This window comes from Scyliorhinus canicula, chromosome 4 (genome assembly GCF_902713615.1).
Source record: "Scyliorhinus canicula chromosome 4, sScyCan1.1, whole genome shotgun sequence".
Lineage (NCBI taxonomy): Eukaryota > Metazoa > Chordata > Chondrichthyes > Carcharhiniformes > Scyliorhinidae > Scyliorhinus > Scyliorhinus canicula.
This window is the reverse complement of record NC_052149.1, coordinates 184,186,409-184,319,919: the sequence shown is the minus strand read 5'-3', so window position 1 is coordinate 184,319,919 and position 133,511 is coordinate 184,186,409. Positions and strand designations below refer to the sequence as shown.

Genomic DNA, 133,511 nt, shown 5'->3' with positions numbered 1-133,511 from the left:
ATCCTCCACTTCAAATAATTATCTACTCTTCTCTTAAAAAATACGATTACCTGTGCCTCAATTACTACAACTTCCTTGGCAAAACTTTTCATGCTTTAGCACCTCCAGCTGAAGCATATTGGGATGTATTACATGAAAGGTGCCATATAAATGTGTGTGTATATTGAAGTCTTGCTTATGCTGTGCACTAAAGTTAGTTAAATTATTGATATGCCATTCTCTAATTTCAGAAGGATCAATATTCATCTACATGTCGAAGGCTTGCACCTCATATTGTACCCACTTGGAAGGTAACTGATTGAAATCTTGTTTGTTTGATTGCATATGGAGAATCTTCGAAATAACATACTTAATGAAGTGGAGATTCCGGCGTTGGACTGGGGTGAGCACAGTACGAAGTCTTACAACACCAGGTTAAAGTCCAACAGGTTTGTTTCAACCACTAGTTTTTGGAGCACTGCTCCTTCCTCAGGTGAACGGTCATTGTGTTGTAAGACTTCTTACTATACTTAATGAAGGAGTAACTGTTGTTCTGCAATGTGATCCAGGTACCCAGATTATAGGTGTATCTGTGAGGCAGATGCAACACTTAAGGTTGACTTGAAAGCCACACCTCCAAGTTTCTGTGGCAATATGGAAATCCAAGAAGCTTAAAATTATAATAGACACCTCAGAAATGAAGTTTAACCCATGCTGAAAGAAACCGAGGATCATTAAAATGATTCGGTAGGCTGACCATAGCTGTGAAAGTTGATGACACTATCTATTCTCATTAGCGGATTTATATTTTTGCTTCCTGCAATAAATCAACTGCACTTTATGTCAATATGCAGTTTTTTCATTGATTGAAGAAGAGGCGGTGGTAAAGAAATTCAATCGAAGAATGAAGATGTGAGGAAGTGAGCCAGGGAGATAAAATGTAATGGCAATGATAACAGAATGAGTGCTGCATTTAAATTCCAATATTGAACTGGAATTCCCTGTAGTCTCCTGCACCTGTGAAATATCTGAAGATTATCCAGGAATTGTAAAACTGCGTTTTCAAATGTTTTAAATGGTCGTTCCTTATGATTGAATCAGCATTAAGAAAAGTGAATTTAATGTCTATTTTGTTCATTATATACCACCACTGACATGAAATTTAGGTACTTTAAAATAAATATCGCCCTCATGAATGAGCAAAAACAACTAGTAAAATTAAAAATAATCCCATTGAACTACTGAGATGGGCCTTCTAGGCTGGTTGAGATTGGGGACAACATGGTGGAGGTGGAAGAGGTTCAGGAGTGGGGATAGGGTGGGTTGTCAGGGAAGGATTGATCTGGAGGGTGAAGGAAAGAGGGAAAGTAGAAAGGTGCAGCTAAATGATGATTTCTACCTTGATGACAAAATCATTTCTGAGCATCTTGTAATAGTTAAAAATAAGAAGGGAGGATGCCAGGGGATTAAAGCGATGGCTTGTAGTGGAAATAATACACTGAGGGTTATCTATACTAATCAGTGTGGCCTGGAATAGTGGCTGCTTTCAGCAGCAGACAGTGGGGCAACAGCCAGATGAGACAATGGATGACTAAAACATTTGTGTGGCAGTAAATTTCAAGATGTGGAGATGCCGGCGTTGGACTGGGGTGAGCACAGTAAGAAGTCTTACAACACCAGGTTAAAGTCCAACAGGTTTGTTTCAAACACGAGCTTTCGGAGCACGGCTCCGATTCACCTGAAGAAGGAGCCGTGCTCCGAAAGCTCGTGTTTGAAACAAACCTGTTGGACTTTAACCTGGTGTTGTAAGACTTCTTACAGTAAATTTCAAGACTGCAGCAATTGGAATTAAAGGAGTGAGGCTGGGAACCAAATAATGGAATGATTGTGATAGTAAACTTTCAAGGTTTTGTTGATGCCAATGGCATTGAAGATGGAACTACAGCAATGGGTGAACAAATTGACTGCTGAAATTTAGTGATAAATGTAGAGCTAAAAGCCCGGGTAATAAGGCTGAGTCAACATGGTTTTGCGAAAGGGAAATTATGTTTAATCAGTTTAATGGCGTTCTTTGAAGAAGTAACATATCCTGCGAATAAATGGGAACTGGTGGTCATACTGTATTTAGATTTTTAGAAAGCAGTTGGTAAGGTGTCACATCAAAGGTATCATGTCGGCATGGATAGATGATTGGCCGCCAGAAACATAAATGGTCTTTTCCTGGGTGACAAGATGTAATGTGTGTTGTGCCACAGGGATCAGTACTGGGACCACAATTGTTTACAATTTCTATAAATGAATTGGATGAAGGGAGCAAAGGTAGGGTTGCTAATATTGCTGATGACACAAAGGTAGGTAGGATAGTAAGATCGGAAAAGAACACAAGGAGACTATAAAGGGATATAGATAGTTTAAGTAAGTAGGCATAGACCTAATAAATGGAGTATAATGTCATGCACAACAGCAGTATCTGGGCCATTATATTTACTTTGTGTATGGAGCCTGAATGAGGATTTCACATGCAAACATAAGCATCAGTTCATTCAAGAAATAAATAAATAAATAATCTTTATTGTCACAAGTTAGCTTACATTAACACTGCAATAAAGTTACTGTGAAAAGTCTCTAGTCGCCACATTCCGGCACCTGTTCAGGTCCACAGGGGGAGAATTCAGAATTTTCAGCTGGTACGAGAATTGAGCCCACGCTGCTGGCCTTATTCTGCATCACAAACCAGCTGTCTAGACCACTGAGCCAAACCAGCCCCCCAGAAGAGCCCACAGTTTTAGCCGTACAAACATTTGGCGGGTTTCTCCATCCCGCCACACCAGATTTCTGATGCAGCACGCCGTCAGGATTCTCCGTTTTGCCGGCTATTCAGTGGGGTTTCCCATTGTGGGGCAGCCACATGCCGTCGGGAAACCTCCGGGCTGCTGGTAAAACGGAGAATCCCGACAGGAACTCTACTTTCAGTTGTCCAATGCTTTGCCCCAGTTGCACTTCTGGTATTGTAATAATATCGAAAATGAATGTTATAAACTGACGACAATATGTGGTATTTGCAATTGTAACAGCGAGAATCTATTGAAAGAAATGATTAAATAAATGAATTAATTCAGCGTCAGTCACTACTGAATCAATGATATCATAGATCAGAAGGAACCAAAAGTAAATAAAAACAAAACTGGAGAAATAAATGTGCAGTGGCAAATTAACACATTAATATAGCAGAAGACAACACTGAGTGACTGGAGAAGCAGGTGACAGGGAATTCATAAAGCAGTCAATACAACAACAAAGCAATAAATTAATGAAACAATGGGTATTGGTGAATTGATAGATTAATGGAACAGTAGGAACTAGCCAATTAATCAATTCTTAGAGTAGGGGACATACCAACAAATAAATAAATTAGCACTGAAGTAGGTGCCAGTGATTTAATGAAGTAATGGAGCAGCAAGTACACTACATCAATAAGGGCACACCATATCTAAATGAAGCAGCATAAATTAGTAAATTAACGCCACCTTCCCACCATAACTGTTGTTGCATACTATCCCAGTGGCTGCAAAATTATCTATGCCACTTTCACCAGGCAATATCTTTTGAACATTTAAAATATAATTGCTGATTATAAAGGTATTTTTATAAAATGAAACTATAATTGTGGTAGCAAACCTAACTCAATTAATAGAGGCTTTCAGTTTTTCTTAAATAAAACTAAATAGTAATTTTAAAAAAAATCATTTCACAGGATATCTGCGTTGCTGGCAAGGTCAACATTTTTATTACCCATCCCTAATTGCCCTTGAGAAGGTCATGGTGAGCTATCTTCTTAAATTTCTGCAATCCATTTGGTTAATGTACACCCGCATCACTGTTTGGGACTTGACCCAGCGACGGCGATGGTGATATATTCTGTGGCTATGACTCATCTTTCATTCCCTCACCCGACAGTATAAATATCTCCCACTTTCTATGCCTTTTAGCTTTGACAAAGGGTCACCTGGACTTAAAACATTAGCTCGTTTCTCTCCTTACAAATGCTGCCGGACCTGCTGAGATTTCCCAGCATTTTCTCTTTTGGTTTCAGATTCCAGCATCTGCAGTAGTTTGCTTTGAGCCATGCCTACCTCCAGCTAGAATTAGATGAGTCATCCAGGAAATATGTGATGATTAACACCCGTCAGGGTTTACATGAATATACACATCTGCCATTCAGAAGCTCGTCGACATGCACCATTTTTCAACACGTGATGAAGAACATTCTCCAGGGGCTACCTAAGGTGGCAGTAGACCTAGATGACATACAAATAAATTAGCACTGAAGTAGGGCAGTACGGTAGCATTGTGGATAGCACAATTGCTTCACAGCTCCAGGGTCCCAGGTTCGATTCCGGCTTGGGTTACTGTCTGTGCGGAGTCTGCACATCCTCCCCATGTGTGCGTGGGTTTCCTCCGGGTGCTCCGGTTTCCTCCCACAGTCCAAAGATGTGCAGGTTAGGTGGATTGGCCATGATCAATTGTCCCTTAGTGTCCAAAATTGCCCTTAGTGTTGGGTGGGGTTACTGGGTTATGGGGAAAGGGTGGAGGTGTTGACCTTGGGTAGGGTGCTCTTTCCAAGAGCCGGTGCAGACCTAATGGGCCGAATGGCCTCCTTCTGCACTGTAAATTCTATGATAAAAAAAATCACAGGAGCCATGGAAAAAGAGCACCCAGCAAATCTAGAGGAGGTTTTGAGGTGATTTTCTGATGCAGGTGTTTGTCTCAAATAAGGAAAATGTGTGTTCCAGGCAGGCAAAGTGATCTACCTGGGGTACCGAGTCAATAAAAAAGGCCGACAACCCTAGTAGGATAAAGATAAGACTGTCAAAGAGGCACTGATTCCATGAAGGTCAACAGTACCAACATCTTTCCAAGTCCTCGTAAACTACTATGGGAAATGTATCTCAAATCTAATCATTTTATTGTCACCCCTGCTTAAACTGTTAGAAAACATCAGAAGTGGTTGTGGCCGGTGCTGCAGGATGTTCGGGAAGGTGAAGCAGCAGTTACTATTATCAAACATACTGGCTCATTACGACCCAAGAGAGAACTGGTAATAACATGTGATGCATCTCCATATGGAGTAGGGGGAGTCCTTTCCCATCGATAGGACAATGGCACAGAGATACCTGTAGCTTATGCATCCAGAACTTTGGCGGAGGCGGAAAGACACTTTTCTCAGATTGAAAAGGAAGAATTGGCTGTAGTTTTAGGGGTAAAGAAATCCACCCTTATGTCTACGGCCAACACACCATAAACCCTTATCCTTTGAAAGAGGATAAAGCGATTCCCCCCATCGCCTCAGTTCAGATCCAACATTGGGCATTATTGTTAGTGGCCTATGAATACTCTCTCGAGCACTGTCCAGGAACACTCATCTCCAATGTGGTTGCCCTAAGTCACCTCCTGCTGCCCACAAGCTTGGCCCCTCTGCTGGCATCATGACCTTGAACTTCCTGGATACTTTGCCATATCAACAAAGCAGATTCAAGCAGATTCAGGACCCAGAAAGACACCACAATGGCAAAATTATGACATATCTTCCTCAGTGGCGGAATCCGAGGACACTCCATGAATGACATGAAGCCCTTCCTCACTAAACAATAAGAGCTGATTTTAGAACATGGCTTCATTCTGTGGAGAGCCCAAGTAGTCGTCCCCGCCCAGGTTGGTGCCCAATCCTGACAGAATTTCACAATGAATACCGCCTTGGGTATCCAAGATGAAAATGTTCGCAAGCAGCTATGTGTAGTGACACTGGTTTGGTACAGACATTGAGTGCTCTTTGAGCCAGGAGAACCAGAAGCACCCACCCTAGGGAATGGCCAGGAAGTCCATAGGTACAGGTCCAAGTGGACATCGTTGGCCTGTTCCTGGGTTTCATGTTCCTTATTATGGTCAATGCAACTTTAGAGATTGTTCCCAATGGATTCCAGGAGTCATGCTGGAAAAGACTGGTCCAGTTTCTTACAAAGTCAAAGTCCAAGGGAAGGTCATGAAAAGACATCTGGACCACCTATGAAGCAAGGGACTCCCTCCAGCAGAGACAATTTCAGCAGAGACAATGGGCAGTATTCTCCCCTTTCCGGGCGGGGTCCCAGCGTAGCGGAGTGGCGGCAACCACTCCGGCGTCAGGCTTCCCCAAAGGTGCGGAATTCTCCACACCCTTACAGGCTAGGCCCGCGCCGGAGAGGTTCGCGCCTCGCCAAATGGCACGAGCGGCCTTTGGCTCCCTGCCAGCCGACGTGAACATCTGGCCGAAAGGCCTTTGCCGGCCGACTTGAGGTGTCAGCGGCTGGTGACATCATCCCGGCGCATGCGCGGTGGGGGTTCTCTTCCGCCTCCGCCATGGTGGAGGCCGTGGCGGCTGCGGATGAAAAAGAATGCCCCCACAGCACAGGCCCACACGCAGATCGGTGGGCCCTGATCGCGGGCCAGGCTACTGTGGGGGCACCCCCCGGGGTCCAATCGCCCTGCGCCCCCCCCAGGACCCCGGGGCCCGTTCGCACCGCCTTCTCCCGCCGGCACAGAGGTGGTTTAAACCACGTTGGCGGGAGAGGCCTGACAGCGGCAGGACTTTGCCCCATCGCGGGCCGGAGAATCGCCGTGGGGGGCCCGTCAATTGGTGCGGGGGGCCCGCCGACTGGCGGGGCACGATTCCCGCCCCCGCCGATTCCCGGATGACGGAGAATTCCGGCCACGGTGGGGGCGGGATTTACAAAGGCCCCGGGTGATTCCCCAATCCTGCGGGGGGGACGGAGAATTCCACCCAATGTCTTTGACACCCATTGCGACCACTTCCGACAAGTGGACTCAATTTATGGGGGATCTGAGAGTCATTCCCCCCCAACAATGAAGTAAACGCAGTCCTCGGAGACCCAGCTTACCCAACACATCACGTTGGCTGATGCAACGGCCTCGCCAGATGTCAACTTCCAAACCCAGTTAGATGACATCATCGCACAATACCACGGCACCTTCGAAGGTATGGGCACACTCCCCTACCAATACATGATACTACTGAAGCCGAATGGCACACCTGTGGTTCATGCACCGCGTCGCACCCCTTAAGGACCGCCTCAAGCAGCAGCTGCAAGACCTCCAGGACCAGGGCATCATTTCTAAGGTCACGGAACCCACGGACTGGGTCAGCTCCATGGTTTGTGTCAAAAAACCGTCAGGGGAACTTCGCATTTGTATCGACCCCAAAGATTTGAACCGTAACATAATGAGGGAACACTGCCCTATACCTAAACGCGAAGAGCTCACCAGCGAAATGGCTCACGCCAAGCTTTTCACAAAGCTGGATGCCTCCAAGGGGTTTTGGCAAATACAGCTGGACGTGTCCAGTCGAAAGCTGTGCACATTTAACACCTCGTTCGATTGTTATTGTTACAACCGGATGCCCTTTGGCATCATCTCCGCCTCGGAGGTGTTCCACCGAATAATGGAGCAAATGATGGAGTGCATCGAGGGGGTGCGAGTGTACGCCGATGATTATCTGGTCTACAACTCCTCAGGAGCACATCGATCGCCTCAAACGAGTGTTCCATAGGATCCACGTTTGGTCAAGCAAAAATAAAGTTCCTTCGTGACCACATTTCGCAGTTCGGTGTGCAGCCAGATGCAGACAAGGTGTCGGCGATCAACGCCATGAAGACCCCGGAGGACAAGAAGGCGGTCCTCCGCTTCCTAGGGATGATCAACTTCCTTAGGAATTGATCCCCAGCCTTGCATCACTCACACAGCTCTCCGCCACCTTGTTAAAAAAACTACGGACTTCCAGTGGCTCCCCGCTCATGAGCGAGAGTGGCGTGAGCTCAGGGCGAAACTCACCAAGGCCTTTTCGACCCCGCCAAGGAGACGCGAGCCAGGCTGGTATTGGGGCAGTACTCCTCCAGCGGGACGAATCCTCCTCCTGGGCCCCAGTCGCATATGCATCTAGAGCCATGACACCTACTGAGCAACGATATGCTCAGATTGAAAAAGAATGCCTCATTGTGGGGCCTCACGGTAGCATGGTGGTTAGCATCAATGCTTCACAGCTCCAGGGTCCCAGGTTCGATTCCCGGCTGGGTCACTGTCTGTGTGGAGTCTGCACGTCCTCCCCGTGTGCGCGTGGGTTTCCTCCGGGTGCTCCGGTTTCCTCCCACAGTCCAAAGATGTGCGGGTTAGGTGGATTGGCCATGCTAAATTGCCCGTAGTGTAAGGTTAATGGGGGGATTGTTGGGTTACGGGTATACGGGTTACGTGGGTTTAAGTGGGGTGATCATTGTTCAGCACAACATCGAGGGCTGAAGGGCCTGTTCTGTGCTGTACTGTTCTATGTTCTAATGCCTGGGCCTCCTCACAGGGATTGACAAATTCCATGATTACGTGTATGGATTCCCCAAATTCACGGTCGAGACGGACCACAGGCCATTGGTTCACATCATCCAAAAAGACCTCGATGTTATGACACCACGGCTACAACGTATCCTCCTCAAACTCCGCCGCTATGATTTCGACCTGGTCTATACCCCGGGCAAGGAGCTCATTGTGGCCGATGCACTCTCTAGATCCATCACCACGCCGTGTGCGCAGTCGTACTTTGTCTGTCAGATAGATGCTCAGGTGAAGTTTTGTGCATCCAACTTTCCGGCCACTGATGAAAGGGTCGTGCAAATTCGTCAGGAGACGGCCAGGGATCCGTTACTCCAGCAGGTCATGTGACATCTCACGGATGGTTGGCAAAAGGGTCAGTGCCCAGAGTTCTATAATATAAAGGACGGTCTAGCGGTAGTGGACGGCATACTGATGAAACTGGACAGGATAGTAATACCACAGAGCATTCCAGAGCTGGTCCTCGGCCAAATCCACGAGGGTCACCTGGGGGTTGAAAAGTGTCGCCGTCGAGCCCGAGAGGCAGTATATTGGTCTGGCATCAGTCAGGATATCGCCAACACGGTCCTTAATTGCCAAACGTGCCAAAAGTTCCAGCCGGCTCAGCCGAATTAGACTCTGCAGCCGCATGAACTGGTGACCTCCCCATGGTCCAAAATTGGTATTGACCTCTTTCATGCAAAGGGCCGAGACTATGTCCTCCTTGTGGACTACTTTTCTAACTACCCCGAGGTGGTCAGACTGACTGACCTCACATCAGCAACAGTCATCAAGGCATGCAAAGAGACCTTTGCCTGTCGTGGCATTCCACTTACAGTTATGACTGATAATGGCCTGTGCTTCTTCAACAAGGAGTGGATGGATTTTGCCCAGCAGTACAATTTACGCACGTCACTTCAAGCCCCCACTACCCCAGTCAAATGGGAAAGCTGAAAAGGGGGTTCACATTTTTAAAAACCTGTTGTGCAAAGCTGCTGACTTGGGTTCGGATTTTAACCTGACGCTGTTAGCCGACAGGGCGACTCCTCTGTCCGCTGGCCTGTCCCCAGCACAGCTGCTAATGAACCGCACACTATGGATGACGGTGCCGGCTACCACATCCCGGACCTTGACAATTTTCCGGCCCCGCATAGGATGCAACAGTCTCAGGCCCAATGCAAGTCGGCGTACGACGCCCACGCCACAGATATCCCTGCTCTGGTCCCTGCTGACCGAGTTTGTGTTCAGCTACCTGACGGTGGCTGGTCTGCCACAGCTGTGGTGGTTAAGCAAGTGGCCCCGAGATCGTTCCTTGTTCGCATGTATCATGGCTCCTTTCTTCAGCGTAATAGGCGGGCACTGCGGCTACTTCCACGCCCGCCACTTCAACGTGATGTCCCGCCTCGCATGCTGGTCCCTCAGGATGCGCCCGTCCACGAGGCCACCGATCTGCCAGTTCTTTCACCAACCTCTACATTGGAGGCAGTTCCGCCCGTTCCGGTGCAGGCGGCCCCTGACCCATCCTTGAGGCGGTCAACCAGAATTCGTTGCCCGCCACAGAGACTGAATTTATAGACTGAATGTTGCATTACCTTGTAATCCGGTTACACATCTGTACATATTGTTTCTTCCTAATTTGTTATCTGCCCTCTATCTGCACTAGACACCTTCCCAAGTAAATACGTTCACATACTTTGTATATAGTCAGGCTCCTACACACACACTAACTATTTATTTACCTATACACATTTTTTTAAAGTAAAATAAAAGGGGGAGATGTCATAATATACACATAGGTATATGAAGCAAGGGACTCCCTCCAGCAGAGACAATTTCAGCAGAGACAATGTCTTTGAAACCCATTGCGACCACTTCCAACAAGTGGACTCAGTCTATGTGGGACCTGAGAGTCATCCCCCCCCCCCCCCCCCCCCCCCAACAATGAAGATTCAAAGCATCAAATGGACATGGAGGAGATTGATTCTCCACTGGAGGTCAGCACCGAAGTCAAGCCTCCACTTTGGACAACAAGGAAGTGACAATCTCCAGTTTGCTTCATGCCCCATGATCTGGTGCCACCTGCCATTGACACAAGTCCTTGTGCTGACCAACGAAGGAGTCCTCATCACCGCGGGAGTGAGGGGTGTCATAATATACACACAGGTATATGATGGTGCACAGACAGGCAGTGATTGACACACAGGATGAGCAATGAACACACAGAACATAGCAGCCAATCACCAGACAGGACACGGCCACTATAAAGCCAGAGGGCACTAGTTTTCCCGCTCTCTTGGGATCCAGCCCCTGAGACAGTCAGAGCCCATGAGCAACGACTAGCACATACATCATGTGGTAGTAAGATAGTCTGGTCAGGTTAGCCTCAGGTCTCCAGTCAAGTCAGCATAGTGTCAACCCACAGTTAAAGTATGTATGATGGTTAAGAGTTCAATAAAATCGAGTTGCACTTCTTCATGTGTTGGAAGCCTGTCTCTCACACTGCTGCAGTAAATGCAGTCCTCACAACACATCAAAGCTTACCCAACACATCAAGGGGGTGATTCAGACATGAGGGGGAAGAGATGAGATAGCCCTCGCGAGGACCACGGGGGAAATCGCTGATTGATCTCCTGTGGGCTTCGTAAAATAAGAGTTCCCAACAATTTGGGGGCTGTTAGCGGGACCTTTAAATGTAGCTCCCAGATCTGGGCCAGGAATTCCCGTTAGTCCTGGGCTGGGACATTTGTTTTGTGTGCCACGGTGACGACTTTATTTTCAGTTTAAAATTAACCAGTTTGGTCTTTAACCCCATGCCTCCTGGAATTATTATAATTGACATAGTTTAATAATGATTATAATCCCATGCAGCTCTGTGTGTTTTAAAATTCATTGGTGGCTTCGTCCCTAAGTAAAGGACAGGTAGCATATTGAACGTTAGTCGGTAGAGGTCGGGATTAGAATGTGATTAGGGGTGGGATGAAGAGTTCACAAGGGTAAAGGTATTGGGTTGGAATGTTGGTTCCAAAGCCTGATGTAGTAGGATCTAAGCTAGGAGCTAGCTGTAGCACCACAGAAAATGAACATGACGGTACTAAAGTATAAGCTGAGGTGTATAATTTGCTAGCCGGGTTGTCACACCACCAAGAAAAACAAGAAGAGTGAATGAGTGACCAGCAGCTCATGACCCACAGACTCCAGGTTGGCAAGGGGGTGGTGGGACATCACGGGGAGGGTAACCTACAAATATACAGGGAAGTTTGAGTTGGAAAAACTCAATTTGGGTATTTAACATCTGTGAAAGGGGAGAGATAGCCCTAAAGTGGTTAAAAATGAAATTGTTGTAAGGCTCTTAGGTGACTCTTAGGTGACTCCTTCCTCACTACTTGCAGTAGTAGGAGTTCGACCACATGACGGGCAAGTGTATGTAGACACGTCCTTAAACATGTTGAATCGAAATATTGACATAAAACATGTTACAGGGAGCAAACTTTGTGGAAAATTCAAGCCTTGATAATTTATGCTATATTCAGGAATTATTTTATGCATAGTTGCGAGAATCCCAGCAGAAGAAATTCCAGTGTTTTTGTCTGAAATTCTTGAACACAAATACAGTTTAGTTTGGAGATGCGCATGCCAATATAATTGATGCACATCTTTATGAAACGCCCACAAAGTGTATCCAAAGATAACCTTGGTTATAGTTCTACTTTGAGATTAACAGAACTCTCAGTTGAACGGTTAAAGTCCTTCACATTATTGCAAAGATCATTAACCTTCTCATTCCTTCTTAGTGCTTTATGTCTCAACATCTAATTTCAATACCCGGTGTTTCCCAGCATTCACTGAAGCTCATTGGTACTTTGGATCTGTACTGTGGCGCTGTTTGAAAAGGAAAGAGATTGAACTAAAATATGAAAAATACTCCAGAAGAGATCCAGCATGAGGTAATAAGTTTGGAAACCTTCATCGTCAATTAGCTGAACCTATTGAGAGCATGTCAAGGGAATTAATTAATGTATGGCATTCAAACTCATTTATTGTAGGTCCTGTGATTTGGTGCCTTTAGAATTGCAAATCTTTGTCATCCCTGTAATCTAGAAGTACAATTTAGATGGTTAAATGATGGTTAAATGTGATTAGCAAACTGAACTGCAGCTGTAAATTATGCAATATGCCATCTGGGAATGCACATTTATTTGGAAGTCTTGCTTATAATGGAGATGTTATATGTGAAAATAATTATACATTATTATTATTGTTGCAAAAAGAAAAAGCAAATCTTTGCTGCAGGTCAAAATGACATTTCGATTCAGGTTTAAGTGAAATCATTTGGTGCCAAGTGTGGTTCGTTTGAGAAGAATCATAAGTACTTATTGCAGCTTGCAAAGTGTAAACATTTACCATGGGTGCGACTGAACAGAAACATTTCTGTGTCATTTTGTGCGTGATTGGCAGAGTGTTTCTCGACGGTTGCGTTGGCGAGATCGTGGCCTGTGTTTATTGGGACTTGGTGCCTAAATGAGCCCCCATGCACTTCTCATCATTACTGGCTGTCTGGCCGTCTGATTCACCAGACTCGCCCCTCAACATGTTGCTGCTAACAAGAGGGAGCTGCTTTTAAATGTCCCTCACCACTCACTCCCAGTCAACACACAAGCATGGTAGCACACAGACCTGCTCCTCACTTTGGGGACGCCGACCTTGCAAGCCTTCTCGATGCTGTGGATGAGAGATGGGACATCATGTTCCCCTGAGGGGATTGGAGGATCAGCAGCAGGGGTCACCAATACCACCTGGGAGGCAGTGGCAGCGGCTTTCAGTGCGGGCAGCCTGACAAGAAGGACCGCTGTCCAATATAGGAAGAAGATCAACGACTCCACCGAGCTGCAAGGGTAAGTTACCGTCCCTCTCCTGGCATCAGTTCCGTCTGCCACCCCTCCAATTCCCAATGCTCAGCCCAACTGGCTGACACCTCACACCCTCCCCACATCCTATCTTCGTGCTTGCTCCTCAGAACCCCCTGACACCCGCCAGCACAACCCCTTCATGTCCAGTTGCAGTGCCCGCACATGCCAACTACAATAGAACCCCTGATCTATCAAGTGTATGACTCACAAAGCCCTCTCTTTGTTTGTGCATGAGAAGATTGCCCAAAATAAGTGGGAAAGGGCCAAGACGAAGGGTGCAGTACCAGAGCTCCAAGTCCCCACCCACAATGAGGAACGGGCACTGGAGATTGCGGGGTTGATCGAGGAGAGAGCAGTTCGCGACAGTGAGATTGGCATGCGCCGCAGAGATGAGGATCCAATGCCCCTTCACCCAGATGACCTGTCTCAGTGAGTTGCTCATGTCAGACAAAATGATCCTTCCCTCTCATTGACCGAATGTCCATTTTCTTGATGGATCTCCATCTGGTGGGGCCAGACCATCCATCCAAGAGAACACCTTGGAGGAGAGCTCCAAGGAGACCACCATTGACATCTCATTCTCACCTTCCACCAGTGCAGATACACAAATGTCAGTGGACGTCATTAGTGGGCATGGTTCTGGAGCACAATCCGATGAGCACCACACAGTTGCTGATGCACGTCAGGTGGAGTCAGGAACATCCAAGAGAGTCAGCAGTCAGAGGACTGCTGGATCCCAGGAATCTGCTGAGTCCCAGTCAAATGCTGAGCCTCGGGACAAGGTTATCCCAGAGCTGATGTAGATGTTTGGACCGTGAGATTCAGCAGGGGATGTCAGTGACATTTCAGCAAATGCGTAGCCGATTGGAGGAGTTGCAGAAGCAATGGCCGCTGGAGATGATGCCAACAATACGTGGAACCAGGCCAACACTGCTGGGGTGGCGACTACAGTGGAAAGCCTGGATCACAAGGTCAGCGTCTTGAGTGCTGGTGTCTAAGGTGTGGCTCAGTCTGTGAGGGCTGAGGGCCTTCACATTAGGTCCCAGTCGCTGAGGGTGATGTCCCAAATTCAGGTTGACATTGCTGAGACACTCCAGAGTGTGTCCCAGTCACTGGGGTACGTAACCCAGATGCAAGGGGGCATTGTGGGGGCACTACAGAGCATGGTCCAGTCATTGAGGAGCTTCGCTGAGGGTGTCGGCATCATGGTGCAGACAATAGGGAGACGGCAGAACTGGAAGAGCCAGATGAGGCAGAGGCCTCTGGAGCTCACTCCAGCATTCCCTCCATCCCATGTAGAACCCCCGAGTCCTATGGGAGGAGAAGTGCTGGAGGCCAATCCAAAGCCTGCTACCAAGGAGTTGACAGCGATCTCCAGTTCTTCCGAATCTCCCCCTCCTGACATCGGCACATGTCAAGGGCAGTGGATGGAACAAGGTGACACAGTGACGTTAGTGACACCGTTTATGGCCCTGGGCCCTCTGGTACCAGGCCCTCCAGAGGACATCCTCCAAGTGCATCAAAGGCCACAGGGTGCAAGAATCAGCAGGCTGCCTCCACCTCTGATGTGCATCCTGGGGACACACCTAAACATAGCAGTGGACCACGTAAAATCAAGTAGATTGAGGATCACTGAGTGGGCACTGGATGGGGGTGTCGCTATTTGTAGCTAGGGAGAATGGAAATTGCCATTGTTCACTATTAAAACATGTTACAACTGATTCATGTGAAGCCTCTGTCATGTTAATCTTCACAATGGGCTACCTGCACCTCCACTACCTGATGCCCTCAAATTCCCACCCTTCTAGGCACAGTGGTCCAAGATCAAATGCCCCTGAGGCAGACCCCACTCAGAGGATGGGTGTGAGCACGCTCACAGCAGAAAGACAGGAATCAGACTTTGACTTACCTCACAGTGACTTATCATCGCTCTCCTGCCTTGCATTTTTAAAAAATAAATTTAGAGTATCAAATTCATTTTTTCCAATTAGGAGGCAATTTAGCGTGGCCAATCCACCTACCCTGCACATCTTTGGGTTGTGGGGGTGCAAACACAGTCAGAATGTACAAACTCGACACGAGCAGTGACCCAGAGCTGGGATCGAACCCGGGACCTCGGCGCCATGTGGCAGACGTGCTAACCACTGCGTCACCGTGCTGTCTCCTGCCTTGTATATTGACCTGCTGACAGTGCCAACAGAGACCCATTACCCTGAGATGATGCTCTATAGATGCTGGGAGGGTGGAACAGGTTAGTTATGTGGAGCGGGTTGGGAGGGTCAGGGAATGGGGGTAAGAAGGGCATGGAGTGAGAAAGGAGGGGATTGGAGGAAGGAAGGGAATGGAAGAGAAGGGGGGGAATGGTCAAAGGAGGTGAATGGGGGAAAGAGGGAATTGGGGGGAATGTGTGAGCTGACATAAGAACATAAGAACTAGGAGCAGGAGTAGGCCATCTAGCCCCTCGACTCTGCTCCGCCATTCAATGAGATCATGGCTGATCTTTTATGGACTCAGCTCCACTTTCCGGCTGCAACACCATAAACCTTAATCCCTTTATTCTTCAAAAACTATCTATCTTTATCTTAAAAACATTTAATGAAGGAGCCTCTACTGGGCAAGGAATTCCATAGATTCACAACCCTTTGGGTGAAGAAGTTCCTCCTAAACTCAGTCCTAAATCTACTTCCCCTTATTTTGAGGCTAGTTCTGCTTTCACCCGCCACTGGAAACAACCTGCCCGCATCTATCCTATCTATTCCCTTCATAATTGTATATGTTTCTCTAAGATCCCCCCTCATCCTTCTAAATTCCAACGAGTACAGTCCCAGTCTACTCAACCTCTCCTCGTAATCCAACCACTTCAGCTCTGGGATTAACCTAGTGAATCTCCTCTGCACACCCTCCAGTGCCAGTATGTACTTTCCCAAGTAAGGAGACCAAAGCTGAACACAATACTCCAGGTGTGGCCTCACTAACACCTTATACAATTGCAGCATAACCTCCCTCGTCTTAAACTCCATCCCTCTAGCAATGAAGGACAAAATTCCATTTGCCTTCTTAATCACCTGTTGCATCTGTAAACCAACTTTTTGCGACTCATGCACTAGCACACCCAGGTCTCTCTGCACAGCGGCATGTTTTAACATTTTGTCATTTAAATAATAAGCCCGTTTGCTGTTATTCCTGCCAAAATGGATAACCTCACATTTGTCAACATTGTATTCCATCTGCCAGACCCCAGCCCATTCACTTAACCTATCCAAGTCCCTCTGCGGACTTCCAGTATCCTCTGCACTTTTCGCTTTACCCCTCAACTTAGTGTCATCTGCAAACTTGGACACATTGCCCTTGGTCCCCAACTCCAAATCATCTATGTAAATTGTGAACAATTGTGGGCCCAACACTGATCCCTGAGGGACACCACTAGCTACTGATTGCCAACCAGAGAAACACCCATCAATCCCCACTCTTTGCTTTCTATTAATTAACCATTCCTCTATCCATGCTACCACTTTACCCTTAATGCCATGCATCTTTATCTTATGCAGAAACCTTTTGTGTGGCACCTTGTCAAAGGCTTTCTGGAAATCCAGATATACCACATCCATTGGCTCCCCTTTGTCTATCGCACTGGTAATGTCCTCAAAATATTCCACTAAATTAGTTAGGCACGACCTGCCCTTTATGAACCCATGCTGCATCTGCCCAATGGGACAATTTCTATCCAGATGCCTCGCTATTTCTTCCTTGATGATAGATTCCAGCATCTTCCCTACTACCGAAATTAAGCTCACTGGCCGATAATTACCTGCTCTCTGCCTACCTCCTTTTTTAAACAGTGGTGTCACGTTTGCTAATTTCCAATCAGCCGGGACCACCCCAGAGTCTAGTGAATTTTGGTAAATTATCACTAATGCATTTGCAATTTCCCTAGCCATCTCTTTTAGCAGTCTGGGATGCATTCCATCAGGGCCAGGAGACTTGACTACCTTTAGCCCTATTAGCTTGCCCATCACTACCTCCTTCACGATAACAATCCTCTCAAGGTCCTCACCTGTCATAGCCTCATTTCTATCAATCACTGGCATGTTATTTGTGTCTTCCACTGTGAAGACCGACCCAAAAAACCTGTTCAGTTCCTCAGCCACTTCCTCATCTCCCATTATTAAAACTCCCTTCTCATCCTCGAAAGGACCAATATTTACCTTAGCCGCTCTTTTTTGTTTTATATATTTGTCGAAACTTTTACTATCTGTTTTTATATTCTGAGCAAGTTTCCTCTCATAATCTATCTTACTCTTCTTTATAGCTTTTACAATAGCTTTCTGTTGCCCCCTAAAGATTTTCCAGACCTCTAGGGCGAAATACTCCACGGACCGACGTGACGCCCATTTCCGGCGAGAAAAAGTGGTGCGGATGACTCCGGCATCCGGGCCTTCTTTTAAGCCGTTAATCTCCGTTCCCGAAAGGGCCAGCAGCGGACTGACGCGATACGCGTCAGTTTCACCCGCTGCGGAAGTGGCGAATCCCGGCGTTTGTGTGGTGGGGGGAGAGAGACCCGGCGTTTGGGGGGGGGGAGGAGAAGAGAGAGACCCGGCGTTTGGGGGGGGGGGGGAGGAGAAGAGAGAGACCCGGCGTTTGGGGGGGGAGGGGGAGTAGAAGAGAGAGACCCGGCGTTTGGGGAGGGGGGGGACAGTGACCCGGCGTTTGGGGGGGGGGCGTTGCGGCATTGAGTTGAGAGGAGAGGAGAGAGGGAGGGAGGCAGGGAGGGAGTGGGGGGTTGCGGCGTTGAGTTGAGAGGAGAGGAGAGAGGGAGGGAGGGAGGGAGGGAGGGGGGGGGTTGCGGCGTTGGGTTGAGAGGAGAGGAGAGAGAGGGGAGGGGGAGGAGACGAGAGAGACCCGGCGTTTGGGGGGGGGGGCGGAGGAGAAGAGAGAGACCCGGCGTTTGGAGGGGGGGGAAGAGAGAGACCCGGCGTTTGGGGGGGGGGGGAGAAGAGAGAGACCCGGCGTTTGGGGGGGGGGAGGAGAAGAGAGAGACCCGGCGTTTGGGGGGGAGGAGAAGAGGGAGACCCGGCGTTTGGGGGGGGGGGGGGGGGAGGAGAAGAGAGAGATCCGGCGTTTGGGGGGGGGGAGGAGAAAGAGAGAGACCCGGCGTTTGGGGGGGGAGGGGGAGTAGAAGAGAGAGACCCGGCGTTTGGGGGGGGGGGGGAGGAGAAGAGAGAGATCCGGCGTTTGGGGGGGGGGAGGAGAAGAGAGAGACCCGGCGTTTGGGGGGGAGGGGGAGTAGAAGAGAGAGACCCGGCGTTTGGGGAGGGGGGGGGAGAGAGACCCGGCGTTTGGGGGGGGGGGGCGTGCGGCATTGAGTTGAGAGGAGAGGAGAGGAGGGAGGGAGGGAGGGGGGTTGCGGCATTGAGTAGAGAGGAGAGGAGAGAGGGAGGGAGGGAGGGAGGGGGGGTTGCGGCATTGAGTTGAGAGGAGAGGAGGGGGGGGTTGCGGCGTTGAGTTGAGAGGAGAGGAGAGAGAGGGGAGGGGGAGGAGACGAGAGAGACCCGGCGTTTGGGGAGGGGGGCGGAGGAGAAGAGAGAGACCCGGCGTTTGGGGGGGGGGGAGGAGAAGAGAGAGACCCGGCGTTTTTAGGGGGGGGGGGAGGAGAAGAGAGAGACCCGGCGTTTGGGGGGGGGAGGAGAAGAGAGAGACCCGGCGTTTGAGGGGGGGGGGAGGAGAAGAGAGAGACCCGGCGTTTTAGGGGGGGGGGAGGAGAAGAGAGAGACCGGCGTTTGGGGGGGGAGGGGGAGTAGAAGAGAGACACCCGGCGTTTGGAGGGGGGGGAAGAGAGAGACCCGGCGTTTGGGGGGGGGGAAGGAGAAGAGAGAAACCCGGCGTTTGTGTGGTGGGGAGAGAGAGACCCAGCGTTGGGGGGGGGGGGGGAGGAGAGAGACAGACCCGGCGTTTGGAGGGGGGGAGGAGAAGAGAGAGACCCGGCGTTTGGGGGGGGGGGAGGAGAGAGACAGACCCGGCGTTTGGAGGGGGGGGAGGAGAAGAGAGAGACCCGGCGTTTGGGGGGGGGGGGGAGGAGGAGAAGAGGGAGACCCGGAGTTTGGGGGGGGGGGAGGAGAAGAGAGAGACCCGGCGTTTGGGGGGGGGGAGGAGAAGAGAGAGACCCGGCGTTTGGGGGGGGGAGGAGAATAGAGAGACCCGGCGTTTGGGGGGGGGGAGGAGGAGAAGAGGGAGACCCGGAGTTTGGGGGGGGGAGGAGAAGAGAGAGACCCGGCGTTTGGGGGGGGAGGAGAAGAGAGAGACCCGGCGTTTGGGGGGGGGGGGGAAGAGAGAGATCCGGCGTTTGGGGGGGGGAGGAGAAGAGAGAGACCCGGCGTTTGGGGGGGGGAGGAGAAGAGAGAGACCCGGCGTTGCGGCGTTGAGTTGAGAGGAGAGGAGAGGGGGGGTTGCGGTGTTGAGTTGAGAGGAGAGGAGAGAGGGAGGGAGGGAGGGAGGGGGGGTTGCGGTGTTGAGTTGAGAGGAGAGGGGTGTTGCGGCGTTGAGTTGAGAGGAGAGGAGGGGGGGTACCTGCGTTGAGAGGAGAGGGGGGGTACCGGCGTTGAGAGAGAGGGGGGGCGGCGTTGGAGGGCGGTAGGGGTGGTGGGGAGGGGGGTAGGGGCGTTGGAGGGGGTAGGGGTGGTGAGGGGGGTAGGAGCGTTGGAGGGGGGTAGGGGTGGTGAGGAGGGGTTGGGGTAGGGGGCAGCGGCGTGCAACGCCGCAACCCCCCCTCTCAACGCCGCAACCCCCCCAACGCCGCAACCCCACCAAACGCTGCAACCCCCCCCCCACCAAACGCTGCAACCCCCCCACCAAACGCCGCAACCCCCCAAACGCCGCGAGCCCCCCAAACGCCGCAACCCCCCCAAACACCGCAACCCCCCACCAACGCCGCAACCCCCCCCAAACGCCGCAACCCCCCCAAACGCCGCAACCCCCCCAAACGCCGCAACCCCCCAAACGCCGCAACCCCCCCCCCAAACGCCGCAACCCCCCCAAACGCCGCAACCCTCCCCCCAAACGCCACAACCCCCCCCCCCCCCAATCCACCCCTCTCCAACGCCGCTACCCCCGCACTCGCCCTGGGTCACTGAACGGCGTCAACCATCATCAATGGTTGACGCCGTTTTAAAGCTACTCTGTTTTTCGCCGACGTGACCCGTGGCCACGTTGGCGGGAATTCGGCCCATCCGGCACGGAGAATGTCTGTCTGTTAAAAATCAATGACATCCCGCCGGCGCCGGCTGTTTTCAGAGGCTGCCGGCGGGATTTGCACAACGCCGGTTTTTCTTTGTTTATTGCCTGCCCCACCATAATATTACTATTTGGTGGCCTATAGACTACTCCTACCAGTGACTTTTCTGCCTTACTATTGCTGATTTCCACCCAAATGGATTCAACCTTATCCTCCATAGCATCAATGTCCCTTACTATTGCCCAGATGTCATCCTTAAATCACAGAGCTACACCACCTCCCTTACCATCCATTCTGTCCTTCCGAATATTTGATACCCTCGGATATTTAACTCCCAGTCATGACCATCCTTTAACCATGTTTCAGTAATGGCCGCTAAATCATAGTCATTCACGATGATTTTCGCCATCAACTCATTCACCTTGTTCCGAATACTACGAGCAGTCAGGTATAGTACACTTACGTTGGCTTTTTTACCTCTGTTTTGAATCTTAACACCTCGATCAGTCACCTCTCCTAAGTTATATTTCCTCTTAACTTTTCTCCTAATTTTCCTTGTCATTGAACCCATATCTTCATGTAACAACCTGCCGCGTTGCTTACCATTAATGTTTTTACTTCCCGTTTTATTCCTTTTAGTATTACTGGGCCTATTCACTGAGCTCCCCTCAGTCACTGTACCTTGTACTGTCACCCTTTTTGATTTTTGACTATGTCTTCTCTGCCTTGCAATTTCCCCCTTACTTCCTTTTGCTTCTGTCACTGTTTTACTACCTTCCAACTTCCTGCATTGGTTCCCATCCTCCTGCCACATTAGTTTAAACCCTCCCCAACAGCTCGAGCAAACACCCCCCCCTAGGACATCGGTTCCAGTCCTGCCCAGGTGCAGACCGTCTGGTTTGTACTGGTCCCACCTCCCCCAGAACTGGTTCCAATGCCCCAGGAATTTGAATCCCTCTTTCTTGCACCATCTCTCAAGCCACGCATTCATCCTATCTATCCTGATATTCCTACTCTGACTAGCCCGTGGCACTGGTAGCAATCCTGAGACTACGACCTTTGAGGTCCTGCTTTTTAGTTTAACTCCTCACACTCTGAATTCAGCTTATAGGACCTTGTCCCATTTTGTACCTATATCGTTGGTGTTTATGTGCACCACAACAGCTGGCTGTTCACCCTACACCCCAACCCCCAGAATGTCCTGCAGCCACTCCGAGACAGCCTTGACCCTTGCACCAGGGAGGCAACGTATCATCCTGGAGTCTCGATTGCATCCGCAGAACCGCCTGTCTATTCCCCTTACGATTGAGTCCCCTATCACAATAGCCCTGCCATTCTTCTTCCTGCCCTGCTGCGCAGCAGAGCCAGCCACGGTGCCATGAACCTTGCTGCTGCTGCCTTCCCCTGGTGAGCCATCTCCCTCAACAGTATCCAAAGCGGTATATCTGTTTTGCAGGGACATGACCTGCACTGCCTTCCTACCTGCTCTGTCTTTTGGTCACCTATTTTCTATCTCCCTCAGTAACTTTCACCTGCGGTGTGACCAACTCGCTAAACGTGCTATCCACGACCTCCTCAGCATCGCGGATGCTCCAAAGTGAGTCCATCCGCAGCTCCAGAGCTGTCAAGCAGTCTAACAGGAGCTGCAACTGAACACACTTCTTGCACGTGAAGGTGCCAGGGACAGTGGACGTGTCCCTGAGCTCCCACATTGCACACGAGGAGCATGACACGAGTCTGGGATCTCCTGCCATGTCTTATACCTTAGGTAAACTTATACAACTACAATTACAAATAAAGAAAGAAAGAAAAGAAAGAAAGAAAACTACAATTACAATTACAAGGACAAAGCCCCATCCTATTGGAAGCTGCCAAAAGTGAGGGCCTCTCAGATCGTTGCCACCGCCTGTCCTCCACCCTTCAGTTCCTCCTGGGGCTCCTCCCTGGGCTCTACTACCATCCACCCCTGGTTTGGCTCTCCTCCTCAGATGAGGTTGCATATCCCTCTCCTCCTCCTCCAGCATGTCTCCCTGCTGCTGTGGCAGGTTGTGGAGGGCACAGCAGACCACTACAAAGTGGGAGACCCTCTGGTGGTGGTGGGGGGGGGGGGGGGTTGCACCAGAATGGTCCAGGCATCGGGACCCCATTTTGAGCAGTCCAATGCAATGCTCAATGATAGCACAGGTGGGAACATGGGCCTCGTTATATCGGGTCTCCGCCTCAGTCTCCAGCCTCCACACTGGTGTTATCGGCCAGCTCTCAGTGGGTACTATATATCCCCCAAGAGCCAACTCGTCATCTTGGGGTGGTCCTCGAAGACGCCAGGGATATCGGAGTGTCCCAGCATGTGGTTGTCATGCAACCACATTCCTCAACGTGAGGAATGGCCGGATCTTCAGTGCGTGCGGCGATCCCCTACATCCCCCATGGGATGCCGCCACCAGCCTCTGTCACGCTGCTGCCTTCTGCAGCCTCTGGTTGCCTGGGCTGCCACCAGCACCATGAGAGCATCCTCTGCAGGGTCAACATCACCATCCATTTCAGTATGTGTAAGGAATTGGAGAAGGAGATTGACCGACAATTAGTTGGGGCTTCAAGCCCGTGACCTCAAATCACCCACCCTTACGTGTCCCGCTTTCTCTCCGAGTGCCATCCATTGAGCCAGTTGTGGTGGAAAACCTCGCTTTGCACACTCACCCCTGGCCACATCAGGAACCCCTGGACCCAAGGCCCCTGCAGAGAACATTAGGGAGACCATGCTCAGGTCCACACTCTCACCCTATGGTCACGAGGATACCCCCAGTTTTGAAGCCCAACTCAAGTGTTTATTTGTTGGCTGCTGATGCTTCCAGAATTCAGGCAAATGGATCAGGGTTCAACGTTTGATTAAAAGACGGTGCAATAATCATCATCTGAGTCATGACACAAGTATCCACAAGAAGCCACTGGAGAATATTGTGTTTATTAAATAATCAATAGTACCTCTAAACAAAGAAATGAAAACCAACTACATAACAGTCCATATATCACACTAACCATCAAGCAACAAGGAAAAGAAACCATGTCATACACAAGGACCTTTTCACTATATATGGACTGTTATGCAGTTGGTAATCAAACTTTGAACCCTGAACAGTTTGCCAGAAGCGTCAGCACCATAGTGGCAGCAGCCAACAATCAAACACACAAGGCCTTTTCACTACAGAATATTGGTACCAACACAAAGCTACAACAGCTCATTTGTACAAAGAAAACCAAAACACACTGTGTCACCACTCACAGGCTCTCAGAAATGGAGGATCCTTGTTGTTCGTAAGTTTTAAGGATCAGTCTCTGTCCAGGCCTAAGTTAATTGTAATCATGCTGGTATCCACATGTTCCACTGGCATTCAAGTAAAACAGCCTTGATGTCCAACGTGTCTGACTCGCAGCAACATGCTAGTCAACATGCAGCACTCACCATACTAAGAATAAAATCACCAGCCATCCGCAAAAGCATTTCTTCAACACCTTCATCAAGTTGCTTATTTGGATCTATCCGACTCTCTCTCTCCCAGCAGTAGACTCCTCAACAGTGGAAAATCACTCCGACCCAGAACAGGTCAGAAGAAAGAGCTCCCCATCATTGTCCAGCCCAGGCAGCAGGTCATCTCACATCCTTCCTTTCCATACTCTAGGCCACAGAAGCAAGAGACAGCAGCAAATAAACACACAGCCTCCAGGCAGGTGCAGCTGCAGACAGCAAAAAGCAGCAAGCACCACTTATTCAGATCAATCTGCTTCCCTCTCTCCCTCTTGCAGCTACCAGCAGTAGACTCCCCAGCAGTGGAAAATCATATTGACCCAGGGTATGCCAGAAGAGAGATAGAGCTCCCCTTCCCTCTCACCAGCCCAGGCAATGGGTCATCTCACCAGCTTCCCTTTCCTTACTCCAGGCTACAGAGAAAGTAGGAACAGCAGCAAGCAGCAAACACAACCTGAAGTGTCACTTGAGAATATTTGGTTTATTAAATAATCAACAGTAATAAAGATTTAAAAATTAACGATGTAACATTCCACATATCAAACTAACCATTAAACAACAAGGCAACATCACCATTCCATATTGGTACCAATTATTTTACGAAAAAAACAAACACACGATACCATTTCTCGCAGGTTCCTCATCAGAAATGGAGGATAAACCTGAGAGTGTGTTGAGAGTGTGCTATCATGTCCAGAACTTTATCATAGAAATGATCTGCCCATCAATGTGTGACATGTTCTACGTATCAGTGCCATTCTCCGTTCAGGACCCACAGCTGTTCAGGCCCTCCCACACGGCCCAATCTCACCTGAACTAAATCCTGAAATCCACATATTCCACTGGCACTCAGGTGCAGTTGAACATCCTTGACTTCCAGCGAGTTGAACCTGTGGTGACATGCTAGTTACATGCAGCACTCACCATACCTGCAACAAAAGTGTCAGCGATCTGCGAAAGCATTTCTTCAACGCCATCATCAGGTGGTCCATCAGGATCAATGTCACGCACCAGGTCCCACAGCGTCTTCTTGCTTCAAACCGGATTGCCTCCTGGATTCAAATGCGCCCCTGAACCCAGTGTTCCAGGACCCAGGTATCATAGAAAAATTGTTTTTTCTGGCTACAGAACAGTAAGGAAACAGCAACAGCAGCCTCCAGGTATCTGCAACCACCAGCAGGAGCAAGCAGCAAACACAACCTGCAGCTGTGAAGTGCTCTCACAACGGACAAGGCCAATTCTTTATTAGCAATAGCCTTCAGCTCTGTCCTGGAGGTTTTTTGGATGGCAGACAAGCAGCTCCCACAATATGTAAACATGGCTTGAAGGCTTCACAGATGAAAAGCCACTCCCTCCCCCCTCCTCCAGGGGCAACCCCCCCAACATGGAATTCTTCAGCCCCCAACCAAGCCCAACTCCCCTGATTGGTGAGTCCCCCCCCCCGCCCCGAGGGTTGGGGCAGTTGCGGCCTGGAGCTGCATGCTGGAAAATGGAAATGACTACTCACCTCCTCAGTTCCCCTCAGCAACGATTACGCCAACTTCACATTTTTAAAAAGGAGTGCTAAACTGCACCTGCGCAATTTCTCACTGGGGAGCCAGTTAAAGGGCAACACGGTCCACGGTAGCATTGTGGATAGCACAATTGCTTCACAGCTCCAGGGTCCCAGGTTTTATTCCTGGCTTGGGTCACTGTCTGTGCGGAGTCTGCACGTGCTCCAGTTTCCTCCCACAGTCCAAAGATATGCAGGTTAAGTGGATTGGCCATGATAAATAACCCTTAGTGTCCCAAAAAGGTTAGGTGGGGTTGCTGGGTTACGGGGATAGGGTGGTGGGGTGGGCTAGAGTGGGATGCTCTATCCAGGAGCCGGTGCAGACTCAGCGGGCCGATTGGCCTCTTTCTGTACTGTAAATTCTATGACTCTATGAAATCCTGGGAGGCCATGGCATTCGACTTCAATCTCACTAATGAGATGGAAATTCATGCAAATTGGGGTTCACGATATGCTCGCCATATTAGGGCGTAATGCAGAACTCACCATCGGGGGGGGGGGGGGGGGGGGGGTGCGGGGCGGTTAGATAACAAACTGATTTGCGTTGGCACAAATCTCGATTTTGGCCTTTCCCGCTATTTAACCCCCACACCCAGATCCCCGCCGGGATGCAATATGGTGGTGAAATCACGGCCCTTATCTAATATATTCAAGTGCATTTTGAAATATTTCAATATTCAGTATTATGAAAAAGCAAACATACAAAACAGTTAACATTTCTTTATTCAAACTATTTCATGAATTAACCAAATGATTTAAATGTTATCTAATTTCAGGATGTTTTAAAGTATTAACAACGTTTCAACGATTTTGCCCATGATTAAGTAATCTTCCTTTCGGCAAAAAGTCAACTATTTATGGCTCGGATTTTGTGGCAGAAATAATGGTGAGGTTATCAACACTCACCATTGTTGAAAAAGTAAATCAGATAAGCAACTACTGATGACTGCACAGGTGCAGTTAAATGCGGGAATCAGGAAATTGCAGTTTGTGGTACCCTGCACCTCCAGAAACGTCCCCAAGATACTTTGAAATACATAAAACAACATGGAATTGTGGTAGGTGCACAATAGATACCTAGTAAACATGCCAGAAAGGTTAGAGCTTGTCCCTCCAATGTAGGTAAATATATTAGCAGTATGATAAATCTTACTTACTGCCAAACAACAGGTGCAATCTCCCAAAAGGAAACAAAATCCCCTAGCGAGGGCGTTTAGCTACGTGTTTCCCGGTGCTCGCAGTTGAATAAGGTGCCTGAATGTGGAACGTACGGCGAGGCCACACATACACCTGTTTTGTATCATGGGAAGCTCTGCTCGCCGGAACTCTCCATTGCAGCGAGAGATCGGGATGCCATTTTTAAATGGTGCTCTGAAGCCCCCAAAACATCCCTCAAACTCCCTCCTGCCCAAATGCAATCCCTGCAATATGGGAGGGTCCCCGCCCCAACATCCACACAGGGCACCCCCGGCCAGATCGCGTGTGCACAAAAAATGCCAGCTTGGCAGTGCCAATGCCACCTGGGAGTTCCACCTTGGCAATGGCAGACTGACACCAGGTCGCACTGCCAGAGTGCCAGGCTGGCACTGCCAGGGTACCCAAGTGGCACTGCCAGAGTGCCAGGGCACCAACCTACCCAAAGGGCATGTGGCTGGAGGCCTCCTATCCCTGGGAGACCCCCACGAGTGCTGTTCTGTCTGGTCCCCATTTGTGGCGCTCCACCGAGGTCTCTAATATGCAGATTTGCTAAAAAATGATCCCGACCATTTTGGCCGGGATTCACCTCGCAACGTCTCGTGAGATTGCTTTGAATCTTGCAGCACGGTAGCACAGTAGTTAGCATTGTTGCTTCACAGTGCCAGTGTCCCAGGTTCGATTCCCAGCTTGGGTCACTGTCTGTGCGGAGTATACTCATTCTCCCTGTGTTTCCGTCTGTTTTCTCCGGGTGCTCCGGTTTCCTCCCACAAGTCCCGAAAGACATGCTGTCAGCTGAATTGGACATTCTGAATTCTCCCTCAGTGTATCCTGAATAGGTGCCGGAATGTGGCGACTAGGGGCTTTTCACAGTAACTTCATTGCAGTGTAAACATAAGTCTACTTGTGACAATAAAGATTATTATTCTTATTATTAATCAATTTCTTTCACGCTGTCTCTCTCAATCCCATCTCTTGTTCCATCTCTTTATTTTGCTCTTTATATACATGATTTGGAATGGAATCATATGATCTTATGACCTTAAATTACACTTCCTGGTTCAGATGCTGTATATCTTAGTAAGAATTCCTCTGCCAGATTGTGTTAAAGAAAGTCTGAAATCCTTTTAATCAATGACAGGTACAGTCTGTTGACTGTAAAATCTGTGCCATTAATGGGCAGTTGACCATTTGGGCCAATTTTCTGATATTCAGGGAACTACATCCAAAATAAAAACTTTGAAACAAAACATTCCTACAAACAACTGTTCTTATTATTTTCATTTATTAATGGACAAACGATTTGCAGCTTTAGGGGCTTTATAAGAGCCCAATTGAAAATACTTTGCGGGGAGATGGTGATGTGGTGGTAATGTCACTGGCTAACAGGCGTCATGGTGGCACAGTGGTTAGCACTGTTCTTTTACAGCTCCAAGGTCCTATGTTCTATTCCCGGCTTGGTCAATGTCAGTGCGGAGTCTGAACGTTTTCCCTGTGTCTGCATGGGTTTCCTCCGGGTGCTCCGGTTTCCTCCCACAGTCCAAAGATGTTCAGGTTAGGTGGATTGACCAGGCTAAATTGCCCTTAGTGTCCAAAAAAGGTTAGGTGGAGTTACTGGGTCATGTGGATAGGGTGGATGTGTAGGCTTAGGTAGGGTGCTCTTTCCAATAGCTGGTGCAGACTCGATAGGCCAAATGGCCTCCTTCTGCACTGTAAATTCTATCAAATCTATCTATGGAACATGGGTTCAAATCCCACCACAGCCGCTAGTGGAATTTAAATTCAGTTCAGTGAATGCTAGCCTCAGTAATGGTGACCATGAAACTATCAGTGGAGAAACCCAACTGATTCAATGTCTTTTATGAGAAATAAATCTTCTATCCTTGCCTGATCTGACCCACATGTGACTCCAGACCCACAGCAATGTGGTTGACTCTTAACTACCCCTCTGAAGTGACCTAGCAAGACATTCAGTTCATAGGTGATTAGGGATGAACGACAAATGTTGGCCTTGCCAGTGATATCGCTATCCATGAAATAATTCTCAAAAACTTTAAATAACTGTAACATATTTTCTTGTGAATTCCAAAATTTAACAGCACAAAGGCAATATCAGTTTCCAGTCTTATATTTTTGTCATGATTTATTGTAGCTACAAAATGAGAAAAGTAGTGAGGGAGACACTCAGTGTAACAATCTGACACTGATAGGATTGCCAACTGCTCAGGCATTAATATCGTGATACTTTCCTCATGCAGTGCTACGAGTTAGAGATGGAGCTCATATTGGGTACAGCATCAGAGTTTGTGCTAAAATTAGGTTAATATTTGAAGTGGGTGCAATTTCTTTCAATAACTTGAGTTTCGCACTGATTTGATTCCAAAACCATTCTTATTTTAAATTTTGACACTATAGAATAGTTTTAAATTGTTCATCATTATATGGCAAACACCCATAGAATAAGCTTACACTAATTGTTGATTTATAGGAACTGAATGTTCTTGATGACAAATTAGATTGATTGCACAGCATTAGATTGATTACGGACCCTGAGTTAGCAAAACGATCAAAGACAACTAATTAGCAAGAACAATAGTATGTTGACTCAATTTGGATGTATGCCAACCCAGCTCTGTAAATGAAGACCAGCTTTGGCTCTCAAGTTGCTCATTCAGTATAAATAAAGTTCTATAGAGATCAGGTTCTGTAGCTGCCCAAGAGGTGGATATTAGATCAAAAAACTTTGAGCTCCAAAGGAATCCATTTGGCTCATTGTATCTCTGCCACTGCTTGCTCCATGTTAGGAGTTCCCAATTGAATCCAACATATCTGTTATTTCTCATTTCGATTCCCTTTATTTCTTTCTCATTTTGTTTCCCTTTATTTCCTACAGCAAAGTAACAAGGGGCGAAATTCTCCCCCCCCCCACGACGGGTGGGAGAATAGCGGGAGGGCCTTCCCGACTTTTTTGACGCCCTCCCGCTATTCTCCCCCCCCCCCCCGCCGAAATCCCAACAAGAATCGCTGCCGCCATTTTTTTTACGGCCGGCAGCGATTCTCAGCTGTTAGAAGGGCCGAAGTCCCAGCCCTTTACGACCTTTTTACGAACGGCAAACACACCTGGTCCTGCCGTTCGTAAAAACGTCGTGACAAACTCGCAAAAAATAACCATGGCACCGATTGGCACGGCAGTACCATGGCCGTGCCAAGGGTGCCATGGGCCCGCGATCGGTGGGCACCGATCGCGGGCAGCGGGCCCGATGCCTGCGCACTATTTGTCCTTCCGCCGCCCCGCAGTATCAATACGCGGGGCGGCTGAGGGGCAACCCGGCCCGCGCATGCGCGGGTTTCGCGCAAAAACACGATGACGTCACCCGCGCATGCGCGGGTGGAGTCTTCCCACCTGCGCATGCGCGGCTGACGTCATATGACGCGTCAGCCGGCGCTAACTCCGGCAAGCGGGCTTAACGATTTTCGTTAAGCCCGACTTGTCGGAGCCTCCGACGTTGGGCTGCTAGCCCCGACGGGGGACCAGAATCGGTCCCCCGTCGGGAAGGGGCGCGCTGCTGTAAAACCCGCCAGGGTTTTACGGCAGTTTTACGATTTCTCCCGTTTTGGGAGAATTTCGCCCAAGATGTTACATTCTTTTCTTCAGTGTTGCATTACAATTTGTTTCATGGGTAGCATGGTAGCACAGTGATTATGGCTTCACAGCGCCAGGCTCTCAGGTTTGAATCCCGGCTTCGGTCACTGTCTGTGCGGAGTCTGCGCGTTCTCCCCATGTCTGCGTGGGTTTCCTCCCCACAAGTCCCAAAAGACGTGCTATTAGGCAATTTGGACATTCTGAATTCTCCCGCTGGACCGGAACAGGTGCTGGAGTGCGGCAACTAGGGGCTTTTCACAGTAACTTCATTGCAGTGTTAATGTAAGCTAATTGTGACCATAAAGATTATTATTGTGGCGTCAGCCACGGCTCAATTGGCTGCATTCTTTCCTCAGTGCATGAACCCAGTGTCAGTTTCTCAACTATCAGACAAATCATACACTTATTCATCACTGAATTGCATTTGTTTATAACATGCAATACCACTCACCTGCACTATAGAATGAAACTAATCACATTTTTTATATTTCAATTACAAGCATAGACAATTGTTTAAATATATTACTCTGAAACCATATTGGTGATTATTTAAAAAATAATGTCTCTCTTCCCGATGCCCAATAAAAATTTACTAATACATGACAACATGTCAAAGTGACCGCCAAACAGAGAAAACTATATGCCCTGAATTGATCTCAAACTTTAATGATAATGACTGACCAAGCTTATTTGTAAGAGTAGCTGTGGTCTGTTTTTGAATTCAAGCCAATAAACTACGATAGAAAAATCTATAAACATAATGGACTGATGTTGGTTCTTTTATCATTTCTAGCAGATGTGCTGCGCCATTGTTTTTTTTAAACTTGTGGGAGCTAATTCTGATGATTCCAGATTTTAAAAAGGTGCTGTGAGGAGGTGGCCTAATTATATCTATTGACAAAGAATCTTTACTTTGGTTCATAAAACCGAAAAGAGAAGATCTTGAAAGGCTGGCGACCACCAAGTAGATTAACAAATACCACAAAGGATATTGGGGATCGTCAATAGATCGCTCCATGGGCTTCATAAAATCATAGAATTCCTACAGTAAAGAAAGACATCATTTGGCCCATCTACCCCCACCCTCCGAATGAGCTCCCGACTCAAGCCCCACTTCCCCATAACTCCACCTAACCTGCACATCTTTGGACTGTGAGAGAAAACCAATGCATCCAGAGGAAAACTACACATATACAGGTACAAACTCCACACAGGCAAGGCTGGAACTGAACCCAGGTTCTTGGTGCTGTGAGGTGCTAATCACTGCCGCCCAAATTTGCCTTTGGAACAGGCAGAGGCTCGACCAATTGGAGATGTGGGAGTTTAAAATCCGAGGAGATAAATAAGTTTATTCTTTACGCAGGAATTCCATATATATTGATCTGAAATGATTTAGATTATCTTCAGCAAAATTAATGGCTGGATATCATAGTTAATAGTGAAACAACATTACTCACGGCTGACCTTGAAGAAAGCGATGTCAAACAGAATTATCCTCATACTTAACTATGCCTGCACATGTAATTCCAACTTTTACAGATAGTGAAACAAAGATTTGGGTGTATACTTGAGATTAAGGTGGCAGCTAGACTATTGAAAAATGGGGAAATTTGACATTCACAAATATGAAATGTCCGTTTCATGGGTAATAAGGTGTGTGACAGTAACAAAGAATTATTTTTTTACTGTTAAAGGCCATGTTACACCTTGTTCAACAGACTGCAGTACCTCCAAGGGTTTTTACAATGTGACTATATGCAAGAGTGAAAGTTCTAGTCAGGTCAAGGATTGTGAATTGTTTTTAGCCTCGGGGGAGCTCAACAGCACACCCTATGGAGAAGCATTGAATCGCTGGTAACGTGTGAACCTCTGCACTTAACCGTGCATGTGGGGACTTCAGATGTTCCTGGCAGCTTCAAAGGATAAATGACAGCAAACGCTGACAGTTCCACTATCATTACTGCTACAAAGTTGGGTCCTTTTGAATGATAAGAGAAAAACAAAGTTGCAGTGCAACTGTTTATTGTGAAGTCATTACTTCCCAAGTGCATAATTAATTGATGTTGGAGAGCTGATGATTTTCTTTCATGTTCCATGGAGAAATTTCCATAATTGATGGATGATTTTGATGAGCGCAGCTGTATTCAGTGCCTTGTAAAATTAATGCTTTCAATTGGAGTAAATTGATCATTATTATTTAATTTAGAAAAGACAGGTAATTGGCCCGAAACAAAGTATACTTAGTAATTGTTAATTTGCTCATGAGTTAAAAGCAGTATAATGGGCTGAATAAGAAAGCTTCTTTTTGTCTATAAGCACTTTTTTTTTGCTGCAGCAGCTGGGACCAATAAAGTTACTTGCTTAAAAGTGTGCCAGGAGTAGGGTGAATGATGCTGATGTATTGGTAGTAGCAAATAGAATGCAGAATGTGGTGATGGTGCAAGCTTACCATAGATGTTCACAAGAAATAGAAGCAGTAAGTCTTGCAAGTTACTTTTACTCCCTTACCTTGAAATAAATAACATTAAAATGCACTCCTAGTTTCAAGCAGCTATGTCTTTTAATATTTCAAACATTTGTTGTGAATCAAGGCACCACTGCTGTGGAGTATTTTTGGGATCAATCAACCGGCTTATTTAAGCCACCTTGCCAATGCAAAGAAGTCGAAAGAAGTGCACAATTCACCTTTATAAATCTCTAGGCCCACTAGATGAGTATGAAGCTTTAAAACAATAGTATGGTTGAACCTGGCTGCACTTTTTGTATTTGCACAATGCTTCTAATGTAGTGAATGATCCCAATGTGCTTGATAGGAGTATTATTAAGTGATGTGAGCCATTTTAAGAGACACTAGGTCTGGTGACCAAAGGCTTGCTCAAGGAGGGAGATATGAAGACATGGCTTAACGGAGAGGAGAGAAGTTTAGGAAAGTGGATTCCAGAGTTTGAGGCCTTGGCAGCTACATGCATAGCAGCCAATGATGGAACGATTGAAAACTGGGATGTTCACAAGGGTGGAATTGGAAGAGTGTGGATTTCACTGTAGGTGCTTGTTGCTTAAGCTTTTATAGAGGTAGGAAGGCTTAAAGCCATGAAAGGACTTAAAAATCTGGATGTGAATTTTAAAATTGAGATGTTGTTTGACCAGGAAGTTTGGGTGTGATCTACAGGCTGGTCACGCTGGCAGGATTTTCTGGTCCTACACCAGTGTGCCGGTTTTGGTGGTGAGGGGTGCAGTCACTAGAAAATCTCGTTGATGATGGCGGGTCACCTCTGTTACTGAAAACCATGTGGGTTGGTCAGTAAATCCTGCCCATTGGTCTGTAAGCACAATGTAATGGTGAATGAGACTTGGTACAAATTAGGACATGAGCAGTGAAATTTTGTATGATTTTAAACTTCATGGAGGGTAGAACAAAAGGTATGATGAGGGTTTCAGCAGAGCTGAAGTGGGAATGTTGCAGATGTAGAAATAGGCGGTCATAAGTTGAGACATGAGTGGAAGCTCAATTAGTCGGTAAAATATAACCCAATTTTGAGTAGTCTGGTTCAGCCTCTGGCACCTGCCAGGGAGAGGGATGAACTTACTGGCTAAAGTGTGGGATTTGTGGTCATGACAGAAGATAATGGCTTTGGTCTTCAATATTTAATTGAGAAAACTTCCTATTCGGTACTGGATGTTTCCCAAACGGTCTGAAAATTTAGAGACATTAGAGGTGCGTGAGAGGTGGTGGATTGAGTTGTGTGTAGATATAGAAACAGTGGTTGTATTTTCAGATGATGTTGATGAAGGGCAACATTTAGATGAGAAATTAAGGATCAAAGATAGATCCCGAGTTCAAATCATCAAACAAACCGGAACTGTTATTGGGTCATCTGAAATTCACATTTTGATTGCAATGAACATTCTGGACTGGATTTGTAAGATGTAACTCTGGTAGCCCAGAGCAAAGATGAATTCCATTTTTTTTTTTTTTGTTGAAATCCAGCAAGGTTGTGTAAATACTTTGCCTGATTTGCAAAAAATATAATTTTGAGGTGTACATTTGGCTTATGCACTTTAATTCATTTTGATCTGTTCATCAGGTGATAATACAACTGCAACATCTGCAAATACAAACATCAAACAAAATAGGTTTTGAATGATTTGTATTTAAATTTTCATTGGCACCCCAATGATCTTTATGATATTGCAATGACATCCAAATATTTTGCATCCAGTGTTGTCATATGTTCAAACATTATTGCCTTGCTCATGATGAGTGATGAACCCTATCTTTAAAGGTATATTTAAAGAGATAGAAAATAGTTTTTCACCATTTGATGTGATTGTCCAGCTAATGCAATGTATGGAGGATAGAGGAGTTCTTGATGCAGTTAAAAGCCAAGAGTTGACGAGTTGCATACATCTAGTCCTTTCTCAAATTGACTTTTTACTTATTGATGGATTTAAGCTTTCAACTAGACTTTCTGGGGCTATAAGTTCCAATCTTATTTTTGTTTTACTGGGGCTATTAGTTCCAATCGTATTTTTGTTTTAATTCATGGGGCATGATAAGTACCTGGTTTGTACACGAATGTGTGATTTTTTACAAGAATGTAATTCTCTGCACACAAAAGAAGACCTGAAGAGTCTATTGGATGAAATATTTGCTGGGCTACTTTTAACTGGAGAATATCTGAACCGTGAAAGAGTGAATTATTCTTTGTCGGTTTTATCTGTTCAGTCACTGATGCCCTGTAGCTTTACTTGTACTGGTTAGCTGCCAAACGTGTCTGCTTTAGTATTCACTGTGTAAATCCGCATAATATTTTGTTTGGATTGACATGATGTCAGCAGATTTCTATGTTTCAAGTTCAAAACAAGGAAACGCAGACTGGTTTTGTATTTTCTTTTTAAGTCAGCACAGATTTATGAAGCATTTATTGCCCACTTAAAATCCAAATTGGCAGCAGGGTGGTAATATCATCCACAAACCTTCACATTTAGCACAAGTGGTAGTGCCACACAACATGATGGTGGCCGTCCTCGATGTGAAGACGGGACTTCGTGTCCACAAGGACTGTGGGGTGGCCACTCCTACCGACACTGTCATGGACAGATGCATTTGCAGCAGGCAGGTTGGTGAGGATGAAGTCGGATCTTCCCATTTAGCAGGGTGGTAGTGCCACACAACCCAATAGTGGGTACTCTCGATGTGAAGGTGGGACTTTGCGTCCACAAGGACTATGCTGTGGTTATTCTTGCCGATGCACAGATGCATTTGCGACAGGCAGGCCGGTGAGATTGAGGTCAAGTATGTTTTTCCCTCTTGTTAGGTCCTTAATCATCTGTAGCCATCTAGAAGCTATGTCCTTTTGGATCCGACTAGCTCAGTCTCTGGTGGCACTACTGAGTCACTCTTGGTGATTTAAGTGCCCCACTCCGAATATATTCTGCCCCCCTGCCACCCTCTGCTTCCTGTGGTGGTGTTCAACAGGAAGGATCACTGATTTCGTCAGCTGAAAGGGGCAGTATGTGATAATTAGCAAGATTTTTCCTTGCCCATGTTTGACCTGGTGCCATGAGACTTCCTGGGATCCGAGTCTATTTTGAGGACTCTCAGGCAGCTCCCTCCTAACTGTGTAAAACTGTGCCACCACCTCTGCTGGATCTGTCCTGTTGGTGAGACAGGACATACCCAGGAATGATGGTGGTGTCTGGGAGATCATCTGAAAGGTATAATTATCAGGCCTGCTTGACTAGTCTGTGAGACAGATCTCCTAATTTTGGTACAAGCCCCCAGATGTTAGTAAGGAAGATTTAGGAGGGTTAATAGGGCTGGGTTTGCCATTGTCATTTACAGTGCTTAGATTGATGCCAGGTGGCCCTTTTGGCTAATTTTGTTTGCTTCATAGCAGTTGGATACCACTAAATGGCCGAGGCAGGCGAAACTTGTCCCAATCTCTGGTGGGCATTGCCACCTTGGTCCAGATGTCGGGGAGTCACCAGGGCTGGCAGAGCCAAATGACGCAGGGGCAGCTGAGGCTTGAACCAGCTGTCCCACATTCCCGAGGTGAACCCCAGCACCCTATAGGCACCAAGTGGGAGGAGAGGGCACTGGGTGCCAACCGTGACCCGTTCCATGAAATGGGCATGGTAGCTAGATGTAAAGTTAGAGCAAGGAAGACTTAAGCACGTTGAAGATGAGGGCACTTGATTTGGGAGGGTGGGGGGGGGAGGGAGGGAAGGTAGCTATGATTGCGCAGCATGGTAGAACAAGTGGATAACACTGTGGCTTCACAGCTCCAGGGTCCCAGGTTCGATTCCCGCTTGGGTCACTGTGCGGAGTCTGCACGTTGTTCCTGTGTCTGCGTGGGTTTCCTCCGGGTGCTCCAGTTTCCTCCCACAGTCCAAAGACGTGCAGGTTAGGTGGATTGGCTTTGATAAATTGCTCTTGGTGTCCAAAACGTTTAGGAGGAGTTATTGGGTTACGAGGATAGGGTGAAAGTTAGGGCTTAAGTGGGTCAGTGCAGACTCGATGGGCCGAATGGCCTCCTTCTGCACAGTGTGTTCTATGATGGACCAGGCCATTTGCTAAGTGAAGCTGGTGAGTATGAGAGCCTCCCTGGCCCTCCGGTCTAACAGCCTCCGACTGGTCCTGCAGTTCATCCTCAAACTCATCCTCCACCCCTACTGGTCTGGCGCTTTCTCATCATCCTCATCCTCCTCCTCCTCCTCCTTGGAGTTAGGAACATGTTCCTCATCCCCAGCCTCCACACGTTGCCCTCCTGCTCTGCCAAGTTGTGGAGGACACAGCTGACCACTACAAAGTGGGTGACCCTCCGAGCAGTGCTCTGTAGGACACCACTGGAGCGGTCAAGACCTCGGAACTCCATTTTGAGCAGTCCGATGCAGACAGCCTGGTTGGCCACATGGGCCTGGTTGTATTGGGCCCATGGCCTCTGTACTGACGTCATTACCCAGGTCCTCTGTGAATACCCCTTATCCACCAAGAGCCAGCCACCCACCCTGGGTGGTCCTCGAAGAGTCTGGGGATGACCGACTGCCCCAGGATGTAGCTGTCATATGCACACCCTGGGAAGCGTGCACACAAGTACATGATCTTCAAGTGGTGGTCACACATGAGCTTGATATTCAGTGTTGCCTCCCACAGTTCAAGCATTTTGTTCAGCCATCAAGGCGTTATTGGGATGAGGGGCAATGACTCCCACATGGCACACTCACCCACGGGAATCCACTTGGGTTGTGGGAAGTGCTCACTTAATCACGATTGCCAATTCCCCATTAGATATAGCCTTTAGCCGCATGGCCAGAAGCTGCCACATTTGCTGGGGGTTATGGGTGGTTGATGGGGTAGATAAGTAGGGTCTGGGGTTGCTCCCAGAATAGGTATACACTATCCAGGGGGTGGCATGGTGGAGTTGCGTGCATTTGCCCCCATAGCCAAAGGTGCACCATCCCCCCCCCACCCGTGCACTTTGGCGGCAAGTCCAGCACCCCCAAACTCTTTGCTTGTGAGCAAAGATGGCTACTCACCTTCACTCCCTGCAGAAGCCCCTCTGCCACATTCATGTTTTAAAAAATACTGAAAAGGACGTGTGTGACCAGTTGCTGGGGAGGCCGCTGAATCACGGGTGGACCATTGGATATGCGGTCGCTGCCGTTAATTGCAAGCAAATAGGGCTTAAGTGGTGATAATTGGTTTCTCATCACACTACAGCGGGATCCCGATTTCACCTATGCTTATGATTGATCCAAATACACTACGTTTTCTTTACACTACAAACAAATTTGTCAAACACTAGTTCATTTTGACAAATCTGATTGTGCTTAATCTAATCATGCTTCTAGGTAATCGTTTTTTAAACTATGATAGTTGGGACGTGATTTCACTAAATTAACTAAATTTAACTCGCAGGGCCAAGAAACACAAGTCTGTAAAACACGTTTGATAAGGGGCCTCAACAGGGAATGCCAGGCCAGGGTCGCACATAGCCCCATTTTGTACACTCAGGCGCTCCACCCGCTGGAACTCCTCAGTGTAGCGTGACATCGGGTCAGCATTTTTAAATGGCGCAGTGAAGCAACCCCCGATTTTCTCCCCCCACCCCATAGCATTATGGGAAGGTCCCCAGCACCCGCCCCCACCCAACACTTCTGCAGGTCACCTCAGCTGATTGCACTCGTGCAAAAACTATCAGCTTGGCACATTGACAGTGCCAACCTGGCACCATCCTGCCAGCTGGCAGTGCCAGCAGGGTGTTTAGGTGGCACCAGCCATGCCAGGATACCACCCTGCCAAAAGGGCCTGCATTTGGGGGACCCCCACAAGTTCTATTCCGTCTGGTCCCCGTTTGTGGAGACCAGTACTGAGCAGCACTCACCTGAGGTCCCTTGAGGCGAGGGGGATGGATCCCATGCCTCGGGTAACGCCAAAAGCTGCATATTGAAGTGAAACTAGCTGTCTCACTCTAATATTTTAAGTGGGTTGGTGCAGACTTGATGGGCCGAATGGCCGCCTTCTGCACTGTATGTTCTATATTTTAATATGCAGATTTGATTAAAAGTGTTCTCGCCCATGATGGGCAGGATTCACATTGCAACGTCTCACACGATCATGATACTCGCGAGGTGTTGTGAGCCGGATATATCCTGGCAGTGGGATCTCCCATCTTCTATTGGGCACACTGCGCTGCAGCGAGTTGCTTTCCAGGCACAGTGTAGCCATTAAATTGGGCCCCCTTGTTTTTATCTAACACGTTACTTTCTGTTATATAGATTCAAAATGGTGGGTAGAGTCTCTTGTAAAAAATTTATATTATGCGCAATGCCTTTTAAATACTTAAAAGGTACATCCATGTTCAGTAAACAATACACCATGATCAAAATTAATTTTAACAGCCAAGTTGTAAGTGTTCAATTTTTTAAAAAAAAAGGAAGATGTAGATTTCTGATTGTGATGTATAACCGATAGGATGCATTTCTGTTTTTTCATTTTAAATTTCAAATGAGATAATGGGCAAAATTCTCTGCCTTGCACTGTTGGTAGCGGAGTTCCTGGTGAGGTGCAGAATCCAGCGGTAGTGGCAACAATCCGTTTCCGATCAAGGTTCACATCCTGCCCCAGTGGGAGGTGCAATTGGGTCATTTGCAGCCACTTAGCGGGCTGGGCAGCATATTTTCTGAGCCCGTGTGATTCTCCGGTCCTCTGGGCCAGGAATCAGGTGGGCAAGAATCACTACAGTTCCTGACTAACAAAGAACAAAAGAAAATTACAGCAGAGGAACAGGCCCTTCGGCCCTCCAAGCCTGTGCCGACTATGCTGCCTGTCGAAACTAAAATCTTCAACACAAACTAGTGTGGCCCTGACTTGGTGGGTGATTCGACCATCAATTCAACCAGAGACACAAGTTGGAGTAAACTGTGGCTTTAATCGGCTTACAACTGAGCCTGCCTGTGACTGCTGAACTGAAGGTGGACTCGCAGGACTGCAGCAATTGTACTTCCTGAAGGGGGCGGAGCCGAGGGTGGAGCCCTGTTCATGCTCCTCATCTCCCCCTGTGGGCAGAGCCGTGCAACGGCTCACAGATGGAGCCCACAGGGACACAGTAATGTACAGTGTGAATTATAGTGGTTACACATTCACCACAGTGGGCCAATGGGGTAACTCTCTTAGGGAGTTGCCTCTGAAGGCCACACCACTTCACAACATTTCACCACCAAAACCGACCCCCAGCTTCCAAAATAAAAGGAGGCCCCCCACATAAAGGCAACCCCCAAGAGGCCCTGACAGGAAGGGACCTCCCTTTTTAAAAAAAATGATATTGCCACTGATGCCTGCTTGCAGACGAGGTCAGGTTAACCTACTGTTTTTTTTTTAAAAAGAGAATCTCACGGCCTTGGATGTTTGTGCGACATTAATCTGGCTTATTTCTCCCGCCAGCTGAATTGGCTGGAAAAAGTCAGGATTTCTGTGGTAATATAATGACCAAATACAGGACAAGTCATTCTTTGACCTGGTGTTCTGCTTTGAAAGTACTTTTAAGTCCATATACTGGCTAAGCTTTTTATTTTGGTAATCTTTCTGATTTATTAAACTGATTATATTCATGCTTCCAACTGCGGGTGTTTTTTTTTCCCCGCCCTGCAGGTATGATTCCTCCTTTCCTCGTATTCCCTCATCTTCAAATCAAATGAATTCACAATGTTCCTCCTCCCATTCCACAACTTCCCCTCCCACCACACACACACACACACACACAGCCACTACTGAGTCTATTTAAGAACAAAACAAAAAGCATAGTTATGATTCTTATTTGGAATGGTGTACGGTGAGCACAAGTTGACCAGCTGAAGTGAGGCATTGTATTTACTTGCAGTATTTGTATGATAGTTCCAAGTGAAAGATAAGCTGGAAACTTTGCGACTGAAAACCTTTTAAACTGTCAAGACCTCTAACTGAGCCCAAGTTATGAAGAACTGTGATTAAAGTTCAAAGGTTCAACCAAGAAGTTAATTTTTTACCAAAAGAACTGAAAATGCACTTTTCAACACTAAGTAAAATTTGTGCCTCTCGTGCTGTGTTTCCGTTTCTTGTGTTAATGAGGTGACATTCAAGAATATTCCAGAATGAAGGACATTTTAAAGGTAACAAACCTCCTCTTGTCAGTTGTTTTAAAGAACTAATTTAAGCAGGGTATGTTTTTGGTGAAAGAAGTAGTACTCAAAATAGCTAGCTGTAGGAAATCCTTTTTTGTTTTTGTTGAGCGAAATTAAAAAGGTTATGAAGTGAAATTTGAAGCAATTGTTCTGTGTTTTTTTTCTCATTATACTGTGGGAATTGAAGTCCTTACACTGTTGGAATTGGAATCCTGACCTTTAAGTTAGTGTTGGTCACATCTTTTGGATTCCTCTTGTAACCTCGAGACTGAATGTCTGCTCAGAAAGAAACAGTTACTTATTTTTCAGTAATTTTTGGATCTGCTTGTACATTAATTTTGTTCTACTTTTTAAATCGTGGGGCACAACTTCTAAGTTTTGCATTTAGCTGATCCATAATTAGGTATAATTTGTAATAGCGATAAGGGTGATGTGGGATCATCTTGAACTGCGGTTATTAAGTCATTTTGAGGTGTGATCTGGGGCAAAATTCTCCGACCCCCAGCAGGGTCGGAGAATTGCCTGGGGCTGCCGAAAATCCGGCCCCTGCCGTGGCAGAGATTCTCCGCCACCCGGGAAGTGGCGGTGGCGGGAATCACGCCACTCCGATTGGTGAGGCCCCTGCGGCGATTCTCCGGCCCGCGATAGGCTGAAGTCCTGCCGCTGAGAGGCCTCTCCCGCCGCCGAGGTTTGAACCACCTCTGGAGGCGGCGGGATCGGCGGCACGAGCGGGCCCCTGGGGTCCTGGAGGAGGCAGGGGGTGATCGGACCCCTTTCTGCCATGGCGGAAGCGGAAGAGAAACCCACATCGCGCATGCGGAGGTGGTGATGTCAGCGGCAGCTGGTCGCTGACATCACCGCCGGCGCATGCGCCGACCGGCGAAAGCCTTTTGGCCAGCCCCGCTGCCAGAGGCGCCGGTTTTTTGCGCCAGTCTTCTGCTGCCAACCGCTCCAGTGCGGGACTAGCCCCCAAAGGTGCGGAGAATTCCCCACCTTTGGGGAGGCCCAACCCCGGAGTTGTTGGCGCCACTCCCCTACGCCGGGACCCCCTGTCACGCCGGGTAGGGGAGAATCCCGCCCCAGAATAGAGAAAAATCTAACTGATCTATCCTAAATTTAATTTTGTCAATTGTAAGTTCCCATTTTGGACCCACAGTAAATAAAAGATTGGCTAACAAAGTTGGCATTTGCAGTACATTTCTCTTGGTTAGTTTTCCAGGAAAGCAACTAAAATTCTCAGTTGTACGATCGATCTTAAGTCTTTCCTCTTTTTTTTTTACTAGCTGGAAGATGGAAACTTTTCTGCACATTTGCAAATGATAGTTAACCATTTTCTAACTGGAGCCAGGGTGAGCGAGGACTGTTGCACATGTTTAATGATTGAGGAAATGAAAGTTTGAGGTAGATTTTTATTTCACAATTGTACTACCCATATTTCATCATTACGAACTAATTTCAGTGCCACAGCCAAGTACTACATAATTGGGAGAGGAAAATGGTATTTATTCAACGTCTGGAGTCTGATGTCTCCAACTTGAGATAGACCTCTACTACTACAGTTTTGCACTGCAAAGGTCTTGGTTGCTATAAACTACAATTGGCACATGATATTTAGAGTTTGATGACCAAGGTCATAAATGTCTAACACCAGACAAAAGTTGGAAGTCCCAACAACATAATGGCAGGAATTTGATCAGCAATTTAAAAACTCTTTCATTCTTTTCAAAACCAGGTTTGCACTGATCCTTTTCTTATTTTGGTCTGATCATGGTAACATCATATTTTGATTCCCTCACAGTTCTGAAATCATAGGCGGAATTTTCCCCAAAATTGACACCGTTGGCTGGGAAAATTGGTGCGAGTCGCGATGGCTGTTCTTGCGATCTTCCCACCCTCCATCCTTAGTCATTTTGTTTTTGGAGCCGGGGGAAATCGTGCTGAAAATGGGATATGGGGGACCCAAGATACCAGGAAGGCTGGATCCTTGGAGATGGGGGCGGGGGCATGGGTGTCATTTTTTAAGGGCACCCAGATCTCTGAATAACTCTACAGCTTTCCCTCTCATCCCCCACGTTTCCAAGTAAGCAACACCCTGTTATGGGTTTGCTAAGGCCCCCACTTCAGCTCCTGCCCTGCGGCAGTGCTGTGCCAGACCAACCATGTCCCTGATTACCATGGGCTTCAAAGGCCTCTGAGCCCCTGGGCATTGTCATCACGTCTATCTAGAGAAATCAACAGTGGCTGCAAGAATGTCCTCATTGAGGAACTGTTGTGTTTTTAACCTGTAAATGATGGACAAATGTTTGCACAAGTTGCTTAATACAATAATTGTTTATTAATATACACACAAGGTTAATATTAATCAGTCGCACACATATGCAAGTTGAACTCTAAACTAATACACTAAATGACCTTATCTTCCAGGTGACTGGCAAGTGCAGTGCAGATAAGGCCTTGTCTGTAATGAACAGGCCGAGCCAAAGACTAATTCTGACCCCTACAGGTGGCTAGCACGGCACTGGAGCGGTTCACGCCGCTCCAACTGCCGATCCCGGTGGGAACTGTGCGCCGCGTGATCCGCGCATGCCTCCTTCAACATGCCGACCCTGACGCAACATGGTGCAGGGCTACAGGGCCCGGCGCGTAGGAAAGGAGGCCCCCAGCCAGAGAGGCTGGCCCGCCGATCGGTAGGCCCCGATCTCGGGCCAGGCCACATTGGAGGACCTTCCCCTGGGGTTGGACCCCCCCTCCCTGTTATGAGGTATTCAAGATAAATAAAGCAGGCTTCAAGGCTTCACAGACTGCCCCCTCCTCCTACCCACATCGAGCCAGCGGCTCCTGTGCCCTTGCACTCTATAAAGGTAAGTGGCGAGGGGTACCCTGCTCCTTGCTCCCCGTAGGAGACCCTGGTGCCTGGTCCCCACCTGGGGGATTGGGGGAAAGGAGGTGAGGAGGAGGAGGATACTGGGAGGTCACTACATTTGAATTTGATCTCATTACTGAGATTAAAATGAATGCAAATTAGTTGTGATCAGCTTCTTGCCCTTTCTGAGCGAGATCCTGATCACGGCAGGTGTAGCACGCCGGGACAATCAAAACTGTTTTGCACTTTCCATTTTGGGGCTCTTCCTGCAAATCTCCTGACTTGACGGAATTTGCACTGGGCGCAATGCAGCCAGAGAATCTCCACCATGTCTGTCTCAAACAGAAACTGCCCAGTATTTGGACCGTGTCTATTTAGCGTGATGCATTTATAGAAACATGACTGGATATATCAGAAAACTTGTAATAATAACTGTTGCTTTGTCAGTTGCTTTGTCACCGTTGTGTTGTTACTGTGTGTACCATTACAATGAATTGTTATTGAATTCTTTCTATGATCATTTTGAAAAGGAGTTCAGGCATTTGCTTATGTCGAATGTGCAGGACATTAATTGCACAGTAATCACATTATACAAAAACATCCTTGTATTTTGTCCTATATTGATACATTCGGTATGAACTTTCAAATTCTCTGAACCAGAATGGACTTCCTGGCCCGGCTTATGAAGAGATGTCTGAAATCCACATACCTGCTGATGGAAGATTTCAGAAGAACAGTGACGTGGTAAGACACAAACTTAACACTCTCCCTTCTGTGCTGTGCCAGGACAGACCATTTGTCCCATTGTGCCTATTGAGGTTGACCGTGCAAAGTAAAGAAAACGTGGTTGAGGCGGAGGTTACTTTCTAAAATTGTTCATCTCCAGTGAGTACAGAAGGCTGCAACGTGCCTCGTTGAAAGATGAGGTGCTGTACCTTGAGTTTGTGTTGTGCTTCACTGGAAAGCTGTAGACGGCGAAGGTCAGAATGAGAGCATGGTGGAAAATTAAAATGGCAAACCATTGGAAGCTCGGGATCATACTTGCCGATTGAATGGACGTGTTTGTGGTCATCCGATCTGCATTTGTTCTCCCCAGTGTAGAAGAGACTTCAATGGTTACAATACACTAAATTTCTTTCCAATTGCTGCTTCACCCTGTTTCTCCCTATTTTGAATTCCACTATTAGTCTCCCCTTAAACCCCTCTGCTCCACAAAGAACACACTCCGCTTACTGAGGCTGTCGAGCACACCCTCTTCAAGGCTTTAACACTTTCCTAAAGATCTGACTGACTTGACTTTGGGTTCCATGCCCTAGTTACAAAACCTACCATCCAGTTTTCTGTCTGAGATACCCTCAATCACGACAGAGGAGAGAAGATAGATGGTTCAAAGGCTTTAATCATCTGAGAACTGTACAGCAGCCGAGAAGTGTGCTCATCCAAGCCCGATCTTAAAGGGCCAATGCATTAAAGGTAAGGTACCATTATATCAGCTACTGATGACATTCATCACACTGTCTTAATCACCTTTTCAACTTACCCAGCCCTTCAAAGATTTGTGGATAGCCACCTGCCTCTTTTCGCACCCCCCCCCCCCCCCCCCAATAGCATTTGGCTCATACTGCAATAATTCATTGTGTTGCTTTTTTCTAACTGTATATTACTTCACACATTGCATCAACCTGATGTCTGCTCATTTTAGCACACTGGGCTAAATCGCTGGCTTTTAAAGCAGACCAAGGCAGGCCAGCAGCACGGTTCTATTCCCGTACCAACCTCCCCGAACAGGTGCCGGAATGTAACTTAATTGAAGCCTACTCGTGACAATAAGCAATTTTCATTTCATTTCATTTCACCAGACTGTCAGTGACTTCTTAAACTGTTCTCGTTTGCTATGTTGGCAAGTTTTATATCTAATTAAACACTCATTGTCATTGAATTCAGTGGAAAAGCGGTAACTTACCGTACTTTCCGGACTATAAAGCGCACCTGACTATAAGCCGCACCCACTGATTTTGAAATTTTTTTTTATTTTGAACATAAATAAGCCGCACACGTATATAAGCCGCAGGTGCTTACCGGTACATTGAAACAAATGAGCTTTACACAGGCTTTAACGAAATACGGCTTGTAACAAAAATAAAAAATTAGCGGTAAAGAATAGCCTACCAAGAAAGTCATTGGTCACTGTGGAGCGAAATCAATCCGATTAAGCTCTTAAGATTAACATAGAATCATCAGTTTGAAACATTAAAAATAAATAAATCATGTGTAAAAAGAAGTATTTTATTACTGATCGTAATCAAGATATCACCAACCCAGGTGATCAGAGTCACTATCCTCCTCTTGTGCACTGAAACCACTGAAGTCATCTCCTTCAGTATCAGAGTTGAATAGCCTCAGAATTGCTTCATCCGATGTTGGATTGTTTTCATTGTCGCTCTCATCACTTTCATCCGGAGGCAAATTTCCCGCTGAGCTCATGCTGCCCTCTTCAACACGCAGCAATCCAGCTTTTCGAAACCCGTTGATGATAGTGGATTTTTTAACAATGCTCCACGCTGTCAGGACCCACTGGCAGACTTGACCATAAGTTGCTCTTCGCATGCGGCCCGTTTTAGTGAAGGATTTCTCCCCACTTGTCATCCAAGCCTCCCACTGAACACGAAGCGCCACCTTAAATGCACGATTTAAACTGATGTCGAGTGGCTGTAAATACTTTGTTGTGCCCCCAGGAATCACAGCTGGAATTGAGTTTGTCCTCTTGATGGCTTCTTTCACAGAATCTGTTATGTGGGCCCTCATGCTGTCCAAAACGAGCAATGCCTTGTTCCTGTGAAAGAATCCTCCCGGTCGCTTGCCGTAGCACTCCGTATGCCATTCATGCATTAGGCTTTCCGTCATCCATCCTTTCTTGTTGACTTTCACAACAATTCCTGTAGGGAATTTTTCTTTTGGTATCGTCGTGCGTTTAAAAATCACCATCGGTGGAAGCTTTTCTCCCGATGCCGTGCAACTCAGAACACAGGTGAAGTGTGTTTTTTCATGCCCAGTTGTTTTCAGCATGACGGATGATTCACCTTTCCTGTTGACAGTCCGAGTGAGAGGCAGGTCAAATGTCAGAGGAACCTCATCCATATTTATGATATTGTGTGGGCCAATGGAATGCTCTGCTATCATTGCATCAGTGAATTTGCGGAAGTTTGAAATTTTTTCCTCGTAGTCGGGAGGGAGCTGCTGACACAAACTCGTCCGTACCCTGATGGACAGGCCTTTACGTCTCATAAATCTGAGACACCACGATGGTCCACCTCTAAAATTCTCAAACTTCATTGCGGTGGCGATTGTTTTGGCTTTCAGTCGGATCTGTACAGTTGAAACACCTCGGCCGTCTGCTCTCTGCATGTTGACCCAGTCTTCGAGCTCATTTTCTAGTTCGGGCCATCTGCTTTTCTTCCCTCTGAAAGCTTTAGTTGCCTTTTTGCACTGAGTCAATTCCTCACGCTGCTGTTTCCAACGTCTTATCATCGACTCATTAAGACCAAGCTCTAGTGCAGCAGCTCTATTTCCTTTCCCAACAGCCAGATCGATCGCCCTCAACTTGAAAGCTGCATCATATGCATTTCTCCGTGTCTTTGCCATGATGAGGGTGACAAAATGACTACCGTAATCAGAATGATGGGATGTTTGAGCGCGCTCGATTTAATCTAAACAGTAAACTAAAAAGTTACATTGTTTTACCTTGACCCGTTACGCAATTTCATTGGTTTAGTGAAAAGAAAGCGGGAAAAATCCATAAATAAGCCGCATCGTTGTATAAGCCGCGAGGTTCGAAACGTGTGAAATAAGTCGCGGCTTATAGTCCGGAAAGTACGGTATTTGTTGCACATGGTGGGCATAATGGCTTCTGCCTGAAACTTTGATTTATGAAAGATGACCTCAAAGAGGCCCCAAAATGAAGCCATAGTGCAGAAATGATGTGGAGATGCCAGCGTTGGACTGGGGTGAGCACAGTAAGAAGTCTTACAACACCAGGTTGAAGTCCAACAGGTTTGTTTCAAACACTAGCTTTTGGAGCACTGCTCCTTCCTTAGGTGAATGAAGAAGGAGCAGTCCTCCGAAAGCTAGTGCTTGAAACAAACCTGGTGGACTTTAACCTGGTGCTGTAAGACTTATTTTAGTGCAGAAAGGCATTTGTCCAAACATTCCTATTAACATGAGCACAAACAAGACTATTTTAATCTGTCCTACTTGTTTGTCCATACCCATGCTATCTTTAAAGTATTCGGGTCATCTAATGGTACTTGTGTGGGTTGTTGGCTGTTTTGTCTGGTGTCTGCTGGTTCCTCCGATAGAAACATAGAAAATAGGAGCAGCACTAGGCCACTCTGCCCCTCAATCCTACTCCGCCAATCAACGTGATTTTGGCTGATCTTCTATTTCGATGCTATACTCCCAACACTCTCGCCATGACACCTTCGGGTCCAGAAACCTATCTAATTTCTCAAATATATTCCGTGATTTAGCCTTCCAGAGAATTCTACAGGTTCACCATCCACTGAGTGAAGATGTTTCTCCTCCTCTCGGTTGTTTTGGGATTGGACTGGAACCCGACTTTTTTAATTTGGGGAAAATTGAGGAAATGTTACTGGGCCACAGGAGTGAAAACACTGACCAGACAACTTTTATGATAAAGCAAACTTTCAACACCGAATTAAACACATTTTGTAACAAAGAAATAACTTGCATTTAACAGCATTCGCCCTGCTCTGGATTTATAGCCCTGCCTCATGTATTTTCCAATTAAGCAAACCAACATATCTTGAATATCACTCGTGATAAAATCAACCACAGGGGTTTCTGCATGTTTTATATTGGGTACAAAGCTCTTTGGAGGGAGTCCTTGGGGCAAACTGAACCCTATCTGTCCAGCCTGGTGTTTCAGAAGCAACTGACAAACCTGGCCTCTTCATTTAACTATACCACCTGCAATCCAAAAGCCCACCATATTCTTGTCTTGTTACAAAAGATTACACTGCCCCTGCAAAAATCAACGATTCTCCCCCTTTGTAACCAAAAGAAAAATACTAAATATGGACATTTCTCACATTCGTCACGCAGTCTTAACTGGCCGATACTGCATCCTGACACTGACCCCCTTGTTCTAGACTCCTCAGCCAGAGGAAAAACATACTGCGTTCAGCCCTATATATGTGAATTCTGTTTCAATTAGATCCCTCACATTCTTCTGACTTCTGGTGACTACAGGCCCAGTCTCCTAAACACCACAATGCTGCCACCCCAGGAATCAGTCTGGTGTACCTTTTCTACACTCCTCTCTGACAAGTATATCCTTTCATCGATAAGGAGACCAAAATTGCAATACTCAGTGTGGTTTGCTGTGATCAGGGTTGCTGCTGATTTGGTGGAAGCTGACAGACCTCTGTGACTGATGGTCATTCAGTTCCTTGCTTAACTGGCAAAATAAAATCTTCCATCAACTGTCTGCTTGTGAAGGGGCAGCTTCTCTGGGTGCATGTATGCGCCTGAAGCTGTGATGACAACGGCAGCATAGTGGTTAGCACTATGACTTCACAGTGCCAGGGGCCCAGGTTTAATTCCTGGCTTGGGTCACTGTCTGTGTGGAGTCTGCACGTTCTCCCCGTGTCTGCGTGGGCTTCCTCCGGGTGCTCCGGTTTCCTCCCACAAGTCCCAAAAGACGTGCTTGTTAGGTGAATTGGACATTCTGAATTCTCCCTCGGTGTACCCGAACAGGCGCCATAATGTGGTGACTTGGGTCTTTTCACAGTAACTTAATGCAGTGTTAATGTAGGCCCACTTGTGACAATGAAGATTATTATTATTATAAGTTTGGCCATTTATTTTCAGTGTACGATTTGAGGTGGCAATAACTCAACACTGGTTCTAGTCGCTAAGTGGATTGACTTATTTGATGAATATTTGCCCTCTGGCTGTCCAACTCCACTCAGGCAATGATTCAGCAATTTAAGTCAAATTTAGATTTTTGTCACTCCTGGTGCCACATCAGTTTTTTTGCTAATGGAGGAGAGGTCTCGATGCAGTGTGTCATAGTCACTGGACTGGGCTACGTTCCATGTTTCAATAGGTGTTTCTTCACTCGAGGAATCCTTTCTACACATCTCTGCTGAATCTGCTGTTTATTTTTGATGACCTTTTGGCAATTTTCACTGCTGCCATTTAACTAGGGATAGCATGGGGATGATGTGTAGTGCTAAATATCCCAAAACATTCATGAAGCATCTGGATTCTTCACTTGTGAGCTGAGGCAATTTCCATGTGCTTTCAGGCATTGCAATCTCGATGGTGGTTGCTGATGTCAACTGGTCTAACTCCCAGTAGTCTGAATAGTTGCCAATGGTGACCAGATAATCAGTTCCTGTGAAGTGAAAAGGTCTACCCCAAACTTGTATTAATCCTCGTATTAAGTTGATATTTTCTCTACACCTTGCTATAACTGCTAAAATACTTTTCACTGTGTACTAATACATGTGACAATAATAAATCAAATCAAATTAGCCCAGGGTTTGCCTGAGATATTATGAGTGCCTCTTTTAGCTTGGTGGTTGTTCCAAGCACTTAACGAGCTGGTGTGGTTCTTAATGTCATTGCCTATGTTTGGCCAGGAAAGCACTTTTCTTGCCTTTCCCAGACTAGACCAATTCCTTGATGACTTTTACAAATGTGCTTCGGTATCTCTTTGCATCTGCTTAGGGATAATGACTCTAGTTCCTTTCTACAATATTCCAGCTTGGGCAAAATTGGTTCTTTGTTTTCCCAATACATTCTTACAGAAACATGTGTTGTTGAGGCCAAAACATTGTGTAATTTCAAGGAGGAATTAGATATAGCTCTTGGTGCTAAAGGGATATTGTGGGGGGGGGGAGGGGGGAGAAGGGAGAGAGAAGAGAGGCGGGATCAGAGTATTGAACTTGATGATCAGCCATGATCATAATGAATGGCGGAGCAGGTTTGAAAGGCCGTCTCCTATTTTTCTATGTGGAGGGCTTCAAGCTTCTTGCATCAATGTTTCCTTTCGCACTTTGTGACCCATAGCTTCTTGGTTCCCCAGCATTTAGGGGGTATCACGGTAGCATAGTGGTTAGCACAGTTCCTTCACAGCTCTAGCGTCCGAGGTTCGATTCCTGGCTTGGGTCAATGTCAGTGTGGAGTCTGCGCGTTCTCCCTGTGTCTGCGTGGGTTTCCTCCCACAGTCCAAAGATGTGGGCTAGGTGGATTGGCCATGCTAAATTGCCCTTGGTGTCCAAAAAAGGTTTGGAGGAGTTATTGGGTTACGGGATAGGGTAGATACATGGGCTTCAGTAGGGTGCTCTTGTAAGGCCTGGTGCAGACTCGATGGGCTGAATGGCCTCCTGCAATGTAAATTCTATGAATAATACTGTGATGCACTGGCGAATCCCTCGGTGGTCCCCATGCAAGGGTTTAACTTGAAATGGTTCAGAAGTCTTAACTTCATGTTGTGTAAGGCTGGGAACTATCCGACAGAAGCATATAGTTAACTTCAGATGGTTCTGCCAGTTTGATTCCGAGTAGGATGGAAAATAAATTGCTTCTAACTCCAAAGTAACTATCTAAACACCAAAATCCAGTGTTGCACGGGACACCCTGCTGCACATACCTGACTCTCCCTAACCCCCTCTCTTTCTACCCACCACCACCACCAACATTACAGCAGCTGGTGCCATAAAAACTGGGTGTTTCTTGCCTCTGTGCCCCAGTTATTCCTTGCTGAGGGGCTGGTTTAACACAGTGAGCTAAATCGCTGGCTTGTAATGCAGAACACAGCCAGCAGCGCAGGTTCAATTCCCGTGACAGGCACCGGAATGTGGCGACTGGGTTTTCTCAGTAACGTCATTGAATGCTACTTGTGACAATACGTTTTTGTTGTTATTGGTTATTATCATTATTATTATTCTGCTTCCGTCTTGGCGAGAAAGGGGATTTGGATTTTCATAGATTTTCAGTGAGGGTAATTCCATTAAAAGCAGCAATCTGCTGGTGATTGCCTGTGTCTCATTTTGCATGGTTTGCATGGTCTGAGCAACATGCTTGTCTATTGGATTCCATGGGCAGGTTTAACTAAATGGGAATTAAGTCCCATAGTGAGCACATTTTAGCTGTGTGTTTCCCAGTGCTTGCAACACTGACGGCACTCTCATTGGATAGGGGGCCTCAGCAGGGAACGCGTGGCCGAGGACGCACGTAGCCGCGTTTTGTGTACCGAAGATCTCTGCTTGCCGGAATTCCTCAGTGTGAGTGGAACTGGGATGCCATCTCTTGAGGGCCCCATAGCCCAAATGCACTTTGGGAGTGTCTCCTGCCTGCCCGCCTCCCCCCCCCCCCCCCCACCCCCCCTCGAATCCAGGACAAGCATTGATCATTTCATGCTGTCTCCACTGATAATCCTCTGGAGCAGTAAAATCAACGCACCGCACAACCTGTTGAGCTTTTCAAATGGCATCCAGGACATAGTCAGGAAACTGCTGCTTCAGTTTCCAACTTCACTTGCTGATTTGCATCTAGAGCGTTAAAGACATTTTTACCTTGGCAAGTTTGTGGCAAAATCTCTCCCGGTTTTCGTGGGATATTGCGATCTCTTCAGAGCTTTATCGAGACCCTTTGGATCTATGTGCTTTCAAGACTTTCCAAGATTTTTTCACTACTACCATGCCACTAATCTAGTTTGTAGGAGTTGGCACTTTGTGACTTACTTCCCCACCCCCGACTTAGCTTTCAGGATGGATTTGAGAGCAGCTGGAGCTGGTCTTGTACACTCCTCCACTTCAAGATGCTCTCCACCAGGAAGACATCCAATACCTGTGTGGGGAAAGGGTTTATCTTAGTAATATATCCTGATCTGTTCAGCAGACACTGGCCTGGTGCTGTGTGAAATTATCCAAATCTCTCCTGGTAAATTGGAGCAATACCGGTCCAAGCTTTTAACTTGTTTCAGCTGAGTTGAGGGGATTTGGCTTAATTACTACTATCTTCCCTTCCATATTATTGGGGTCTCGGCTAGTTTGTCCTCTTGGCGAGCATCATATGCTGCGATCATCACCTTATACAGACCTGTGAGGCTCATGATGTTGCACATATCTCCAGTGTCTGTCTGAGCTTTCACATTAACCTGATGCCATTTTTTGCAGTCATCATCCCATCTGTCATAAGCCACTTTCTTTTACCTTGCGAATTGATAGATGCAACCTGTTCTTGGGTGTAGCCTGACCAGTCAGAATTATTTGACTGACATCGCTCCAGAAACAACCATGTATGCTTTCATTAAAATGTGGTTCAGATTCTTGCATTTAGCACACTGCTTTTCCCAGGCTGGAAGCATCCTTTCTTTTGTGTGGTGTCCTCTGGCATATTTACACCCAGTACTCTGGCCCTGATCTTTCTGCTGGCCCTTTAATTGTCCATGCTTTTAACTTGTGTTAAAAGGTCTGGACTGCATCTCTGCATAGTGCAAAGCCTTGTTATTCTCCCATCAATGCTGTTGATGGTTAACCTCCTCAGGATCTCCTACACAGGGTCGCTCGGCAGATGTCCTTTCATGGCAGGATCGCTTCATCCTGTCTCTGATCAGAGCATCCTTCAGTTGCCCAACTCTATTTAGATTGATATCTCATTGCAGATTAATTAGTGCAAATTCCTAAATAAGTGTGTTTTAAAATGAGCCTTCAATGCCTCAAGTGCAGCTTGTCAGACTCTCCATAGCACTGATGAAGTTACTACCCTTATCATTCAACTTGCGTTCCATAATTACTTGTGTTCCATAATTTCATAGTTCTGTGATTGAGACTGGAAGAATTTGCACATCCGTCTCAAATCTGTCCTCATCTCCGTATGAGCAGGTACTGGAATATACAAAGCCGATGCTGACTCACCCAGCAGTCAACGTCCTCTACTAAGTTTCAGACTGATGTTTTGATTCTCTTCTCTTCTCTCCCCCCCCCCCCCCCCCCCCCCCTCCCCCTTTTTAAAACATTTGCTGACTCTTTTAAAGCCATGAATATTCACTCAGTTGCACCCACATGTGATCTCCGAGACCGCATGATGATGTCAAGCCGCAGTACAGGAGGCATTTCTCTAAATCCACTTGATGAAGCAGAAACTGATGATGCAAAAATGGTCAAAACTGTTAATGGGTAAAACTACAGAGAAACAGTGACTTGTGTCTAAATGTGGCTGAACACAAATCTACACATTACCCAAAAGGGAAAGAACTCAACTTGCCAAATGGTTGACCAGATTTGAGAGATAACAAACTAAAGGAAGCAAAATATAAAATGCAAGGAATAGTGTAAATCTAGGAGATGGAATAGTAATGAAAACTAGTTGCTTATATTCTTTCATGGAATGTGGGCATCTCTGGTTGGGACAGCATTCATTACCCATCCCGAATTGCGAGTCAACCACATTTCTGTGGATGTGGAGGCCAGACCAGGTAAGGACATCCAGATGGGATTTTCAACAAGCAGCAGTGGTTTCATGGCCATTATTAGACTTTTAATGTCAGATTTAAAAAAAAAACAACTAATTTATCTGCTGTGGTGGGATTCAAACCTAGGTCCTCAGAGCACTACCTCCCTGGCCCTCTGGGCTTGCCGGACCCTCGCTGCTGCAGCCTGTTCTCCATTCTCTGGCTGGTCCTGTGTGTCCTCACTGGGCTCTTCCTCAAACCCCTTCTGATCTGGCCTGTCCTCTTCTTCATCCTCTGAGGTGGCCAAATATTCCTCCACCTCCACGTCACCTTACTGCTGTGCCAGGTTGTAGAGGACAGCAGATCATAAAGATGCAGGTGACCCACTTGTACTGCAGTGTATCACCAGAGCGGTCAAGGCATCGGAACTGCATTTTGAGGAGTCCAATGCACCGCTCAATGACAGTCCAGGTGGCCACATGGGCCTTGTGTTGCGTCTCCGCAATGGTCACTGGCCTCTGTACAGACGTCATTAGCCAGGTCCTAAATGGGCACCGTTTATCCCCCCAAAAGCCAATCGGCCACCCTGGGCTGGTCCTCGAAGAGGCAAGGATGTCCTGCTTCCCCAAGCAGTAGCTGCTGTGCACACTGCCTGGGAAGTGTGTGCACACATGCAGGATCCTCATTTGGTGGTGACACGAGTTAAATGTTCAGGGAGTGGAACCCAGGGATTCCACCCATCGGGGATGTAGGGCACTGGTGAGCACAAGGCAACATGCATGCCACCTATTAACCCCTTGTGGTGAACGTATTGCAGTAACCATTCACCATGTATGTAACTGTACCACGCTGTTGCTCATGAGGGCTCCACCTATGGACCATTGTAAGGTATTACCTGTGATGTATCATGTTGGTGCCTTTGTGGGCTCTGCCCCTGGCTCCTCCCCTTGAGAGGAGATATAAAGAGCAGTAGCCCTGTAGGTGGCTCTCAGTAGCAGAGCAGTCGCAGGCGGGCACTGTTCTAGTCGATTAAAGCCACAATTTACTTCTACATTCTGTTTCGCGTGAATTGATGGTCGCATCACCCCTGGACCTGGGTCAGCCTGTCGATAGTGGAGAATCCTGCTGCCTGATCATCTTTTTGGAATTGGTCCACGTCAAAGTTTATGAAGTTCACTGCTTGGGCAAAGAGGGTATCCATGACTTCATGGATGCATCTGTGGGCTGTAGCTCAAGCCCTGCAATTATCCTGAGGTGTGGAAGTTCAGGACTGCGGTGACCTTGATGGCAACCGGGAGTAAGTATCCTCCTCCCCCACGTGGTATGAAGTCTGTAAGGACATGGCACAGATGCTGTACCGTCTCCTTGTTGAGATGGAGCCACCTGCGGCCCATCATCTGTTCAAAGGACCAGCGATACCTGTGCACCTTGGGCCCTCGCAGGCCTCCCATTCTGTGCTGTGCCCTGGCCGGATGGGAAGCTGCGTCTTGGGTGGGAATCAGCACATGGTCTGCCACCTTGAGTCTCTGTCGAATGTTGCTGCCGTTGCCTTCTCTGGTGCCTGCCCTGTCAGCAGCATCACCTAGGGAAAGTTCCACGGAGTCCAAAATATCATCCATACTTTTCGATATCTGTTAGAATTGGAGAGGGTGAACGACTGACAACCAGCAGTGTCTTCCCTCCAGTCTTCCTATTTCTCTCTTTTCTCTCTTTCCCCAACCCCGGCTGCAGTGGGGGCCCCTTCTCACCAGCCCCCACACAATGTATCCCAGACACCTGCACCTAATACCTGGACTGGGCGCAGGTCCCCTCCCTGTTGCACTTGCCCACCCTTATGCTGGCCCAGGTGCAGGGGCCCAGCCCCTGGATGTTTGGAATTTTAACACCACGTCCATGATGTTACCTACTGCAGTGTTCAGGCACAGTTTCCAGCATCATGGTCTGGTTGCAATGCTAGGTGATAACGCCCGCATGCTACATGGCACGTCAAACCATGGCGATCCAGTTGGGGAATGCGAGGTGCTCACCTAACTGCGATTGCCTATTAGCAATAGCCTTCAGCCATGTGGCCAGTGTCTCCATGGTCAGTGGGAGTTATGGTTGATCGATGGAGCAGACAGGTTGCCCCTGGAACAGGTATACATATTCCACGGATTGGCATGGTTAACCCACGGGCGATTAAAAGCTGCTCCCCCTGCCCTCAGCCCACCAAGCACTGGGGCTGCAACCTCAGTGCCCCCTGGCTCTTTGTCTATGAGAGAAGATGGCTATTCACCACCTCTGGTTCAACGCAACAGTTCCTCCACAAGAGGTGTACTAATTGGCGCCCACAGGACCACTTGATGGGGAGCCCGTTACATCACTGGAGGCCATTAGATCGGGGATTACTCCCATTAATTGTAATGAGATTGGGCTTAAGTTCTTGAATCGCAGCTATTGAGTTGCCATTTTCTCTGTTCACCAAAATACTATGAACCTGTTTGATGTCTTATCACCTTATCAGCATCCTGTTGACACTCTCAGCGATGCTCCTCCGTGGACAGCACGGGGGCACAGCGGTTAACACTGCTGCCACACAGCTCCAGGATCCCGGGTTCAATTCCAGCCCTGATGACTGTCTGGAGTTTGCACTTTCTCTTGCGTGTCTGCCCTGGTTTCCTCCCTCAGTCAAAAGATGTGCAGGTTAGGTGGATTGCCCATGCTAAATTGCCCCTTAGTGTCCAAAAGGTTAGGTTGGGTTATGGGGATAGGGTGGCGGCGTGGGCGTAGGGTGTTCTTTCCAAGAGCCAATTCAGACACGATAGGCTGAATGGCCTCCTGCACTGTAAATTCTATGATTTTGAAATACAGGCCAGGCCAGTTACTCACATTTTGCCAGCAGAGATGTGCTACAAAATATTATTTGTTGCAATAACCTTTCACAATCTTGCTGTTCTCTTAACCTGCAGTGGCTCAGTGAGTAAATAGCAAAGTGTTTTTTTTTGGTCCTTGCAAAACAGAAGGTGATACATTTAAGCAGATTTATCAATTGTGTGGTGAATATTGGGTCATTATAATTTACTGCAGTATGTTTGAATGGAAGAATACAACCACCATCCCACTCTTATTGGCACACCATGATCGGTGTTTCAGACTGCTCATGAGCTGGTCTTGAAGACGAAGTTGGCAGGTTTACCATGTCGCCCTACACAGTTGTCTCTGGAAGGCGGGTTTGGCAGTCTTGTATCCATCCATGCCAGTTGTATGGCCCACTAACTAAGCCCACATTTTGAAGAAAGCTGGCAATGATTTGGGATAAGAGACTGGAATCCAAAGAGGATAAACTAAATACCAAACTTCATTAGTTATGTTAAAAAAAAATGCTGTTCCTAATAAATCCTCTGTGGGATTGTCTGAGCCTCTCCGCTGAAATCGCTCTCGCCGTGGGGGTGGAGATTGGGGCGTCAGACCCACGATCGGGTCCGACACCTTCCTACGATTCTCCACGGACCGGAGAATCGCCGGCAGTCGCGTGCTTGTGGTCAACATGGCGCCGGTTGGGGGCCACTGAAAGAGGTGTACTAATTGGGGGTGGGGGGACACCAGGACAGCCAGGCTCGTGATTGGGGGCCACTGATCGGCGGGCACGCATGATCTGGGGGGTGGGGGCTTATAATGTGGGGTCTGGCCCGCTGTGAGAGTCTGCCAAGTTGCACGGGACCGCCGCCACAGCAGGACGCCGCGCAGACCCGCGGCCGGAAGTGCAGGCCCCTTTTTCGGCAGCTGGAGCTGTGTGGACTACTCCGGGGTCTTGCAAGCCCCCTTCAAACGGAGAATCACTCTGGGCTTTCTAGAAAAAAGTCCAGTGATTCGAGCCTGTTTTACGTGGGCCTGGGGACATAGCCCCATTGTCAGAGAATTCCACCCTCCACCCCTATGTCAGAAATTCATATTTTATCTAATTGACTTTAGATGGGAAATACTTGGATCGTGTGCTATAACATTTTGATATAAATTACAACAACACAATGACAGTTTCTATTTGCAAGACATTACATTATTGCTATTGTGTTTCTCAGGATGTTGAAACTAAAGAAAGTGTTCCAACACCATCCACACGTCCTAAAAGTAATGGTTTTGATATGATCTACAAAATAGAGGATGTTCCTTCCTGGTACCTTTGCATTTTGCTTGGATTTCAGGTATTTTCCCTTTCTTTTGCTTGCATGCTGGTTGTGTAACTATTTGCAAAAAACAAGCCAACTAAAATCGGCTTCACAGGAAGTACGAGGAATCATTTTTGCCTGAGTCTCTCGCATGTATTTTGAGTGCTTCTTTTAAACTGTGTTCTGGTTTTAGAACACGTTGTCAATAGAAATACATTCCATCTGATTTGTAACTTTGTGATCTCATGAAAATTTCAGCAAGTGCTTTTTATACTAGTCCCCCATTGGATTTGAGTCCATCAGATTTTGACTATTCTTTGACTTATCTTGCAATGCCCTTGCTGTAAGCCTTTTGCTGCAGAATTCTCGAGAGGTTGACCGAATAGAATTTTCTCCCAGGGATGTTATAAATATCACCAGCATCATCTGTCTGCCAGGACAGGAGGTTAAGGTGATTCTGCCCTGATGGAGTATCTTCTAACATTGAGGTTTGTGCGGTGCTGCATGCTAACGTTAACGCAATTCTCTGGAATGGAAGGTTGAAGGTGTCATATTATCCACTCCTGTATATAATGAAGTACAGGCAGTGATTGACACACAGGATGACCAGTAAGCACGCAGCACAGTGCAGCCAATCACCAGACAGGACACTACCACTATAAAGCCAGAGGGTACTAGGTCTCCCGCTCTCTCTGGACCCAGCCACTGAGAGTCAGAGTCCACGAGCTAGCCAGTGCAAACACCATACGGTAGCTAGTAAGTCTGGTCAGGCTAGTACCAGGTCTCCAGTCAGTTCAGTATAGTGTTGACCCACAGCTGAGCATGTATATTAGTTATGTCGTTGAATAAAATCGTGTTGGATCTTCTCCAGTGTTAGAGGTCTGTCTCTCGCCACACTGCATCAACTGCAGTCCACGTCGAACCAACCTGCCTAAAACATCAGAAGGTTGACACAATTTGCAATAGCTTCTTCATCTTAATCGAACCCTAGGGGACAAATAGTGATTTGAGGTGAGCTATCTTATCACCAGGGGTATTGAAAGTTAATTTATTTAGTCACATCTACTTGTAGGTTTAATGTGATACTGAAAGATTTGACAACCTGCTTTCATTTCATATGAGCATATGTCATATTACTGTTGCCTGAAGATGTCATATTGTTGGTGAGGCATCCACTGGCAGCTGTTAAATCCTTATGTCAGAATCTCCCATAATTGTTTTGTTTGAGGGGAATTTTTTTTTTTTTTTTTTGAAAAGTTATTTTCTGAAATTTTAAAAGATGCAAGCTATAAAAAGAATACCTGAAGTAGTAATGTTCTGTTGAAACTCTTGGGAGTATTGCCTACTGATAAAATTATGGTTACAAAATCTTCTAATTTTCATTTTCTAGCACTATTTGACTTGCTTTAGTGGAACCATAGCTGTACCTTTCCTACTGGCCGAATCACTCTGTGTTGGAAAAGATCAGCACACAGTTAGTCAGCTGATTGGTACTATTTTCACATGTGTGGGAATTACTACTCTTATCCAAACAACATTTGGGTGCAGGTTTGTAATGTTTATCTCCTCTAAGTATGTGTCCATATGTATAATAATGTGAATTGTTTTCTCTTTGAGATCGTTATATTCCATAAACTTTGTTTGAGAAACTATTCACTTATTTTCTATCAGGTTATTAGTCATTTTATTTTCTCATTCTTGAGACCTTGTTCTATAGGTTGTGCATCGCTTCTCCGAAATGTTGAAACACATTCGGCCCCAAGCATTTCAGATGAGGGATTTTCAACCTGTAATAATTTTTCTTAATATAGATCATTTTCACTTTTCCACTTCGTTTTGGTGATTTGCTTCCAGGAGAATTATTGACTGTTGTAGAACCCAGACATCTATGTTTTTCCTCTCGGCAAATCTGATAATATTGAACTTGGGTCCATGTTTGGCACTTTACCCCACAGTTTTTACGTGTAACTTGAGTATCGTTGCTGCGACTTTTTGAGACAAATGATCAATCCATTTCCATTTGTGAGTTTTTAATCTATAATCTGTTATTTATGGGGGAAGGATATTGATTAGGGAACACTTTAAAAAAAAAAAAAAAATAATTAACTACTAAAATTAAATTGGGCACCCATTTATTGTCTGCCGGCATCAAGGCCAAATCCATGATGTTGACGCAAGCTTTCTTCTATGATTTAGTATCCTTTTTCTTGCACAGCCCCTCACTTGCCTTTTTAAGTCATGAGATCGATATGGCACAGAAGGAGGCCATTCAGCTAATTGCGTTCCACGCTGGCTTTAATTCCTGTAGTCCTACAGCTTGTTTTTCTCAAGGGCCTATCCAATTTCCTTTTGAAATCTCTGCTTCCATCACCCCTCTAGACAGAATGTTCCAACTTCACAACCGTCACTGCAGTTCTTCCCCTCAATTTTGCCCCTCCCCCCATAATCATTTGTGCAACAGCTTTTTGTCCCCCTAGTGTCCTTGTACCAACAGATTAAGGGCGCAGCCTATCTTTGTCTACCTTATCTAAATCTCTCAAGAAACTTGTATACCCCTCGAATTCTCCCTTCCTTCGTTCAAAGGACAGAATAACAGCCCAGCCGTTTCAACCTAAACTTGTGGTTAAACCTCTCCCATTCTGGTAAATCCACTGCACCTTCTTGAGGTAAAAGATCCCATGGCACTATATTTTGAGCGAGAGCAGAGAGATTATTCTTTCTGATATGTACCCCTGAATCAATGTCACCAAAACAAAATATCCGATTATCACACTGCAGGTGGGGGAGTTTGTAGCACTCACTAGGTGGGGAGGATTGTGGAGTTCGCTGGGTGGGTGGGGGATTGTGGCACTCACTGGGTGTGGGGGGGGGGGGGGGGGGGGATTGCGGAGTTCACTGTGTGCCTTTTTCTGCCTTTTTCTATTTGCCACTTGGCTGCTAATTGTTGTTCAGAACATAAAAGTAAAACAAAGTCCAAATAATGGGTTTTATTTTAAAAGTCCAACAAATATAAAAACATGCTGCTGAATGATAATAGGTTGGGGAATTTTAAACAGGAAAAATGCTGCATTAGTAAATGAGAAAATGTAGGTTGTTGAAAATATTAAAATAAATAAGTCTTCAACTCTAGTATACGATTAACTTTGAATCGGAAATTATTATTTTTAGGAGCTGTTGTATAATTGGGAGCCTCTTATGCTTGGGAACTGGGTGCTGATGACCAAACTTATTTCCCTTTGAAATCAGATAGGTGGAAAAGATTTTCAGCCCATCAAAAGCCTAAGACAATGGATGAAATCTTGTTCCTAACTCCCCAGACAAGTCTGGTGACGTGGGGCATTTAATTGGGTGGAAGAGTGGCAAATGGGCAACTTCACACCAGTCTCCACCCCAATCCCAGGGAAGGTCAATGAGCAGCCATATGGGGAGTACAACAAGGAAATCTGTGCATGATTGTTTGCAGGCTCCAGAGGGTTCTGTCGTTTAAGGGCACCCTGTGCCCAATCGAGGAACTGGAACTTCCTGCCTGCATGAATCCCCCTCCTGCCACTGCTCACCACTGGCCTGGGTTCCAGCGACTGATCCTCGGTCTTTGGAGTTCATGCGGGCTGTAGCCATTGCCTCCCCAAGGCTCCACTGGTCTCCGGATGGCTGGTAGCTCCCACTGGGCTGGTGTTTTCCATCAGGGCTCTGGATCCCAGGAAAAGACCTATTGCTAGCCTGTCAAGTGCCTGAATAGAAGAACATGTGGGCCTTCAAAACACAGGGCTCATGCTGGCTCTCCAGTGAATGGCTGAAACCCCTGTTGCAACAACAAGTTTCTGCCTAATGCTTTTTCCTTGGATGACTACTTTTGACAAATCTGCCATTTATTTGGGATGCATTTGACAAATCTAATTCTAAAGTTTAATTATGGAGCAAACAGCTTGCTGCTGCATTGCAATTCAAATAACAGTAGATTCCTCAGCATGCGGGCTTTCACAAACTCTAATTACATTGCTTACCATGTCATTCTCTGGATTTTCTGAAAAAAAATTTTCCTCTGAGCCACTCGGCTGCTAAATTCTTTTATAATCCATTTAAAGTGAGATGATTAAATCTTTCAAAATAGGTTTGTAAGCATATTTCAAAGTTGGTTACTTAAAATATGGAAAAAATGGATGTTAAGCTATGGTGGGGAAGTGCTCAATGTTATTGTTCAGATTTAAAAATTACACAGATTGGAGAAATCTCTTTCCTCATTTTCCGGATGCAATAGAAATAGGGGCTGACATTCGATCACTGAACAAACACATGTACTTTATTTCAGTTAGAGTGGACAAACCTATTGACATTCATTTTAAGTAGGTACATTTTCTTGCTCTGCCACTAACTGTATCAGCAAAATTCTTCCATTTATTAAATACTTTTCTGAACTTGAAAATTTCACAGCTGAAGAAGTATTCTAGAATAGCAGTGACTGTTGTAATTTAAAGAAAGATGCAGCTTTGTCTCAAATGACAGTGAGATTTTTAAAATGATCTTTTGTTTAATCTTTGTCTCTGGCAAGGCCAGTATTTGTAACCTATCCCTCAATGGCTATTAGTGTAGTTAAGTCAATCGCGTTTCTGTGTTTGGAGTCTCCTGTGGGCCAGCTAGATAAGGATGGCAGATTTCTTTCCCAAGTGGACATGGTGAAACAGACGGGTTGAACCAGATGGGTTTTTAATGACCATTAATAGTTTCATCATCCCCATTTCTGAGACTACTAGGGGTGGAATTTTCCCAAACTTCCGTTATGGCCCTCTCTCGAGATTTAACAGCCATATCAAGATTTGCACCTGTGGCGTAGGGACCCTCTAAATTCCGCCCTGGCTTTCAATTTAAAGAGTTTTGTAAAAAAAAAAAGAAATGATTTTGGTTTGGTTGAGGTTTAATTTGTCACTGCACAGCTCCCTTCAAAATATGCCATTAGATTTTTTTTAAATGTTGCCTTTTTAAATTTCTTACTTTAAATTCCCTTTTTAATCTTAAAATACCAAAGGGCAGTCATTCACCATGGCAGACAATGTGGGAATTGGGGTGGTGGGAGGGGGTGTAGAACGCTGGGGAAGGGATTAAAGTTTGACTCTTCTGTTTCTTAACCCAAACTTCCAACTTTCCAACCCATCCATGTCTGGCTTGAACTGAAGATGCAAGGTAGACCGATGACCAAGGAGATGGCAGTAAGCCTCATTGTCATTCATTTTTTAATAACTGCTTATGGTTGGGTTAGAATGCCCAGCAAAGGCTTAGTAAAATCAAAAGTTGGGGACCTCACTACCTTGGTCCAGATACCTGCCTGACTGAGGACAACCCACACCACACCCTTCCTTTGGGATCCTATTTATCTCCAAGAGTCTCAAGTTTGACAGCCTGACCCGCCACTGCTGTATGCACTTAAACTGGTCTTGATCCGTACTGGTTCTGATCCATTGGATCAGGCTGACTTTCGGGTGGAGAACTAGTCAGTGACTGGCTAGTTAAAACACCAGAATGTACATGGGAATCTTGATTTCCAAGTTTCCTGGAACTTGTCAGGAACCATTTTTTTTCACTCTTTCCCCACACTGCTACTTCCAGGACATGATTGAATGTTCTTGTCGCATCCGACTCTGATGTGATGAGGCCAGTAAATCTCATAGGAGGCCTCTCGTGAGATTTGCGACGCTCTGAGCACTTTGAACAAGATCTTGTGTGATGTGGGTGAGATTAACATATTTAAGTAAGCTATTAGATTCAGTTAAATATGTCTATGCCTGATTCCCCCGAGGCCCGGGAACGAACGCCCACCCCTGGGGGACCTCGCCATGACTCCATTTAGCACTGGCCCACACTAATGTGAACCAGGCATAACTCCACCTTCAGTGGACATCAGAAGCTCCTGGGCGGTTGGCTTCTAGGCAGGATGCTACCCTGGCACCTTGGTGCTGGCACCCAGGATTGGGTGAGTAGGCGGGTTCTTGAGGACCCCCAAGAGGTAAATTCGGGCAGTGGAGGGGGAGGTCTGGAGACTGCAGTAGGGGGGTTGAGAGTTTGGCATTTAAAAGTCATGCCCCAATCTCTTCCTGCACTCACAAACTGAGGTAGTCAGCGCAGGAAGTGAGGCAAGTGTGGCCTTGCAGGATGTTCATCACCAAGGCTAGAAAAACCAACCTGTTTGATAGCGGCGTCATTCTTCGCAATGCAGGTGCTGAGAAAGACCCCTCTATACGTGCCTAAGTAGGGCTCTGCTTATTGCACGTTAAATCGAGCCCCCAATCTTTTTATAATAAATTTAAGTTCCTGAAGTTTAGAATTGTCTTTGTGGCCACTGTAAACCTAAACAATACAGTAATTAATTGCCAAGAATACTCCGGGTAACGTTATGGTGATGCATTCTGCAGCAGTGTACCTATGATTTGTATTCCACGAAGATGAGTTTTGTTTTTTCAAAGGAACATGTGGCCTCTCTTGTAGCAATTTTGTAAAATTGGCCCAAATGGCACTACTTTATGCTGTCCAATATCTAATCCTAAAATTAGATCCACAATTGAAAATTAAACTTGGTAACAAGCAATTAATTAAGCTGAACTGGAAATTTAAGACATTGATTTGTGCCATAAAACACATTACTGGGCGGGATTCTCTGACCCCCCCCCCCCCCAACCAGGTCGGAGAATCCCTGGGGACGGTGCGAATGCCACGCCGGCTGCCGTATTATCTGGTGCCGTTTTTCAGGCGGGGGCGGGATTCACGCCACGCCGGTCGGGGGCCGTTGGTTGTGCACCCCCCCCCCCCCCCCCCCAAGCAATTCTCTGGGCCCTAATGGGCCGAGCGGCCGGCCGGTTTTGGCCAGTCCTGCCGGTGTGAAACATTCAACTCGCGTACTGCCGAGACCTGACAGGTAGGTAGGTGGTGATGGGGGGTGTGTGGGGGGGGGGGGGGGGGGGGGTGTGTGTGTGTGTGCGCGAGGAGATCTGACTTCGGGGCCCATCGATCTGCAGGCGGGCCTGTTCCCATAGGGGCACTTCTTCCTTCCGCGCCGGCCGCTGTAGGGCTCCGCCATGGCCGGTGTGAAGAGAACCCCTCCCGCGCATGTGCCAAAATATGCTGCTGATTCCGCACATGTGCGGAAGCATGCTGGCCCTTAAGCGCATGTGTGAACTCGCCAGCTGGAGTGGCGCCAACCCCTCCAGCCTCCACCTAGCCCCCGAAAGTGCGGAGAATTCTGAACTTTCGGGGGCTATTGATGCTGTAAGTGGTTGGCACGGTTCTCCCGCTGGCGTGGGGACTTAGTCCCCAGAAGGGAGAATCCCGGCCAATGTTACTGATCTAAGATTGTTAGACTGCTTTTTTTGGTCTAATGTAAGCACCAGAGTGCACGGGCATCTGTTGTAATCCTGTGGACGAGACATCACAGTACATAATTTAGTTGTACAAAGTCGACAGGTCTTTGTACCTGGTTATGCAATTCATTATGAGTGACCTGGTCTCATGCTTCATGATCCCATAGGGCACCACTACAACGTACTCCAATCCAGTATGTGTACTACATGGCTCATTTGCAACTAGTTTACTATTTTCTACTTTTTAATGTTTACATTACATATACTACCAATGTCATTAAAAGTGACATCAAAAACACAGTGCTAATAAATCTGTAGTTAATGATGGTAACAAATCATTCTGTTGCCATGGTTGCAATAGCCCTCTTCAGCTTCATAGTTATATTGCTCCCTTAAAACCCTTCAGGATCATTTTATTACCATCAATACAAGTGACTTGATTAACATCTTCCAGGCAATCAATGAGCGACTTTTATATATTCCGTCAGCATCTTAATCTGAAGAAAATACCTTGCCTTCCGCTCATTTAAATAATATATTCCAAGTTTAGCAAAAAACTTGACTCATTTGGTGGGATTTAATCTAGACAATCTGAGTGGACTCTGACAAAGGGGTGTTGTGGGAGGAGGTGTGCCTATCACCTTCCTGACTTGTGCAATTCTCTCAGCAGGCAGGTCAAGGATGACCCCCTCACTGAGGCCCTTAAGTGGCCAGTTAAGTACCTCTCCTACTGCTGGCATTCTACCAACAGTGGGGTGGCCTCTGACATGTTGGGAGATCACCCAGCAAATGTTGGTGATCTTATTGCTGGCCACAAACACTGCTTCCCCACCTTGCTGGCCATGGCGAGCCTGATTCCAGGGCAGCGTCAGTGCCCCTGCTTTGTTCTAGTTATATTACCAGCATAGCTACTGCTCTCGGTAGCAGTGTTGAGGCCGAGTCGCTGCCTTTTGATTGGCAGACTGCTCTGGGAAGTGGGATCTCTTTAACGTGAGGGGAGGCCAACATCAGACAGCCAATTCGTTGCCTGCTGGCCACTGAAGTTGCGGCTCCCAGAAACAAGTATAATCAGAGTTGTTCCGGCTTTCTGGCTGCCACCGGAGCCACTGCTGTCTGCATTATGTTCCAGTAGAGCTCCCACAAATAGCCCAGGACATCAAGTTATACTAGAAGCTGAAACTTTTTGGAAAAAATCTATCTTGTTTGATTTTAAATTTTTCTAAATTTTCATTTGTCTAGACTTCCGCTGTTTCAAGCAAGTGCCTTTGCATTTCTTGTTCCTGCCAGAGCCATCCTTGCTCTAGACAAGTGGGAGTGTCCAACTGAAGGTACTTGAAACCTATTTAGAATAAGTACCCTGGCAAAATGTATGCAATTGTCGTTTTACATTCTTTATTACTTGTGACTTTATTTGCATGAATGAAGAACATTTTGAATAATACTAACTCAGCCATGCTAGCCAACTTCTATTGACTGTGCACAGTTGGATATTTCAACTTCCCAAGTGTGTGTGACATGCACGCCGCTGAAGTGAGCTCTTGCATTTGGGATGCAGCCAAACAGCCCACTTTGTGAATTTGCACGGCTAGCGGCATTTTACTGACTCTTTCAATGCCATACTTGATATTGCTGTGCATCCCATTGGGATCCCACTGGGGTGGTTAAGTCTTGAAGTGGGGATTCTTGGTGGTGGGAGGCAGCTCACCATTGGCTGGCAGCAGGATCCTGTCATCCCTCTGCTAACAATGGGATTTCCCATTGAATCCACCCTCACGGTGGGGGTTTGCTGTAAACTGGACCAGAAGATCCTGCTGGTGAGGACGGTGGGGAAAACCCCCCCCCACTTTGTTAGAGTGAGCACAAGTTGTTGGTGAATCTTGGCATCAAGTTAGACATTTTTATATTCCAGTGTGGTGGATTTTGATCTATGCCCACAAAATGATTGCAACTGGGTCAACGGGCCAGTTTCCCATCAGATTTCTGCCTAGTTCAATCCCATTCAATGTGCACACTTTACACGCCAGAGGTTTGCCAGTTTGACTTGAAGAAAAATTAGAACTTCCATAATTGATGTTCCTTTACATGTCCATATAATCCCTCCTTCGCTCCTCCATTCATGTTTGTCAGAATGCGATTGTTTTTTTTAAAGGTATGTTTCAGTTTTTGGAAAATTTCACACCTTTTCCTTTTATTGTTGTTTTGATGTTTGTAGCCTCTCTTTGTGACTGTTTGCCACATCTTGACACATATCCACCACAACTCTGATTAAATTTGTTTTATATTGGGATCCTTGTATCACAGCTATGCTAAGTGAATTTTGCACAATGTTACATATATCTTAACAATATTGTCACCAGACAATCAGGGTACTTGGTAGATTCCTCTTAATGGGCGGGATTCTCCGCCAGTGGGATTTTCCGTTTTGCCGGCGCCCGGGGGTTTCCCAACAGCGTGGGGCTGCCCCACAGTAGAAAAACCCCATTGACGGGCTGGCGTAACGAGAATCCCACTGGCGGTTCGAGGCTGAAAAGTGGCGGGGTGGAGAATCCAGCCCAATGTTTCCAACAGATGAGTGATACAAATAACTTGCTGTGAGATATCATGCCACACAAAATTAGATCTGAGATACCATGAGCCACTGAGATTGGCATCCACATGACATAAAACATACAAGATGAGTAGAAATACCTTTTTTTTTTATAGAGTCATAAGCATGATAAAATCCCATTTTGCCCATCGAGCCTGTCCTAATATTTTGGAAAAGCTATCTAATTAGTCCCAGACCCTGCTCTTTCCTTATTGACCTCCAAAATGTTCCTTTCCAAACATGAGGGTGGAATTTAATGGAAAAAACTCTATGTTCATTTGTGATGGTTTTTCCTTGGGAGTTTCCCACCAGCTCTGCTGGGGTGTACCCCACCATATCAAACAACACTTGGTCACTTTTTTGGCCCCTTAGGGAGATTCTCACTGAAGAGTGCAATTCTCTTGCTGCATTGCGCTCAAGCAAGAGAATCCCAGGAGAGCCCTCCAGCAGACCTCTGACAGCCTCCGTGCATCGTGATATTTACCCACGACGTTGGGAGTCGGAACTCCTCTCAAAGGGACGGGACCAAATGCTGCTCGCGGAGGTAAGTTGTAAACCTACTTACAACCTACCTGCCCGGAATCCACCAGCCTCTCTCGATTCTTCGGCCTCCTCCAGGGATGCTACAGCGGGTGCTGATCAGTGCTGGTCCACACAAACCATTGGAGATGGTCAGGGTAAATGCAAGTTGGCTGGTTCCCTGGCCTTCTCCCTGGAATATGGGCACCTTTGCGCTGCCAGGCTGGCACCTTGGCACTGCCACCCTGGCATTGCCAAGTGCCCAGATGTCACTGCCAAGCTCACATTGTTTGGGTGCCAGGGTGGCACTGCCAAGGGTCAGTGACCAAGGGGGGCCATGCCCATTAAATGAGGGTGGTGGGGGGGGTTTGAAGGGTGGGGAGTGCAGGGCAGGTAAATAAAGGCCTCTGGGAGGTTGGACGGGTGATAGGTGGGGGTCCTGGAAGGAAAGAGCTGTAAGGGGTTTTTTTGGAGGGGGGGGGGGGGGGAGGAGGAGGAGGCCCTGAAGAGGGGGAACCCCAGTGACCCCACAGCGGCGTGTCTTCACTTGGGGCTTATGGGAGGTGACATTGCTCATGGGTGGGGGCTTTAGAGGACCCATACGCTCACTTAAGAGATTGGGGCACCCTTTCAAAATGGCGGCTCAATCTCTGAATTCAGCTCCCCTGTGCTAACAAAATTCTAAACGTGGGCTAAACCAGTGAGAAACTCCCCAGGATCCACAAAAGTGGCTTAAGCGTTTGATAGCAGTGGGGAACCCGCCCCTGGAAAAAACCACCACAACTTCGAAATTCTTTGTATGTTTGTAGATCCCCCGCACCCCTCACCCATGGGCAATGTCACCTCGATGCACATGGGCAACTTTCTTTTTCTCTTTCTCTTTCTCTTTCTTTCTCTCTCTCTCTCTCTCTCTCTCTCTCTCTCTCTCTCTCTCTTTCTCTCTTTCTTTCTTTCTTTCTCTCTCTCTCTCTCTCTCTCGGTGCCGGCTGCAGCGTTGCTGGGGAGGCTGGTAGGCCCTGGTTAAGTGCGCCCAAGTAGGTTTAAAATCTACTTGGCTGTGGGTTTGGTCACATCCCTTTTTGGCAAGATTCTGATTCTGACACCTTGTCGGACTTGGGTACATACATGTGAGGCATGAAGGTTGCCAGAGGGCACAATGTGGCCAGTAGATTGCACCCAGTAACTTTCAAAAAGGAATAGGCTAGAGAACCTCCTTCCAGAAAAAGGATATGGATTCCCAATGCTTCCAAGTCTGAACAAAATACCTGCAAATCACTATCATATTTCTAAAGTTAAAGCAGTTTCAAAATACTGCAAAATCTAACTCCCAATTTGAGATGAATCACTGTGTTGGGTAAATTACTTTTTTTCTGGGTCAGGATGATTTTTTTTTTTGAACTTTGACGATTCACAATTTCTTACCCACAATAATATTTAACCATCACTTTTTTTTTTACAGAGGAGATTTATGGAAATTGGACCTTGCCTTACAACACAACCCATGTATGGTATCCACGGATGAGAGAAGTAAAGTGTCAGAGATGCAACCTTTTTTGATCCACCTTTCGAATTTCAATCTGTTTTACCACACCCTCAGCCATGTTACCAAACCCAGGTTTCTAGAAGATGGAAGCTTTTTAAAACTATGTTGGTGGGTTAGCAGCAATGGGGTTAAACTTGAGGCAAATGTCAACAGTTTTAATCTCATAAAACATTTCAAGTGCTGGAATTCTAGAAGAAAACAATGGGCGCGATTCTCCCAAACAATTTCTAAGTTAATTTGTGGCTGTTTTTCAGGGAGTTTCCTGCCGGCGCTGCCAGCAAGTTCCCCACCGCTATTCGATGACACTTTGTAACTTTTTTGGACCTTGGGGAGTTTCTCACCGGTTTAGCACACGTTTTAGAATTTTTTTAGCACTGGGAGCTGATCTCCTGTAGTTACCCTCAATAACGACGTAAGATAGTAGAACGGTAAAGAAGGCTTTAATAAGCTAAGAACTACCCTGATGCCGAGACAGATGCTCATTGGTGCCGCCTACAGTGCGGCCCCTTGTATACGGCTCTCTGGTGGGCGGAGGCAGAGTCCCCAGGGTTCCAAGCCCGGTCTTAAAGGGGACATCACCTTACATCTTGATAAGGGTACAGTAATACAGTAACGATTCATCACATTTACCCCCTGTATTAAAAAAAACAAAGTCTGGCGGGGGTGAAGTGGGATCACAAGTCTATACATTTCGGCAGCCTGATCGTCCTCTTCGACCTTCTCAGCTCTGGCGGTGGTGCGGCGGACACCCACTTCTTAGTTGATGGTACATCTGGGAGCAAGGTGGTCGGAGCTTGGGGTCGGGGCGTAGGGGAGATAGCTGGGGCTGGGGGTAGTGGCGCCGGGGGGGGGGGGGGGGGGGGGGCGGCCGGCCATCAGTGGGTGGCAGGTCCTGCAGGGAAACCGTGCCTTACCTGCCGTCTGAGTGCTCGACGTAAGCGTATTGGGGGTTCGCATGTAGTAGTTGGACCCTCTCGACCAAGGGGTCCGTTTCATGGCTCCTCGCGTGCCTCCGGAGAAGAACAGGTCCCGGAATAGTCAGCCAAGGTGGAAGCGAGACCCTGGAGATGGACTTCCTGGGGAGGACAAACAAGCAGTTGTGAGGGGTCTCATTCGTGGCCGTGCAGAGGAGCGACCTAATGGAGTGTAGGACATTGGGTAGGACCTCCTGCCAGTGGGTGATTGGGAGACTTCTTGACCATAGGGCCAAAAGGGCAGCCTTCCAAACGGTCCCATTTTCCCTCTCCACCTGCCCGTTTCCCCGCGGGTTATAACTGGTCGTTCAGCTCGAGGCGATGCCCTTGCTGAGCAGATACTGACGCAGCTCATCGCTAATGAACGATGTACCCTGGTCCTGTGGATATAGGTGGGGAAACCAAAGAGGGTGAAGATGCTGTGCAGTGCCTTTATCATGGTAGCCGAGTTCATGTCTGGCGAATGGGAAGCGGGAGAACTCATCGATGACTGTTAGGAAATAAGTATTGGGGTTGGTGGACGGGAGGGGGCTTTTGAAGTCCACATTTAGTCGCTCAAAGGGCCGCGAGGCCTTTACGAGGCGAGCCTTGTCTGGCCGGCAGAAGTGCGGTTTGCACTCCGCGCAGATCTGGCAAGCCCTGGTCATGGCCTTGACCTCCTTGGTGGAGTAAGGTAGGTTGCGGGACTTGATAAAGTGGGCGAGCTGAGTAACCCCCGGGTGACAAGAGGTCATTGGGTATGGCCCGCAGGCGATCCTCCTGCGCGTTGGCGCACGTGCCGCGGACAGGACATCTGGGGGCTCGTTAAGCTCCCCTGGATGATATTTGATATCGTATGTCCAGGTGGAGAGTTTGATCCTCCACCTCAAGATTTTACCATTCTTAATTTTGCCCCGTTGTGCGTTATCAAACATGAAGGCTACCGACCGTTGGTGGGTAACGAGGGTGAACCTCCTACCTGCTAGGTAATGCCTCCAGTGCCGCACAGCCTCCACAATGGCTTGTGCCTCCTTTTCGACTGCAGAGTGCCGAATCTCTGAGGAGGTGAGGGTTCGGGAGAAGAAAGCTACTGGCCTGCCTGCCTGGTTGAGGGTAGCAGCCAGGGCGATGTCTGACGCATCGCTCTACCTCGAAAGGGATGGTTTCGTCCACCGTGTGCATAGTGGCCTTGATGTCGGCCTTGATACGGCTGAAGGCCGACTGGGCCTCAGCCCATCAGGGGAAAAGTCGTGGTCTTTGAGTGGGCGGGCTTTGTCCGCATATTTGGGGACCCACTGGGCGTAATAGAGAAAAGCCCCAAGCACCGTTTGAGGGCCTTGAGGCTATGAGAAGGGGACGTTCCTTAATGCGGTCGGGGTTGGGAACTAGGACCTCGTTTTCCATGACGTAGCCGAGGATGGCTAGTTGGGTTGTGTGGAAAACACATTTTTCCTTGCTGTAGGTCAGGTTGAGGGCTCTGGCGGTCTGGATAACTTTTCAAGTTTCGCGTCATGGTCCTGCTGATCATGGCCGCAGGTGGTGACATTGGCCATGTACAGGTATATAGCCCACAAGCTGTAATGGTCCACCATTTTGTCCATCACCCTCTGGAAGACGGAGACCCAATTTGTGATGCTGAAGGGGGCCCTGAGAAGTGGAAGAGCCGGCCGGCTACTTCGAAGGCAGTATAGGGGCGGTCTTTCGGTCAGATAGGGAGCTGGTGGTAGGCGGATTTGAGATCGTCAGTGGAAAATACCCAGTTTTGGGAGATCTGATTGACCATTTCTGCTGTGCGAGAAAGGGGGTATGCATCGAGCTGTGTGAAGCAGTTTATGGTCTGGCTGTAGTTCATGACCATCCGTTTCTTTTCCCCAGACCGTACTACCACCACTTGTGCTCTCCAGTGGCTGTTGCTAGCCTCGATGACCTCCTCTCCCAGTAAACGCTGGACCTCTGACTTGATAAATGTCATGTCTTGGGGGCTACCGCCGGCTCCTGGTGGCGACGGGCTTACAGTCGGGAGTGATGTTCGCGAATAGAGGGGGGTGTGACTTTCAGTGTTGCAAGGCTGCATACCGTGAGGTGTGGGGGGGGGGGCAAGGGTCTGCCGAACTTCAGTGTCAGGCTTCGGTGGCTGCATTGAAAATCCAGCCCGCGCAGAGGTGAGGGAGGATATAAAGTTTGAAACGAGCGTATTCGGCGCCCTGGATCGAGAGGTCCGCGATACAATACCCCGTGATTTGGACCAAGTGGGAACCGGAGGCGAGGGCTATGGTTTGGGACATGGAATGGGTGCACAAGGAGCAGCGTCTTACCGTTTCTGGGTGGATAAAGCTCTCCGTGCTCCTGGAGTCGAAGAGGCAGGGAGTGTCGCACCCATTGACTTGGACCTGCATCATGGAATTCTGCAGGTGCTTTGGCCACGTTTGGTCGAGGGTGATCACTCCCAGTTGCGGGTAGACTGGGTCCTCAGCCGAGTCAGATTCACAAAATGGCTGCCGCCGTCGGTCGCACATGTCGGGTCGGGAAGATGGCCGCCCCATGACTCTCACGAGGCCGATGACTTGTCAGAAGGGGGTGTGTTTGGTCTGGGTGCAGCCGCGTTGAGGCCTGTGAGCCTGATTTTCGGGCCCGATGATCTGTTTGTTTCTGGGCCTTGGGCCTGGCTAGGCAGACCCTCGCGAAATGTCCCTCCTTCCTGCAGTCGCTGCCGATGGCGGAGAAGGCTGGGCAGCGTGGATGTGGGTGCTGGCCCTGCCCACAGAAATAGCACGGTGTGTCCCCGGTCTGGGAGGGTCGCCGCGCGGCGCAGGCCCGTAGCGTGGCCGAGTCTGGGGAAGTCCGAGGGGGGACTCGCAGGGTCTCCGGGGTACATGCCTAGATTGTGGCAGGCCACTTCCAGTGAGGTGGCGAGCGTTACCGTGTCCTGGAGGTCTTTTGCTCCATTTTCAAAGAGACGCTGCTGGATGTAGGTCGAACGGATGCTGGACACGAAAGCGTCTCGGATGTGCAGGTTCATATGGACTTCCCCTGTCACATCCCGATGATTGCAGTTCCTAGCGAGCACAGTGAGGTTTTTCTACGAATTCGTCTAGCGTTTCCCCTGAGCGCTGCCGGCAGGTAGAGAACAGATGCCGGGCATGTACCTCGTTTATAGGTTTGACTAAACGTAGGATCTCGACCGCCTTGTCATAAGTAGTTGCCTTCCCGATTGAGGCGGAGTTTCTGTGACTCACCTGGGCGTGGGGTAGGTGCAGCTTGCGTGGCCCTGGGATGGGGGTCTCCGAGGAGTCCAGGTAGGTCTTGAAGCAGAGGAGCCAGTAGTTTAAAAATTTGTGTTGCCTCCAGTGTCCGTGCTTCCAGTTTGAGCTTCTCTGGCTTGAGACCTGCGTGCATCCTAATGTAGTTTAGCTTATTAAATTGTAATGCCCTCAATAAAGATGCAAGAGAGAAGAACGGTAAAGAAGGCTTTAATAAGCTAAGAACTAGCCTGATGCCGAGACACGTGCTTACTGGTGCCGCCTACAGTGCGGCCCCTCATATACGGCTCCCTGGTGGGCGGAGCTGGAAGCGGAGTCCCCCAGGGTTCTAAGTCTGGTCTTAAAGGGGACATCACCTTACATGATGATAAGGGTACTTTTCTAAATAACTGACTTTTGCATCAATCTTTAATCCGAACTACAAATCAATTTTATTTTCTGGTTTTGAGTTTGACTGTTTTGTGACTCCAGATATTAGTAATTGGTTTTGACGAATACCTGGAAACACATGGAAAGTACAATTGGATCCTGTGAAGTATAAAACCTAATGAGTCAGAATCCAATTTCATTTGCTGTAAATGGCCTTTGCATTTCACACTTTTAATAATGCAGTGAATGCAGATCAGAATAAATCTAGAAAGGGTCTGCATTACATTGTAAATTTCATTGAAAAACTCAAAACTTGTACAAGTTAGTCAAAGGAATATTGAAATGTCAGCAATGTGGATTTGCTGCTGTTCATGCTGATTATATCAGTACAAAATGTATTCCCAATATGGCTTTCTCATCAACAGACAACTTTAACAAAAATACAACTTTTTTATCTAATAACGTGGGAAGAATAAAAGGTGACCACTTAGGATGTTGCTCTGTTTACTTGCTATAAATATGGTGGTTAATAAGGTCACCTTTCTTAATCCTAATTGAGTATGCTTCAGAGTAGCCAGGTATCTCTCAATACCACCACAAGGTTCAATCCAAATACTGATCCAAGGAGCCAATACACCAGTTAGTTAGTTCAAAGTCAATACTACGTTAATTACACACAGTATGATTTACTCATGCACAATAACACTACAGGCTAAACTATGTCTATCACTAACACCTATACTTAACTTCGGGTGCCCACTCAGTCAGAGGAACAATGGCCGTTGTTCGATCTGAGGCTGTTGAGTTCGAAGAGGTAACAGGAGTACAGCTAAGGTCGTCCGTCTAGTAGCGAGCGTTGAACTTACTTGCTGCTGGTGGAAGGGTCTCTCCAATTGACAGCCAAATCCAAGAGAGTGAACCATTGGCGGGGGTTCCTTCTTATACTTGGAGGGGCTTTGCGCGCTTTTAGGCAGGCCTTAAACCTGGTCCCAATTAATTGGGCCGCTTCTTGATCATTGTCATCGATCTAAGCCAATAAAGGGGCGGGTGCCTTGATGACTGGGCGTGGCCGTTGGCCTTGCTTTGTTTGTGTCTTCTGGTTGGGATAGTGGCGCCGGACTGTCTGGAGCAGTATTGGCTACCTGAGCACTCGTCCTTTGTTTCCCAGTGATGGGCTATCAATGTAAATCGACCCAGAGTTTCGGTTCCGTCTACAGTCTGCCTTCCAAATATACATTCGGGCTCTGTGTCTGCTTCTTGCTTAGTATTGTCCATTTTTCCCTATAGGCTCTGCAAGTGTCCATTTTGTATACTGAAAGTGGCCATCCCAGATGGCTACAGGGGTAACTAGTCCCTTCTGTCCAAAATATGCCACCAAGTGACATTGATTTTTTTTTTAGAATAGCAGGAGATTAGTATTCTTTTTAATGGGCTGATACCACTACCTTGCAACCTGAGTGTAATAACTTTCCAAGACCAGTCTTCCAACCCCAAAACCTTTTATTGAAGCCACGATTTACATTGAACACATCCAACCCAGGGATCGACAGAGATTAGAATTAGAACAGCACAGAACAGGCCCTTCGGCCCTCAATGTTGTGCCGAGCAATGATCACCCTACTCAAGCCCACGTATCCACCCTATACCAGTAACCCAACAACCCCCATTAACATTATTTTTTAGGACACTAAGGGCAATTTAGCCTGGCCAATCCACCTAACCCGCACATCTTTGGACTGTGGGAGGAAACCGGAGCACCCGGAGGAAACCCACGCACACACGGGGAGGACGTGCAGACTCCACACAGACAGTGCCCCAGCCGGGAATCGAACCTGGGACCCTGGAGCTGTGAAGCATTGATGCTAACCACTATGCTACCATGCTGCCCTAATGGGCCTAAGATGCCGGACTGGGTTGGAGCAGAGGGTTTTAAGCTTCCATCATACATTTCCTGTCGGACATGTTTCTGCCCACCTTTAAAGGGGGAATTTATATTCCACAAATCCCATGGGACGATCTATTGACAATCCTTCATGGCCACCATAAACATACTTACTTCCCCTCTCGTCTGTTCCTCCCTCAGTACTCCCGTGGCGAGTAGGCCTCTTCCACCTCATCATGATCAGTCTGAGGTCTATTAAGACTAGAACTGAATCTGGAGGTGCAGACCGAATTGGAGACCCTTGCTTCCAGTCCAAAAAGAGCATTGAAAGCTACTGATGAGGGTGGTTCTTCTGTCTGCTTCAATCGAAATGCCAGCTTCCTCTGCTTCCATCTCGGACCCAAGTCCTCATTATCGACTGGACTGGCACCGTGGGTGATTTCTGGGCTGTGGCTCTGCACTTTTGTAGTGGCCACATCTGAGGCTTGTGATTAAGATGAGGTGGTCCAAATGTTTCCACAAGATCTTATCCTGGACCTTCACTTTGTAGGACGCAGTCCTGCTTTTTTCCAATACGACTTGAGGGACCCAGCTGAAACCATTTCCGAAGTTCCCCAGCGAGACCAGATCACCTGTCTTGAATATTCTTTCAGATCTCAGTCATAATTTCTCCACTCTCCCTGCCCGGTTTGGGAATAGTAGGCTTAGTTTTGTACAAAGCCATCGTCATATTAACCATTCTGCTGGGGCAATTCCTGTTATAGTATGAGGAGTGGTCCTATAATCAAATAAAAATCATGCTAATTTTGTTTCTATGGATCCTGCCAGTTGCTTTTTCGTGTGTTTTTAAAGGACTGTCAGCCCATTTAGCGATTGGTGATGTGCTGCTGTTCTAATGTGTCTGGTGCCATTGGATTGCATGAAACTTTGGAACTTGGTGAAGGCAGTGCCATTGTCAGAAACCAGGACTTCAAATATGCCATGGATGCAAAATCCCTGTCACAATTTCTCGATCACAGCGTGGGAGGTTGTGGAGCCCATGCGGTGTATCTCCAAGCATTTGGATTGGGCATCTACCAGGAACAAAAACATGGAACCCATAAAAGGCCCAGCAAAGTCCACATGCACTTGCACTCATAACTTGCCTGGCCACTCCCATGGGTAGAGGGAGTTTGATTCTCGTAGCATGAATTGCACCACTTAAAGTTAGTAATGGCTTAAATAGAGACTGAGCCGCCAGACATAGCTCCTGGCAAGCATTTTCATTTTGGAGACCCCCAAGTTGGCCATTATCTAGCTTCAGTAGAATTGGGCACTGTCCTGGATGGGGGACAATTACACAGGACTCCCAGGAAATGATGTCGTCCTCAACAGAGTTCACCCCCCTTGGTCAGATAAGATTTTATGTCAATAGAGTGCTGTCCTCTAATTATGCTGTTTGGATCAGATGCTTCAATTTTGCCCATTTTGGATCCTTTTGCATCCAGCTGTTGATTTTCCTTGCAGGCACTGGTAGAGTCTCTTAATTTTTTTTAGGGTATTCAAGACCTCTTTCAGTGCTGGCAAGGGAATGAGAGGCATCTTGAGGCATTAGCTAATTCCTGGGTGGTACTCAAGATATTCCTAAGGTGCAAATTACAGGGCACAGCATGGTATCTGGTAGAGGCAATAGGGAGGAATTGCCTTAGCCTCTTTGTTTAACAAAAAAAATAAAATAAGAGCTTGTGGTTGGTCAAGATGCCAAAACACCTGGCATAGACATATTGGTGAAACTATTTTGCATCATGTACAGCAACCAAGCCAGCCTTCTTAATTTGAGAACACCTCCACTTGGGCATCTGAAAGGGTCCTGAATGAATATGCGATGGGGAAGAATTATATGTCAGGATGACTTCCTTGTTGGGGTTGAAATGGGCCAATGAATTGGATGACAGTAGCTGTTTTACTTTCAAGACCTCCACCTGTGGCACCTCCCAAGGCCATTTTTGGTACATTCACAGGAGTATGCAGGGGGTTCGGTGGCCAAATTCAGGATACATTTCCCATAATTGACTTATCTCAGAAAGGATTAAAATTTTGTGTTATTTCTTGGGAGTTGGGTGCTTCCCTGATGGCCCTCAACTTGTCCTCTGCTGGATGTAGCCCTTTTGATCACTTGGACCTCAGCTTCCGAAAATCGTCGCAAGACCTCTTCCAGGTTTGCTGGGAAGTCCCGATGAGCAGAACGCAATCCGCTGCCACATTAGCTAATTCTTGGGAGTATGTTCTCCATAATCTGCTGGAATATAGTACACGCTGACGCGACCCTGAAGGGCAAGCGAGTACACTTGTACCTTGTGCAAGTATTTGTGGGAAGGCTCTTCTGAGAGATGTGTGGCTCATGTCTAATTTAGTGAAGGTCTGGTCACCTGCTAGCTTACTGTATAGATCTTTAATTCATGGCATGCGCTACCTGTCCAGTTTGGAAACAATACTGACTGCAAGCCTATAATCCCCTCAGAGGAGGACCGATTTGTCCAATTAAGGACTTTATCCAATAAGGACACGCCTGACGGGCACTGCCCACTCTGTGAATTTCGCAAGTCTTTCCTACCTAGATTTTCCAGGCACCCAAGCATCGGGGTCGACTTAAAATTTGTCTCTGGCTCCTTTTTATTTTTCCAAGGCCCTCCTGGAAGACTTCAGGTTATTTGCTGATATCTTCATACAGTCCTCCCACACCCAGCGTACAGACTCTAGCCAGTTCAGGCTGATCCACTGAAGCCAATCTCTCTCCATAAAACTTTTGTTACTGCCTTGCACGATGATGATTGGAAGTCAAGCTGATTTATGCATGTCGATCACTAGGGTCATCGTTGTGCCCTTAATCCGTAAAGGTTCCCCTTTGTAGGTGGCTAGTCTGGCCCTTGTGCCTTCAAGGGGTTGTATACCAGTTTGGAGGCAATCCAATGTCTGCTCCCCAATGACCGATGGAAGCACGCGTGTCCTCCACCATATTCAATGGATGACCATTTACCAGCAGTTTCACCATTATTGGGCCAACCTTCGCCATAAGGTTTAGTTGCATTTTCTCAACGTCTGGGGGTGGGTACACCTGCATGGTATGAGCCTGAGCTGGCCTTTGCTTCTTCCCTGAGGAGCACACGTATTGCCTTGCCCTACAGTTTTTGGCTGTGTCCTTTTTACAATGTTTACTACAATCCATCGTCTGTCATCTGCAACCTTCCGTAGTGGATTCCCTTGCATCCTTGGAACTGCCATGATATTTCCTTGATTGCCAGGTTATGCGAGTTGAGCTCCAATTTGGCAATGGACTATTTACACAAGTGCCTTTAGTTGATGAATGACCACTTTTACAGGAGGCCCCTCTCCTAACTGGAGGACGTTGCTGTTTGACCCTCCCCTAACTGGAGGATGCTGCTGTCTGATACTCCTTGCAACACCTGAGCCACCTTTTCTGCATTTTTCAGTGACTGAGGTATTTCAATGGCTTTTTAGTTTGGGTTCTGCCAATAACATTTTTTTTTTAGTTGCCACATTGTTTAATTCCGCACACTAATCTGTCTTGCAACATTTCAGTCAGGGATGGGTCAAATTCACAATGATCTGCCAGTTTCCACAATCTGGTCAAAAATGTAGTGACCAGATCCCTGGAGTGTTCTACTGTCCTAAAAACGGTATCACTGGAGTATAACAGAGTTTTGGGCATAGTGATTTCCCACTAGATCAGGGTACCTGGGTAGATCAGGTTTTTTTTTATCATGCTGAATGTCAGGGCTCTGCATGCTGTCAGCAGGATTACCTTCTCCTTATTATCTCCCACAATGTTATTCACCCAGAAGAAGTAACACATACGTATAGGGCCCAGTCTTCTCTATTAACATCACAGGGTTTGAGCTTAGCCAAAGAGTGGCATTTTTCTCTTGCTGGAAAAGCTGCCCATTTATGACTGAAGTTTGCTCTGAAAAATGTACTCCTTGTTGCCAATGTAATAACTTTGCAAAGGTAAGTCTTCCAACTAAAACCTTTTACTGAAGTAGTGGGAAGAGCCGCTACTGTGCCTTGCATTATGCACACGTCCCAGCCTGGGAATCTGGAGGTGCTGGTCTGGGTTGGAGTGGTGGTTTTTAAGCTCCCACCTTCAATTTCTTATTGGACAAGCCATTGCCTGCTTAATAGGGGAATTTGTATTCCATGAAGCCCACAGGACGATCTATTGATGGTCTCTTTCTCTTCCATCCCGGCCCCCCCCTCACCCCCCGTGTTTTGTGGCCACCATGACCTAACTAAATGAGAGAGTTCCACAGCAAGTACATTTAACCTCCGTGTTTCCTGAATAACACAGCACCGAAAAACACAAGGCTATATAAAATGCGACTCCTATTTGATAAGGGAATGAGCGGCTGAGGCTGCACATCACCGTGTTTTGTACACTGAGGAGCTCCGCTCGCTATGATGCCGCTAGGGCACCACCTGGTCCCTGCTTGTGGAGACTAGTACTGAACGGCACTCGCCCGAGGTCTCGAGGCGAGGGAGATAGATCCCACACCTCGGGAACGTGCACATTAAAGTGAGATTAGCTGTCTCGCTTTAATATTCAGATTTGCTAATTAGTGATCCTGTCCACAATGGGCGAGATTCACATCACAATGTCTCACGAGATCACGTTAGATCTTACGGGCCAGGTAGATCCTGGGAGTGGGGTATCCTGGCTCTTATCGGCCATGCTGTGCCCTGACGTGCTGCTTTTCGGGTGCAGCGTGGCCATTCAATCACATCCGAGTATCTTGAACTGGCTGTGAAGACTTACGGTTGCTTCACCTGCTGTGCCATGTCATATGAAACTACTCTTTCACTTTCTTTAAGTACCCAATCCATTTACTTTGTCCAATTAAGGTGCAATTTGGCATGGCAAATCCATCTACCTTGCACTTCTTTTGAGTTGTGGAGGTGAGACCTGCACAGACCCGGGGAGAATGTGCAGTCTCCACACAGACAGTGACTCGGGGTTAGGATCAAACACGAGGCCTCTGCACCGTGAGGCAGCAGTACTAACCACTGTGCCGCCCCACTATCACTTTCTAAGGTGTAGAACAGCAGATGAAGTTCCCTATCTGTCACCCATTTAGCACAGAATAAACATTTTTTCAAAGCAGATATAGAAGTGATGGAATTAAATGGCAATTAATAGCATCACTTTTATCTGTTTCTTTTTCATTTTTGCTTGTTTTTCTTAATTTCTTATCATTCTCATCTTATTTCCATTGATTATTTTAATAGACTACCTAATTATATTTTTCCAATTTAGTGTGGTCAATCCACCTACCCTGCACATCTTTGGGTTGTGGGGGCAAAACACACAAACACTGGGAGAATGTGCAAACTCCACACGGACAATGACCCAGAGCCGGGATCGAACCTGTGCAGAGGAGATTCACTAGGTTAATCCCAGAGCTGAAAGGGTTGGATTACGAGGAGAGGTTGAGTAGACTGGGACTGTACTCTTTGGAATTTAGGAGGATGAGGGGGGATCTTATAGAAACATAAAATTATGAAGGGAATAGATAGGATAGATGCAGACAGGTTGTTTCCACTGGCAGGTGAAAGCCGAGCTAGGGGGCATAGCCTCAAAATAAGGGGAATTAGATTTAGGACTGAGTTTAGGAGGAACTTCTTCACCCAAAGGGTTGTGAATCTATGGAATTCCTTGCCCAGTGAAGCAGTCGAGGCTCCTTCATTGAATGTTTTTAAGATAAAGATAGTTTTTTGAAGAATAACGGGATTAAGGGTTATGGTGTTTTGGCCGGAAAGTGGAACTGAGTCCACAAAAGATCGGCCATGATCTCATTGAATGGTGGAGCAGGCTCGAGGGGCCAGATGGCCTACTCCTGCTCCTAGTTCTTATGTTCTTATTAACTCGCGCCGTGAGGCAGCAATGCTAACCTCCACTGTGCTGCCCACATTGAATTTTACATTTATGTCTGTCCCCCTTCTCAGTCCCCTTTTTCTGTTCTTTCTTTCCCCTAATGCACCCAGTCCCCACAGAAAGACTGAATCTATCATCATATTTGCATGGGTTCTACAAACACTGCAAAATCCTGCCGTGCATGTCCTGTTTTTTTTTTCATCACTGACCTCCCACTGGAATGAAATAAATGTCAAATAAATTATAATTTGGGAAGCATTCGGTCATGATTAATGAAACAATCTGTCTTAAAATTATTCTCATTGGCTATTCCAACACTACAGAAAAAGGCCATTTGGCCCATCAAGTCTGTACTGACCTCTCGAGAGCACCCTACCTAGCCAACACCCCCAGACTATCCCTGTAACCCCACCTAACCTTTGGGGACTAAGGGACAATTTAGCATGGTCAATCCAACTAGACTGTACAGCTACGGACTGTGGGATGTAACATGAGCTCCCAGGGGAAAGCTACATGGAGAACTCCGCAGAGGCAAAAAGTCTGAATCAAACCCAGGTCCCTGGTGCTGAAGCAGCAGTGCTAACTACTGTGCCACCATGCTGCCTTGCATCTTATATTAAGTGCTAGCAGAGGAACTATATTTTAAAACTACATTTAGTTCATCAATCCCAATGCTGTGCTGTAAGTATACATTACTGATCATGGTGAATAAACTCTTGTAAAGCAGTAGTTATTATTTCTGTACCATGTTATTTTACTCCAAGCTGTTTCTCTCCATGTTCCAGATACAAGGTGCAATTATAGTATCCAGTTTGGTTGAAGTAGTGATTGGCTTTGTGGGCCTTCCAGGAGCTCTGCTTGGTTACATTGGACCACTCACTGTCACCCCTACAGTCTCCCTTATCGGATTGTCTGTGTTCCAAGCAGCTGGGGAAAGAGCTGGATCACATTGGGGCATTTCCGTATTGTAAGTTCACTATTTGGTTCACTTAGTTGCATGTAAATGATTACTTTGATCAAATGAATTGATTGTAATATCTAAATCATTAGCATATGATTTTTTTTTAAATGACTGGGCAGGATTTTTCTGATGGTAGGGCTTCTACAAGGGAAGGCAAGCATGCTGATCCCAGATGCCCCACCCAAGGTCAAGACTTCCCCCATCTGGGGAGGAAGTTCTGTCTTGTGAACTCCCAATGTGATTGGCTGTCAGCTCTCTAGTTCTGGTAGTGCCAGGTTTTGAGTAGTGGCTGTCAGCTACAGGCAGTCACCGACGAAGAGGAGATTATGGTTGCTGGGTAAAAGTAAGCCTGAGGCCGAGTTTGGGCCTGTCTGACTGACCAGAGTGGGAGACCAGGGAGAGGGAGGATTTAAGGGGTGGTATGACCAAGTGGGAGAGTGCCTCTGATGGGTGCTGAAGCCCTCCAAGGAGCTGCCCTTCCCCCAGATTTCCTGACAGCAGCTCGCGCAGTAAATGTTTCTGGTCTACCCACCTGGCGAGGGCTTGTTCCGCCGCAATTAATATCGCATTGGGGGTCGGACATGTGGCCATGAATTGTAAAATGGCGGACAGTTTGTGGTAGGCGGGGTGCACCCTGCCTTCATACTCATTGGAGAGGGACTGTAATATTTCACCTATACATTCTGTATTTTCTCAACAAGGAAGATAAAGATCCCTGTCTTGAAATTTCACTGATTAGCACTCAAATTGGCTAATGCCATCCCCCAAAGGTCGGGAATCTAGAGGTTATATCAAATGCACTGTCATATTTGCACAGCAAGAGATGCTCCTCTAAAAGTTAATTAAAGCAAAATAGTATGCTCCGGAACTGCATATAACCATGCCATGAATTGTCTGCAGTGACTGCATAACAGAAAATATGTCATTATCAGCAAGCATCATCCCTTACTTTAATGAGCGCTCATACAAAAGAACTGCAGGGGAACCTAATTTTGCAGCCAACCTTTTTGTCACTTCCATACCAGTTTTTCCGAACAGAGATGTTGATTGATGTTGGCTGTTTGTGAACCTGACAAGCTTTCAGTCGAGTGGCACTGGCACCACAGCTTCTGACCTTGCGTCACCCCTACAGGAATCATCAATTAAATACCAGAAAATGATTCTGATGGAAGCAATATATTCTAAAGTCGTATTCTGGAAGGATTAAAAAAAACTGTGATGCCTTTACAATTGATCGTAGAAATGGAGCAGCATTTTTTCTCACCCAGCCTCAAATATTATCAGACAGTAAACCTATTGCCTCAGTGCATGACGGTGGATCTTGTGGAAGAGGTGGCGAGACAGTCCCCAGACCACCACAATTTACAAACTGTGTGACTTGCAGAGATACAGATGTGCCCTCCTTCACTGTTCTTCAATTTGATAAAATGTAGATTTTATTTTTTTGCTTTGAAAGATTAATACATCATGACAGATTATTGGTAGTAAAACAGCAATTGTATTGCTAATTAGCATCCCTCCAATGGAGAAGCTGATGAGCAAGTTAGTCTTGTGCATTTTGAAGCAAATAGGGTTGAATGCTGGTCATATTATATTGGGAACAAAATGCTTGTTCTTCAGTTAATGTTTACAAGCAACATGAGCATTGATTTTTAAAAAATATATGTAATATGTACTTTCTCCTCCTTTTGTTAGAACAATTGTTTTGATTGTACTGTTCGCTCAGTACCTGCGCAACGTGAATTTTTTAATGCCTGGCTTTAAACGTGGAAAAGGATGCACAACAGTGAAGATACAAATATTCAAAATGTTTCCGGTAAAAATAACTCTTAAATCCAAGAGCAACCCTTCATCTAATTTCAATTTTACCTTCTATCACTCCACTCTGAAAGCATCATCAGCAATTTGTATCGCGCCTTTAGAAAGCTTCCCAAGAAGCTTTGCAGGATCGTGAGGTCATAAATCATGGCGCCAAGCCATCTGAGGAGATATTGGCTGGAGTTTTCCTGCTGTTCTCACCAGTCAGAACTTGGTCCTGCTGACTGCAAACCCTAGCTGTGGGTGGGTTTCCCAATGGCGGGGATACGTAGAATTGACCACAATGGCCGATGCGGAGTAATGGAGTGCCCCCACGGCACAGGCCCGCCCACGGATCGGTGGGCCCCAACCGCGGGCTAGGCCACCGTGGGGACACCTCCTGGGGCCAGATGCCCCCACGACCCCCCAGGAACCCTGGAGCCTGCCCGCACCGCCAGGTTCTGCCGGCACGGGACCTACTCTGATTTACGCCGCCTGACCCGGCTACAGGAAGGCGGGACTTCGGCCCATCGCGGGCCGGAGAATTCGGGCGGCCCCGGTGCCCATTGAGTCGTGCCGGTCCCCGCCATTCTCCGAGGCAGGCGGCGCGACTCGCGCCGGGCCAGTTTTTGGGGGGTGGGAGAATTGTGAGGACGGCGGGGGCGGGATTCACGCCAACCCCCGGTGATTCTCGAACCTGGCGGGGGGTCGGAGAATCCCGCCCCAAGTTTGTGAACTAGCTACTGATTTAATATGCTGATTTGCCAAAAACATGATCATTCCAGCAATGGGCAGGATTTACATCACAATGTCTCGTGAGATCGCTTTGGGTCTTGCGAGGCCTTGCAAACCGGGTATATCCTGGGAGTGAGGTCTTGGCTTTTATTTGCCACGCTGCGGTGGGGCAAGCTGCTTTTCAGGCGCAGCATGACCATTAGATCACACGCCAAGTTTCCTTTCAGTTGCCTTTGGAAATAAATATGGTCGGTGTATACTGCTAGCTGATCCACTGACACCTGTTTTATATCCTTGCCAAGGTTAAAAATTTGTGTTCCATATTACATATTACAAAAATTATTCTTACTGCAGAATTTAGTAGTATACCATCATCTCTCTTCAACACGCTGACTCCTCAAGGCTTTGATTAGTGCTCTGGTAATTGCATTATCTGTTCTTCAATAGCTCATCCAATTCTTGCTCAATAGTATACTACCATCTCTCTTCAACATGCTGACTCCTCAAGGCTTTGATTCGTGCTCTGATAATTCCATTAGCATTAGCTGTTCTTCAATAGCTCATCCAATTCCTGCTCATCTGCTCAAACAATGTCATAAAACATTTTACTTTGGGAAACATAAAACTTTCTTTGCAGATTCTTTCTTAGCATGTGCATAATACTCAGCAGTGATCAGTAGTATTCATGTATTGATGCTTTTTCACCTCCTTTTAAAGGTTCTCCACATCTAACTTTAATCTACCCACAAGGAGTGCCTAGCGTAAGAATGATGCGCAAGAAAGCAGGGTGGCATGGAAGGAGGCTAGTGTTATGTTAGGGTACCTGACATAGCAAGGGTTAATGTAGGATTGAGAAACAGTATTAAGATAGAATCCAAGAATCTCTACAGTGCAGAAGGAGGCCATTATACATGACTATTGAACAGACATATAACAGCTAGTAAAGAAGCCAGGTCAACAATGTTTTCTTGCTTATCATGAGAAACAAATTAAAACCTGATCTTGATTAAAGAGCATTCTCTATTAATTGTAAGAGGCTGCTCCTCTTGTTGCATGTAGTTCCTGGTGAACATACGTTCACCATGCAGAAATCAAAGTAATCTATGTAGATATTGATAATCTACAGCATGGTCCACTGTTCAAGACATTTGTGAAGATGCATCAATTGATTTTAGTACAGAAGGTACAGAAATCTAATTAGATACTCCCCAACCTGAGATTACTTGAGAGCTTGAAATAATGAGTAAATAGGATTGTTTGCATAATAAATGTATCTAATTGAGGATTCCACCAGGTTAAGTATTTAATTATATCATCCACAAACGAGGGCAAATCCAAGCAACACAATTTAAAAGAAGTTTAAATTATACACTTTAAGTTTCTGTCAATATCCTCCTTCCTCGTCCAATATGATTTCCGCTTTATTTTATGCCTTTTATTATCAATTATGTTTACTCACTGCTCTGCTACTTAAAAAATAATTTCAAGACATAATATATGCATAGAACATTCAGTTCTGTGCCCATCAGCCTGCTGCTCGGAGGCTGCCTCCAAGTTGCTGTCAGCCAGTTAGAAAAAGCCCTTGAATGTCCAAACTGACTGCCCCCTCCACAATGACTGTATGGCTGTTGTGACCATAGTTTATTTTTTTTTAGCGTTTAAAGTCTTCGGAGGATATTTCCATCTTGAGGCACCAACTTGTACCCCGACCTACAAAGACAGCACCCTTGTAGGTACTGATGCTGCAGTTGGCCCAGTGCCATTCTTAATTGGTGGATGGCAGACAGACCACAAAGCATCAGGTTTGGGATATTGAAATGGTCACAGCTCATGCTTAAAAATGAAGGTGGTAGGACTGAGTTTTTCTGCGCTACAGGCTTGTTCCAATTCACCTATGTTTTTCTGACTGAAATATTCTTTCAAATTGGCCATTAATTCAGGACTGAGAGATTGATAAATCAATAATTCCTATCGCAGAGGTTCACCGTAAAGAATGTCATACAAGACAAGTGAGGCGAACTGTGAGCACCTGTAATTATGTGCAAATTGCACAGCGACCAAATGGGAGCAGATACGTGGTTTAAAAATAAATGTTGTTGTTCAATGTCGGTCGCCCCACTAATAGTTTCGCCAAAAAATGGCATCTCGATTGCTGGCACTCCATTCAATATCATGAAGTTCTGACAAGAGAGTTACAATATAAACCTGATGTGACTTTTTTTGCACCATTTGTAAACTGTATGTGTTTAAGTTTTAACTGCATAAACAACCTCTCTTGCTTTAAAAATTAACTGTTACAAATGTGGAGGTTCGTTCCTTCAATTTTTAATAGTTGAAGTCTAAAATGCATTATTTTAAAAATAATTCTGTTCTCTTTCTCAATCCAATTTTTCCTCTATTTGTCAATTCAAGTACATAAAATGAAATATTGAATTAAAACTTACACCTAGTTCAGACACTCTGCTGTTCATTTAACAATACTTGTCTGATTAAGGAGCTACACAGTTGCTCGCAATGCTCACACAGATCCCAGATTCCTTTTCAAGGGTCCTGCACTATTTCTATTTTCCACACTCCCCAGTGCAAAATCTTATGGAAATTTAAAACGTCAAAGGAAAGTCTGTTTGCCAGCTACAGTACATTCTGGCCCACCCCACTGATTCCATCAAACTTAATACAACAAGCCAGAATTTTGTCATACCTAGGACCAAGCAAACTTTTAGCTTGAGCACAAAAATGCCGATCTTTCTGTTTTCAATTTTAACTCTCACTCTATTTCCTTAATACAAATGTAAATATAAATTTAGATTTCTGAGAAGATGAATAAAATATTTAATGCTAATTATGCTAAAATGCCTAGCACTGTTAACAGCAAGGAAATGTTGGAGATTTATTGAAAAGACAGTTAACAAAACCTTGCAAATGACTAGCTACAGAAATCAAAATTTTAATCAAGAATGAATGAAATAAGTATCAAACTGGACAGTTTTGGAATATTCCATACAATTGGTTTAAAATGCACTCTGGTGTATCTAAACGACAATTGTGAGTAGTTCTTTTTTGTTAATTAACTCCTGTATTATAAATGAATCCGGAGTGAGGACTCCTCCTGTAGTAATTGTCTCTGCTTTTTTTTCTAGATTATAATGGCTATTATGATTGTCTGGCTAATTTGCTATCTTTTAACTCTCACTGATGTATTTCCAAAAAATCCTAATCAGTATGGATTCAAAGCGCGAACAGATGCCAGAGGTGAAATAATGTCAACAGCGCCTTGGTTTCGCATGCCGTATCCATGTAAGTGCCATGGAAAATGGAAGTGAATGGTTTACGCGATATTTTGTTCAATATGCAGGTAAGGAACATGCAGCCCCAGGCGACCATAGGCTGTTTCCCCCTTTTGAGAGGGAGAGCTGACGGGTGGCGACTGAGGATCACCCTACCTTTGGCAAGGGGCAAAGTTGAGAAGGCGAACCTTCCTGAATAACCTCAGCCGGTACAGGAATTGAACCCATGCTATTGACCCCGCTCTGCATCACAAACCAACTGTCCAGCCACCTGATGTGCATAATAACTCTTTTTCAAAGCAGAACACTGGGTGAACTTGATCCACACCATGGACCGATAGACAAATTGACAGCATGCTTTATTTTATATTCTATTGAATTCCGAAGTCCACATTGTGTATGCTGTAAAATGTGCTGCTGATTTTACGCTCCCGTTTTATGTTTTGATGGGTGAGGTTGAAGTAATAATGTATGATTAAGCATGAGCTGTTGCTTTTTCTTTTTCATATTAATGTTGTTAAAGTTAAACATAAACGGCAGTAACATGGAATGCAATCTTTTTATTAAAGGTGGAAATACTATTTTTTTAATGCTCTTCTGAAGACGGTTTGATTCTTTGCAGGTCAGTGGGGTTTACCAACAGTCACAGCAGCTGGAGTGCTGGGAATGTTCAGTGCAACACTGGCTGGTATCATTGAATCTATAGGTGATTATTATGCCTGTGCTAGATTGGCTGGGGCGCCACCTCCACCTATCCATGCTTTGAACAGGTAAAGCTTCTTTCCAAAGTAGATTCTGTGAACACTTTTTTTTTTTTCTGGCATAAAATTAAGTTGAATAGATTTTTGAACCAATATGGGGCAGTTTTCTGGCTAACAATTTTTCAAAGTGCAAAATATAATGGCCACAGTAATGGGACAGGGTGGCATAAGATTGGAAGACAGGGGGCTCCCGACATTATCGTGCCAGGCATGAATTCTACTAATGGCAGATTGTAAACCACTTACATTTTCGAAACTAGCAATTGAAAAATACTTAAGCTTGTTAATGAGGCAATAGGATCCTCCTGATTTAACGATGCACGCACCAGTATGAAGGGTAGCAATGTGGTAGCAGCAGTTTGCATTGCTGCAGTTTGCATTGCTGCACTCTGCAGCTATGCAGTAAAACTTTTGATTTTCTTGAGTTGGGTAGTCAATGACCAGGGGTCATGGTCCCCTCAATGAGATCATGCCCCTGGAAGGGCTCTCTAGAAAGAGGACTGAGAGGAGGGTGGGCTAAGAACTGTCAAAGCAGCTTGTTGTCTCAGTTAGAACTGCAGCGTTCAGAGCTATGGGCATTATACATCTGTAGGAGGTGAACCTGATGAGGGGGTGGCAGGAGAGGAAGTGAGGACATAGACTCGACCAGCTCCAACCTCCTACTCCCTCACATGGGCAATATTGCGATGGAGAAGCAGGAGCAAGACACAAAGGAGAAAAAGAAGTCCGCATTGAGTTGAAGGTAGCCAGTGGCCAGGGTATCTAGACAACCCATCATGGCGACAGTGTTAGCAAAAATTTGTACCTTCCCAAGTTGTGCACCATGATGGCAGAGGAGGTGAGGGGGCCCTGAATCTCTAACCCAAGGGCTCATTCCAGGGGCCCACATGGAGACAAGTGGGGCATTTCCCAATCTGCTACACATCATTGCATCAAGGTAGTGACAGATCACTCTTCCGGAGAGCCAACAGTACATACTGTTGTGGACAGTCGCGCTGGGAGCCAAGGGATTCTGTGCATTGCTGGATTCCCTCCCGTGCTAAGTTTGAAATGGCACTCATGACCATCCCATGAACCAGGACGATATTTCATTCCTCAGCTCAATTGGTCTGTGATCACTCTGTCAAACCTGCAGACGTGTGTTTAAGGCTTACGCTGGAACTAGCCATGGTGCTTGCATACTCAGATAGTGATTAGCACTGTTGCTTCACAGTGCCAAGGTCCCAGGTTCGATTCCCAGCTTGGGTCACTGTCTGCGGAGTCTGCACGTTCTCCCTGTGTCTGTGTGAGTTTCTTCCAGGTGCTCCGGTTTCCTCCTACAAGTTCCAAAAGACATGCGGTGAATTGGACATTCTGAATTCTCCCCCAGTGTACCCAAACAGGTACCAGAATGTTGAGACTAGGGACTTTTCACAGTAACTTCATTGCAGTGTTAATGTAAGCCTACCTGTGACAAAGATTGTTATACTCTCAGATGCCACAGCTTTATGCTTTCCATCAAGGATACTTACTTTCTGACAAAGGATAACCACTGAAGAGATGGTTTCTGATAATCATGAAAATCCAATGATGGTGACATGTGCCTTGCAGCAAACTGAACGACTTCTGAGCAAACAATCCAGGATGAAAGAGCTGCACTCCGAAATCTAAGTGATTTCAAATAAACCTGTTGGACTTTAACCTGGTGTTTTAAGACTTGTACTGTGCCCACCCCAGTCCAACATCGGCATCTCCACATCATAGTTGAATGATGGAGCAGGTTCGAGAGGCTGAATGGGCTATTTCTTTTTGTATGTTACTAATATGTTACCAAATTCTGTTTGTAAAAGAGGGGGATTAATTTTTCACTCTACTTCTGTGCATGAAAATGATTGTAAACTTGAGTATTCCTTTTGCCTTCCAGAGGGATCTTCACTGAAGGAATATCTTGCATCATTGCAGGATTACTTGGAACAGGAAATGGTTCTACATCATCCAGCCCAAATATCGGGGTCCTGGGGATTACAAAAGTACCTTTTTTAAAAATCCATGTCAATTGATTGTGCTTTTTATTTTATTATTTGCTGCTTGTGTGGTACACCATTGGGATGGATGGGTCGGATGACATAGCCAGTTTTTCAGAGGAAGGATTTCTGCCTAAAGGTAACGTAGCATGCTTGACCATCTAGCCAGGACTTGGGCCTGCCTTGAGAGCTTGAGACATTGCTGCTTGCACTTGGGAGTATAGCGAGTCCTCTGCCTATTGACACTGAAGTCTTGTACATTTTGTGGCCATCCCTGATCCCTGTGGAGGATGTGTGGCAGTGGGGAAGGCAATTGGTATTGCTGGAACTGCAGCAAGAGCAAATTCACGTGCAGCAGCCGGCTTTTAACTATGCCGGCTGCGAGGGGCCTTTTTACCATATATTTTTTTAAAAGAGTCCTACAGCGTGTGCGTGCCCACTCATCGGTGTGCATGCGCAGAGTTTTGCGCTGCGCACTGATGAGCAGGCATGCATGCGCAGTGTGGTCTCATTTTTTTATATGGTAAAAAGGCCGCTCGCAGCCGACATAGTCAGTTGCTGAGCATTCTGCCCGGTGCGGAAGTGCTCGGTTCTGAACTAAGCGAAGGCCGAGTTTCCCCCCCCCCCCGGTGATTAGCACCATCGGACCCACCCACCGAGATCCATGGCCTCCACCTGGGAACTCGCCTGCATCTACAGTGCGCTCATCCTGCACGACGGCGAGGTCCCTATCACCGAAGGCAAACTCAATGCCCTGATTAAAACAGCTGGTGTAACCATTGAGCCTTTCTGGCCTGGTCTGTTTGCCAAGGCATTGGCTAATATTGACGTCAATAGTCTGATCTGCAATGTTGGTGCTGGTAGCAGTGCCCCAGCTGCTGCAGCAGTTGTTTCCACTGCTGCCCCTGTTGCTGATGAAGAGAAAAAGGAAGAGAAGAATCTGAGGAGTCTGGCAATGACATGGGCTTTGGTCTCTTTGATTAAACGTGCTGTGCAACAACATTGTTACACTTTACAAAAAATGAACAAATATTGAATATAAAAGCTGGCTGCTATGGCTGAAGCCAATTTGTGCAATCGGAGACACCAGATTTAAAAAAAAAATAAAAAAAATTCTATGTAATCTTCCTGCCTGAGAGAGCAGGTCACGGCCCCCAACCTTCGGCATCGCATGCTTTGGGCGCGATTGCGATTTCTCCATTTTGTCAGCAGCAAACAAGGAAAGAGAAAATGGTGAGTCCCGAAAGTCGGCCAGCTTGGGTCCCGAAGGTCGGCTGGCGTGGGTCCCGAAGTTTGGCCAGTTGGTAAAAATGGGTCCTGCAAAAAAAGTTTGAAAAACACTGGGTTAAGTTGTACCCAGATGCATTCAACCATAAAACATACTTAGAATGGCCATCTTGACCATTTCATAATTTTTAGCTTCAGAAATCCATAAACCAATTAAAGACAACAATAATCTTGATTACAACTTTAGGGAAGGGCAGGCGCGTGGCTAAGTTCCACAATAAGGGGCACGATTTAATAGGTGGTAGAGTTACTGACCTGCTGTTGAAGCCTCCTCTGGTATGAGGCAGCCTGCTGGAGCATTCCGTACTCCGAGAGGTGTTAAGTGGCATAGCATGAGACTCCACCCCAATCTGGATACGAAGTCCCACCTTCGAGATGCTGGCTAATGAGGTGGCTGGCATCTCTGGTCAATGCAATGCCACTGGGGGCAGTGGCCACTTCTGGGTTAGCATTTAAGGGCAGCACGGTAGCATTGTGGATAGCACAATTGCTTCACAGCTCCAGGGTCCCAGGTTCGATTCCGGCTTAGGTCACTGTCTGTGCGGAGTCTGCACATCCTCCCCGTGTCTGCGTGCGTTTCCTCCAGGTGTTCCGGTTTCCTCCCACAGTCCAAAGATGTGCAGGTGTTAGGTGGATTGGCCATGATAAAATTGTCCTTAGTGTCCAAAATTGCCCTCGGTGTTGGGTGGGGTTACTGGGTTATGGGGATGGGGTGGAGGTGTTGACCTTGCTTAGGGTGCTCTTTCCAAGAGCAGGTGCAGACTCGATGGGCTGAATGGCCTCCTTCTGCACTGTAAATTCTATGATTCAGTCCCAGTAAAGAACAACCAGGAGCTTGGGAGAGAGTGGTGGTTAGAAGGGGATTCTTTGGGAACAGCCCTGTGAGGAGGATGGGGGTTATGGTGCAGAGGTCTGTGGTTATAGGACACGCTTATCAAGATGGGGAGGGTTGAGACAGGAAAAGAGAGATTGGCCTACTATTAGAAAATGGGGCCTGTGAGCCACCCCTATGCTTGAAGCAAACCAGCCTGAAAAGAATATCCTGCAGTAAACATCAATTTCATACAATATAATTAATTTTCAAGATTTTCCTTTTTATTAAAAATACCAGTTGAATGAGGTTTAGATTTGAAATGGTGTTATAGGTGCATCTAATGCCGCGAAAACCACATTGCAATAACAGAATCCAGCCAGTGTGTCAAGTTACCTTGGCAACAATCTGATAACTAGAACGATTCACTCTGGTGAATTCATGAAACTGATATATGTATTTTTTTTTTTTGTTTTTCTGTATATTTTTAGATATATTTATATATAGTGACTTCATGATGCAAGTTGACAATTCTTTTGTGAATATGTTGTACTTTTTCTACTGATCACATTGTAGAAAAAGATCACTAGATGCCTTTTAGCAGCACTGAACAAAGCTTGGATCATTTTTAGGAGTAGGAATCTTCAATGAGCATTGAGGGCTGAAAATAGTTGGTGGCTATGGTAACAACTACTTAAATATTATAGCAACTGTTTAATCATGACCAATTGGATGACAAAATAAATTACAAAATTTCAAATAACAAAAGGTTTTCATGTTTGTGAGAATTCTGCACGGAATATTGAGTCTAAAATCGTGTATTCAACCTTTTGCGATTTGATCACCAATTCTTCAAAACCTTTTATTTTGTTCAATCAATTTTGCTCTAATTTTTGATTATAATGTCAATAAGATTGCACAAACAAACGGGTAAACCTATCTGACGTTTATTTTTACCCCACTTGATCAAAGTTCATTCTCTGATTACCATCAAAATGTAAGCATTTCATTAATCCGCAGCTGAATGTGGTTTTGCCATCTGATATAAATATTTTTTTTAACATTAGGCATCCTACCATTAACAACATTTTGTGAAGCTGCTCAATATTATTGGATTCACTATAGATTTTCATACAAATCTACTGAGGCACAGTTGAAATTTTGACCCTTTAAAAGCACAGCCACTGTTTTCAATTCAACATTTCATTCCAATAAGCAAATTATTTGCAATATAGATTATTAATATTTCCATTAAGGCAAAATTAAAGATTTCTTACCAGAATGGTTGGTGCATCAAATTGAGGTTTCAGTGCCTTCTGTGGATTTTCACAGAACTACTATTCTTGTAATTGAGCTCCATAAAACAAGGAATCGCACTGTTAGTTTAACTTTTCTAAATAATATTACTCTGTTTTTCAAGGTTGGTAGTAGGCGCGTAGTGCAGTATGGAGCTGTTATTATGTTGGTCTTGGGGACAGTCGGGAAATTTACAGCACTGTTTGCTTCACTCCCAGATCCCATTCTTGGAGGCATGTTTTGCACTTTGTTTGGTAAGTTGAAGTATCAAACTTGAAACTTCATCTTGTTTCACGTGGACTGTTTTATATGAACTGTATTATTATGGATAAGATAATTGGGATGTCAGTGTGTAAGATGTGTGTATTTCCCAACCATGATTTTTCTTAATTTGAAATTAAATCCTAGCAGGAACTTTGTGATTTTTAAAACTTGAGAGAAGGTTATTTATTACCAGACACTTGGACTGGATGTTCAAATGCAATGTTTTAATCACTCGTCTCTCACATGATCACACACGTAAAAGGTTAAATACAGCTGCAATGAGAAAAATTGAATTTATAATTCAGCCAATACAGACCTGAATTCATCTTGGTTGAGTTAATACCTTTAGTTGGAGTGAAGGTCTTTTAGAAATTAGCATTCTTGTTGGCCTCTGTAGGATAATGTCTAAGAGGTTGGTTCTCAGATGGGCTAGGAAGTGGGCACAAGTACAACACTTAGGCTGCATTAAAAACTTTCAACTATGATATTTCAACTGTTTCCGATGTTTTCTGGTCCTTCAGATATTTCTCTCTCACTCACCCAGATCTAATTAACTCTTCTGGGATTCAAATCGCACAATGCAATATAGTTGCCAATATTCATTCAATCTGATCTCTCTCCCAAATTGAGCTCAAAAAGTCTTTGTTCACTCTTTTGAGGTCAACAATTCAGAGATTCAAATTCCTCAAACACTGGTTTATCCTTAAACCGTGAGATGCTTACCCTTATCTAGTTCATGTTTAACTAGATATTGACCACCAAATCGAGCACTGTCCATTGTCAGCTGCTAAATTGCAGCCGTAAGAAAGGTTGTTGCCATTTTCACAAAGTATGATCGTGCAATCTAGAATATCCAATATCATGCTTTGAGTTGTGCAAAGGCAGAGAGACTCCCAATTTTATAATGCTTTGATATTAAATGGTATTTCCGAATGAAATGTCACACTCCGCAGCAATGCAGGCAGTGAAAGTACACACAGTATAAACCTCATCAGACAAATAGGGAGGTCTGCTTCTTTATCAATATGATGATATTATGTGGGTATGTCGTGTTACATAAATAATTAAAATATAAAGTAATGGTTGTCCTGCTTTTAAATGTCTGGAGAGAATGAAACTCCTTATCTGCTGTGCCTTTGGTGGAAGAAGCATTTTAAGGTTTCTGATTAGTGTGATGAAGTTGCAATGAACAGTTCAAATCCCCATGGACCCACTCATTAAATTTCAAAGAAAACATCATACATCGTTGGATTTATGGTAAATGCAGCCAAAGGTTTTTTTTAAGCCTTTATTTTTGTAACATCTTTTGTGATGGAACCGCACTGTTACTGAACACCACACTGTCCATTATTCTATAAATTCCTTTACAAAACCGATTTGGTGGAAACCACTTTGTTAACTTACACACTTATTAGCAAAAATTTGTGCTGCGTTTCAGCAATAATTGTGCTGTGTTTTAGATGTTTTGTTTTGAAATTGTTGGCAGTATCTTTTTGTTCATTTAAGCTGTTGTCTTTTATTTTTCAGGAATGATCACTGCTGTTGGGCTTTCCAATCTTCAGTTTGTAGACATGAATTCTTCCCGCAATCTCTTTGTCTTGGGGTTCTCTATGTTTTTTGGTTTAACGCTGCCAAATTATTTGGATGCAAACCCTACTGTTATTAATACAAGTAAGCAACCTACTGGAACCTGATGATTGTGTGTTATATGTAATTGTGTGTTGTATGTAATTGTAAAGGGCAAGATCCAAAGTGCTGCTCTAATAAGTAAAGGCATATGGTTCCTTAATGACCATAATAGAGCAAGTTGTATACACTTGAGAACTCATTTTATGGGTTTGTACTAGGTAATACTTTCACAGCCCACAGTCCCCGAAGGATCATAGGCATCTCTGCCCATTAGAGAGAACAAATGGTTTTACAGCTCTAGAGGCATCACTCCACATTAGGCATGGAGCAAGGCAAGGAGGAATGGCTCCATAAAATACTACGTCTGGCAGGGGGGGTGGAATCCACACCATTGGCATCATCCTGCAGCACACTCTAGTCATCTAATCCACAACCTGATAACCCATGTGAAGATAGAGCATTTATATGTGTAATGGCTCTGCATTACAAAAATATAAGACTAGGCTGCACTATATCCAGAATAACAAAAATATATTTTTCCTAGTTTTGAGCCTCAAGTTAGTTACACTTTAGGACTATGACCCTGTTGTCAGGATCAAATGTGCGTCCCAAACATGCACTACACCACAAATAGACACCCAACACGAATTGGATTCTGCACCACCAGCCTCCCAAAATCCTGCCCATGGTCTCTGGGAGTTCATCTACAGCATTCAACCAGTTCTATTAAGTGAAAACATCTTTTTTTTTCCTCTTTCTTCATTGCTTAATTTTAGGACATTGCCCAGACCCTGTGAAATAATAAATTAAAGATATTGTTGCCCAGGCCAGCATTTATTGCCCATCCTTAATTGTCCTCAATGTGGTGAGCCACTTTTCTGAAGTCCACTTACTGTAGATATACCCACATTGATTTTAGGAAGGGAATTCAAGAATATTTGCCCTAGAAATAGTGCCGGATCGGGCAATGTTGTTCCAGGCCAGGATGGTGTGTGGCTTGGAGGGGAACTTTCAAATGGTTTGTTACCATGTGTCTGCTATCCTTGTCCTGTCCTTGGTGAATGAGTTTTGGAGGTCCTGTCGCAGGGCCACGGTCAGTATGTACAGTGCCTCTTGTAGATGGTACACACTGCTGCCACTGTGTTGGTAGTGGAGCAAGTGAACGTTGAAGGTGGTAGTGGTGCGACACAAATCCTTACTTATATGATTTTAAGATCGGAACAACATGAGCTTTCTTCTCTTGCAGGTATTCCAGAAATTAATCAAATTCTGACTGTGTTGTTGACAACAGAAATGTTTGTTGGAGGTTGCCTTGCTTTCATCTTGGATAATACTATTCCAGGTATACTTATTTTCACATTTAATTGAATCCAATTTAACATTTCAAATGTAGTTGTATGAAATGAAGCTGCTCTGTTTGAGCTGAGTGGTGATTGAAACCTTCAGGATTTGGAGTTGTGATGGATATAGGGTGGATGATGGGTATGGGGTGGGAGGTGGGCTAAGAGGCAGAGCAAAGTACCTCTTCCTGCAGTATTGGTTTTTTTGAGTCATGGTTTACATAGGATTTAGTTTAACTTGTGCTGCATGAGCATTTTATGTGGAGCTCAATTGTCTCCTCAACCACCCTCTCATCAACCACCCTCTCATCTAAATGTATTTTCCCATTCACTTTCCAACATTGGATGTATTTTAAAGAGTATCCAACTGCAGTGACAATGCTATTCAATAATTACTTTATTCAAATCTGAGAATATTAGATTTTTTTTTTTTGCAAGTTATTCCTTCAGAAATGAAATGTGGAACAGACTTTGTCCAAAAGCTAATGTAATTTTTATCCTGCTAAAATTATTTGGGAATATAATTGAATAATAATAAGGAAATAGACTTGTGTGAAGTACAGATGGAAATAATTGATTTCCTGGCCTGCAACCATCAAAAGATGGTTCGCTGGTAAAGGATGAATAATGTAGGTTGCACGTTAAATTTATTTTTAAATTTAGAGTACCCAATTATTTTTTTCCAATTTGGTATGGTCAATCCACATAACCTGCACATCTTTGGGTTGTGGAGGTGAAACCCAAACAGACACTGGGAGAATGTGCAGGTTGTAAATTAAATTAATGCTTATTTTTGACTTTTTTGTTGGAGGGAGGGGATAAGAAAGCAAGATAACTTGGCCAGTGCATCTAGGCACCTGACTGAGAGTTCTGCAATGTTCATTATAAGGTATTCTGTGGAAGGAGTGTGCTGGAATAATATATATTCTATCACTGTCAGATTACATTATTTAAAATGCACGAAGCCATTTGGCACAGCGAAGCCTGTGTCGGCTCTTCAAGTTGGCATACTTAATCTAATCCCATTACTTTTTCCTTTCTGCGTAGCCTTTTCAATTCACTTTGTCCTATCCATCACCGAAATACTATTTCAATCTTTGCACTACTGCCTGCCTCCACCCGCACTCTGGTGCTGGCGGTGTTGGGTACTGTGACGTAGTCGTTGTAATGATGTACTCAGAACATAAAGATGATTTATTAATAAACCTGTGAAAAAGAGAACTATGGAATTTACAGTGCAGAAGGAGGCCATTCGGCCCGTCGAGTCTGCCCCGGTTCTTGGAAAGAGCATCTTACTTAAGACCAAACCTCCACCCTATCCCTGTAACCCAGTAGCCCTATCTAACCTTTTTGGACACCAATTTTAGCATAGCCAATCCAAGCTGTGGTAGGAAACCGGAGCACCCAGAGGAAACCCACGCAGACAGCGGGAGAACATGCAGACGCTGCACAGACAGTGGCCCAAGCTGGGAATCGAACCTGGGAACCTTGGGCTGTGAAGTAATTGTGCGAACCACTGTGCTATCATGCTGCCCTAACTAAAGAATTACTTACAGATGATTCACCTGGAGCTACTCTTAAAGTGCGACTGACTACTTGTATGTCTTACTGACAATTGCCGGGTATGTTGAGTCACGCGATGGATCTCTATCGCCACCAGCTGGTTGGAGGTTGCATTACTAACTATATGCAGAACTATGCATAGGCATATCACCACAGGGCACACTTCCTAGATGCTGGACTGGCAGTGTCAGGATGCCTGGGTGTCAGCTTGGCACTGCCAAGGGTCAGGGCCTGTGGGCACCATGTTCATGAAAGGAGGGAATGAAGGGGATTAATAAAGTTTGGGGAGTGCAGGGGATCCTGAAAGGGGGGTCCTCAGTAACCCCATAGTGGGGTGTGCACACTTTGGAGGTGGGGGGTAATGCACATATACGTGGAGGGTGGCATTGTTTGTGGGTGGAGGGGGGGGGGTACACTGAAGCTTGCTTGGAGATCAGGGCACCCTTTCAAAATGACACCCCAATCTCTTGAGGAGCTGGTCTCGCCAGTGAGTTCAGCTCCACACTGCTGAGACTTTTCTCACACTGCTGAGACTTTTCTAGTGTGGGCTAGGCCTGGGAGAAACTCCCAAAGCTCCAAAAAAAATGAAGTGTGGGTAAATACAGGTCTGGATCTCAACAAAAAAGCCAGCAGGGAACACCTGTCCAAATGCGCCCAAATTAACACTTGGACGTTTTTTGAGGGGATTGTGCCCTTAGTGTTAAATTTGCTCATTCTGCAAGCCTCTTGTATTATGGTACAATCCTCACGTAATTAGCTATATCTGATTTCTATATCCAAGTCGTTTATGTATATGATGAACAACAGCACAAATCCTTGCAGAATATCATTTTCCACTTCCTGCTAGTCATGGAAACCAATGCTCCTATTGAATTAAGTTCTACAGGGATCGATGCTGGGGCCTCTGTTGTTTGTGGTATACATAAACAATTTAGAGGAAAATGTAGCTGGTCTGATTGGTAAGTTTGTGGATGACACCAAGGCTGGTGGAGGTGCAGATAGTGTTGAGGATTGTCAGAGGGGACAATTCTCAAAGAGGGGAAATATACAGTAAATGGCGAAATTCTTAGAATATAGAAAGTCGGAGATCTGGGCGTACGGTTCCACAGATCTTTGAAAGTGGCAACCCAAGCGGACAAGGTAATCAAGAAAGCATGGAATACTTGCTTTCATTGGAAGGGACATTGAATCCTTTAGCACAGGGCTAAATCGCTGGCTTTGAAAGCAGACCAAGGCAGGCCAGCAGCATGGTTCGATTCCCGTAACAGCCTCCCCGAACAGGTGCCGGAATGTGATGACGAGGGGCTTTTCACAGTAACTTCATTTGAAGCCTACTTGTGACAATAAGCGATTTTCATTTCATTTTTCATTTCATTAAAGTATAAAAACTGACAAGTCATGCTACATTTGTTTCCGATCTTGGTAAGGCCGCACTTGGAATATTGCGCACAATTCTGGCCGCCACACTACCAGAGGATGTGGAGACTTTGGAGAGGGTGCAGAGCAGGTTTACCAGGATGTTGCTTGGTCTGGGGTGTGTTAGCTATGCGGAGAGGCTGAATAGGCTTGGACTGTTTTCATTAGAATGGTGGAGGTTGAGGGGCGACCTGATGAGAGGTCTACAAGATTGAGACATGATATAGTGGATGGGCAGGCACTCTTTTCCAGGGTAGAGGAAGTCAGTCACTAGGTGGCGTAGGTTTAATGTTCATGGGGCAAGATTTGAAGGAGAAGTGTGAGGCAGGTTTTTTTTTGGACAGACGGTTGTGAGTGCCTGGAACGTGCTGCCAGGGGAGGTTGTGGAAGCAGATACATTAACTGCGTTCAAAAGGCATCTGGAAAAATATATGGATAGCATGGGTATAGAGGGAAACGACATTAGGAAGTGCTGAGGGTTTTGGCCAAGGGTGGTATCATGACCAGTACAGGCTTGGAGGGCCGATGTCCCTGTTCTGTGCTGTATTGTTCTTTGCTTTCACTCTATAAATACATAGATGCATAGAAGATAGGAGCAGCGGGAGGACTTTTGGCCCTTCGAGTCTGCTCCGCCATTCGTCACGTTAGATCTGTTGTGAAATATATTGTTTTTTTAAAATAGTATAAGCACAGTACATTTGCAATACATACAATGTTTTGTAAAACATATATATTTCTTGACTAGGTACAAAGGAGGAACGTGGACTTGTACAGTGGAAAGAAGGGGCACTTGCAAATTGTGACACCTCCATAGATATGAAAACCTATGACTTTCCAATAGGAATGAACATGGTGAAGAAAATTCGGTGTTTACAACGCATGCCTATTTGTCCAGTTTTTATAGGATTTTATTCAAGGAAGAAGCGCAATGACTTGGCTGCATGTGTTATAGAAAATGGTGACCATGTTGTTTGCACTAAAGTATAATGTGATGTTTCAATGTGTGAAACTAAACGTGCATTAATATGCTGCTCTAGTTAGTCCCTGTGCACCCGACAATTGTACCATCAAGATAATTTTAATATCATTTACACAAGTGCTTTTTCAGGGAGTAAGTGGATTGTGTAGATAATCTTGTATACGTTTATCAGTTGCACTTAATTTTAATGGTTTTTAGATTTGGAAAAACTCATCCAAAATAAACACGTCTGTGGTAGTATCAATAAGGATGGAGGTCATTTGGAATAGAATATAGATTTGAGTCTTCAGGTCTAGGTCAAATATATAATTTGAAGAACCATTTTCCCCTCTGCTATGTTGATGAAGAAGTGCAGATCCATAAAGACAATCTTTAGGGGTGAGAGATGAAGAGTTAAACTAAACATACTTTTCTCTGCATCATAATCTATGTTTTTAAATGCAGTTGGTTTCAAGTCTGAGATTAGAATGCTTAGAAAGACGAAACATTAAAGGATTGACAAGTGCACAATTCAGTTGATAAATTGTGAACCTCTCTCATTTATTATGTGAATTATCCGAGCAAGGAAATGGTTTGAATATATTGTCACAAAGAAATGTTATACAAATTTGTAAATGCCATTTTATGCAGCAATGTTTTAATAATGGGAAGTCTTGATGCTGGAATTAATCTTAAATCAGCAAATCTATGTTCAATGATCTACTCTGATTATTTTTAAATTAATTATCTTGGTCACATGTACTGGAAGTATTTGAAATAAACTGCAAAGATTCATATTTCACCTGCATGGCGTACAAGTGTGGAAACATAAATTCTCCTCTTGAATAATGTGACTTGTACAATTTGTCACAGCAGCAGTCTGTCTAACAATTCCATGAAACATCAGTTCAATAAAACATTTTTAGTGGTTATATGCAAGATATTGAGAATTTTCCCAAAAAAATGCATCTTCAGAATTTTCCCCCTTTTGCCATTCAGTATTTAGATATTCTGAAGGAAAAACATTAAAAATAAGAATACTGGTTCAAACCTTTTCTTCCATCTTTTAAAGTGAAAACCCATATTTCTACACACACAGCTTTTGATATAGGAAGACAGTGGTTTGGCTGTGCAGTTACTGCATCACACATTTCATATTTCACCATCTGACATTTTTGTGTACACCATTTTAGATATGTCCACCTAATGGATCTGGGGGAATGTTGCTCTTAGCTTGGAATTCTTTATTTGTGGCTGGTGGACATTTGTTTTGAAGATTGGCTTTGTTTATCGTTTTTGAACTCGGTCACTTTGTGCATGCCGTGGATACCATGGATAATCCACCAAAAATGTAAGCAACCTGAACAAAATTGGCATTTTTGGCAGTAAAGCTAGTGTGGACATTTTTGTATCCCTGTTCAAACTTCCTTTTTCAAATATCCTTCTTGCAGAACATTTGGGGTTGAAATGGTTGCATAGTCTCTATAAACTGAGTGGACTATGAAATGCATGAAAAAATCTTTGAAATCATGTTTAAAACCGACTATCCGCCATTTACCTCGACCCCTGAAATGGAAAATAAGTTTGAAAAACAGACCCATCAAGCGCATTCTGAATGTCGTTTCTTATGGCAAGGTTTAAACGATTAAAGAAGATAGAGCCCAGTATACAATATAGAATGTAGTACATCCTTTTGTGTACCATATTTAAAAAGCATATAACTAAACTTGATTAGGAATATTGATAGATTCAGGAGCAGACCTTGAACCTATTCCACCATAACTGAACACCTCTCAGCCATATTGCACTAGATCTCAAATTTAAAATTAATACCTGATCTGCCATTAATTGCTCTTTATGGAAGAGTTCCATTGAGTGTAGAAGTATTTCCTAATTGCACTCAAAAGGTCTTGTTCTAATATATAGACAAATCCCTTTGTCCTAGTCTCCCCACCCAGCAAAAATGGAGGACTGGATTCTCCGTTTCAGTGGCTAAGCGCCGGCTCAAACGGAGACTTCTCGGGTGTTCTAAAGATCCAAAAATCGGTGCCGAACCCTCACTGATTCCGGGACCGGTGAGGGGCTAGCAGCGGCGCTAGGTGAACTCCCAACTCCCGCACCAAGAATGGGCAGGTCCCTAGCCATGCATGCACACGGCGATGACCTGCAGCGTGGAACATGACGTCAGCCATGCGTGGACCCGACCCACCATCCACGATTCCACAGGCCACCCCCTCGCGTGGTTGAGAATGCGGTCAAGCGGGATGGAGCATCATGGGAGGGCCTGCCAATGACTCGCCACAGCATTGTAATGGCGTGCTGCTTGTGATGTGATTACTCCACTTTGGGGTGGAGCATAGCTGACCAAAGTCAAGCCGGCCCTGATTAAGTGTTGGGAGTGGATTCTCTGCCCGATAGCTGATTACGATATTGGTGTCTGGCAACGGAGAATCCTGCCCAGATTCTTTGTTGACCCTTTTCTATCACCTTTGGAAACTTTAATCAACTTACCACTTGCCTTCTAAATTCCAGGGAATACAATCCGATTATCTAATTTTCCATGTAGCTTAATCTTTAGAATCCTTGCACTATTCTGGTAAATTTATGCTACACTTCTCCAAGGTCAATATCACTTCCCCAAGGTCAATATCACTTCCCCAAGCTGTGATGCTTAACTATTGACAATACTGTAGTGTAGTCTAAACAAGGCTTTGTGTGGCTGAAGTATGACTTCTGTCCCTACTCTTGAAGAAGCAGATTTTCTGAGCTGGAGAAGATTTTATTATTTTATTAAAGTGTAAGGCGGCAGCACATCTTAAACAATAGATTGTTTCTCCTTAGGCTGAAGAGCAGGGGATGGATCTTCCAGTCGGGGTCAGAAAACATGAGCTGTGCCATTTCCAGATTCTCACGCTAACATGTCCCTCCACTCCCACAATGTTTACCTCAGTGAGATCTGGGCAGACAGCCCCAAGACAGCAACAAAGGCACATGAATGGTGAGGCTGGCTATTTACATGGCTATTTACAAGACTCTTTTTAGCTCACCCCATTATCTTCCCCACACCTCCACCAACCCTCCATGCCTCCTTATGGTTCAATCAAATAAAGCAGCCTTAAAATAAAAAGAAAATCTTGTTAAATCTCTGATCAAGCAAAGCTACCATTCCCCTTCAAGTTGTTAATAATGCCTACAGGCCTGACTTGGTCGGTTTTGGAACTCAAACAAGCATTCATAATGAGCCCATCTGACAATTGTATCAACAGAAGCAGTTTTAACAAATGAAAAGACAGCTGTTTTTCCAGATGGCCTCATTATAAATACTTGATGAACACCAAAAATTGAAACGGCACAGATTTGAAAAATTGTAATTTCAGAGCTGGAGCATATTTTTTTAGTGCAAGGCAGCAACACATCTTAAGCAAGAGATTGTTTCTCCTTGGAAGCGTAGATAAAACACAACCTTAAGGACACGATTTGTGGTTCCTGACCCTGACTGCTTACAGAGCTGGAAGGGGAGTGCTAACATTTTTTGACTTGTGAAGTTGCAATAAGTATTTTATTCCTTTAGTTTTTATTTTGTGTAAAGAAGATTAAAACTTTATTAATTGATACTATGAATGACTGTGCATTATTAGTACCTTTTAACAAAGTTGTAAGGGGGAGTTCTTGTGGCAGAGTAGTAGTAGTATCCCTACCTCTGGACCAGAAGCTCCATGTTTATCTTTCACTTCTTCAGGACTTCATGACCATGAAAGGTGAGTTAATGGTTGAACCAGTTGATCATCAATCTGTAAGTTAGTGGTGGGCAACTTGTGGCCGGATTCTGAATGTGGCCCGTGAGACATTTTGTTGACTAATATGGGTTCCACTTCCATAGCTATTTTCCTATCTGTATAACTGATATAGATACGCACATGAAATGAGCTGCTTGCTGATTGCCCAGAACATTGACTGCGAGAACCATGTGCTCCCTCTGCATTCATTCAGTGTAAATATTTTACCATTTAAAGCAGCACGGTAGCATTGTGGATAGCACAATCGCTTCACAGCTCCAGGGTCCCAGGTTCGATTCCGCCTTGGGTCACTGTCTGTGCGGAGTCTGCACATCCTCCCCGTGTGTGCGTGGGTTTCCTCCGGGTGGTCCGGTTTCCTCCCACAGTCAAAAGATGTGCGGGTTAGGTGGATTGGCCATGATAAATTGCCCTTAGTGTCCAAAATTGCCCTTGGTGTTGGGTGGGGTTACTGAGTTATGGGGATAGGGTGGAGGTGTTGACCTTGGGTAGGGGATAGGGTGCTCTTTCCAAGAGCCGGTGCAGACTCTATGGGCCGAATGGCCTGCTTCTGCACTGTAAATTCTATGTAAAGCTGATGACTGTTCTATGACTATGAATGATTAAGTATTTTACACCTCATGAAATATTTGGAGTAGATTAAATACATTCAATCTTATTCAAGGGTCATCGTGAACCTGCCTGGTTTCAAGCTTTTGGCCCACTGGAGAGCCACTCGTGACTTACTCGCGAGCCGAGGTTACCCATCACTGCTGTTATTTCTTGCAATATGCCTGACAGGTTTGAGAGCAGGAGAGTTTCCTGGTCAGCCACATATCAGAAGGCAATGGTCAAACCATTTTTGCCAAGCATAATCATGTACCAACCCAATGGAAGTATGGGATCATGATTGCTTTCCTTAGGTCACGGTGCTGAAAGAGGAGGAAGGAAGTTGTAAGGTGAGTAGTTTTCTTTCTCGATGTGGATTTTCAAAGTCTCTTTGCTTTTGTATCAATTTCAGGAGCAGTATAGACTTGCCAATTCTATTCATAGTCTACACTGGGAGAGAATGTATGGAGGGTACACAGGAGTAATGGGAGAGGATTTGGGTGATGGGGACATCGGGGACAGGAGGAAGCATGGTATTGGTAATATCTTTTGAAACTTTCAAAATGTTCTCGACTCCTCAACAGACTTCCACAAAGTTTAAAAAGTTGACTTATTTGATGGTACTTCAGCTTGCTTCCAAATCTTTCTCTTCCCCCCCCCATCAGTTTCAGGAGTCGGGGAGTAGATTGAAATGTAGGAACTCCAGGACAGTCATCTCAGAAATACTACCTTGCTACCTGTGCCACTTGGCTTCATCATTTAGGCAAAAGCTGATCAGGGAGGTAAATGTGTGGCTTGAGGGATGGTGTAGAAGGGAGGGGTTTAGATTTTTGGGATCAGTTTTGGGAAAGGAGAAAGCTGTTTAGGAGAGACAGACTTCATCTGAGTCTAAATGGAACCAATCTCCTGGCTGAGATATAAATAGTGTAGTGGGGGTGGATTTAAACTTGTAAGGCAGGGAGGGGGTTGGTTGACGAATGGGCTGAATTTTACGAGCGAGGGAAAAAGAGATTGTGAACAGGGAAAATGAAGTGAGGGAAGGTTTGAGTGTTGACAGAGAACAAAGAAAGGGTCACCTCCTGTCGTGAATGTATTGCAGTAACCATTCACCATATATGTAACTGTACCACGCTGTTGCCCATGAGGGCTCCACCTATGGACCACTGTAAGGTATTATCTATGATGTATCATGTTGGTACCTTTGTGGGCTCTGCCCCTGGCTCCTCCCCTTGAGGGGAGGTATAAAGAGCAGTAGCCCTGTAGGTGGCTCTCACTAGCAGACCAGTTGCAGGCAGGCACTGTTCTAGTCGATTAAAGCCACAGTTTACTTCTACACTCTGTTTTGCGTGAATTGATGGTCGCATCAATTTAATCGACTACAATACCACTATGGAATCTGCCCTCAAACCTCACTGACTGGAACTCAACCCACAGGCCACAGAGGCCAACGGGATTTTTTTCGCACTGGGGTTCCGCTGTTAGAGGCCTACCTCGCCGCCACCTCCTCGCTTTCCATCTCTGACGATCAGAAGCTAGCCTCCTCCCTCAAAGTAGTGTTCCAAAGCCTAAACGCGTTCACCTCTGATCACGCGACCCCCTCATGGACCCCCGACCAAAGAGTACCCTAGGCCTCCGCTGCGTGGCTGTCCGCCCAACACGGGGGACTACCCTGCTATTTCTGCGGCCAGCAACAGCACCCCAGGCAGCGCTGCCCAGCCCGGAACGCGAACTGCAGCGACTGTGGGGGGCGGGGGGGGGAAGGACATTTTGCTAAGGTTTGCCTGGCCAGGTCCAAATCCTCAAAATCTCAGGACCGACCCTCAGACTCCCAGGCCTGCAGATCCCGCGGTGTAGAAGCTTGCCTGCCGGCTCCGCCCCCGGATGAGTCATCGGCTTCGTGCTGTCCGTGGGGGCAGCCATCTCCAAGCCCGCACAACATGTGCGACTCATGGGGGCCGCCATCTTGGACAACATCTGCAACGCCGCCTGACACGTACGACCGACGGGAGCAGCCATCTTGGGACCACCCCAGCACCTCCGACCATATTGGCTACCCGCAACTCAGCGCGGTCACCCTGGACCAGTCACGACCCAAACACCTCCGGAGCTCCATGATGACCGTCCGGGTAAATGGACACGAAACACCTTGCCTGTTCAACTCCGGGAGCATGGAGAGCTTGATTGATCCAGACATGGTAAGCTGCTGCTCGTTCCCAATCTTCCCGGCGCACCAAACCATCTCCCTCGCTTCTGGGTCACACTCGGTGCGGATCAGGGGTGCACTACTGCAACCCTAGCAATACAGGGTGCCGGGTACGCCGATTTTATCTATATGTACTCCCCGAAATCTGCGCTCCTTTCCTGTTGGACTGGATTTCCAGTGTAGCCTCAAGAGCCTGACTCTGAAATTCGGCGGGCCCCTACCCCCACTCACTGTATGTAGCCTCGCGACACTGAAAGTCGACCCTCCCCCGCTCTTCACAAATCTCACCGCCGACTATAAGCCAGTCGCCACCAGAAGCAGACGGTATAGTGTTCAGGACAGGACTTTCATCAGGTCCGAGGACAAGCGGCTCTTGCGGGAGGGGATCATCGAGGCCAGCAATAGCCCCTGGAGAGCTCAGGCGGTTGTCGTCAGGACCGAGGAAAAGAACCGGATGGTTGTAGATTACAGCCAAACCATAAACCAGTACACGCAGCTCGAGCGTACCCCCTTCCCCGGATCGCAGGCATGGTTAACCAGATCGCTCATGAACGGGTGTTCTCCACGGTGGATCTGAAGTCTGCGTACCACCAGCTTCCAATCTGCCCGGAGGACCGCCACTACACGGCCTTTGAGGCAGACGGTCACCTCTTCCACTTCCTCCGGGACTCCTTCGGCGTTACAAACGGGTTTTCAGTCTTTCAAAGAAACATGGACCGAATGGTGGCCCAGTACAGGCTGCAGGCCACATTTCCTCTGCACACCCTCCAGTGCCAGTACGTCCTTTCTTAAGTAAGGAGACCAAAACTGAACACAATACTCCAGGTGTGGCCTCACTAACACCTTATACAATTGCAGCATAACCTCCCTAATCTTAAACTCCATTCCTCTAGCAATGAAGGACACAATTCCATTTGCCTTCTTAATCACCTGTTGCACCTGTAAACCAACTTTTTGTGACTCATGCACTAGCACACCCAGGTCTCTGCACAGCAGCATGCTTTAATGTTTTATCATTTAAATAATAATCCCGTTTGCTGTTATTCCTACCAAAATGGATAACCTCACATTTGTCAACATTGTATTCCATCTGCCAGACCCTAGCCCATTCACTTAACCTATCCAAATCCCTCTGCAGACTTCCAGTATCCTCTGCACTTTTCACTTTACCACTCATCTTATTGTCATCTGCAAACTTGGACACTTTGCCCTTGGTCCCCAACTCCAAATCATCTATGTAAATAGTGAACAATTGTGGGCCCAACACTGAGCCCTGAGGGACACCACTAGCTACTGATTGCCAACCAGAGAAACACCCATTAATCCCCACTCTTTGCTTTCTATTAATTAACCAATCCTCTATCCATGCTAATACTTTACCCTTAATGCCATGCAACTTTGGCTGATGCAGCAACCTTTTGTGTGGCACCTTGTCAAAGGCTTTCTGGAAATCCAGATATACCACATCCATTGGCTCCCCATTATCTACTGCACTGGTAATGTCCTCAAAAAATTCCACTAAATTAGTTAGGCACGACCTGCCCTTTATGAACCCATGCTGCGTCTGCCCAATGGGACAATTTCTATCCAGATGCCTCGCTATTTCTTCCTTGATGATAGATTCCAGCATCTTCCCTACTACCGAAGTTAAGTTCACTGGCCTATAATTACCCGGTCTCTGCCTACCTCCTTCTTTAAACAGTGGTGTCACGTTTGCTATTTTCCAATCCATGGGGACCACCCCAGATTCTAGTGAATTTTGGTAAATTATCACGAGTGCATCTGCAATTTCCCTAGCTATCTCTTTTAGCACTCTGGGATGCATTCCATCAGGGCCAGGAGACTTGTCTACCTTTAGCCCCATTAGCTTGCCCATCACTACCTCCTTAGTGATAACAATCCTCTCAAGGTCCTCACCTGTCATAGCCTCATTTCTATCAGTCACTGGCATGTTATTTGTGTCTTCCACTGTGAAGACCGACCCAAAAAACCTGTTCAGTTCCTCAGCCGTTTCCTCATCTCCCATTATTAAAACTCCCTTCTCATCCTCTAAAGGACCAATATTTACCTTAGCCACTCTTTTGTTTTATATATTTGTAGAAACTTTTACTATCTGTTTTTATATTCTGAGCAAGTTTCCTCTCATAATCTATCTTACTCTTCTTTATAGCTTTTTTAGTAGCTTTCTGTTGCCCCCTAAAGATTTCCCAGTCCTCAAGTCTCCCACTAATCTTTGCCACTTTGTATGCTTTTTCCTTCAATTTGATACTCTCCCTTATTTCCTTAGATATCCATGGTCGATTTTCCCGCTTTCTACCGTCCTTCCTTTTTATTCGTATAAACCTTTGCTGAGCACTGTGAAAAATCGCTTGGAAGGTTCTCCACTGTTCCTCAACTGTTCCACCATAAAGTCTTTGCTCCTAGTCTACCTTAGCTAGTTCTTCTCTCATCCCATTGTAATCTCCTTTGTTTAAGCACAAAACACTAGTATTTGATTTTACCTTCTCCCCCTCCATCTGTATTTTAAATTCCACAATATTGTGATCGCTCCTTCCGAGAGGATCCCTAACTATGAGATCATGAATCAATGCTGTCTCATTACACAGGACAAGATCTAGGACCGCTTGTTCCCTCGTAGGTTCCATTACATACTGTTCTAGGAAACTATCGCGGATACATTCTATAAACTCCGCCTCAAGGCTGCCTTGACTGACCTGGTTTAAACCAATCGACATGTAGATTAAAATCCCCCATAACTGCTGTACCATTTCTACATGCATCAGTTATTTCTTTGTTTGTTGCCTGCCCCACCATAATGTTACTATTTGGTGGCCTATAGACTACTCCTGTCAGTGAATATTTCGCCTTACTATTCCTGATTTCCACCCAAATGGATTCAACCTTATCCTCCATAGCACCGATGTCATCCCTTATTATTGCCTGGATGTCGTCATTAAAAAACAGAGCTGCACCACCTCCCTTACTATCCACTCTGTCCTTCCGAATAGTTTGATACCCTCGGATATTTAACTCCCAATCATGACCATCCTTTAACCATGTTTCAGTAATGGTCACTAAATCATAGTCATTCACGATGATTTGCGCCATCAACGCATTTACTTTATTCCGAATACTACGAGCATTCAGGTAAAGTACACTTATGTTGGCTTTTTTACCTCTGTTTTGAATTTTAACATCTCGATCAGTAACCTCTCTAAGTTATATTTCCTCTTAACCATGTTCAGGGGCCGGCTGCGGCGGAATGTAGGCCCGGGTGGATAGGCCGGCCCGCTGATCGGTGGGCCCCGATTGCGGGCCAGACCCCTTTGGAGGTCCCCCCCCCCCGGTGAAAGAGCCCCCCACTCCCCCATCACAGGCCTCCTCCCCCCCCCCCCCCCCCCGAGCAGTGCCGCAGAGTTCCCGCCGGCAGCGACCAGGGGTGGACGGCGCCCAGGGGTGGCCAGCGCCGGCGGGACCCTGTCGTCTTGGAGCGGCCACTCGGCCGCTCCAGGCCAGAGAATCGCCTTTTGCTGTTTGCGGCAATTCTCTGAGTGGCCCGGCGCGATTCACGCGTTGCTGGTTTCGGGTGGGTGGCAGAATCGCGTGCAGGGGTCGGGGCAGCGTGGCACGATTCGCGAGGCGATCCGGCGATTCTCCCACCCGGCGGGGGTGGGGGGCGAATACTGCCCTACATCTACACTCTGTTTCACGTGAATTGGTGGTCGCATCATCTCCCAAAAGGCAAGAGAGAGATGAGGGCTTCACGAAGTCTCGTGATCAAAATTGGGGAAGTGGAAGCTGAAATTGCTCTCGGGACATCTGACATAGTAGATTGACCGAAACGTGACTCAAGCCAGAACAGGACTGGATACTTAACATCCCGGGTTATAATGTTTTTAGTAGGAACAGGGTGGGTAAAAAGGGAGAAGGTATAGCAACCTTGGTCAAAAGTATCATAACTCTTGAATGAGATGCAGTTCCTGAATTAGGATCTATATGGTTGGAGGTGAGAAAAAGGAAGGGACCTTGTTTGGTATTTATTATAGACCTCCAAATAGTGGGAAGGAAGTGGAAGAGGGCATTTGTTGGCAGATTGTGGAAACTAACCTCGGGCAAGTTAGGTTGTTACGGTTGGGGATTTCAATTATCATAAGGTGGACTGGGAAAAGGGTAGAGCAGTGCTTCTCAAAGTGTGGTACGCGTACCGGTGCCGGTACGCGAGCCATCGTCTGCCGGTACTTGGAGTGTTTCCAGAAAAGAAAGAGACAGTAAACCTGGATTGGCTTGTTTTGCTCACTAGTCCCTGGCACATTGAAAAGAAAAACTGCCGGTACGCCACATCAGATAGTTTGAGATGCACTGGGGTAGAGTATGGGGCAGGGAAGGGCAGAAATACCTGCAGTGTATGCAGAAAAACATTCTGGAACAGTACATTTGCAGTCCTACCAGGGAGAAAGCTGTGCTGGTTCTGGTTCTCGGAAATGAGACAGGGCAGGAGGAGAGCAAGAGTGTGGAGCAGTTTGGGAATAGCAATCCTAATACAATACAATTCAATATCAAGTTGGAAATGGATGAAAATCAGTCACTGATTATGATCCCAGAGTGGAAAAGGGCAAATTTTAGTCGTCTAAAAGTTGAACTGGAGCATATTGATTGGAAACACATTTTGGTGGATGAAAAATGGAAGACTTTCAAAAGAGAGATAAATAGGGTATAAGCTAGGTACGTAGCCATGAGAAATAAATATGTGGTATCCGAGTTACGTACCCAAGGGAAATAAATATGCGGTATCCAAAGCTCCGGTACCCTGGTTAACTAAGGATATTGATGATAAAATAAGGAAGAATAAAGAGGGATATGATGCATGGTGGAATACTAATAGCAATAGAAATAAGGAAGAGTATCTCAAATGCAGGAGAAAGGCCAAGGCTGGAATAAGGAAGGCTAAGAGAAAGCATGAGGAAAGAATGGCAGGCTATTCTGAAACAAATAACAATGTTCTTCAAAAATATTAATGGTAAAAGATTAATGAATAATAGAGTGGGGCCCAAGCAGGGAAAACTGCTCACTGAAGTGGAGAGTATGGTAGTGGTACTAAATGGGTACTTTGCTTCTGTCTTTACCAAAGTAGAAGATGGTGACAATGGCCCAGTTGAAAATGTGGGTGTTTAGCAACTGAGCAGTATGGTGCTAGATAAAGAAAAGGTGCTAAACCGGCTGACAGCACTCCAGGTGGAAAAGCTGTCAGGCCTGAATGGGATGCATCCTAGATTGCTGAGAGTGGTAAGGGAGCATATTGTGGAGCCATTGACAGACATTTTCCAGGCCTCTCTGAACACAGGATTACAAATGTGGTGCCATTGTTTAAGAAACTACAGACCTGCCAGTTTGACATCAATTGTGGGAATACTGGTTGAGGCCATAATACGGGATGAGATAAAAATAAGTAATGCTAGACATTTAACATGGCTTTGTCAAGGGCAGGTCATGGCTGACAAATTTAATTGAGTTCTTTGATATGATGACACAGGCAGTGGATGAGCGTAGTGTCATGGAATACTATGTGGCGGCAAGCTAGCATAGTGATTAGCACTATTGCTTCACAGCGCCAGGGGCTCAGGTTCGATTCCCACTTGAGTCTTCACATTCTCCCCATGTCTGCGTGGGTTTCCTCTGGGTGCTCCGGTTTCCTCCCACAAAGTCCCGAAAGACGTGCTTGTTAGGTGAATTGGATATTCTGCATTCTCCTTCTGTGTACCTGAACAAGCGGCGGAGTGTGGTGACTGATTGGAGGATTTTCACAGTAACTTCATTGCAATGTTAATGTAAGCCTACTTGTGACAGTAATAAAGATGATTATTATTTGGGCTTTCAGAAAGCATGTGATATGGTACCAAATGGCAGGTTAGTTAGCAAATCAAAAATGTTTGGGATTGATGGTCCTATTGATGGGTTCTTGGCAACATGGATTAGAAGTTGGCTAAGAGATAGGAAACAGAGGGTAGGTAGAGATGGGCATTTCTCAGACTGGAGATGAGTTGAAAGTGGTGTTTCCCAGGGCTCAGTGTTGGGGCCCTTGCTTTTTCTGATTTACATAAATGACTTAGAGGTGGATATTGAGGATAAAATCTCTAAATTTGTAGATGATACTAAGCTAGGGCGAATAGTGAATTGTGAGGATGATACTGAGTGACTTCAGAGGGACATTGACAAGTTGGCCAAATGGACAGACACTTGGCAGATGAACTTCAATGTACAAAATGTGAGGTAATGCATTTTGGTAGAAGAAACATGGGGAGGCAATATAGACTCAATGGTACAACTTTGATGGGAGTACAGAAGCAGAGGAACCATGGGGTTCAAGTGCACAATTCTCTGAAGGTGGTCAGGCAAATTGAAACAGTTGTTAAGAAGGTTTATAGGATCCTTGGGTTATAGATAGAGGCATGGAGTATAAAAGCAAGGAAGTGATGTTACACCTCTACAAATTATTGGTCAGACCACATTTAGAGTATTGTATTCAGTTCCGGACATCTTATTTAAAGAAGGATGTTAGAGAGAGTGTAGAGGAGGTTTCCTAGAATGAAACCAGGGTTGAGGAATTTTAGATACAAGAAAAGATTAGAGAAATTAGACTTGTTCTCCTTGGAGCAGAGAAGATAAGAGGTGACCTTATTGAGGTGTTCAAAACCGTGAACAATTTTGACAGGGTAATGAAGGATATTCTGTTTCCACTAATTGGAAAGTCAGTGACTAGGGGTCACAATTTCAAGATGGTCAGCAAGAGAGCTAGGAGCGGGATGAGCAGAAATGTATTTAGTCAGAGAGAGGTTGGGATTTGGACTGTGTTGCCTGGAAGAGTGGTGGAGGCGGATTCCATAGGAGATTTCAAAAGGGAGCTGGATGTGTATTTGAAAGGGATTAACTTAGAGGGTTGCGGAGATAGGGCTGGGGAATGGGAGTAGCTGGGTAGCTGTTTTGGGATCCGGTGCGGACACGATATGCCAAATAGCCTCCTTCTGAGTTGTAAATAACAAATCATTATGAAACCAGCTTGGGGAATAAAATTCAGATTTCTTGTTGGCTTTTTATATTGGTGATCCCAATATCACACTGCACATGCGCACATTTGCGACCTGGCACATTTCTCGACGAAGGGGGCATGGCCTGGGTCGCAATTGGAGAGGTGAGCTTGAAAGTCTGATCCAGGGAGGCTCAATCTGCCCATTTGTGAGTCCATTCTGGGCAGCTGCAGGAGAGGAAAATACGGCCCCATGTGTTCAAATGATGTAACGTCTGATTGAATTGTTATATTAAGGTCTATATTTTCTGGTAGCGCCTCTATTAATAATTTCCATTAAAGAGATTTTTTAAATCGATAAGGGTAGTTGTAAGACTGGCTTTTTCATTCAATGGATCATTGGCATGTGCTTGTAACTATCTGATTTAGACTATCTAAACAGAAAGAATATTGAATTTGGAGCATACTGTTGTCCTATCTGATGTATATCATTATTAAATAAGGTAAATCACTGATTTTGATCTAAATTTCACTGTAATATTTCTATTCTGGTTATTTCTCAATTAAATTATTGCTCCTCATAAATACTGCTTGTATAAAATATCATTCAATAAATCTTAATTGAATTTCATTGCTTAGATTCTACAACACTCAGTAGCTTATCTTCCTGTTTTGTTGAATTTAAGATTTGGCAGACGTGGCAGCCAGAAACCTGAGCTGAGAAATGCCTATTAGCCCAAAGATCAACTGGATTGCACAGACTGAAGACTGAAGATCCTGGCAGTGAAATGGAAGAGGTCCATTAAAGCGATGTTGGTTGACTTCAAATTGATCGCTTGTACCGGGCACTGTTATGAAACTTTCACCTCCCCACGAGCTCAGTCATGTCTGGTACCCAAGCCATCTGGGCCAGTAGGTTTTCTCTGGATTGCATGCCAACAATCTCTTACACAATTGATCTTTCACAAATTGAATTTCATTGATAACTTTGGGCGCGATCGAAGTGCTGTAATGAACAACGTTTCCCATAAGCACCTCGACGGCCTCGTGGTACTGAGCGCTATCGAAATGGCACTTAGTCATTATTTTGTGCCCTAGCGAGTTCCTCTCTGGGCGAGCCCACACTTAGAATTATTTTCAGCACTGGGTAGCTGTCCACCTAGGGGCCTCCAATGGCCTGGGAGACCCCCTGAGGTGCTGTTCTACCTGCTCCTCGTTTGTGTGGACCAGTACTAATCGTTGTTCACAGGACTTTTTGCTAAGTCTAACATAGAGGGAAATATACAGTAAATGGTAAAACTTAGGAATATAGAAAGTCAGAGAGATCTGGGCGAGCAGGTCCACAGATCTTTGAAGGTGTCAAGACAAGTGGACAAGGTAGTCAAGAAAGCATACGGAATGCTTGCCTTCATTTGATGGGTCATCGAGTATAAAAACTGGCAAGTCATGCTACAGTTGTATAGAACCTTGGTAAGGCCGCACTTGGAATATTTCACACAGTTCTGGTCGCCACACTACCAGAAGGATGTGGAGGCTTTGGAGAGGGTGCAGAGGAGGTTTACCAGGATGTTGCCTGGTCTGGAGTGTGTTAGCTATGTGGCGAGGCTGAATAGACTTGATTTTTTTCATTAGAACGACGGAGGTTGAGGGCCGACCTGATAAGAGGTCTACAAGATTATGCGGGCATGGCTAGAGTGGTTGGGCAGGCACTCTTTCCCAAAGTGGAAGGGTCAGTCACCAGGGGGCATAGGTTTAAGGTCCACAGGGCAAAGTTTAAAGGAGATGTGTGAGGCAGGTTTTTTACGCAGAGGGTGGTGAGTGCCTGGAAAGCATTGCCAGAGGAGGTTACATTAATGGCGTTCAAAAGGCATCTTGACAAACATGTGGATAGAATGGGTACAGAGGATATGACACAAGGAAGTGCTGAGGGTTTTGGCAAAGGTTGGTATCATGACCGGTATAGGCTTGGAGGGCCGAAGGGCCTGTTCTTGTGCTGCATTGTTCTTTGTTCTTTTGTTCTTTCTTGACTTCTCATTGGTGTGTCTGTTCGATTCCAGGAGGCCGTTAGATTGGGCGAGCATCTCTTTAATGAGATGGCGATTGGCCTTAATTGGTGATTACCATTTTCTCACCGCACGGTACAAATTCCAGAATCTGCCAACGGGATTGAGCCGGTTCAATCGCAAGCCACTTGCCGTCTGGCTAGGTTCCTGATTTAGGCTGCTCCCATGACCAAACCAGCTAGCATGGATTCTCGCCAGGCACGACAAACCCATTAAATTGTGCCCTCCACCCCAGCTCTTTTACTTAACCTGTTTATACTTGTCCACAACCTGGCTTCTTTATACCAATGTAAGCTTTTGGATCAGATGTTAAGCCAAACTAATTTGCTGTGACACAAAAAGCTCTGTACACATTAAAAGTATTTCAATTATTAAGAATTAAAACTATTTTTTTCCTTCACTAGTTTTGATGTTTGGGTTTTTGAAAAGGGCTCCATATTTAACTATTTGACATATAAGCATATTATTTTCTTTCTGTATTCTAACAAACGTTTTTCTGAATTTGTTGTTCTGATTTCTTTTGAATACTTTGTTTAGCCACCTTTCAGATTTACGATTTACGTTGGTCTTCCTAGGGATGTCTTGATCTTTGCAACACTATGCAAATGCATGACACCAGTAAATTGATGCTCTGCATGGTCAGGCTTGGTCTGCCTAATTTAGTCTGGGTATCTGATTTTTGGACTCACTGGAAAACAGCATGCTATTTACATTTATTCTAAAATGCTTGATGGCAGGCAAGTTATTTTGTGAAATTGTAACTAAATACACTTGATTACAAAACATTTACAGTTGAAGGCTTATCAGCCGCTGAAATGTCAACCCTGTTTCTCTCCACAGATGCTGCCTGACCTGCTGACTATTTCAGCATTTTCTGTTTTTATCTGTTGTTTCATTGTCACTGTAGCTGCACCTTTATTATAGTAGGAAACCTATCAATTAGGGGCCTCACGGTAGCATGGTGGTTAGCATCAATGCTTCACAGCTCCAGGGTCCCAGGTTCGATTCCCGGCTGGGTCACTGTCTGTGTGGAGTCTGCACGTCCTCCCCGTGTGTGCGTGGGTTTCCTCCGGGTGCTCCGGTTTCCTCCCACAGTCCAAAGATATGCGGGTTAGGTGGATTGGCCATGCTAAATTGCCCATAGTGTAAGGTTAATGGGGGGATTGTTGGGTTACGGGTATACGGGTTACGTGGGTTTAAGTAGGGTGATCATTGTTCGGCACAACATCGAGGGCCGAAGGGCCTGTTCTGTGCTGTACTGTTCTATGTTCTATGTTCTATGTTCTAAACAATTGCATGTTAAATTAACTTATTTGTAACCCAGTGCACTAATTTGTTAATGCCAATATGATTTCCTTTGAATTAATTGATAAATTACTATGTGAAATGGTCCTGTGATATTTCTGTTAAACATTCACATTTGAGTCCTGATTGCAACCTGCAACACCCAATAAATCTCAAAATTACAAGATAATTATGGATAGTCAAGACTATCAGTCTTCTGCTGGTTCATCCATTCGGAAGCACCTTTTTACATCAATTGTTTTTTTAAATGCATCTCGCATGTTTTCAATTAATTCCAAGTGTTGATTGTCAGTGTAAAGAAAGATTTTCTTGACACCTGTCAAATCACCTCTACCTTTTCCCCTTACCCTACTGTCAGAATTGAATTATCTTTTTTACACATCCCTGAGATCAAATGTCAAAATCCTTTTCATGCTGAAAATCTTGAGCTTCTGCAGACTCTACTTGAACCTCTTGACATTCAGGATCAACATTGTTAGAGAGAGTTTCTGCTTTGGTGCAATCAGCAATCCAGATGCAAATTATGCTAATTTAGAAGTTTGTTTTCCCGCAAGTTTCCACTCAACCTTATTTGCATATCACTGAATGTAAAATCTGCCATGAGCATGGGGCAACATTTTATAACTTTTGTAAAATCCTAAATATTTAAGGAACCTGGTGCAGTTTAATTTTATACAGCTGAAAACTAGATTATCATAAAAAGTAACCATTTTTAGTCAGTGCCTTGCTCAACACCTGAGTAACCATATTTCAAATCACTGAAAATCACTTCTGAAAGTATTACGGGCCAGGTTTAGAAAACTCCAACGTATATCATGGAGTTCACCTGACCCACAATTTTGAATAGATTTTGGTTATGGGAAGCACAAGGGCCTACGTTACAGATGAGATGCAACAGAGATCTAAAGTATTTTAAAAACAAAACAATATTTATTCTATAAATTCAGTTAACACTTTATAAACACACAGTAAATATCTTATCAACTACAGACATTGATACTTTCCCAAATACAATATTCTATAGGTAACTTTCCACGCACATCTCTCTTAAACTTTCCCTCTCTCACCTTGAAATTGTGACCCCCCTTGTAATTGAAATTGATACCCCCACTCTTGGAAAAAGCTGTTGCTATCCACCCTTTAATTTTGTAGACCTCAATCAGGTCCCCCCTCAACCTCCGTCTTTCCAACGAAAACAATCCTAATCTACTCGACCTTTCTTCATTGCTAGCACCCTCCATACCAGGCAACATTCTGGTGAACCTCCTCTGCACCCTTTCTAAAGCATCCACACCCTTCTGGTAATGTGGCGACCAGAACTGCACGCAGTATTCCAAATGTGGCCTAACCAAAGTCCTATACAACTGTAACATGACCTGCCAACTCTTGTACTCGGTACCCCATCTGATGAAGGCAAGCATGCTGTATGCCTTCTTGACCACTCTATCGATCTGTGTTGCCACCTTCAGGGTACAATGGACCTGAACTCTCAGATCTCTCTACATCAATTTTCCTCAGGACTCTTCCATTGACCATATAGTCCGCTCTTGAATTGGATCTTCCAAAATGCATCACCTCGCATTTGCCTGGATTGAACTTCACCTGCTATTTCTCTACCCAACTCTCCAATCTATCTATATTTTGCTGTATTCGCTGACAGTCTCCCTCGCTATCTCCAACTCCACCAATCTTGGTATCATCTGCAAACTTGCTAGTTAGACCACCTATACCTTTATCCAGGTCATTTATGTATATCACAAACAACAGCAGTTCGAGCATGGAACCCTATGGAACACCACTAGTCACCTTTCTCCATTTTGAGACACTCCCTTCCACCACTACTCTCTGTCTACTGTTGCCCAGCCTGTTCTTTATCCATCTAGCTAGTACACCCTGAACCCCATGCGACTTCACTTTTTCCATCAACCTGCCATGGGGAACTATATAAAACGCCTTACTGAAGTCAATGTATATGATATCTCCAGCCCTTCCCTCATCAATTAACTTTGTCACTTTCTCAAAGAATTCCATTAGGTTTGTAAGACACAACCTTCCCTGCACAAAACCATGCTGCCTATCACTGATAAGTCTATTTTCTTAGGATAGATCCTATCCCTCAGTATCTTCTCCAACAGTTTGCCTACCACTGACGTCAAGCTCACAGGTCTATAATTCCCTGGATTATCCCTGCTACCCTTCTTAAACAAAGGGACAACATTAGCAATTCTCCAGTCCTCTGGGACCTCACCCATGCTCAAGGATACTGCAAAGATATCTGTTAAGGCCCCAACTATTTTGTCCCTTGCTTCCTGCAAGATTTTCTTTACATGTTGATGGCAATGGTTGGATGAGTGAAGTTGTGGATTGATAGACATCCTGGTGACCCTTGCAAAGAATGCTTCTTGTTGGACATGTTCAGACCGCCTATCATCTGCGCCTGTGAAAAAATAACAGAAGCATTTCAGTTATACCACAGAGTCCAATGTCTTTTGTTCAACCTTTGAATGTGTTTTTCATCAAGCCATTCAAGGATCATGTTCGCACAGAATGGGAATTCACAGAGAGAAGCCTTCACAAAGAGTGTAAATATAAATTCTTCCCCGCTTTATGATTTGTGTGGATTGATCATCAAATTGTGCAATGTTATTAATGCACAGACTGTCATTTGATTCTTCAAGAAATGTGGAATAACGATTTCAGTACGTGGAGAGAAGATAATTTGTTGTGGAGCGATGATCCCCTCTACTGTTTACTTTAGCGATAGAGCCCTTGGCCATTGCGCTAAGGAAGGATTTCAAATAAGCGGAGGGGGAATAATGAGGGTGGTGGTGGAACAGGTGGGGTGTCATTATGCGCCAATTACTTTTATACATATCTGACAGTTTGCCTGATTGGAGACATTATAGGGCTAATAAAAAGATTCTGAGCCTAATCAGGCTATAATTCAAATTTTGGTAAAGCAAATGCTTTTTAATCTCAATACCGAGAGAGGAAGAAAACATGGGAGAGATGCTGTTTCGGGCAGCAACCGACCACCTTAGGTATTTGGGGGTACAGGTGACTCAAGACTGTGCTCAGACCCGTAAATTAAATTTTACAAGCCTGACAGCATGGGTTAAGGAAGACTTACAAAGATGGGATAGTTTGCCTCTATCACTTGCAGGCCGAATAAACATTCTACCATGGTTTTTGTTTTTATTTCAGTATCTTCTGGTCTTTTTGTCCAAAGCATTTTTTGTGGGGGTGCAATGATTAATCTCTTCATTTATATGGGCTGCGAAGGTCCCTATGATTCGTAAATCGTTGCTTCAGAGGGGACAACAATTGGCCAGCCTAGCTCAGCCAAATCTTATGCGCTATTACTGGCCGATAAATGCCAAGAAGGTTCGGTGCTGGGGTAGGGAACCAGATATAGCGTGGATACAGAAGGAGAAAGGGAAAGTAAGGGGTTTGGCCCACTCCCATTGGTGCCGTGAAAATATTCGAACAGCCCAGTTGTGGTGGCAACACTGAAGATATGGAAGCAGTTTTGCAAACATTTTAACTTGGGAACAAGATCGAAACAAATGCCAGTCCGAGAAAACCATCTGTTTGAACCAGGCACTAGGTTCCAAGACTGTGAGGAAAAAGGTGTGATCATGTTGAAAGACTTGTTTCTGGAGGATGTTTTGCAACATTTGAAGAATTGGGGGAGAAATACAAGCTCCCGAAGAAGGAGGCCTTTAGATATATGCATGTATGTGGGGCTGGATTCTCCGATCCAGCGGCTAGGTGTTGAAGCCGTCGTAAAACCCGGAGAGTTTTACGACAGCGTGAACGGGTCGCTGTCAGTAGCGATTCTGGTCCGCAAAAGGGGCCAACACGGGCGCGACGAGAAGGGAATGGCCCCAGATTGGCACCGGATAGGTGTGATGTGTCAATGACGCCGGAACACGTCGCGAAACGTGCGCGAGCGGCGCTCAGTCCCGAGACCCGCAAGATGGCCGCCGCCCACCGTGCCGCACCGAGGTTCAGGGACCATGACCTGGACACACTCCTGCACGCGGTGGAGGAGAGGAGGGCAGTCCTGTGCCCCAGACGTGGACACCACCACCCACGCAGCACTGTCCGGCATTTGTGGAGGGAGGGGGAAACGCCGTCAGCGCTGTGGGGCACACCCCACGTACCGGCGGCCAGTGCCGCCAGAAGATGTACAACCTCACGAGGGCATGCAGGGTGAGTACACAGTGACGTGCCCCTGGCACCACCCCCGCATACCACCCACACATGTGAAAGGCGACCCCCCACCCCCCAGGGGGATGGAGCAACCCCCTACCGGACGCACATGTGCTGCACGCACCCATGCCAGGAGGTTTGGCTGGGTGCCCTCTGCTGCCATGCCATCATATACCCAACATCTGAGCTGCCTTTTGTTTCCAACCCCCCGCCCCCAGGAGAAGACTGCCCACAACCACAGGGAGCAGGAGAGAAGCGAAGGGGGCCACCCGTACTGCACCCGCTCACCGCCCATGAGCAGAGGGCATTGGGTCTTGTCAGAGGAGCCGAGGAACAAGATGTTGCCGGCTGTCAGGTCGGAGGCAAACCAGCAAGTGAGACCCCCCGCGTGACTCCCCCCCGCCCTCAACCCATTCCCCATGCACCACTGCACCACCTCACCCCATGCCCCACTGTACCTCCTCACCCCATGCCGCACTGCACCCCCCTTCCCACCGGCCGCCTGTCTAATGATATCTGCTGTCTTGTGTCTGACAGGCCCATCTGGCATGGCAGGCTCATGGCCAGTGCCAGGCCCAGTGGCCCCCAGGGACGCAGGCCACGGCGGGGAGGCGGGACACCATGGAAGCCCGCCCACTGACACGTAGACCCAGGAGACAGAGACACAGAGGATGGACACTCAGGACACCGAAAGGCAGGACTCGGACACCCAGGACAAGATGCACACAACACCGAGGAGACTGACTCACAGAGTGGTGACACCCAGGAAATAGACACCCAGAGGACTGAAACCTAGGACACTGACTCACAGAGGGGTGACACCCAGGACACTGACTCACAGAGGGGTGACACCCAGGACACTGACTCACAGACGGGTGACACCCAGGACACTGACACCCAGAGTGGTGACACCCAGGAAACAGACACCCAGAGGACTGACACCCAGGACACTGACACACAGAGGGGTGACACCCAGGACAAGGACTCACAGAGGACTGACACCCAGGACACAGACACACAGAGGACTGACACCCAGGACACTGACTCACAGAGGAGTGACACCCAGGACACTGACTCACAGAGGGGTGACACCCAGGACACTGACTCACAGAGGGGTGACACCCAGGACACTGACTCACAGAGGGGTGACACCCAGGACACTGACTCACAGACGGGTGACACCCAGGACACTGACACCCAGAGTGGTGACACCCAGGAAACAGACACCCAGAGGACTGACACCCAGGACACTGACACACAGAGGGGTGACACCCAGGACAAGGACTCACAGAGGACTGACACCCAGGACACAGACACACAGAGGACTGACACCCAGGACACTGACACACAGAGGAGTGACACCCAGGACACTGACTCACAGAGGAGTGACACCCAGGACACTGACTCACAGAGGGGTGACACCCAGGACACTGACTCACAGAGTGGTGACACCCAGGACACTGACTCACAAAGGGGTGACACCCAGGACACTGACTCACAGAGGAGTGACACCCAGGACACTGACTCACAGAGGAGTGACACCCAGGACACTGACTCACAGAGGAGTGACACCCAGGACACTGACTCACAGAGGAGTGACACCCAGGACACTGACTCACAGAGGGGTGACACCCAGGACACTGACTCACAGAGTGGTGACACCCAGGACACTGACTCACAGAGGAGTGACACCCAGGACACTGACTCACAGAGGGGTGACACCCAGGACACTGACTCACAGAGGGGTGACACCCAGGACACTGACTCACAGAGGAGTGACACCCAGGACACTGACTCACAGAGGGGTGACACCCAGGACACTGACACACAGAGGGGTGACACCCAGGACACTGACTCACAGAGGGGTGACACCCAGGACACTGACTCACAGAGGGGTGACACCCAGGACACTGACTCACAGAGGAGTGACACCCACGACACTGACTCACAGAGGAGTGACACCCAGGACACTGACTCACAGAGGAGTGACACCCAGGACACTGACTCACAGAGGGGTGACACCCAGGACACTGACTCACAGAGGGGTGACACCCAGGACACTGACACACAGAGGACTGACACCCAGGACACTGACTCACAGAGGGGTGACACCCAGGACACTGACACACAGAGGACTGACACCCAGTCCTTACAGAGGACTGACACACAGAGGACGGCAACCCAGAGGACGTCAACCCAGAGGATTGACAGACCGGACAGTGACATGTAGACGGGTGTGACTCAGGGCCGATCGGGCCAGAGGTCAATGCAGGAGACCTTGGACTTTGGCTCCGACGACGTCCTTGACTTCTCGGCACAGATATCTCCGACACCCTGAACCATTGCAGAGACTATCATCTCGGTTGGACACTTTAGTGATGAGGCTTCTGGGACACTGGTGTGCACCACACAGCCATATTGATACAGCAGGTGGAGGTAGGAGCAGCCAAGGGGCTGGATGGTCGAAGGACATCCCAGCCCCAGCAACCAGCTGCCGTCCAGATAGTTCCCAGGTTCCTGGACTTACCAGACCCACCCATATACCCGATGCAGTTAGACACCCAGGGTCTAGACAATGGGATGACGGCCGGCTTCCAGCAGCTGAAGACGCAGGTGGAGGACTCCATCCGCGTCCAGGGTCAGGGAGTGGTGTCCGTGGTGGAGGCAATGGGGGCAATGGTGTCGGCCATGGGTAAGGTTATCCTCGGCGTGGGGCTTCATGTGCATGCGTCATCTGTGGCCCCATCCAAGCTGGGCAGCCCCAGGAAATGAGTGCCAACGGGGAGCCATATCACAGGGCAGGAGTCCCAGCAGTCTGCCTCCACTCCTGCTGTACCGTCTGGGGAGGGACAGAGACATAGTGGTAGGGCCCGGAAGGCCAGGAGGTTAGACACCTAGTAAGTTGGCACGGGTGCAGGGCACAGTTTAGTTATAGGGGCTAGGGCATGTGTATATAGCCTTTCTAATTAAACTCACCATTACACCAATGCAATCTGCCTCTGTGCTCTGTCCGATGCCTGCGGGGTCGGGTAGGGGACTGAGTGCCACTGTGGTGGAGGGGTTACGGAACCTGAGCCCTGGTGGGTGTATTGTGCCCCCCCCCCCATGCCACCTTGCCCCCAACGGTTTGACAGGGCCATGTGATGGACTGTCCAGCCAGCATACAGGGACCACCCAGGTGGAGGCCGTAAATGTGGCCATGAGTCAGACATTGACCATTTCGAGCTCACAGCTCTTCGCAGAGTGGGTTGTCATCATCCTCCATGGCATCGAGCACAACCGCTTCCACAAGCAACCGTGTGAGTCCGGGGGGGTCGTTCCTCGAACATGGCGGAGATGAACGCTTGTGCCAGGATAAACGCATCATGTACACTGCCCAGGTACCGGGCGTAGACGTGCAGGATCTTCATCTGGTAGTCGTAGTCCACCTGAATGTTCATTGAGTAGGTCCCCTTCCTGTTCATGAACACGTCCCTGTTCTCCGCTGGCGGCCGCGTGGCGACATGCATCCCATCGATCGACCCCTGGACCATGGATATCCTGGCCACAGTTGCGAATCCCGCTGCCCGGGCATTCTGGTGGGCCCGGTCCACAGGGAACTGGATGTAGCGGGCCGCGATGTCGTACAGGGCGTCAGTCACTGCCCGGATGCACCGGTGCACCGATGCCTGTGAGATACCGGACAGGTCCTCACTCGGCGACTGGAATGATCCCGCCGTGAAGAAGTTCAGGGCCACCGTAACCTTGATGGCCACTGGGATAGCATGTCCTCCCTCTGTTCCACGTGATGCCAGGTGTGCCATCAGGTGGCAGATATGGGTGATGGTGTCCCGGCTCATCCGGAGTTTCCTCCTGTCTGCCCTGTCCAGCAGGTCCTCGAAGGACATGCGGTGCTGGTAGACATGAGGCCTCATTGGCCACCTCCGGCGCCGTGGCACCTCCTCCTCCACCGCCTCCGCCTTCACTTCCTCCGCACCATCCACATCGGTATCCTCATCCTGTGCCTCGCCCCCGTCATTGTCTTCCTCCTCCTGCGCCTGTCAGGCGGGCGGCCCTGCAGCCACCTGGCTCTCTGTAGCCCGTCCCTCTTCTGCAGCCGCCGCTGCCACCGCCTCTCTGGGCCGCCTACGCTGATGCAACCACAGGGCTGCATGTAGGACAGCGGCCCCCTCCACGGCGGCCAACATCGCTGGCTGGTGCCCAAACATTATGATCTGCAGGGGGTGGGGGGGGGGGCTCGACAACAGGTTTATCCATGGCGCATGGTCCCCTCCACAACCATATGCCTTGGGCTTCATGGCTGCCCTGGTTGGCCGGTTGCACCACGCTTGCGCCACACACACGCATGCACACCCACCCCTGGCCGGACACTCTGTGCCCCGACTCCTGTTGCCCGTCCCTCATGATGGCGCCACCGATGGATGGCACTGCCCTCACAGCGGGCTTCCATGGTTGCAGCCCTGGGCCTACCCGCCGATGGCTGCCGCAGGGCCCTGGAGAATCGCTAAACGGACCCACTCCGGAGATTCTCTGGGCTGCTCACTGCCGATCACGACCGTGCCCTTCGGGCCTGTTGGGAGAATTGCAATACGGCGTCGGACCGGACCTGCGTTGCGCGAAAAACTGGCGCGAACGGCCGCGGGCTCAGAGAATCCCGCTCGAGATTTTGTAAAGGAGACCTACACTATGTTCCCAGTGTTACCCACTTCTTATTTGCTGGAAGAGGTGATGATGATGTTGGGGATAGAGGGGGATTTACTTCAGCTATTTATGGGAAACTTATGGAAGCAGGATCAGAATCCTTGGATGGTATGAAGGCCAAAATGGGGGGAGGAATTGGGGGAGACATTGGAGGAAGGGCTGTAGTGCTAAATTTTGCAGAGGATAAATGCATCGACCTCGTGCACGAGGTTGGCAGTAATACGATTGAAGGTTGTTCACAGAACATATTTCATAGAATTTACAGTGCAGAAGGAGGCCATTTAGCCCATCGAGTCTGCACTGGCCCTTGGCAAGAGCATCCTACTCAAGTCCATCCTATGCCTGTAACCCAATAATCCCACTTAACTTTTTTTTTGGACACTCAGAGCAATTTAGCATGGCCAATCCACCGAACCCACACATCTTTGTGGGAGGAAACCGGAGCACCCGGAGGAAACCCACACAGACATGGGGAGAACGTGCAGACTCGCACAGACAGTGACCCAAGCTAGGAATCAAACCTGAGACCCTGGAGCTCTGAAGCAACGGTGTTAACCAATGTTCTATCATGCTGCCCACTTGGCGCCATTTTCAGGGTGTCAGATTTGCCGGAGCTTCAGACAGGGGTGAGGGCAGATGTTTTAGCCTTTGCCTTACTGGTGGCAAGGAGGCAAATCCTATTGGGTTGGAGGTCAGTTGCTCCACCCTGTGTCTCAGTATGGCTGGGAGACTTAATAGAGTTTCTGAACCTACAGAAGGTTAAATTTAGCTTAAGAGGGAATGAGGAGGGGTCTCACAAGAGTTGGCATCCATTCATATCTCACTTTATTAGTTGATGAATTGTTTTCAGGTTGAGAGAGGGATTGTTAAATATTAGTTAAATTTGTGCAATGTAAATTCTGTCAAAAAAAATGTAAAAAGCTAATAAAAATATATATTAAAAAAAGTTTTAACAAACTAGTCTGGCCGACACATGGGCCAGGATTCTCCGAAATCCCGGCCAAGTGTTAACGCCGGAGACAAAACCGGCGCGAGAAGCGTAGCCGTCAACGGGCCTCCAGGCCCAGTCATTCTCCCCGTCCTCGGGGGCTAGAATGGCCATGGAGTGCTGTGCGTTGCTCTGGGCCATACGGCTGGCGAGGGTCCGCGCATGTGGCCATGGCCAGCGTGAGTCCGTGCTGCGCAGGCAACATGGCGGTGCCCTACAGGGGTCTGGAGGAACATAGGTTCCCCCCCCCCCAGAATTAGCATGCCTATCGGTTGCTCCTGATCACGGGCCTGGCCACCGTGGAGGCACCCCAGGAGTCGACTCTCCCTCCCCCCCCCAACAGGACAGACCCCGCAGCCAGAATGCCGATGTCTCGCCAGGAGGACCATATGCAAACAACGCTGATGGGACATGGCGGAACTCGGCGGGCACTTGGCCCGTCGAGTGCGCAGAATCGCTGTGGGGGCCGCTTTCAAAGACTCCGACCGGTGCTGCAGTGACTGCGCTGGCACGATTTGCGCCAATTCTCCGGTTGCCAGAGATCCAGGCGCGGGCTCGGAGAATCCGGCCATGATTCCAGAACAGCAGCAATATGGTTGATTCTTGATGGCCCTCAGAAGAGGTGTGGCAAACCACTTAATTCAATGGCAATTAGATGATGGCCACATCACATGAAAGATTTAAAAAGTCCTGATTGCATTGCGAGCAAATCTGACCACTTTGCATTTGATGAGCTGTAATGTGTTGTGTATAGCTTTAGGTTTAGATTTACCCAGGAGTTAAAATCTGCTGCTATTCTTTTGTATTCACTTGATTCAGAATGAAATTGCTTGTGCCTTGTAAGCAAGGAGTTAATTGGGTGCAAGACCTTTTGAACAAGTGTCGCAAGGTCAGTCTGTGGAATCTTCATAATCGTTAGAAAGTCTTTGTTCAAGGAGCCCACAGGTTGGACGGGTTGGTATCTTTTTTGTCAACTGTTTGAATCAACACGGTTTAAAATCTCTTCTTAATTTTAATCAATTGAATTAAAGAAAACGACTTTGCAGAGAAATATTCAAACCTAATATTTACATCACAGGTCTGTCTGTGGAGGCCAGGAATGCCACCATGCCAGTGCTCTTGTTCTTTGATTCAAGAGGCATCTGTAATCTAGCTCTGGGTGTATTGTGCTACAGGCTGCCAATGGAAAATGAATACAACTGGTAAGTAGGGTTGTCTTCCCCTGATGATGGGGAAGGCTTCCAACCAGAATGGTGAAAATCTGCAGTAATAGTACATGCTGAGTCTTGCTAGTTGTGTTGTATATATCCTGTATTAAATTAAGATATTTGGTTGATATTTAATTGTACCATGCTATGACATTCTCAAACGTCCAGTCAGCTTGATATTAGGCTAGTAAATGGCAGCAACTGTAGCTTTGTTTTGTCTATCTACGAGCTTGTTTTATTCATTCAGTCAGGATGGTGCTGTTTAGTTTCCCCTTTCGTACTTTTCCCTTTTAATGTATCTGTCAGTAACACTGGGATGACACCTGCTAAGATGAAACGCGGAATAAAATGTATTGATATTTCACTACAACAGGAGCTCTATTTATCACAGGAACTGAAAAAAGAATTGTTACTTATATTTCAGGTTTGGATTACACAGAATTGAATCTGATGTCCAGTAAAATAATAGAAATGATTCCACCCGTAATTAAAATGGGGGCTTCACTGTAACCATTGGAAAACATGAAATAATTTATTTTCCCCCATCCCAAGTGATTGAGGTGGATGAGTCAGCAATAGCCTCCCCAGTGACAGCTACTCTCATTGCTACCAAGTGCCAATTCTGCCCCTCGCCAACCAATTCCAGAAGTCAAACAGTCAGACTTGCACTTGATGTTCACCATGATGCTCAGTTCACTGTGAACTATAACTTCCTGTGGAAAAAAATTGAGCTATTTATTTTAGCATCCACTGAACTAATGAGAACATGTGAAGCTAGAGTAGGTAATCTAGTAAAGAAAGTAATTGGTATCTTGGATATTCTCTATTTTTAGGCAGATGTTGAATACAGGCTGGTGATACTTTACCCATTTCTACAGTGGGATCTTTAATTGACTTTGGGGATGGGATCAGAGGCAAACCAGGCCGTAAGTTTAGACCACCGGCCATTGTGCAATTTTGGCACTACATTCCCAACCCCGAGTTATTTTTAAAGAAGCTGGGTTGGGGTCAGAATGGCTACCCACCTGCAAGCAGAGGATCACCAACTAAGAATAATTAAGGTTCCTTTCCCGCACTGACTGCAGCTTCCAGCCAGCATGTGGATCTCGCACATGGGACAAAAATACGGCAGCTGTCAAGGTGGCCTCTTAAGTGAGAAAGGAGGGAGCCACGATTATCCTGTGAGAGACCTACACTCAACTGCACCCATCAATTCTGGGTGATGGCAGGGGCCGTTGGCCATTCCATGGTGACCCTTCACTCTCCCAATCAAGTGGCTGTGGCCATTTTAAGATTAAAACAAACACTGACATCTTCAGAGGGTGCCTCCATTTTAAGACGTCCTCTCTCTCTCCATTGTGAATCAGCCTTGATGGGGCTGCCGATTTGTCAATGCTGGCAGACCACCCCTTGGTCCTCCGGCCTCTTTAATTGGACAGCAAATCTGCTCCCTGCCATTAACTGTCTGACACATTAAACATTGAGGTGAGTGCATCAGGAACACATCATGCAGTCTCAGGACCTGGAATTCACCCATATAGGATAATAGAACCATACAATACAGAAGAGGTCCTTCGGCCCATCAAGCCAGCATTGACAAAATGTCACTTCGCAGCATTTGGTCCATCGCCTTGAATGTTATGACATTTCAAGTGCTTATCCATGTACTTTTAAAGATCCTGAGGTTTCCTGCCTCAACTATCCTCCCAGGCAATGTATTCCAGATTTCCACCACCTTCTGGATGAAAACAAAATGTCTCAAAAACCCTCTAAACCTCCTGCTTTTCCCCTTAAAATTATGTCCCTTGTTATTGAGGCTTCAATTAAGGGGAACATCTAATTTCTATCCATCCTGTCCATGCCCCTCAAAATCTTATACAACTTAATCAGGGCCACTCTCAGCCTTCTCTGGTCCAAAGAAGAAAACCTGAGCTTATCCAGCCTCTCTTCACAGCTAAAATGCTCCATCCCAGGCAACATCCTGGTGAATCTCCTTTGTTCCCTCCCCAGTACAATCACATCCTTCCTATAATGTGGTGACCAGAACTGAGCATAGTGCTCGAGCTGCGGCCTAACCAAAGTACTGCCCGGCTCCAACATAACCTAGCTGCTCTTATAATCTATGCTAAATCTGATAAAGGCAACTGATAAAGTATGCCGTTTTAGCTACCCTATTACCTGTCTTGTCACTTTTAGGAATCTGCGTACAAGCACTCTTAGATCCTTCTGTTCCTCTGAGCTATCTACTGTCCTGCCTGTCATGATATCCACTCATGTATATAATGAGATACAGACAGGCAGTGATTGACACACAAGATGACCTATGAACACACAACACAGAACAACC

At 46.3% G+C, this 133,511-nt stretch overlaps 1 protein-coding gene across 6 annotated transcripts; it reads left to right on the top strand.

The window, feature by feature from the left end:
• Window positions 1–12,211: 12,211 nt before the first annotated feature.
• Window positions 12,212–103,884, top strand: slc23a1 (solute carrier family 23 member 1). 6 transcript variants are annotated; one of them, XM_038795648.1, is made up of 15 exons: window positions 12,212–12,329; window positions 44,618–44,701; window positions 58,499–58,621; window positions 59,976–60,133; window positions 67,171–67,259; window positions 70,497–70,564; window positions 83,756–83,937; window positions 85,627–85,747; window positions 89,604–89,760; window positions 90,373–90,520; window positions 92,415–92,520; window positions 96,033–96,162; window positions 97,700–97,843; window positions 99,048–99,143; window positions 102,866–103,107. In XM_038795648.1, exons 1-15 carry the CDS (start codon window positions 12,297–12,299, stop codon window positions 103,105–103,107), a joined length of 1,881 nt encoding a protein of 626 aa, XP_038651576.1. In that variant the 5' UTR covers window positions 12,212–12,296. The 6 variants fall into 6 exon arrangements, with proteins under 6 accessions (XP_038651576.1, XP_038651574.1, XP_038651578.1 ...); XM_038795646.1 differs by lacking the exon at window positions 12,212–12,329 and adding an exon at window positions 32,805–32,908; XM_038795650.1 differs by lacking the exon at window positions 12,212–12,329 and adding an exon at window positions 32,825–32,917 and having other exon boundaries at window positions 89,685–89,760; window positions 102,866–103,884.
• The last annotated feature ends 29,627 nt before the right edge of the window (window positions 103,885–133,511 follow it).

Bases quoted from the DNA above. Each gene is read 5' to 3' on its own strand.
- slc23a1 (XM_038795645.1), top strand. From the start codon at position 32,852: ATGCAGAATGTGGTGATGGTGCAAGCTTACCATAGATGTTCACAAGAA. The intron at 58,622-59,975 runs GTATTTTCCCTT...TTCATTTTCTAG, and splicing joins GCATTTTGCTTGGATTTCAG to CACTATTTGACTTGCTTTAG. The intron at 85,748-89,603 runs GTAAAAATAACT...TTTTTTTTCTAG, and splicing joins AAATATTCAAAATGTTTCCG to ATTATAATGGCTATTATGAT.